The 122653-nt window shown below is 44.4% G+C and overlaps 2 protein-coding genes across 4 annotated transcripts; both read right to left on the bottom strand.

Moving 5' to 3' along the window:
- Positions 1-3272: 3272 nt before the first annotated feature.
- Positions 3273-36918, bottom strand: plod2 (procollagen-lysine, 2-oxoglutarate 5-dioxygenase 2). 2 transcript variants are annotated; one of them, XM_034108614.2, is made up of 20 exons: positions 36580-36918; positions 23407-23498; positions 22623-22759; positions 17827-17990; positions 16191-16303; positions 16035-16098; positions 15720-15817; positions 14418-14519; positions 12732-12857; positions 12526-12647; positions 11327-11431; positions 10435-10560; positions 9721-9862; positions 9062-9124; positions 7355-7468; positions 7015-7080; positions 6250-6354; positions 5385-5531; positions 4914-5039; positions 3273-4345 (listed from the first exon to the last, which is right to left on the bottom strand). In XM_034108614.2, the coding sequence occupies exons 1-20, from the start codon at positions 36680-36682 to the stop codon at positions 4190-4192; spliced, it is 2271 nt and encodes a 756-aa protein (XP_033964505.1). In that variant the 5' UTR covers positions 36683-36918; the 3' UTR covers positions 3273-4189. The 2 variants fall into 2 exon arrangements, with proteins under 2 accessions (XP_033964505.1, XP_033964506.1); XM_034108615.2 differs by lacking the exon at positions 9062-9124.
- Positions 36919-49229: 12311 nt separating this feature from the next.
- LOC117465918 (phospholipid scramblase 1) lies at positions 49230-61601 on the bottom strand. Of its 2 annotated transcripts, XM_034109015.2 has the most exons (7): positions 61548-61601; positions 60567-60663; positions 58718-58760; positions 57369-57589; positions 57119-57280; positions 52467-52628; positions 49230-51423 (listed from the first exon to the last, which is right to left on the bottom strand). In XM_034109015.2, exons 2-7 carry the CDS (start codon positions 60639-60641, stop codon positions 51394-51396), a joined length of 693 nt encoding a protein of 230 aa, XP_033964906.1. In that variant the 5' UTR covers positions 60642-60663; positions 61548-61601; the 3' UTR covers positions 49230-51393. The 2 variants fall into 2 exon arrangements, with proteins under 2 accessions (XP_033964906.1, XP_033964907.1); XM_034109016.2 differs by lacking the exon at positions 58718-58760.
- Positions 61602-122653: the final 61052 nt, after the last annotated feature.

Below are 122653 nucleotides of genomic sequence, written 5' to 3'. Positions count from 1 at the left end.
TCTCGACTGACAGGGGTGCAGTTCTGACGGAGAGCACCAGAACGCCACTCCAGCACTTCAGAAATTGCAGTACCGATAAGTCCATACACATGCCGCAGTTTCTGCGTGTCTGTGTCTTTAGTTGAAAGCCCAGTGGCGATCTGCTCATCTGTCATACTGATCAGACAGTCAATAACTGTGTTGTTATCATTAGCATCTGGTTAGCTAGCTATGCTAACGAATATAAGAAGCTTTGTCTACAACCAGTGAGGTAAAGGCACATCTTTATATGATCATTATAGTTATCAAAAAAATAAGAGAATAAAGTAAACAGGTATAAAATACTATATGACAGTTATTAATAAAGAAGAATACAGTTTGAAAGGGGAGTGATTTGTCAAATATCCATAAATTAAAAGAAAATCTGTTTACAGTTGTGTTTGGGTGTTGAGAGATGTGTCCATAGATCTCCTAATGTTGCTCTCAAAGTGCACCAGATTGATGCTTTTAACTTCAACATTTAAAAAAAAATCTTCCCATGGGAGCATGCCCTCCGGACCCCCCTAGAGGAGGTTAGGTCCCCCCCCACTTAAACCATGTTCACATGGATAGGAAACTAAATACATTTGCACACATCTTGTGTCCATATCTTTCTGTTTTGGTGGTCACACCGTGCACGTGCATGCATACGCGAGTCATGGTGAGATATCTGGATTAAGAGGTTGCTTTTTCTTTGCACAGAATGAAATGAATGAGTTGTGATTTTAGTTTTTTTAAGCAGAGGTCAATAACTTGTACGGCCCTCTGAGGATATTGTAAACATTGAAATGGCCCATTAACATCGTACAGGAGACAAATAATAGCTCGCAGCAACTTATTGAAAAAAGAACTATGAACTATAAATTAGTTCATTTTTGAAACCATGAACTTTAGTTCAACATTTTGAATTATGAACTATGAACTGAACTAGTTCATTTTAAAATGTGTGAACTGTGAACTGAACTAGTTCATGTAGAAAGTGAACTTTCCCAACACTGCACACGGCTGTATTGCACGTTTCCTCACTGTTCTATCCCAGTACTTTCCCCCGTGCACTTTAAAGATGCAATTTCAATGAAACTATGATAAATGATTCATCAGCGCCGTAGTGGAAAAGCCTCTAACAGGACCTGACTTTACCTTTCAAGCACCCGACCTGCTCTGGCTCTCTCTGACTTTAGAAATACATCAGATTTAAGAAGAAATCCTGCCTTCTTGATGGAGCCATTCTCGTGAGAAGCCGCTAGTTTAGCAGGTATGCGGGTTTTCCTGCACGCCTGGCTGGGATCAATGTCACCTTTCAGAGCGTCTGAACACAGGGCAGACCGGGGGAGACGAGGGCCACAAAGGCCTCTTTCAAGGAGAGAGCCTTTCCCCCCGTGTTGACCTACATCTCCTCCCCCTTCCCCCCTCTGCAGCAACTACTCAGACATTCAGCCTTCATCCAGGCTTCACAGGGACCGTGCTCCCAGGCAGGGAGTCAACCTCTCGGGGTGAAAACACGGTTCTCCAGAAACGGTGGGTGCTAAAAAGTAATGAGATGTGATAGGAAGGCGAGACCTAGGTGGAGATACTGTTTCTGGGTGGTTCCCATAGAGGCGTGGGGAGTAATGGATGAGTAGCAGGATTACAGTGTTAGTAACAACCATTTAGTGTTTGCTGTAAAAGGATCAGATGTTATCTCTTCTCTGTAAGCTGTACTGTTCTGGCCGTAAGGGAGTGGCTATATACAGGACGGTCCTGCACACAACGCCAAATGGCTATATACAGGATTTGTGTTGCTTTCAATGCAAAATCACTACACGTCAACGAAATGTCGGCGTATTCTTTAAAAAAAAACTTCAGTTTTAATAAAACCGAGTAGTCTTTAAAGTATGCAGTGATATCCTTTACAAGTACATTGTGCATTGGAAAATATAAAGTAGAAAATGATTGAAACAACATAAAAAGATAAGCCAAAAAAAAGACTGAAATCAGCATAAAAAGCTAAGCAATTGGCATGGAAAGAGATTTAAGTGCCACCATTTTATATTGAGCGGAAATTCATTGAAAATAATGTTGTCGTGAGAATATTTATCTGTGAATCCTATCCCTACATTACCACCCGCGAAACTTGCTTAAGCATGCTATAATAGCCCGGTCTGTATAGCCATTTGACGTTAGCTGCAGGACGGTCCTGTATATAGCCATTTGACGTTAGCTGCAGGACGGTCCAGTATATAGCCATTTGACGTTAGCTGCAGGACGGTCCTGTATATAGCCATTTCACGTTAGCTGCAGGACGGTCCTGTAGCCATTTCAGATATCTTATCCACAGGACCGTCCTGTATATAGCCTCGGCCGTAGGATAATACTTTACGAGTGAATCCATACGCCTACTGCCTCTTTGCATCTTTGGCTCATTGGTTCTGTTTTAAATTCAGTAGGAGAACCTATATGTGCATTAAATAGTGTGTGTGAGCTTAACTGTGTGTGTTAAACTAAAAACGGAGCATTTAATTTCTGCTTTTGGAGGCTGTAGTATGTGCTCAGTGTTGGTGGCTGGGCTGTATAATATGCTTCATGAAAGGCAGGTTTTCCTATCAAGAACATCTCTGAGCAGAGGACACATTCTTGACTGCGTGTCTTATCTACGGTCAATTTGTTCTGTTACATCAGTAAAACACATCTTATTGATATCTCTTCTCTTATTTATTGGCATTGCATTTGACATTGAGGTAGTCCAAAAGTAATCAGGGTACATCTCACAGTTGTCTTGTCTCCAGTTTCACAATCCAACTCCCTGATTGAAAGGGAATATACAAGCGATAAATCATTTTCGGTAGACCACACCCCCCTACTTTCCCCCGTCACTGTTCTGTCATCGTCCTCACAGCCGCCATCTGTGCACTCTCATAAGTTGCGTGTACATGTTTACACCGAGCCCCCAAAGTAAATTGAACTACATTTGCACCGATGTACATCGTCTCCCCAAACACCCGGCGGCAGAGCGGTACACACCGCGCCGCCTGGTCGTTTCAACACGTGACGCGTTTCACGGAGAACCACTCGACTGACTTTTAAGACCAGCTGATTCAGTGATAACACGATGAAAGTCTGTCTGCGGTGGGGAGGGATCTTTTCCAGACTTGTCTTTGTGTCTGCCAAGAGACACAGAGGATTCCTGGAGCTCCTTTGTGTAGCACGCGGAGTTTGTAGAAAAAAAGACATCGCGTTCTGCACATGCACAATTCAGTTTTGACGACAAGAAAGTATTTCATTTTTTATAAAGACTTTTATTACATTTTGACAATAAGTTAAACAACTTGCTAAATTTCAAAAACCATTCACACATATCTCTCGGAAACATAATGCAGAAATGTCTCTAGGAAAGCTGTGGAAAATGTACAAAAAAAAAACCTTTCAAGTAAAAAACAAAACTTCAATAAAACAGAATTCATATTGAACGCTGCTGTTTTTTTCTGGTGTGCAAAAATCTAAAAATAGATTCATCTTCCACTGGTATGAAACTTTAAAGTTAAAATTGTGACCTGGACAGTTTAAGGGTAGAAAAACACTTTTAGAAATATCAGAAGCAGAGAAATGGAGGGTTGATCAGCACCGGTCGCCATTTTCCTTTAAGACTTTTGACTTGAAATACAAACAACTGCATGTTAGCACGGTACAGCTACGGTAGCTGCTATCAACCAGTGTGTGGCAATGACGGTTACCATGACGATGTTAATATTGTGAAAATCATGAGAAGGACCAACAAATCCAGCTAGGAAGTTGGTTTTGAATCTAAAAAAGGTATGGTTATTATTTTTGTTCCGTTTATTTATACAGATAAATCCCATTGACATCATTGATCTCAATTTCAAGGGAGACCGGCAATGACGGTTTGAACGGAAACGGGAGCGTAGAAACGGTATTTCTGTACACAAACTGAACGATGGACAATAAAGTTGACTTCACTCGTGTATCTGAGGTGTTGATTTTCTCTCCTTTCCACTCGTCACTCTGTTTGACATAGATTCCTGTAATGCAATGACTTATTCCTTTTTTAAAAGCTTGTTGCTTTCTTAAGTAGAATATCATCAGTCAAACATCCAGGGCGCGAAACATCAAAGGACAAAACAAACATGACGGAATAAAAAGCAAAGCACGGTCAAATGTACAGCAGAGGGTCGGTTCAAGGGTCGATGAAGGACACTGCGATGTAGCGGGTGCCGTTGGTGGTGGGCAGGCCTTCGTGGAGGTGGGTCAGGCGCCCCGGGTGCATGAAGCTCCACCCTTTCCTCTGTGAAGCTACGGAGCAGTTGTACCTGTGGAAACGGCAACCCCCACCCTAAAACAGGAGAGAAAGGTTACGATTTCAGAGAAGATTATGTACAGCCGGGGTGTCAAACTCAAGTTCAGCGCCGGCCACATTCGCATTATGGTTGCACTCAAAGGGCTGGCTATTTTTAAGACTATACAAAAATATACAGACAGTACCAGCACCAATTCCATCATGAAGCTGACTGAGAGAAGCCAAGAGTATGCACAGCTGTCATCAAGGCAAAAGGCTTTTTTGTTAACCAGATAATTCCATATGTGTTCTTTTATAGTTTTGATGTCTTCAGTATTAAAACCATTGAATGCGAAGGCGTGTCCAAGCTTTGGACTGGTTCTGTTTATTATATATAAAATGTATTATATGACATTATTGCCTCTGCATTGGATTATTATCGGTTTGGGTCATACCTTCATAATTAACTACGTCTGAAAGCAGAAGTCTATAGGGCAAATAAGTGCAAGTCTCTTCAGTGTATATGTCACAAATGAAATGCATTGTGGGACATGTAGTTTATGGGCAATTTATTTATTTATTATATTCGTTCAGAGCTCCCCCCCCCCTATGAACAAGTCCTTACCTGAAAGTCTGTGTCTTTGGCATTGAGGGCGATGTTGATGGTGAAGGTGGAGGAGTCGTGATGGGGCCTCAGGTACGCCTGCCTCTCAGGTGTGTATTTCACCACGAAGTTCATCACGGCGTATCCCTGTGATGAAGAGCAAGTCAGCTGGCAGTCTATCTTTGAAGAGGCCTTTGTAGTGTTTCATAAAGGTGTGTGTGCAAAGGCTTACATCCCTGGGTTCATCACTACTTAACACTTGTTCTTCTCTTGGCTACAGCTCCAACACAGTGTACGTGATAGGCTAAGGGGCGGGACATATCTTAATGGTTGACCAATTACAACACTTAATAAAGCCCTTGTTGAACATTAAGGTGTCAGAGTCGAGCCACGAAATACAAATATGATCCTGAAACTGAGCTGAATGTCCTCTTGACGGATAACGGGAAGCTACTCTAAATCACACATCTCGTAAAACGATGTGCCACTCGCCTTCGTGAAGTAGCCGGAGAACACTTTTAACGTGACGGGCGATATGAACTCCCGGATGAAGTGCAGCCACTCCTTCTCGTAGCCGATCTGCTTCATGTGGATGTCGTCCGTCGGCACCGTCTCGTAGCCGCCGGAGATGCGCTTGTCCTGAGAAAAAGGATAGAAAAGAAAACACACCGTGGTTAACGACCCATCGTCATCACGAGGACGTGTGTGCGTCTTTAAATCCTCAGGCTGTACTTCAGTCCGACTGCACGAAGCTTAATAGCCCGTTCGAAACAGAGTTGGGCGAAGTATCCGTACATATTCAGTCTTCCAGGCGAACTTTTAGACACGTTAATTACCAATTTCAAACTGCATAAAACAGGCCACTTGACAGACACCATAAACATGATTTACTTGGTTATATTTAAATGATGGAAATGAAGCACGAGTGACTCAAGTCGTGGCTTTCCTAAAAAGAAGACGGAGAAGTAGCGAAGAAAGGAAAATACGCCAACATCTCCTTTTACATCTGGCTAACATGGAACCCCCACCCCACGCAAGGGTGTGAAGGGTAGCTTGAAATTAGCAGCCCACCCCAACTTCAAAGACGGCAGACATGACGTGTGTGTTGTCGTAAAGTCTACACGTCTTTTTATTGGTGCCCGGCTTGGATTCATTACAAAACCCACAAGACACAGAACGCTTCATCTTTACTATCATAATCATTCAATTCAATTTCTGACAGTCGTATACACTGGTTCTTCAGAGTGTAAGTATTTGGAGCCATAATATTATCCTTCACACATTCTTGCCCGTACAAAGACGTGTGAGCACAACCCCAGATACATGTGTTGACTAAAGCCCCGTGTTCAGCACTCACCTCGTTCTTCCCCCCCGACCAGGAACCGAAGTGCTCCATCTCCTCCACGATTTCATCACAAGCCTTCTGGGAGAAGACTGGGAACCAGAAGACATCTGGGCAAGGCTGCGAGAGACACACACACACACACCGACAGACGCACACACCGACAGACACACACACACACACACACACACACACACACACACACACACACACACACACACACACACACACACACACACACACACACACCGACAGACGCACACACCGACAGACACACACACACACACACACACACACACCGACAGACGCACACACCGACAGACACACACACACACACACACACACACACACCGACAGACGCACACACCGACAGACACACACACACACACACACACACACACACACACACACACACACACACACACACACACACACACACACACACAGAGACAGTCACATCGACACACACACACACACACACACACACACACACACACCGACACACACACACAGTCACATCGACACACACACACACACACACACACACACACACACACACACACACACACACCACACACACACACACACACACACACACACACACACACACACACACACACACACACACACACACACACACAATGAGACCACTGAGAGCTTCACCCTGAGCCTGGCGGGCTGTAATTTAATCCCTGCATGTTAGAAACAGATGTCGGCGACATGATGTCATTCCTTCACTTCCCCTCGGTCTAACACAGATGCAAACGAGTGAAAACGAACCTCCTCCATGACGTTTTCAGTGAAGATTTGAGAGTAGTTCGAGTGGATGTACTTCTCCTTCCAGTCCTGTAACGAGAAGACATTTTAGTTTTTTCTTTTGGACTTGTTTGCTGACCTACATACCTCAGTGAGCGAATCCCCTCTCCCACAGGGCAGGTCCCAGCGTGATACATACAGTAGTCTTATCACGCTGAAGTCGTTTCCTCACTATCGCCTCACATCTGTAACCCTTCCATTACGGCTGACGACCCTTACAGGCGGCTGCTGTGTACCTCAGCCATTCGGAACAATAACAGGGTTCTGTGTGTAACGAGAATAATGCGACATCATAAAGACTTACCGTGGGGTTTTCAAATATCTGCCACAAGTCATTGTTATAATGAGAAGTGTTATAATTGGCTGTGGAAATGAGCCTCCCAAAGTCGTGACGGTTTGTCATGTACATGAAGACTCCCTGCAGCAGACGGGGGGAAAGTTCAGTCAGTTCCACACAAAGTCTCTTTAACGTCTCACAGGCAGGACGTTCATAACTGTAATACATGCACATAAACTCTGCAGGTAATAGCCTTATTATGCTAACTCATCAAAGCTAAGCACCGGCATTAAAACTGACAAACCGTTACTCGTGGCAAACTACTCTAAAGCTTCATTTGCCCAAACATTAAGTATGATTTAAGTGTATTTTAACACACTGAAATCAAGTGGGTTGAACTTGGATAGAACCAAAAGAGAGATAAATAATCTAGGATTATTTATGGGTGTGGGTGGGAGGGGGACAGGACAGGGTCGGGCAGTGGGGTGAGACAGGGGAGAAGCTTGGGATGAAGCAAATCCAGGAATAATATTCCCTCTACAGCAGGGGTGTCAAACTCGAGGCCCGGGGGCCAAATCCGGCCCGCGACTTCATTTTCTGTGGCCCCACAAGAGCTTGCAAAGAATATAATATGTTTATTATACTGTAACATGCTACTTTACAGAAGCACGTTGCCCATAAACGACATGTCCCACAATGCATCTGAAATTCGATTTTTTTTTTTTTTCTCAGAATTTGACTTTTTTTGTCAAAATATGCCTTTTTTTCTTAAAATGTGCCTTTTTCTAAAAAAATTACTTTTTTTTCTAAATGTGACATTCTTACTGAAGAAACTTGCAATTATTTGCCCTAGACTTGCTTTCAGACGTAGTTAATTATGAAGTTATAATAATAATCCAATGCAGAGGCAATGATGTAATATAATACATTATTTTATATATATTCAATATTTATATATGTATTTTTATATTGTCTTAAAGTTACAACCGGCCCTTTGAGTGCAGCCATAATACTGATGTGGCCCGCGAAGAAATTGAGTTTGACACCCCAGCTCTACAGTGAAGCACGCTGTGTCCGGGGGGGTAGACTCTATCAGACTAGGCTTTGAAGAGAATAGATTTATAGTATTTTTGTTTTCTTAGTGCATGTTTCCAATTTGCGTACAAATCAAAGCGGTGATTGGGGCCAGATGGTTTACACGAGTGAAAGGAAATGTGGTTTGAGCCTAGTCTGACATCAGTCGTTCAGGGAGCAGCTGGTTACATATGTTTCCTGTTTGGAGTAAAGCATCAGGACAGGGGACTCCAACCTTCTCTCTTCTCCGTCTACTCTTGGATGCCATTGAAAATACAGGATATAAACCAGGTTTTTATAAATGTTTTAGCTTGGGCAAATATCAGATTTTAGACTAAAGCATATGTCAACATCGATTTCCAAGGAGCTGCTCGGCATCCTGTTTTCTTATGTAAGCATATAGGATAGGACATATTGCATTTTATATGTAACGGCCACATCTGAAATAATGCTAGTTTTTCTTCCAATACAGAAATTAAGAAACATTCGTTCTTAGCGTTCTACTGACTATATACCCTCTCTTTTTCAGAATTGACCGTAAACAGGGCCACTATATTCTCATTCAGAGTCTGCCTGCAATGAGCCACTGCGTAGAGCGGCGCTTAGTCGCTAACCCATTGGAAAAGTATGTTTCAGAAAGCAGAATAATCAAAAGAAAACCTTTGGGGGCCTGAGCATATGGAATGATTCCGGAGAAGGGGAGTCTTTTTCTCTGTGACTGGTCTAAAATAAAGGAGAAGCATTGGGTAAATAACAAAAATATCGTTGCAGAATAAGAGACAGGGTGACTCATGAAATATTTCACGTACATGCGCCTGACAAAAGAGCAAGGTTCCCTCTGAAGCTGATGTTTTGGTGGGTTAACATGGGAAGCATGCATGCTGGGAAAAAGACAGAGCGATCCACACCAAGTTTGGATCTGACATGGTAGTTGTGGATAGCAGATGACATGCGAGTGATACAAAAAACCATGTGGAAGATCAGCTTATAAGGGAAACGAAGACAATCTTTTTTAAGCATGGCTGTGTGAGGACACGAGAAAGTGAAGGGTTCTGGGATAGAAGAGAACATGAATGCACCATCGAGCAACTGTACACAGAGGTGGTTCATGCCTTGACTTTAGACAAAGACATTTCAAACCACTCATACTTGCCAGACTTTGGTTTCCGTCGAAGCGTTGACTTTGTCAGGGTAGCAACGCATCGTCTAGTATAAATACACCTGACAGCAGCTTTGCCTTTCATGCAGACATGTTCTTATAAACACCACCAGAACATCTGATGCTCAAATCCCTGAAGATGGAGGTTGAGTTGTCTTACCATTTCTCTGGAGTTTCTACAAAGAGCCATATCTGGGTCTAGTTTCCCCAGCACAAAGTAGTTCTTCTCCTTCAGTTCACTCCTCAAGGTGCTGCCTTTGACGAGGTATACATGGGCCATGAAAGGAATGTTCCACAAACCCCTAGAAAGAAGACGTTGCTGTTAAAAGTGGCATGTGTTGTGCTTTTCGCTGAATCCCGAAGCCATTCATGACGGCAGGTGTATTGCAGGACTTGTTAGAGAAGTATTTGGTAAAGTAAAGCAGGATATCCAGTGTTTTGAAATACCTTTTTAATCGTGTATCTGTTCGGTTAACATTAGCTGACTATTTGGGGGACGTTTGGTTCCCCTGAAATGTACCCTTTGTGTCTTTGAGGTGTATGCTATCTCCAGATCCCGACCCTCTGCCCACGCACACACAGGAGGAGACTGACGACTGTCTTCCTGCCCACAGGGTCATTAAATCTGGGTTTCCTGTGGTACGTCTAAATGCGCACCATCTGGGCACCATTTCAACGTATTTTTAAACACGCCTCAGGCTTTAATATACAGTACTAAATCATTGATTGTGGCTTTAGTGACAGCATGTTGCTCCTACAGAAGGGATCATATGTGGCTAAGCAGAACTACTTCATCACAATGCTAAAGATGTACGAGCGAACATACTGGTGTGTGAACCATACAAATGCATTGTGTGTATCCTTCTGCACTTACACACGTTTTCTCTGCACAATGTCGATGTAATCTTCGGAGCGAGCGTAATAACCATCCAGACTCAAGCCTCCCCAGAAGTTGGACCACAGCTTGCCGTGGCGGGTGACAAGGGGACCAATTATTTTCCTGTAGAGTGTGGAGATGGTAATTCTGTCAGAGCAGATACAGATCAGTGGCTTTGCACACAGAGGTCTTGCCGCATGGAGGAGATGAACCTCTCTGGAAAGATATACCGCGGCCAACATATCATAGAAGTGCATAATGAAAACCATAGCTGCAAATCACGCTCGAGCGGACCCAGTATAACGGAGTGCTGTTTTTCTACGCCACGCATCCACTCTGTTTCTTCGAATCTGCTTGACATCGGCCCAGATGTGTTTTTCCACTGCTCGTACGAACCAAAGCCACAATGGAATGGATTTTTTTTTTTTTTGGAGTAGAAATAATGGAACCATAAATCCCAGTGTTGGTTGCACTGCAGTATAATAATGCAAACGTTTATTTTAGTCGAGACACTGGCATTTCCCTCCCATAACTTGAGTGCCAGCAGAGAGTTCTCATGCGCTCTTTAAATAACCTGAAGGGGTTTTACGCTGCGTGCCTTCAGCTCACAATGCCATGCCACGGGAACAAAGACGTCCCGTTTATGGGAAGGTTTCTTTAAAGCTGCAGAAGGGAAAAAGGGTTTGTTTTTGTGTATATTGCAAGGTGGCATTTCGAGGTTACCACGGTTTCCATGAGCCCGGTCGACAACAGGAAGCCAGAGCGGCTGTTTTTAAACCTCCATTCACTCGCCTGTAATGTTTCAGTGGTTCAACGATCACCACCACTGCACCAGGGAGGCTCGTTGAACCGGTTCCAGTGCGGTCTCTATTCCAGCTGCCATGGTTACCTGTTCTGCTCCACGAGGAGCTTCAGCGTCTGTCTGTTGGTGAGCATCACGTCTGAATCCATGCTGAAGTAGAAGTCGCACGTAACATCCTGACGGCAAATATCCCTAATGAAACCCAGAGACACAGACACAGCAGAGAAAGTAGTGATTATTGGATCCACGGCTGATTACAGTCAATTACATACTTGGTAGTAATCACGCTCACAAGTTAGAGTTTATCAGCTACTAAGTATACGATGTCATCTTCAATTGCAGACCGAGACTCTCGTGCTGACTCTCCTCAAGCCTCCAGCGGATAATGAGATTTTTAGAAGATTAGAGACCGGTAATAAACCTTTGACTTCTTCATTACAGGGCTGTCCTTCTGACCCAGGCTTTTTAAGGCATGCTGTGTTTTTAGGGTCTCTGTGATTGAATTATCACCGTAGCAACAGACCTTCACTAAACATTGAGCAATCTACTGTCGGAGGAGTCGGGGAGAAAAGCTGCAGTATTCAAATTTGTATTATGTCACTAACTGTGCACAACCCTGTGGGCTTGAGCCAAGAAAGGACACTTTATTACAACTCTGCAGATGTTACGAGTGCGCCGACAATAAATAACGTTTAATAGGAACATCTTGGGGTCGAGAGAGCCTGTCGTAGCCACCTGGAAAGCTAGGCATTAACATTTGTTTGGATCCTAAGTGGTTTGTTTTCAATAAATACCCACCATCTAGAGCAGTGGTTCTCAAAGTGCGGTCCGCGGACCACTGGCGGTCCGTGAGCGCCCCCTAGTGGTCCGTGAGTACTGGTAACATTTCACATTTGAAATTAATTAATTAATTAAAGTTTTCCGCACTCTCGTGGGAATATCTCCGCAATGGAGCGAGGTTAAGTTTCACTTTTAATTGCATGGTATAGCCCAGCGCAACACCTTCGTCACACATGTTGCCACTTGTTTGCACCATTTTCACGCGATTTGTAATCTGTTCTAGAAAAACGATGTGTGTTTTGATATTTGTGGAGTTAGGTGATCCGCGAGTGTTTTTTTATTCGTTAAGTGGCCCTTGGAATGAACATTTTTGAGAACCACTGATCTAGAGGAACGAGTCATTTAACATGCAAGGTTTCCTTCTGGGGCCAAAAGCACCATCATCTGGTTTCATCGTGTGTTCTTTGAACCACAGGTTCCTCGAGGTGATGGATTTAGAGACATACATGCCCATGTTCCTGGCCTCTCCTTGGCTCAGATTTTCCTCCGGTCCCACAACCTTGAACGTGTTGAACACATTCCGGTTCTCGTCCCAGAACTTCTTGATGTGCTTCTCGTGGTACACCTCCTGGATAGAGAGCCAATATGAATGCGTTAGAAGCTAAATGTAAGGACCGATGCACGGTAGAGATCTGCAGCTGCACACACTCACGTTGTTGTGGACAAAGACTTTGAGTTTATCTTTGGGATAGTCCAGTGTCAGCAGCCGGTGGAAGAACTCGGGAAGGAACGGGGTCGGCTGCTCGATGAACACTCCAACCAAAACATTCGGATACGCCTGTTTACATTAGAGAGAAGACAAATTAGCATTACTTCACACCACAGGTCTTGGCATACGAACTCTGTTTAAGATAAATCATGGAGGATTTGACATTTCCCTTCATATGTCGTCCATTACCACATTCTGTTTGCTTTAATGTCACTTTCTCTGTTATCACAAAAAACTCAATTGTTAACATTTATGAGTGGTGCAATATGTGCAGATCGGACAGTTGGAGTCCATCAGGAATTCCATCCAAGTTGCCACGTATCGCTCTTTTCAGAAGACACTTCATGCTCAAAATAATGGCTCAGACAGGCGAAGAATACTCTTTAAATACAAACTACAGCAAGCGACATTTTCCCATGACCCTCAGCTCCAGCCCACACAGCTCAGTCTGCTCTCCGCATCCTCTTGACCAGTTCACAGCAACGGTCTGGACCCGGGATGAAAAGGGATCCGAGCCGAACCGTCTAATTTGCAAGTTCCACAATTACTGTGCTTCATGCACACGAAGAGGAATGTCAAGCATCTTGCCAATGTGAGCCTAAAGTGGTACGGACGTACGGGGGACAGGCAGCGAAAGGAAAGGAGTGGCAAAAAGGGCGAGAAAAGCACAAGTAAAGCATCTATTAAAGTAGACAGGAGTAAGTTGAGAGGCGACCGCAGCAGTATATAATAGTGTTGCAACAACCAAAGTACACAAAGCACCAAGCTAGTCAGTCGGTGACCTGGTTTTACCCCAAAAGGAAGGCCTGGACAATGTTTCCACTTGACCTAATCTTACAGACAACACAGAGAGGCACAGCGGAGAGAAACGTCCACACTGACTTCCCTATTATTGCAAAGCAGCATTTTTCTGCATTCATTATGGAAGGTCACTGAGAGCAGCGTCCACAGAGATGCCTTTCACGTAGCTGGGTTTCTATTGAATCCAGTTCTACTATTTAAGGATTTATTTTTATGGAGCCCTACAGAATTGCAGGAAAGGTAATAAGATACAGGATCCAGTCATATGTGATAGACAGAAAAAACTGAATTAAAGTTTCACAATATTGTTGACAGAGACATATTCTAGCGCCTGCCATTCCTGCAGCGATACGACCCAGCCTTTGCTGAACCCCGTGTCAAATTTCCAGCGTAACCACTTAACTTCCTATGGTGGATACAACCCATACTGAGAAGCCCGCTGAAAGGCAGGCTGGTTGACAGTGACACCCCTTTAAATGAGCCCTTCTTAAAACCCCAGAAGCCATATCCTGCACCACAGCACTGCAATGCTTCCTTTTTCCTCCAAGTCATTTCCCCTGGCACGTATGCTCTTTTAAATGCTCCAAAAGGACCCACGGACACGTAACCTATTATTGTTGGGAATAAGCGTATCTGAAAGAACGTATCTGTTGGAACGGGACAAGCTGAGCACCACCCCGACTGTCTAGACGGCCACTGATAGATGGATGGGTCATGCTGGAAGACCAAGACATATGTGATGCTTTCCTGTGCCCGCAGCGAGGTGGCCTGATACACAGTTTCAACAAAGCAAGTAGAGGGGAAATTATTTAATTGAATCGCCCTTACTTTTAACTGAGATAAATCCAGAATGTCGTCGTCACAGTGGCTGCAGCCATGCTCATAGTTCCATGTGTTGGGGACGTAGTTGGCCAAGTGGTTCAAGTATATCTGCAGGCAAGGCAAGGCAAGTTTATTTATATAGCACCTTTTCAACACAAGGCAATTCAAAGTGCTTTACAAAAAACGAAAGACATTAAGAAAATGGCATTTAAAATCATTAAAAAGATAATAAAATAAACATTAAAAGAAAAAATACATGGATAAAGTTACAGTGCAGTTTAAGATGTGAATAGTTCAATTCAAAGCAGCGGCAAAAAGAAAAGTCTTCAGTCTGGATTTGAAAGTAGTCAGAGTTGCAGCGGACCTGCAGGTTCATGGGAGTGTGTTCCAGACACAAGGAAAGAATTAAGAGCAAGTCGATGCCAGGTTACACTGCATGTATATCGGCACAAGCAAAGACTTTTCTGTGATTCAGTGGAGCTCTCTTATCTCTTAGGATTTGTTTGGATTATCCGAGGGTGGAACATGTGGATATTCAACCGAGTAATTTATTGTTGAAAAGTGCCACATGTCTATCCTAGAGAAATTGAGACGACTTGTGTATATCTCTTTTTTCTCGGTTGTCTTCATAATTCAACATTGTGACTATTATTATCTACGCTCTGTATTTAGTGTGAACCAAAAGCTGCACATTCATCTGGAAGATAGTAGTTTCCGTGCATTACTGCTACCAGATCTCAGTATCAGATTGTTTCAGATTGAACTCGCGTTACAACTGGAAAAATAGACGAATGGTTGGTAATCCAGCCGGGCAGCTGAAATGGTCAAAACCACAGCTCGGCTAAGGAGTCTGTGAACTACTGGGATGTTGAGCTTCTCCGGGAATAATGACTCAATAGTTTCTCGGGTTTGGTTCTTTACCAAGGAAGGCCAGAGAGAGGCAGCTGGCGGTGGTGACGTGTGCAGAGATGGGGGAAGGAAAGAGAAAAGCTCCACGGTCATCGTGCGTTTCAGCATGCTAAGACCAATACTCTAATTTACCCAGAGTGATGAAGAAAGAAAATGGGGCCTATATAGTTGTAGCCAAACCTCCACTGAATAAAGAGCTGGCTCTGTTCTACTGGAAACTATCATATGCACAGTTTTGATATTTCTTGGTGCGCTGAAAATCTTTGGTAACAGAAACTTGTCTGCAAATGGAAATTAGTTCAACAATAAAACACAAAGCGAATGTCGTAGCTTGAAAGTATGTCATCTTTGCCATACGTACGGTGTTAGGTGTGCCTGAGGGTGTACCGTTTTACTTACTTTAGTATTTCCGTTGCCATGGACAACCACTGGCAGAGAGTCGTACATGGTGTTTCTAACTCTTACGAGGTTGGTTCCAAACTTGAGAAGCACTTCGTCTGCCAAGAAGAGGAACCAGATACATTTCAGGTTAGGAAATGTAAATCGTCTCACCACATGGGCCGAGGCTGCGAAGGTTTAGAACTTAGAGTAGACTGCCAAGCCTACAAGTACTCAGATTTGTTTGTTGTTGCGTTTAACAGAGTGTTGGTTGAAGTTAGCTCAGCCAAATAAAAAACAGAGAAGCAGGACAATTAATTGAATTTAATTTCTCACCAATGGCCCCGTTCAGGTTCTGGAAAATCTGGCACTTGTGGTCCAAAGTCATGTTGAGAGTGTGCTGGGAGACATGAAAAGGTCGATTATTATGCCATCCAGTTCGTAATATGGATAATCTCTTATTAAGTGTTGGCTTTGACGCGGGATACTTACTCGCTGTAAAGGATCCACGTATATTTTGGTGTAGAAGAGCTGGTCATCATCGTTATCATGGAGGTTCCACTGTGTAACAACCTGGTTTATGAACGGGGCGTATCCAATTATACCTGAAAGCAATAAACGGCGTCAAACGCGTATCCTGGGGCAAAGTATACGCTTGAGAAACGTTTACAAGGTTATACACGACTGGTAGACTGTTGGTGACAATTACAGTATACTGCGCCTTGGCAATAATCCCAAACACACAAGAAATGGGCAGAGACGCTCTCTTCCCACAGTCTGTAGATAGAACAGAACTGTCTGCCAGTATCTCTCGTCCTCTTTAAATGTACACTCTCATGGCAATCTACAGTTACACCCGGCCACCTCTCCGTCTCCTCTCTTACTCGTGACCACACTGACAGATTGCAGGGTTGCTGGACATTTTATATCCCATCATTTCAAGCAAAAGAAAAACTCCCAGACGCTGTAAACAAGTCAACGGATGACATCATCTAAAAAGCAGGAGCAATAAAAAGTTAAAAGGAAATCATGATATTTTATGCAAATGTATATTGTCGGTAGCTTAGCCACAAAATGAGGGCTATATAAGATCCCGGAGAGTGCTGGGAACGGCGTGCACTCTTGACCCAAACAACTATTGTGTGCTCTGCTGGACACTGTGCACAATATTCTATCTGCAAAGCAAAACAATGACTATCTTAATACTCTTATTGCTAAGCCCCGCCCCCTCATTAGTTGCAGGGTTATAGTTGTATTACATGTTTTAGAGTAGACTTAAAACAACAAAAAGACACTCAAACACAAACCAACTGATTCATTCGACAAAATACCGTTGTCTCCGTGACACGGTAGTGTGTGTCTGGTCTCGATAAAACTCCAGCTTTAGTTTTGTTTAGCAACACAAACAAAACCGGCAATTGTCTACACTCTGTGGCACGGTCTAGGGTCTGAGAGAAATCTACATGACAGGTCGATGACAATGAATGCTAAAAACTTTCTCTGATCGGCAGCTACGCTCCAGCACGGGAGGCCAGGCCAGCGACCACCGAGAAACCAGTCATTTGAAGTCCTAGACACACGGCAGCATGCAGTCCGCCATGTCGTCTGGATTATGGATAGGAATGTGTTGTTACTGTCTGCTGTTGTTAACAATCTTTGGATGTATTCAGTTCAGAAATGAGGGTGACTTATAGAAATCGACATTCCTTAATCACGTGAAGGGGCTTCTGTCCCCTTCTTGGGCAGGAAATACCTCAAGGAGACAGTTTACAGGACAAATATACATCCAATTTAAACCAAGAGATACCAATAAAGGTCCTGCGGTTTTATATTTTAAAACCAACTCCAGTTTGTTTTTCCTTGAAGCCGTCCCACCGCTCTTTCACAGCGAGCTGCTCAGCCCCCTGCATTCCTACGAGGCCTGCATGTCTTCACCGTTTGACAGCTGAAGGGGGAAAGTATAAACCTTTTCGCACCCACATAAGTTATGTGTTTACCACCAGGTTACCCAAACAGTGTCACCTACCTACCAGTTGAGTATTTGAGGATCACCTCTGCACTATACAAGCAATGTGTTTAAAGCCTGTCTTGTCAAAACATTGTCCTTTTTAGAATTTGAGAAACCCACCTCCAGAGTTGAGGTAGCGTTTTCCACTGCGGACTGACGGGTACTTGTCAGCGAGCTTCTTATCCGGCCAGACCAGCCCGTCGGCAGCGAAGAGCACTTTGTGATTGGCCTGCTGGAACTTCCTGAGAATCTCTTCTGGTCCTCCAGCAAAGATGAGATCATAGCTACAAGGGAGAGGTGAAGGGGAAACAAAACAAATCATTGCTTTACCCTTTAGATGCCTTATCTTCACCTGACGCACCCTAGCTTTCTACTTGCTCGGGATCTAAATCTTACCTGTAAACATTGAGCATTCTTCATGAGTGAGCCAATATTCGAGTCAGGTATTTCAGAGTCCTGCTTTTAGTGGATATAAATACTCAAAAACGATGCCAGTGTATGCATCAGGGACGTGCACAGGTACGGGCTAATGTTGCCCGGGCAACGGCCCGTTTGGCCTTCTTGGCTGACCCGCCCCTCTGGAGAGAGCGAGAGTTTCTTTTTCTTTGTTCTGTTGTGGCCGAATCAACAAGATGAGCCCACAATTAGAAGTGTCTCGCTGCGGGAAACACGCTTTGTCGGCGCTGTCGGCGCTGTCATCTGCCGGCGCGTTACGACCACCTCAGTGTCGGATTTTGGAAACTTGATTTTGAGTTGTCTCATGGCAGTTAGGGTAAGGGACAAACCAGGGGACTTTACTTCCTCTGGATACCGTCAGTTATTTACAAAAAAACACCTAAATATAGCTACTTGTTGTTGTTGTGCTTCTGTCTTTCTGTGTCTTCTCATCTGTAAACTCCCTCAGGGGCCGCTCGCTCTCTTTTCTTGATCGCCCTCTCACGGGAGAACAGTTCAATGTCCCGCTTCAGTGTAGGATTTCTGCCATGTCTCTACTTCAGTTTGACCATCTCTGTTACCAAGTTATGGAATACTAAATAAATAAGTAATTAGATACCTTACCGTCACTGCGCTCATAAAGAATACGAATAATGCGTATTGAACTGGTTTAATTCATTAGTGAGTTTATTTAAGGTAATTATAGAAGCCCTATTTTATCAGTATGTCTGCACAGCAGTTACAATGCTCAAACTACATTAGAACAGAATTGTCCCCATGTTGTCTCTCCTAACATTAGATATTTTTGATGAGATATGGACCGCAAAACAAAAAATGTAGTCGCCTTAGCTTATTTTGTTATGAGATGTGGATTACTGTTCAATTTAGAAAGTAATAATCATTTGGTTTCTTTTACATTAAAAAAAAGTTACAATTTTCAAAATGTCTTTTTTCGGGGGGGCGGGGGGCTTTTTCCAGTTTAGAGCAATAGCCCCTCCCAATGTCTGTGCACGTCCCTGGTATGCATGGTCTATAAAGAAAAGCGCCCAACCCTTTACATGGACATGGTGCTGACTGTTTAAAAAGCACTCCGCTCAAAGGGCAGATATTTTAGGATGTGGAAACTTCTAATGTTCGTAAGCGCCGATTCATTTCCACAGAGCTATAAAACGTCCTCTCGTGGGTGTGACTTTGATTCTCCACGTGTCAGTGAACTGTACACACTAGTCTGAAATCCTCTCCTGTATACAAACAGTGTATGTGAGGTGGCAGGAAAAGGGAAAGCCACCTCGTTCAGGCATGTACAGAGAGGAGGAGAAGTGTAATGGAGGTGAGGAAGCCTGTCTGTCCTACTGTATCCACATCTGGCTGACACATGTTCCTACACGCACCCCCTGACCCTAGTTAACCCACCAATCACCTGCTTCTTGTACTGCTATAACAATCTTTTATCATCTGGAATTCATGACAACTTAAAAGAAATGTTGATGATAAGAAAATAAATGTAATAATTGGAATGAAATGGTCTGTTTTTAAAGGGAGCCTATTCTGTTCTTCTTCATGTTCATATCAGTATTTAGTCTCGTTCAAAAGCTTTTTAATTGTATCATACTGCCGTGCAAAAGCATAGGGCCTCTTTAAAAGAAGGACCTAACATATTTTCATACAGACGTGTGGTAATTAGCAATATGGCGACACAAATAACTGGTTCAATGCTTCAAAAGGCATTTCTATACACATGAACGTCCTGCCCATTCGTAATGTGCATCGGCGTGCAATCATTTTCTCTCGGGAACTTCAGCCTGCGCTCAGAAGCCCAGCAACACGGAGAATGAATTTAAATTCCACTTATCATTTCAGCGAGTGAATTACAGTAAGGACACAATGTAAGGCTGTGACTGAAGCAGACGCCGTCAGAGCATGATTATATTTAAAATACATTTTAAAAGCCTCACAATCTTCCGTGAAGTGCAGATGCAGTTTCGTCCAGGAAAACATTCCAATTACCTGTTTCAAGGGTGTGACACGTCTGCAGAGCAATTACAGCTCACATCATCCATGGGACACGGTGCACTAAGTGTCCTCATCTCGAGGAAATATGGCCTGCAAAGCTGTTATTATTCTAAACCACTCACATTAACTCAGTGAAACTTTCCATCGGTTTTGCAAAGTCATGATTCAGCTACCTGCAAGTGAACATTACTCCCATCCTATACTTGCGGACGCTCTGTAATAATGCCTTTACATGAAGGCGTGGGATGGGCGGGTTGAAGCCAGATAATGGGGAGGCGTCTCCTCTCAGTGGGGGGCATCGCTCTCATGGTGATTATTATAGTCTGTGAAAGTTAGTTGAGTTTCTAATGTATAGATCTGCACGGCAATTCAAGGTGTTCTGCATCTCTTTCCTATTTTAAGAAATCTTATGTATAAATGTATTTTAATGACTCTGATAATGAAATCCTCTTGGCCTTATCGAACATAAGGTTTAGTACCAATCGCAGCGGTGGAGACATTGGTATAGTTGTCTCTTTGTAGGACACTGATTTAAATGATTCTTAAACTATGAATTCTTTTTATGCTATGTATGTAATTTATTATATCTAATGCCTTGTCTTTTATCTGGACCCTGAGTCTGTAATAAAGTTTTCATTCATTCATTCATTTCCTGTGAAATAAGTATTTTCAAGTCAAAGCTAAATCAGAACAAAGCTCAATCTCTAAGAAGAGACACACACACACACACACACACACACACACACACACACACACACACACACACACACACACACACACACACACACACACACACACACACACCGACAGACAGACACACACACACACACACACCGACAGACAGACACACACGCGCACACACACACACAACACACACACACACCGACAGACAGACACACACGCGCACACACACACCGACAGACACAAACACGCCGACAGATAGACAGACACACACACGCACACACACACCGACAGATAGACAGACGCACACACACGCCGACAGACACACACGCACACACCGACAGATAGACAGACACACACGCACACACACACACACACACACACACACACACACACACACACACACACCGACAGACACACACGCACACCCCGACAGATAGACAGACACACACACACACACACACACACACACACACACACACACACACACACACACACACACACACACACACACACACACACACACACACACACACACACACACCGGCAGACAGACACCGACAGACACACACACACACACACACACACACACACACACACACACACACGCACACACCGACACACACACACACACACACACCGACAGACAGACACACACACACGCGCACACACACACACAACACACACACACACCGACAGACAGACACACACGCGCACACACACACCGACAGACACAAACACGCCGACAGATAGACAGACACACACACGCACACACACACACACACACCGACAGATAGACAGACGCACACACACGCCGACAGACACACACGCACACACCGACAGATAGACAGACACACACGCACACACACACACACACACACACACACCGACAGACACACACGCACACCCCGACAGATAGACAGACACACACACACACACACACACACACACACACACACACACACACACACACACACACACACACACACACACACACACACACCGACAGACACACACGCGCACACACACACACACACACACCACACACACACACACACACACACACACACACACACACACACACACACACACACACACACACCGACAGACAGACACACACACACACAGACAGACACACACGCGCACACACACACACCGACAGCCAGACACACACGCGCACACACACACCGACAGACACAAACACGCCGACAGATAGACAGACACACACACGCACACACATACCGACAGATAGACAGACGCACACACACGCCGACAGACACACACGCACACACCGACAGATAGACAGACACACACGCACACACACACACACACCGACAGACACACACGCACACCCCGACAGATAGACAGACACACACACACACACACACACACACACACACACACACACACACACACACACACACAGACAGACAGACACCGACAGACACCGACACACACACACACACACACACACACACACACACACACACACACACACACACACACACACACACACACACACACACACACACACACACACACACACACACACACACACTACATCAGAACAAGGTGAACAGATAGGCTTAGGAATGTCTGTCTTTAAAGGCAAGTTTATTTATTCAGCACCTTTCAGCCCACGGCAATTTAAAGGCGCCCTGTTATGCTTTTTGGGGCTTTCCCTTTCCTGAAGTGTGTTTATTTAGGATGTTGTGCATGTAAATCCTCTGCAACGGCTAACATCCCTGTGTTCCCTCCGTAGAGAGCTTCTCATGTTGTCAACGTACCTGTCCACGGTAAGGACAACCAGATCCTCCTGGTCAGCGAGCGCCTCCATGGCCTCCTTCAACAGTCTGACTTTTTGCCCTCCACCAATAGAACGGCCCACGTCTCCACCTTTCCACGGCTCTCCCATTCCCAACACCTGAGGCAGGAAATATGTTTTAATCTCTAAAAATCACATTCTGACAGCGGGGAGACATGTTCCACCCATCTTCTCGATACAACATCTAGAGCTGTGGAAAATAAGGCAATTATGTTACCCTTTTGAACCAGGGCTAAACATTTCATAAGCTTGTGTGTCAGTGCTGCCAAAAAACAGAACCGCACTATCTCAACAGTAAACGGAAAAAAGCTCTACATCAGAAATAATTTGCTCTCATTGGTTTTTCTGGACGAAGATGAGACACACCACGCCTGGAGAGGCAATATAATCAAGCAAAGCATAACAGGAAGTGGACAAGCTTAAGTCTCATTTCGAAAAGTCGGCTAATGAGGGCTAGAAAAGTAGCTTGAAGTGAGCGCCTGCAGGAGTTAGATTACTGCGGGCTCACACAGAGAAGCAGAGGACCGAGCAAACCGCTGGTTTCAACCTCAGAAGGGAATTCTGGACCCACGTCGGGGAGTATCCCTTTAAGATGGATGCTTTTGCAGCTTCATCGTTTCCTTTAAAGGCCTAATCAATCTTGGGAAGTGTGGGATAAAAACATTTGGCTGGTCTGGGTGTGTGTCTATGTGAGAGAGCAGCCTCGTTAGCCGGGACACTCGCTGGGTGTAATATTAGAATCTTACCTTCACATTGTACTTGAAGTAGTTTGCGGACTTCATGAAGCGGAGGAATCCGTCTGTTTCCTTTGTTGCGACGGTTAGAACCAGCAATTTCTCTGCAAACAAAAGAAAAACATTTCCACAAACGTATTTATGGGTTTCAGAAAGTCATCACATATCTTTTGCCGACCAAATTATAGGGATGTGCGGAGATACTCGTGCAGCTGGAAACGGTGACATGTTAGTTTGTGAAATGAAATGATTTACATCGAAGGGTATCCACCGAAATACGGTTAGTGTATACAAGTCTTGAGAGTCCCTATTCTGTGGACGAGTTCCTTGTAGACCTCAGACCTATGTCAACAAACCGGCAGCCGTTTGGTTTAACAGTCCAAACCTACATCTCAAATTAGGAACGACTGCCGTTTTGATCTCGTTCAAAAGAAGAACTACTTTTTTAAACTCTGACCAAATAATTGTTCCTCTTCTTTGGTCAGAAGAACATCCACAAAGCTGAGTGCTGACATCTGAGGTTTGACAAAGGGTAGACCAAGTACAGATTAGCACCATAGCCTCATGTGAAGCTACAGAGAGGCAGATTACACCCACTAAGCTAGCTTCCTCTTGTACTGGTTTGTTTCTCAAACCAACTGGGAGTAGCCTTGATTAGAAAGCAGCATCTGAGTGAGCCACGGAGGGACGTCCTCTGATCTCTCGAGAATCAAACTGGTTCATCACCATTGAGCAAAATGCAGTTCTGTGCAGGCCAACAAAAAGCCAATGACATTTGAATATTTCTTTATTGAACCACTTCAATACTAATCCTACTTTTTATTGTTTCCAGAGCCAATCTGCTCTCCATTTAATATGCAGCAGTGTGTGTCACCGAACCCTCGTAAAGGACTTATTGGACATTGGCAAGACGCGTTGGAAGTGTGACAGAGGCCATAAAGCGTGCAATGTGTACACCGTTAAAACGCTGGAATACACAGATTGGCATTTCTTTATCGTTTCACTTGTGGAGATTTGAAAGTGTTGTGGTGTTCATTGGTTAGTAATATTACTGGGAATATAACGATTTAAGGAGAGATTATGTGACGTCCCTTTCCATCCGGTACAGTTCCATCACGACAGCTTGCAGAGCGGACATGAAAACCTCTGTGGTGGCCATTGCAAGGGGAAGTAGCAGAGTGGATATGGATGTCTCCTAGAAATGGACATCTGATTAAAAAAAAAGTTGGGCTTGAATTTACTTTTCGAACGTCCACTGTATTTTCTTCTTAATTCCAACACCGAAGAAGGACATTGAACAAAGCCTGAGCGTGCAAGAACAGTTTCTTAATAATTGTGTTGCCAGAATAATCATAATCCACCTCCCACCCACTCGTCAAACTTAAGTATATTACCGGCAGCCTCCCGACAGATCGTTTCCATTCATTTCCAGTCAATGAGACTTAGTCATGGTCTCATCCCGTCTAGCCTGTGGCCCTGTCGTCACTTTAATAGCCTTTCCAGGTCTTCTCCGACACAGAGGTTCTGTTACGGGTCAGTCTGTCTGCCTCGATCCTTACAGCATCAGGTGAGCCATCGCGAAGGAATTGGCAGATTCAGAGAAACCTGGGATTTAGATTAAGCTGGAGGGAGGGGAGTCTGAGGACCAGGTGTGTCCATGTTCTTGTTCTTAGCTTGGGATGATGACCCAGTGCAAGGGTTAGCATCTGGGATTCACATTTTCTGACCAATCACAGAATATTGATTGATTTTTGTTTTTGTAAAGTAAAGGAAATAGTTGGAAACAGCCTCTTTAATTTAATATGTGTGGGTGGAGGGTATCTGTGTGATTTAACGGTCAAGTAAGCAGTTCTAACAGAGTATTCTTAGGAATTTCCTGCTGGGATTTCTTGGCAATATTTGTAGGCGTCATGGAAAGAAATCTATATTTCGTAATGCTGTGAAAATCCCAGGACATATGTTTTATATTTCTCTTTGCAATGAACTCGCAGCTGCCTGCTTCGAACCCTATTCTGATTATATTTTCAAGACTTCCTACACATAAGAAGCTGGGATTCTGCCTTTGTCTTGCACACCCGTTGAACACAGTAAATCTGACTTGTACTCGATGTCAGGGACGCGTTTGCTGTCAGGAGGAAACGGCTCACACGATTTACCCCTCGCTGACTTTGTGACCTTTCAGAACCTCCTCCTCTTCCTCCTGTCGTAAACATGCAGGCCACATGAGTGCATCCAATCAAGCATGCTCCCAGTTAAGTACAGTCTGTCGACGCTAACCACCACCACCGCACTTTTATTTCTTACATCAAAGTTGTTTTTCCATCCACAGCGTTTCGGCCTCATGTGAACTAAGGCTGGAAACCTTGGCTAGGTATTTTTGATATGTTCTCTAAACACAACGTACCTAGGGAGCAATCATCTGCTAATATATTTCAAACCAAGGCCATACATCTGTTTTCATATCATGTTCAACTGGGGGCTGCTTTGACTTCATATTTAGATTCTCTTCTTAATAACAGAAGAACACATACTTTCACATTTAAATACACAGTTTAGAACCGGGCTAATTATCAAGTTCTAATCCCTCTGATAAGGAAGCGACACAGATGGCTGCTCTGAAAAGGGAGAGGTTTTTAAGGCAGCCGTGATTATGGAGGATGAGTGTCTCGTCAGAGTAAACCGTCTCATGTCGGGACGGTACGAACAGCCCACAGGAGGAGAGGAGCTCAAACTGCTGCTGTAACTCCTCTCCACGAAAGGCACCGTTTCTCTGAACCACATGGGACCGGCCGTCTCGGTACACTTTCACACTTCGATGAGCAAAATCTCTGACTCGCTGGCTCGGGCGAAGCTTGAGTAAGCATTTCTTCCAGAGAGGAAAGTGGTACCATGGGAATATTCCCCGGCCTTGAGCTGAAGGATAACAGGATCTTTCCTCTTTGACGAGACGGTTCTGGACAGGGAACCGCGACTCTTTCCATTTTGGTCATCTCAGTAAACAGTTTATAGAAAGTTGTCCGGCAAAGTTCAGTTAAAGAGGCCCCAATATGGTTTTGGGATTTTACCTTTTCCTGTAGTGTGTTATATAGGTTTTTGTGCATGAGTAGGGTGTGATAGGCTAAGGGGAGGGACATCTCTAAGCGGTTGACCAATCACAACAGAGCCGGCCAGCTAACCAATCAGAGCAGACTGGGCTCTGGTTTCAGTCAGAGGGTGAAAAGACATGCTGCAGATGCTTTTTGAACATTAAAGCATGGAGACATGTAGAGACACTACATACTGATATACACCTGAACATCAGCGGGAGAGGACTCTTTAAAGTAGAGACACTACATACTGATATACACCTGAACATCAGCGGGAGAGGACTCTTTAAAGTAGAGACACTACACACTGATATACACCTGAACATCAGCAGGAGAGGACTCTTTAAAGTAGAGACACTACATACTGATATACACCTGAACATCAGCAGGAGAGGACTCTTTAAAGTAGAGACACTACATACTGATATACACCTGAACATCAGCAGGAGAGGACTCTTTAAAGTAGAGACACTACATACTGATATACACCTGAACATCAGCAGGAGAGGACTCTTTAAAGTAGAGACACTCCATACTGATATACACCTGAACATCAGCAGGAGAGGACTCTTTAAAGTAGAGACACTACATACTGATATACACCTGAACATCAGCAGGAGAGGACTCTTTAAAGTAGAGACACTCCATACTGATATACACCTGAACATCAGCAGGAGAGGACTCTTTAAAGTAGAGACACTACATACTGATATACACCTGAACATCAGCAGGAGAGGACTCTTTAAAGTAGAGACACTACATACTGATATACACCTTAACATCAGCAGGAGAGGACTCTTTAAAGTAGAGACACTACATACTGATATACACCTGAACATCAGCAGGAGAGGACTCTTTAAAGTAGAGACACTACATACTGATATACACCTTAACATCAGCAGGAGAGGACTCTTTAAAGTAGAGACACTACATACTGATATACACCTGAACACCAGCAGGAGAGGACTCTTTAAAGTAGAGACACTACATACTGATATACACCTGCACATCAGCAGGAGAGGACTCTTTAAAGTAGAGACACTACATACGGATATCAACATGAAAAAGAGCACAATAGGGTCCCTTAAAGCGTTACATTCCTTTCCGGGAATATCTAATCGGACATGATTTATACTTGCATGGTTCGCACAGTTATGATTGATTGTGCTTTTCTTCCAATGGGCCATGCCTGAACTTGGAATTTGCCCGAGGATGTGCACACTCCTGAAAGTCACCCCCTATCATATGAAATGTGATTTTAACTCAAGTCGTTGAACTGAGATCGGGAAAGGGGAATCGTCAGGGTACATGTAGAGTGGTAAGAGATTGTAGAGTGTAACAGACTCAGGAATGTAACCTTCATAGCCGGGCAGGAGCCTTGGAGCTGTGCCAACATTTCAGCCCATTATGCAGCTGACACCCCTCATTGTTTTATATAACGTAGCAAACACCCTTCCCATCCTGGTGACTGTTTTCTCCAAAAGGGAATGTTGTAGAATTCCTAACTCCTGCCTTGCCTCAGAGGACATTTATTAAAGATACAATCATTGTGTAATCTGTTGGTTTGTAATGCATGATTTATGTCAACATTGGCCGCCTGAGTGAGTAAATGAAACACTTTAGGAGATTAGAGTGAAAAAAGCAAAATAGTCAGTGTACTATTTATTACACAACAAGGCAAGGCAAGGCAAGTTTATTTATATAGCACTTTAACACAAGGCCATTCAAAGTGCTTTACAAAAAATGTAAGACATTAAGAAAATGGCATTTAAAATCAGTCATTAAAAAGAAAAGATAATAAAAGAAACATTAAAAGAAAAAATACATGGATACAAGTTACAGTGCAGTTTAAGATGTGAATAGTTCAATTAAAAGCAGCGACAAAAAGAAAAGTCTTCAGCCTGGATTTAAAAGTAGTCAGAGTTGCAGCGGACCTGCAGGTTTCTGGGAGTTTGTTCCAGATATTTGGAGCATAATAACTGAACGCTGCTTCTCCATGTGTAGTTCTGACTCTGGGGACAGAAAGCTGACCAGTCCCTGAAGACCTGAGAGATATTGATGGTTCATCATTTAGCAGATCAGAAATGTATTTTGGGCCTAAACCATTCAGTGCTTTATAAACCAGCAGCAGTATTTTGAAATCTATTCTTTGACACACAGGAAGCCAGCGTAAAGACTTCAGAACAGGAGTGATGTGATCCACTTTCTTAGTGTCAGTGAGGACTCGAGCAGCGGCGTTCTGAATCAGCTGCAGCTTCCTAATAGATATTTTAGTGAGACATGTGAAGACACCATTGCAGTAGTCCAGTCTACTGAAGATAAAGGCATGGACAAGTTTCTCCAAATCCTGCTGTGACATTAGTCTTTTAATCCTAGATATGTTCTTTAGGTGATAGCAGGCTGATTTAGTAACTGTTTTAATGTGACTGTTGAAACTCAGGTCAGAGTCCATGACTACACCTAGATTTCTGGCTTTATCTGTTGGTTTGAACATTGCAGACTGAAGCTCAGCGCTAACTTTTATACGTTCTGCCTTGGCTCCAAAAACCATTACCTCAGTTTTATCTTTGTTTAATTGGAGAAAGTTCTGACACATCCAGTCATTGATTTGTTCAATGCACTTACTCAGTGTTTGAATTGGAGCATAGTCTCCTGGTAAAATGGTTATGTAAATGTGTGTGTCATCTGCATAGCTATGGTAACTTATTTTGTTGTTCTTCATTATCTGAGCCAGTGGTAGCATGTAGATGTTAAAGAGAAGAGGCCCCAAGATGGAGCCTTGAGGAACCCCACATGTCATATTTGTCAACTCAGATGTGTATTTACCAATAGAAACAAAGTTGTTTCTGTCCTTTAAGTAGGATTCAAACCAATTTAGAACTGTTTCCGAAAGTCCCACCCAGTTTTCCAGTCGGTCCAGTAATATGCTGTGGTCAACAGTGTCAAACGCAGCACTGAGATCTAATAATACTAACACTGAAGTTCTGCCACTATCTGTGTTTAAGTGGATGTCATTAAAGACCTTTACAAGAGCAGTCTCAGTGCTGTGGTTTGGACGAAAGCCTGACTGGAACACATCAAAACAGTTATTTAAATGCAAGAAATTACTCAACTGTTGAAAAACAACTTTTTCAATGATTGTACCTAGAAATGGCAGGTTTGATATGGGCCTGTAATTGTTCATTACTGAAGCGTCTAGATTATTCTTTTTTAAGAGCGGTTTAATGACTGCAGTTTTCAGGGCCTGTGGAAAAATACCTGAGTGAAGAGATTTGTTTACTATATGAAGTAGATCTGAGGCCATGCAAGGCAAAACATCTTTGAAAAATCCTGTTGGAATAATATCAAGGCAGCAGGAGGAGGACTTCAGAAGTTGTATAATGTCCTCTAGGTTTTTATTATTAATCTGATGGAATTGTGTCATGGTGTCTGAATTGATGTTAAGTGGACACAGAGACAACACATTTGCTGTACCTGATACATAGGCCTGACTGCTTGTCTGATTTTCTGAATTTTGTCAGTGAAAAAGGAGGCAAAATCATTGCACGCCCTGGTGGATAGAAATTCAGAGGCTACTGACACTGGGGGGAGGAAACACAGCTGAAGAGCGGGACCCAAGTTCCCATCAGCGAAAACACGTGGGTTTGCTATCCTGGCTCCAAGATGGAGGAATGAGCTCCCCATTGACATCAGGACAGCAGAAAGCTTACACACCTTCCGGCGCAAACTGAAAACTCATCTCTTTCGACTCCACTTCGAGCGATAGAATTACTAACAAAGAACTGCTAACAGAGCACTTATATACTAATAAAGGGCTGGCTTATCTATAGCCAGTTGAGTAGCACTTGAAATGCTTGGCTCTATGAAACCTGATGTACTTATATGATTCTATTTTCTTCAAGGTTGTGTCTTCCTGGTCGAATGTACTTATTGTAAGTCGCTTTGGATAAAGGCGTCAGCTAAATGTAATGTAATGAAGAAGGAAACACAGAAGCATTTTGAAGAAGTCAGTGTGTAAGCAGAGACAAATATATAGCTTATCCCTATCCACAAAGACCTGCGAAGAGTTATTCACATCCACTTTTGCTAAATACAGTATAAAAGGGCAAGTGTCATGTTCTTGTGTACGGTGAAGGGTACGTTAACGCTGCATTTGCTGATACTTTACTACATGGCAAAGAAATGGCTTCATTACTTGGATTAGTCGAGTGGAGATAATCCTGCTAGACACTCATTTAGTATCATAAATGTGTTGGCCACAGAGCTTCATTTCTGTAATAGCAAACAGCTGCTTCTCCAGCTGTGATGGAGCATCCTCATTATCCATTTGGAGTCCTGTTCATGGACACCTGGTGAATATAAATCTAATGTTCTCTTACGGCTCTTGTTTTGGTGAAATGTGTTTAATCTGTCTACCCTTTGGTGCTAAACTTGTTGGGTGTTAAAAGATGTTCCATTGAAAACAACAACGGGACAGTTGTTGGGCGTACGGCTAAACAGGGATTTAATACTGTTATTAAAAATAAGGCACATTGTCAGACCGTCCCTCCAGGAAGGAGGTCATAGTGTTGCACATTACATAGTCCCCCCTCACATCTGGTGGATAGATCCAGGAAGCAGACATGTTGAAGTACACTGGTAGCTTTATGTCTGAGATCTGCACAAAGACATCTAAAACCCATCTGTGGATGTGTCTATAAGACCGAATCAATAAAGGATGGATTTAATGGATAAGAAAATCTATACATCTCCCGTTTTGTATTCCTGTTATCCTATTTGACTGCTCTACTCGTAACTCCGCCATCCAACCAACTCTCAGCCCTGAGCTAAACATAGCGTGCTCCCCAACCTTCAATTACTTCTTAAGATTTTCCAGCTTTAAAATGCATTAGTGTTTAATATAACTACAAGCAGCTTCAGCTCAGAAATAGCTCTTTTGATAACTGAAAGCCAGAATTCAGAGGCATCTCGACCCGTCGACATTTACCTCCTGCTAGGTGTTAACTCCACGTGTTTTTTATTAGCTTAAGTCCTGAAATTAGAGATACAAAAGGTACCAGAACACTTAGTGCTCACAGTCATTATTTCAAATGAGGGTTATTTTCTATAATAGACACAACGCACCGTTTCCATCACAACAAAAAAAGAAACAGCCTGTCTTTAACGACACATGTCCAACCGCAGGTCCTTCTGCCTAGGATGTGGCGTGATGTCACCCGCACTGAGCCAGGAAACCATTTAGTCCTCACGTCCTTTTGATTCAAGAATAGCTCTTTTCCAAATCACCTGTAAGTTATTATGAAATAACAGATAATTGGTTCTAGTTTATAGCATGCTGTTTACTGTCGGGGGAAATGATTACATTTCCTCTGATCGGAACAGTCCAGCGCTACTGAGTTGGTCCTGCCTTTACTTCTGATGATTGTTAGCTTGTTTTTTTTACTGCAATAGTGTCCTTGTCTTATTTCTCTCCTTTCATTGTCTTACAGCCATTTTCGAAAATGGTGTCACAATTAAATATTGCAATAAATATCCCAACGTTTGTATATTTAAAGAGGCCCTATTATATTTTTGTGTGACATATGGATGGCGCTACAACACATTGTGCGTGAGAGGCTAAGGGGCGGGACATCTCTAAGCTGTTGACCAATCACAACAGAGCCGGCCAGCCAACCAATCAGAGCAGACTGGGCTCTGGTTCCAGACAGAGGGTGAAAAGAGGTGCTGCAGCACAGGCAGTATGAGAAAAATAAAGCGCTTTTTGAACATTAAAGCATAGAGACATGTAGAGACACTACATACTGATATACACCTGAACATCAGCAGGAGAGAACTCTTTAAAGTAGAGACACTACATACTGATATACACCTGAACATCAGCAGGAGAGGACTCTTTAAAGTAGAGACACTACACACTGATATACACCTGAACATCAGCAGGAGAGGACTCTTTAAAGTAGAGACACTACATACTGATATACACCTGAACATCAGCAGGAGAGGACTCTTTAAAGTAGAGACACTACACACTGATATACACCTGAACATCAGCAGGAGAGGACTCTTTAAAGTAGAGACACTACATACTGATATACACCTGCACATCAGCAGGAGAGGACTCTTTAAAGTAGAGACACTACATACTGATATACACCTGAACATCAGCAGGAGAGGACTCTTTAAAGTAGAGACACTACATACTGATATACACCTGAACATCAGCAGGAGAGAACTCTTTAAAGTAGAGACACTACATACTGATATACACCTGAACATCAGCAGGAGAGGACTCTTTAAAGTAGAGACACTACACACTGATATACACCTGAACATCAGCAGGAGAGGACTCTTTAAAGTAGAGACACTACATACTGATATACACCTGAACATCAGCAGGAGAGGACTCTTTAAAGTAGAGACACTACATACTGATATACACCTGCACATCAGCAGGAGAGGACTCTTTAAAGTAGAGACACTACATACTGATATACACCTGAACATCAGCAGGAGAGGACTCTTTAAAGTAGAGACACTACATACTGATATACACCTGAACATCAGCAGGAGAGGACTCTTTAAAGTAGAGACACTACATACTGATATACACCTGAACATCAGCAGGAGAGGACTCTTTAAAGTAGAGACACTACATACTGATATACACCTGAACATCAGCAGGAGAGGACTCTTTAAAGTAGAGACACTACATACTGATATACACCTGAACATCAGCAGGAGAGGACTCTTTAAAGTAGAGACACTACACACTGATATACACCTGAACATCAGCAGGAGAGGACTCTTTAAAGTAGAGACACTACATACTGATATACACCTGAACATCAGCAGGAGAGGACTCTTTAAAGTAGAGACACTACATACTGATATACACCTGAACATCAGCAGGAGAGGACTCTTTAAAGTAGAGACACTACATACTGATATACACCTGAACATCAGCAGGAGAGGACTCTTTAAAGTAGAGACACTACACACTGATATACACCTGAACATCAGCAGGAGAGGACTCTTTAAAGTAGAGACACTACGTACCGATATGAACAATAGGGCCCTTTTTTAATAATGCGACCTAAAAGAAAGGTTAACATCCTTCTCCCAGTAGACCCTGCTCGCTGTATCACTCCTGCCAGAAATCAACAGCTGCTTAAATCCCACTGTTGCACATCCATCACTGAAAGCCTCGCTAACACAATGAGATAGCTGTACTGTAACTACAGTCCCGATAACCTTACTCAAATGCCATCTGTTTTCAATATTGCATCATGGGAACTCTCCGCTTGATATCCTGCAGGCCTTATTTTGGCTATTTGATAGTTGGCAGAATACTTCAGACAAGGCTCAGAAAAAGAGACACAAATGACATCTTTGGTTGAAAGGAGGCACGGTACCAACGCTGCGGTGACACAGTGACAATGTCCGGAGGCCTGATTGCATGTTTGGGCTGCCAGCAGGGTTTGTTAGTTTGTTCGACTGAAATGATATAGGCATAGACAGCGCTATTATACAGAATGCAAGTTTCCTTCTCTTCTCTCTCAGATTCTCCCTGTTGACACGTCAGTGAGTTCTGGGAAAGGTCTCTTCTAGCATTTTAATCCTGCTAGTAATCACCATATTTCTAAATATCATTTGATAGTTTTTATGTTACTAAGGGAATGCAGACCCTAAAAGCATCTCAGTGGTTTACACTCGCACCACAAGAGCAACATGTAAACCTACTGCACAGCCTGTCAGAAGTGTTCACACAGTCGGGAGTGAAAGGCTCCTTTCAGGTGGCGGGGCAGTGGGGGTCTGCACCGCCCAGTTTTTGTAACTTTCCGAGCCGACAGACTAAGCCACGTCCGCTGCTCGCAGACTGGCAAGGTGCACGGAGGTGAGATCTGGGCAGAGGGCTTTCTTTCCCTCTCATGCCTCCTTTTTCCTGCTGAGTCAAGCCTTTCGCAGCCGTGCTATACAGTTGTGGTTTTCAGAGAGGAGTTGGCGAAGGCGTATGAGAATCTGAAGGAAGTGTGAAGCAACACTAACTTGCACAGGTGGCATTCAACACAAATCTGGACATGTGGAATAATTGATAGTCATTTTGGGGCCTTGCTGTCCACCATTAGACTCCAAGGAAGTGCAGATAAGTGGTGAACTAGAGTTTAATCATGATGTCCCAGTCAGACACTTCTCTTTGGGTTTGGAAATTGGGTCTTTGTGCTTTAATGCATCAATGTAGAAACAGTACATGACCATTGCATGTATGTGTAATGTGTATTTGTGAAGCGCTTTGAGCATCTGGAAAAGCGCTATAATAAATATAAGGAATTATTATTATTATTATTATAATGTTTTCCTGCACAAACTGTTTTATTGAATACTCACAAGTCCTTTTTTTAAAGCATCAAAAGGCCTTTGGTAGAGTAGAAGTAGTCGCTTGTTTTTACATAAAGAAATGGCCAAGCTTGATCACAGTTTTGCGTCCGTGCATGATATTCCTTTTGGAATTATAAGACGGGAACATTTTACATTAAATGTGACTTCTTTTTCTCTACAACAAAAATGAATCATTCTGAATTTCTCTTGTTTCTGCCATTTTACTATTTCATCAACGTGGCAAGTTATAACAATCTTTATTTGAGTTAAGGCAGTGCTTCATATACTTAAAACTGTTCTTTGTATATACTGTATGGCACCTGGTTACATCTTAAGGAATATAGCAGAGCTGCAGGAACACATGTAAGCACAATCGTATTAAAATAATTGATTATAATAAAGTGTGCATGGTCATATCTGATATTACATTACATTACATGTCATTGTTAGACGCTTCTATCCAAAGCGACTTACATACATTCAGTACTGTGGACAATCCCCACAGGAGCAGTTTGGGGTGAAATGTCTCAGGGACACAACGACATGCTGACTGCAGCGGGACTCGAACTTGCTATTCGAAGTTCAGCACACTCCCCACTGAGCCACAGCCTCCCTTATACCTCGAATACCATTCATTAGAGATTAAGTGGGTTTACTGTATAAATCCCAACACGCTGCATCACTCTTACCTCCTGAGTAATCCCCCCATGCAGGTGAACTAACACAGCTTTCACAGGCAAACATTGTGACGCTTGTAAAGTTAATGAGGACACTCTGGGTGTGGGTGTGGGTGTGCGTGTGCGTGTGCGTGTGCGTGTGCGTGTGCGTGTGCGTGTGCGTGTGTGTGTGTGTGTGTGTGTGTGTGTGTGTGTGTGTGTGTGTGTGTGTGTGTGTGTGTGTGGACCAGAGGACAAAACCAACCTGTGGGGACTGAAGGCAGCGGTTGTGCCCTTTAGCCTGCCTCCCCCAGCATCCCCACATCCACCATTAAAACACTACATTTCGAGACTAAATGTAACCCACAGCACTTATGACAGCAACACTGGTATTAAACACACACACATGTACCCACTTAAGTTGTTGTTTGCAACTCTTTACAAGACGCCACGTGACTGTATAAATAGATGTGTTTAACTTAAAGGATTTTAGGGTCATTTGGAGTAATTTAGTATCAGGGACATCGTGGCAACAAGTCAATAAAACCGTGACATATGATACATGTAGTGTTTCTACAGCTGTGCATCAACTTTCAATTATCTCGCTTTCTCAGGCACGTAATTGCGTGTTTGCTTTTCAAATCAAATAGAAAACCTTGTATTCTGATTCATAGGAAATCATCCAAAAATAATTGCATGGTTGCTAAAGTGTAAATTCAACAAGTGGAAGTCTCCAAGTCTCGCCTCCAGTCGGTTGGTTATTTATCTCTGACACTGTACAGCCTGCCATGCAACGCATAGAAGTCGGAGCTGCGCGCAGCCAAAGTTAAACTAATAAAATCAGGATTGTGAGAAACCGCAGACGGTTCACCATCTTGTAATTGTACGCACCGACAGCGTTTGACAGATTCACGCGCAGGGAGCCACAGGCATACCACATGCGCATCTTCGAGCCCAGAGCAGATAACTTCATGCGACTTTCCAACATTATATAATCCTACATATGCACAACAAAAACAACTCCGATTAAAGTAAAAGTATATGTGTGTTTGCGCAGACGGTCTTACCTTTAGGAATAGCCACGGGAGTTTGAGGAGTATCAGTAGAGAAGACACAAAGTGCAAACTTCACCCAGCATGAAAACACAAAACAAAACTTGAGGTACTCCATGTCTGTTATTGTGCGTGTGTTTCCTGGACAGAGTGCGCGTGACCGTCCAGAAAGCCCTGCAGGCTCGATATGTGCGCTCTCGCGGTATTAAAAAATAATAATGAAATAAAACTCTCCAGTGGATGTGAAGTTCAGGCTGAGCTCCGGGAGTTTGAGTTCTGCGAGGTGGGGTTCCTTTACGGCGAGGCTGCTCCCGGTGAGAGATAACGGTGTTCACCCTGACACAGGCAAGTCCTGCGCAAAGTGTGACTAAGCACAGCTGTATTTAAACCCCCCCCCCCCTCCCACCTCCCCACCCTCCCTCCACCCCCTTTACTGTTCCACAGCCCTCCCCCAGGCTCCCCTCCCCCTGACCAACAGTACTCCCCTTTACATGCTCATAAGAGACTTTTCATTCAAACTCATCAGGGGAAGTGGGCCGTAAAACTAAAATATGCAGTTTTCAATTCAATTTGAAATGCGATATTTTCACACAAGTTATTTTGATATTTGTTTTGTAGTGTTTTTTTCTTTTCAGTATATGGATATTTAGCATTATATGATTTGTATGAGCAGTAAATCATGCATTCAGATCATTTAAAGTAGAAATACCACTTCAGTTTCAAATCACACTACAACATTAAGGTATCAGAAGCAGCATGTCTCTTTAATTAAAAAAAACCGTAATATTATATAGATTATTGAGTTGTGAGCATTTTTAGTTGTAAGCTCCTTTTAGCGTGTCATAAATCACATTTCGTTTAATTCATATATTCATAAACATATTTTTCTCAATTACAACTCACATTTTCGTTCAATTAAAGCCCTATTCTGCTCATTTTCACGTTGATATCAGTATGTAGCGTCTCTACTTTAAAGAGTCCTCTCCTGCTGATGTTCAGGTGTATATCAGTATGTAGTGTCTCTACTTTAAAGAGTCCTCTCCTGCTGATGTTCAGGTGTATACCAGTATGTAGTGTCTCTACTTTAAAGAGTCCTCTCCTGCTGATGTTCAGGTGTATATCAGTATGTAGTGTCTCTACTTTAAAGAGTCCTCTCCTGCTGATGTTCAGGTGTGTATAGTATATATAAATAAATGATACACACTACCGGAAAGGGAAAACCGCAAAAAGCAGAATAGGGCCTCTTTAAGTTTCTGCCAGTGGAATTACACATCGTTTTCCACACAGCACAAAATAAAAACCATCCCTCTTCTAACCGACGACAGAATATTGAAGTGGCACCTGATGCTGCAGACGTTGGTCCTGCTTCCTTTCGGTGGTGAAAACACCGAAAGGAGAGGGAAGTGAAGAGGAAAACAGAAAGCCAACATTTCATTTAGCTTCCATCAACGGTTGCATTGCATGTGTCGGTATATCCAGCCTTGAAACCGATGCTTTGTCTCATATGTGTCTCCCAGTCCTTATTAGGCGTAACAGACATGCCCCCCGGCGCAAAACCATTCCCGTCTGACTGCCAGTGAGCAGATTGTTTTACTGAATGACATCACATGCAGAAACCAGAGTTTATGAGAAGAATTACTTATTTTCCAGAGGCCCTGATAAACCTCCAGAATGTAGACCCAGCGCCAGAAAACACAGCATAAAGACCTTGACTTGTGCTTACAGCGATTCAGCATCTAACTGACTCTAAAGTTAGTGGAGAAAATGACCTCTTTAAGTCTTGGGCCAAAGTATCAATACTTTTGCTTGCACTCAAAATAAACCTTAAAGAAAGTGTAATTTCACGACTCGGTGACACACATCTAACATTTCATTTTTACCCCGTGGGTTAGCGGGAACTCTCGACAGCTGGAAAATATAAGTGTTAGTGGTCGCATGTTGGCAGCGCGTGGTAAGAATTAAGCTCACTGGCTGAACACCCACCAAACATGTGGAAAGGCCATAGATGTGTGCTCTGGGTTCGATTACACCCAGACTACATGTCCAGAGTTTGGAGCAGTTTAATATCCCATCAGATGATAAGCCTCTATAAATATGAGGACATCATGTCATCTTTTATCTTTCCAAGTCAAGATTTGCAAAGAAATGTGACAAGAACCGAGCGCATTGATGACATTTTAATCCGGGATGCCTGCAGGGCCGGACTGGGACAATAAGTCAGGCCGGGAATTATACACCCAGCCAGGCCACTACCAGTCTTTTGTGCCTTTTTGCTGGATTTATTTGTCAATATTTACAGCGTTGCTGCCCGTAGTGATAGCCCTCTAAATCTACTACCAAAAAATAAACATATGGAGATGGGTTACTATTTAAAAAAATGTGCAAATCTATTTAGGAACCTATGTGAACATATTTTAAGTGGGGGTGGACCTCAAATCCTATAGGGGGGTCCGGGGGCATGCTCCCCCGGTAAGATTTTTTTTTTAATGTTGGACTTAAATGCATCAATCTGGTTCACTTTGAGGGGGAAATAAAGAGAGAGACTACACCCACATGAAACAGAACCGTATACATTTAAATAATCATAAAATCATAAGAACATGGCCATAACCAATAACATCCCATATCCAATATGAAAAAACACTGAAACTTGTTTATTTATTTGTTTTTGGTTCATTTGTGTGTGTGTCTGGGCTCCTGAACCAGCCTCACCTGTCTCCCTCTCCTCCTCTTTGAGGCAGCAGCAAAGACTAGTTTTAGCTCTCAATGTTTTATTTTGTATTATTCGGGCCTGGATGCCTGTGGTGTGGGTGAGTGAATGACATGTAATGAGACAAAATGGCACTTTCAGACCTGATCAGGACACCTGCGCATAATTACCCCGTCTCCTCAGTCCTTCTGCAGAAGGTAGCAGACTTTGGACTGCTGCACACATTAACTCACAGCTAAATACTGCTGTTTATCAAACCTTAAAAGGATGCTCAGATGCAGGTGGTGGGCGCTGCTTTTTTAATGTTGGATTATCTCAGAGCTAAATAAAACTCCTCCAGCCCACACTGTCCTCGCTTTAGTTTAAGAATAAACAGTGACATCAGTCGACCGTCCTCTATTTGAAGCACTGTTTTGGAGACACTGTGCACTTTTTATATTTAATTTAAGCTGGAATTAAAATAACAGATGACTCATCAAGGAGGCAGACTATAGAGGAAAGCAAATATTAGAGTACAACTAAATTTTTCCGATGAGGAGGGAAAAGGGACACATGGTAAAATAAGGCTGAAATTGTTCCTCTTGTCATTCACTGACCCGTCTTAATGACCGCCATTAATACTTTGATTTCATTTACAGTAATAGCGTGTTGTTTCGTTTTAGTCGAAGGAACGTCATTATTTTAGTTTTATGGAAACTTTATTCAGATGTATCACAGTCTAAATATCGGTCCCTTTCTCCAGCACTGTTGTTGTTTTAAATTGTATTTAAAAAAGTTACTCCAGGGGAAACTGAACATTTGGGGACATAAAGAAAGACATATACGTTTTTCATTTCCTCAACAGCATATTGATAACGCCAACACTTCTTGAATGACATAGATGCCACTTCATCGTGGTCTCCTCTTGGCCGTAAAGTGTTAGTGGACTGCTCGAGGACACCGTAGCCAACATGACATAACTGTGTGGTCGGGACACACCTTAGATGTCCTTCTATTTCCGAAGCAACCCTCTTTTGGCGGTGCCCCCGGATGGTTTTGCAATTGCCCTGGTGAGTCACAAATCCTAGACATTTGGTCCCCTAAGCCTTGCGTGGAAAACCCACAACTGCACTATGATTGTTAAACAATGGGTTTTATTTTTACCCCCGAACGCTTTGATCCCTCGGCAAGAAGTTAAATTACTAGTCTGGATCAATGGAGAGGGCAGCGCTGCTTTCCCCCACATCAGATCGTCTTCCTGGGAATTATCTTGACGTCATGCTGTCTACGTGGTCCCACTTACGAGACCATCAGCCCGGGGTGTGGTCTAGGGTTTTCTGGGTGGGGGTTTCATCAACCCCACGTTCAGACTTACACCAAAGAGGCACATTAACAAGCACAGCAAGTACATTTTTTATTCCACCCAGAGTCTGGCCACAAAAGGAAAAAGAGATTAACCACGGATTAATTCACCTTCATCGTGGGCGGGCGGTCTGCCTTCCTTTGTCTCAGACTACAAACATTATTCTACCGTAAACACTTGAGCAGGATGTTTTATTGACTGAAGATTTACAAAACCATGTGATTTTCATGCTTGCAAAATTGCTTTTTGTGGGCAGTGAAAATTACACATAATGACCACGTCTGCTGGCCTCTTGTTTGAACGTCATCATTAGATGGCCGCGTTAAACCCACAAGGCTTAAAAAGAAACCCAGTAGGTTGAAGAGAAGAGGATGCAACCTTGTATTAACTGTCCTTTTAATGCCGCCTTTATCGCCTTCAAAAATATGCTTTCGCTCTAATTTGCATGTTGGAGGCAATATTGTGGCCTACGTGTTTTTTCTTTCATTTGAAAAGGGTGATATCTTTATAAGGCCATTCAATTAGAGTTTGCTGGTCAGGATGATTTGACAGTAAGCTGCAGAACTATGACATCTCTTAATCAGATCCTGACCATTTGAATAGAATAGAATATAATTTCTTTATTGTTATTGCACCGGGTACAACGAAATTTAAAAAAGCAATCCTCGCAGTGCATTTCTACATAAAACGAATAAATATATATCTATATAAACATATACACACATAAACACATGCTCACACATCCATACCAACATGCATACATGCCCGCACATCATTTAAATACAGTTTACAATATAAAAAACACAGGGATGATATTTTCCATCTCTGATGTCGATCAGTTAATAAGTTAATACAACTATTAAAAAGTAGTGCAGTTGGAAGTTGTAACTGTTCAGTTCTCGTATGGCTCTGGGGTAGAAACTGTTTTTCAGTCGGTTTGTCCTTGATTGGATTGACCTGCAGCGTCTACCGGAGGGCAGAAGAGCAAACAGGAAGTGTCCAGGGTGTGAAGAGTCTGCAATTATTTTTGCCTGCTCTGTTGAGGCAACGTTGGTTGAAGAGTTCCTCCAGAGATATGACTATCCCCTTAAACACCACATTCAAACCCACCTGAGAAAGTGACCGCTGAAGACACAACGGGATTAACAACAGCAGCAGCCCATGACGTGAAGAGGTCAGAACACGGCTTGCGTTAGTTGGAGTTATCTTATTAACAAAAAGGTAAATAGCTATTGTTTTTATCTGCAGAGCGACCTCAATCCATGTAACCCAATGTGCAGCTGAAGGCTGAACCCTGCCATGATGCTTTTACGATGCTATGTGTGGGGGGTCTGTTGGTGTCTTTAACGCCATTCGTTTCAAAGGCAGGGTCTCACTCGCACTAAATAAACATGCAGCCGCCGGTTACCAAAACAAAGGATCGAGAAGCTCAGATTGCAACAAACAAAGAGGGGTTGTGACTTCTTTGCAATAACACTTTACCGTCAGATGTGGCTGCATATAGACATATTCAAAATTACCAAGGAGCATGCACAGCAGGTTAACACATGTTGAGTGTTTGCAGTTGCAATTAGGCAGCGGTATGTTCCCTACAAACAAGTTTTGAGTGAACGAGCATCACTTTTAGGACACCGTGTTGATGGGGTCGAACGGCGCTTGATTTGTTCTCGGTCAAAGTAAACAACCACTGCCCCGTTCTGTACTTTACATCTGCTTTCCCTCTCCCCATTGTGTGTGTGTGTGTGCTGCTTCTCCAGGCTGCGTTTGCACATGTGTTGTTGACCCTAGTGAGCAAACCACTCTCTGTTTATCTCTCGCTGTGTGCCGGGCAATAAAAGCAATCAGAGGAGTTTATTTTTCCTTCCATCTTAGCTATTAAACATTGTTTCACTGATGCATCACAGTTACGGAGCGTCCACACTACAGCTTCAAAAAAAGCTTGGAGCTGGGCGTGTCTGGAGCTTGGGGATTTTATTCAAGCAACGCGACCAACAACCAATCACATGAATCTCCCGCCCCCGACATACAAAGCAAAAACCCCCGGGGATTTTATGGGAGCAATATATATATAAACTCCCCAAACAGGCGAAACCCTACCAGTTTCCCCCACTGTCTCTGCCACCTCCCTCCATGCCTGGTTCCTCCGGTTTGTGTCCCGGTAGGTGAAGAGGGTCTGGTCATACAAAACCGGGTGATTGCTACGGCGATAATTAGTTTCTCCTGCATCTTTTTTTGAAATATAGAAATGAACGGCGGGATATCTCTCCCAGCTTAGACGCGGTTTGATTGGCTACGGCTTGAGCTGTCAGATTTTCCCAAACCGGATTTGATTGGCTGGCGCTGGCTAAAGTTGAACATTGTTCAACTTCTGACGCCGGAGACGGCGGAGACGGACCGCTCTGCTACCCACAATTCAGTTCGGCGAAAAAGCGAGGCGACGTGACGTCACCCCATTCAAAGTGAATGGGCAGATTGGAGCCGTCGACGCTGTAGTGTGGACGGGCCGTTACAACTGTCCAGACAACAATCAGCCTTTACAATGCCAACGCTATTCAACCCAGCAATTACATTAAACAAACACTAACAGTTTCAGCTCCTACATGTGTCATAGTGTGAACACAATACAGCAAGAAGCTTGGTAGTTACTCCTTTAATCACAGAGGCAAAGCATGTCCAAGTTGTTGACCAATTCTGGCATTTTTAAAGACGTGCAGTTATTTTAAATGACCACGCATTAAGGCTGATATGGTCTCGATTAGAAAGGAAGTCTAATACACGGGATGTTAAAGCTAACTCTTGCATACTGAAGCTGTTGAAAACATCTGTGACTTTCCCAATCGGTCACTTTTCAGCCAGTAAATCTCTGTTCGGATGACGTCAGTGACATTTCTGGTCTGGAGGATTTCTCAGTTATATAATAATAATACATTACATGTATAAAGCGCTTTTCCTGGTGTTCAAAGCGCTTATATCTGCATATTATATCTGACATCCAGGGGCGCCGTCAGGGGGTGAAAAGTTAGGACGATTCTAAGGGCCCGTGACTGACAGGGGCCCCAAACATTTTTAGAACATTAAGAAAAATGTAACCTTTCATCAATCATCAATAAAAAGCATTAATATAACGGCATATTGATAATGTAATCACTAAACTTAAGATTCATTTAACTTATTTTCTTCCAAAAGTTAATTATCCAAAGCATCGAACACCCCCCTCTATTTACATGTAATGGTTTGGTCCTGCCTCCAAACGCTGTGCGGCACCGCACCGGCCCTTTCTAGCAGAGAGTGAGAGCATTGCTAGTACTTACGTGTGAAAGATGTCTCAACGACTCACAAAGCCAGGCTTTCAAAAAAGAAAAGAAAGGAGAGAGAGACAAGAGAGAGGGACTAAAGGGCAACAATATGTCACCCAGTTTTTCAAAAGAAAAGGTGAGTGTGGTCCATGAGTGGTGGTAATTAGTCTGTTAGCTAAGTCCATTGTAAATAATTATTTTAATGTTTTGCTGACATTAAAGGTGGGGAAAGTTTGAGAAACCGGCTCGAGATACACTTGTTATATTCCATGGAATGCTCTTAACATTCCGATAGCAATGAATATCTGAAGTGCTTTGACAAAAAATCCATAAAGAAAAGTCATCTGTGGAAGCCGTAGCACTGTAAACAGCACGACCAATCATCTGAGCCGGCCCGGCTAAAGTAACTGGATGGCCTACCTGCCTGTCAGCCTTCATCTGTGCACAAATGTATCTCGTGCCCTCATTAGGCGCATTCACACCGCAGTACTTTTCCCACAAACGTTCATGAGAACTCTTTTGTCGCGTTCACACCAAAAAGAGCCGGTACTAAAAAAGGTACCCCTTTTCAGTCCCTGCTATGCGGCTTTCACACCAGCGCTTTTCAGTTTCTAGCTCCGAGCGGGAGCTTTTCTGGTTCAGCTCCGGTTTCCCTTTTCAGCTCCCGCTCTGTTCACACCGCCCACTGGCGCCCCAGAGCTGCCCTTGCTGCGCCATGACGTCACCGTTTACATCGCTGATTTGCTCCCCAACGGCAGCCATTACGGCGCTCACAACAACAACAACAACTGCGTCGGGTCGATGATCGTGTTGCTTTTAATCACACGAAGCCAGAATAAATTGAATAACGACTTCTCCAACCTTATACTTTGCTCCAGAGTGCCGTGGTTCATTGTTTATTAATGTGTTTCTGCGGCATTTACCGACCGCTGCAGAGCTGCTCTTCCACGGAGTGTATTCTCCCGTTAGCTCCCGGTTAGCTCGCACTGCAGCGGCCGCTCTAAAGTATCACTGTCCGACTCACACAAGCAGCTGATGCATATCCCCAGTTCCCTTAGCCTAAGTGAATGTGTGTCAGTCTGAATTGACACTGTTTGGCATCACAACGCTGTTATGAAAGTTTCTCTGGTATAAAACGGGTGATGTTGGCATAGCAACCGAAGCTAAACTGACTACTTGCATCCGATAGCTGCAATAATATAAAACAACACGTCTGCCTCTCTCCACAATGATCGATAACAGTGAACGGGTGGTCAAAGTAAGGTACAAATAAACAGAATCACACGAAGCCTGGTTAGTGCTGCCTGACTTTATAAAGTGTGTTTATAAGCACTACTGCTTGTAGGCAGGCATAACAGTCGACCCATGGGAGGTGGGTTTAGTTTCCTGCACGCCTCGACGTAGGAGAGACGTAAGCGACGCCACCTCTTAGCTCCAAAGCTCTTGCCTCTGGACCGACAATTTTTTGGAGCTGGAAATGAAGCGGATTCCGGAGCTAAGAGCCGGCGCTGCTGCGGTGTGAACTGGAAAACCCGGCGCTTTTCAGGCTCCGAGCCGGAGCTGAAAAGGCACTGGTGTGAAAGGGGCACTAGAGAGCAGGGACTTTCGTGGGAGAAAAAGGTTCCTGTGTCTGATTGGCTGGGCGGATTGCAAACCACGCCCCGTAAAACTCCCAAAAAGTTTTGTGAAGCCGCCATTTTATTATCCTCGCATTAGCATTATTAGCATCAGCATTAGCCCAGCGCAGAAACGCAGAGAGACTAACTTATGGCAACACAAAATAAAACATGGGAGCAGTGGAGATGAGGAGGTGTCGGCGTTCTGGCGATTTACTCGGAAGGCTTCAGTAGAAGCTGCTGGGACTCCCAGCAGCTTCTACTGAAGCCTTCCCCAACTCCGGGGACTTCCGGCCGGGGACTTTGGGCGGCAGTATACGCCGTGAAGTGGTTTGCGGCCTGCCAGTAAACCCAAAGCAGAAGAAGAAGAAGTGACGTCAGCGGCTTCATTTGCCTAATCAACCCCCAGAGATTTATTCCGGTGTGAACGCGATCTGTACTTAGTTCATGAGAACTAAAGAGTTCTCATGAACTAAGTTCTCATGAACCTTTGTGGGAAAAGTACTGCGGTGTGAATGCGCCTATTGGTCATGTGCGCGTTCGTGTGTGTTGAAGGAGGGGCTCTGTGAGGAAGTGGCAGATTTCCTCCGGTTGTGTATTTTCAAATTCTAACTCACTCGAGCTGGTTTCTCCGAAATTAAATCATAAACTCATAAATAAAGTACTCAAATTTCCCTTTAAGTACGGGTAATATCTTCACAGAAAATTCAGAGGTTTTTCATTTCACTGCTCTTTTAGCTGACATTTAATAAATGCAGGTACATTTTTAGCAGCTATTCATACTAAACCAGTTGTCCCTCCCCCTGGTGCCAGGACCAACAGATCCATATTTAGGCTCAGCAGCCCTGTCCCCCCATAAGGCTTTGCAGTCTTGCCATGCTGTCAATTGAAAGCCAGTTGGCTAGAAAGCTGGACTTCAAGGACTGGGCTCTTGGTGAGTAAGGCTGAGCCAGGGCTCGTAATACTGTTAAAGGGCAAGGCTATGGTAACGGTATTGGATCACTACACACAAGATGCATGATGAGAAACATACTTTTCATTTCCATTTCCGTTTTGTTGTCCGTTTACACTTTAATACCCACTTATTTTGTAGTTGGAATGTATATTTAATTAAAAAATCTGCTGCTTATGTTATTTTTTTTGTTATAGCATTATATAAATGATAATATTGGTGTTAATGTTCACTTTATTTGTTCCATGTTATTAAAAAGGCATGTTCACCATAAAAGATGACTATTGATGAGGTATATTGTCAGGAATGTTAGTGTTATATCAAATAGTGAATTCTACTGCAGTAGAATGTTGCACGTCTGCACAGTGTTATATGTTCACCGCTCAGTGTCAGTAAATATTGTGCAGTTAGTATTGGACTACAAGATAGATGCAAGCCTGTACAGGTAGAGTTATTTAAAGCATAAATGAGTGGGTTGGGTTCTGAAGGTGTGGTTACAGCATTGTGCTTGGTTGGCGTGGCCTGGGCCTGGTGGTGGGGGCCAATGTGATATCTTTGCATGGGGCCCAAAGCCCCTGCAGACATCTAGTTATAGATTACCACTCGGGGTGAGTCCTCAGGAAGTCTCCACAGTCTATTCAAAAAGGAGGAACACAGTTAAACATTCATCTTTGTCCACCACAGCTGTTTCTGTACTCACTCTAAGTTGGGGGAAGTTCCCAGTGAAGTAAATGTAAAATGTGGGGTGTGAGAGGTATCAACCAAACCACACATATACAGGCAGTCAATATACAGATGGTACAAAAGAAAAAGTGTCTTTTAAGAGTATGCATGTTGGGGTTTTCCTTTGGTCGTTTGGTTTGTTTAGAAGATCAAGTTATTGCCAGCAACGACTTTGGTATTTCACCATTTAGTGTCATAATGGCCCAAATGTTGTCCATAAACACCTCAGAAGCGTTTGAGTAATTAGCCTGTATCTAACCCCCTGATCCCACCAGAAGCGTCTGCGCTGCTGCTGCGCCGCGCTGCGACCTCCTCCTGCGTCATAACCCACCAGGCGCGTTTCAAAACGTTGCGGAAGCGGAGCGTCGTGTGCAGCCTCGCAGTTGTTGTTGATTTTGGAATATTTCCTGGACATTTGTACTTCTACAAGTGTAGGCTACGTAGTTAAATGGTTTATGTTTGTGTCTGTTTAAATCGTGTTTATTGTTGTTATTTCCTATGTTGTTGTGTTGTAGACTACGGACACAGTTAATAATAATTGTAATATTCCAGTTATAAACGACATGAATCAAAGATGTGCTGCTGTATTTTAGTGGTAAAAAAATATGCATTCATCATCATCATTATTCTATATATATATAATTGACAGTGCCTGTAAACCGGAGGAGAACGCTGGCTGTATTCTCCTACTTGAAAGACGGTGGTGGGGGGGAGGAGAAGGAGCCGGTTTTGGGTGCACCCCCTCAACCAGCAAAGCAGACAACAAGGTGATTTTCATCACTTCCTGCCTGCGCTGCGCTGCGGCAAAAATAGGATTCATCCTATATTTTAGAAATTCCTTGCGGCGAGGAGCTTCTGGGACACAGCGGGTCTGGTGGAATAGCACCCATTGACTAGAGTGGCCGCGATCGCTAAAAACGCCGCAGCGCAGACGCTCCTGGTGGGATTAGGGGGTGGACAGATTTTATGAAGGGGCCATTGTTGCCCAACTTTATGCCCTTGGCGCGATTTAGCATCAGTGCTGGTGTGATCCAACGGTTTGATATCAATTCAAGATTACTTAACTTTGGACCTTTTTAATCCATTTGTAACATATAGTGAGAGACCTGCATTGAGCAACTCTGTTACAGGACTGAGACATTTTCCCATCACTGAAACAAAATAGGTGAGTAATCCTTATCCATCCTCCCTCTGGCCTCTATGTACAAGCTGTTCATTGTTTTCTAACCACAGCTTGATTAGCAATCAGTGCAGCCCAGTCATATTTCCACTGGCAATGTGTAAAACTATCATCATCACCCAAAAGAGGCTTTGCGTGACTCACAGAAACTCGGTTTTCAGGTTGAGAATTGTAAAACAGGCGATCTGTGGCCACAAGTGTGTTGTATATGGAACATCCCACAATTCTGAGGTGTACCGACATGATCTATGAACACTGACACCAGCCTGACGAATGTAGCATATTTCTCCAATACTGAGATTCTGATCTTCCATTAATCAAATAAAAGAAAGGTACAAAGATAAGGAAAACAGAGGGTGTGCACCTTTACAATCTGCAGCACTTCTATTCAAGCCTCTTCAGTCAGTTACTCTTTTCATTGATGTGTGATTTAAAAAGGGCCGTTTTTAATTAGACTTCTTTAGTTGCACCCAAGGTTAACTGCTGCAGGTTAATAGCTTCCTTGGAAAAAGCTGAAAAATAAATGTACTAATTTCCCTTTTCATGTTGTCCTTCAAGGACATCTGTGTTTCATGCAATCGGCCCAATCAATCACCCCGCAGGCTGGATTTCCGCAGAGAAAATTGCTGTTAAAAAAAGGTGAAGGTAGCCATTAAAGCAGCTGGTGAAGTCCAATAATTAACAAGCACACCAGAGTGGATTTACATGGACATTTACAAGGTCTGACGACTGTTAAACCCACTGTTAAACTGTATTGAAAGGCCCGTGGGCACTGATGTGAAAGCATTTTCCTTTTTAAGTGTTGCTGTTTTGAGGCTAAATGCATTTGGTTAAAAAGGAAACTGCTCACGTCACAATATGTTTTTATTTGTACTATATTTGCACAACTTAAGCTCTCAGAGTTTGCATTCATCACATTACACACATTAGCTCAAAGTGTTAGCCAAAAGTAGAAGAATAAGTTGCGTTTCTATATCTGAGGGGGAATAGATTAAAGGTGGGGTAGGTACGTTTCAGAAACCGGCTCGAGATACACTTGTTGTTATATTCCATGGAATGCTCTTAACATCCCGATAGCAATGAATATCTGAAGTGCTTTGACAACAAATCCATAAAAAAATGTCATCTGTAGAAGCCGTAATACTGTAAAAAGTACAACCAATCCGTTTAAACGGATTGGATGGCCTACCTGCCTGTCAGCCTTCCATCGGGGCACAAACTTACCTCGTGCCCTCATTGGTCATGTGCGCGTTCGTGTGTGTTGGAGGAGGGGCTCTGTAAGGAAGTGGCAGATTTTCTCCGGTTGTGTATTTTCAAATTCTAGCGATCTCGAGCCGGTTTCTCAAATGTACCTACCCCACCTTTAAATCCCGTTTTTGGCTTTTAAACACAAAGAGCCTTCAGAGGACGCAGCACCAGCACCTCGCACTATTAACCCTTTCAAGCGATGATCAGGGTAATTTTAGTGGCAAGAAAATAATCTGAATAAAGTGATTTCTAATAAAAAACTGAAGTTGTGATGACTGGGCAATAATCAAAACACATGACACAAGAACATTTACGATAGACAAGCTTTTCAAAATGGCAGTGTATTATACTTCATTAAAAATAACACTAAATATTAGAAAATAACTTAAAATGTATGTTTCTTTCTCATTTTCCCGAACCACAATTGACATCATATAATGACCGTGATGTTGGAAAATAGTTTATATCATATCAAGATCATTCACTCGAGTTAAAAGTAGATATATATAATTCTCCTTTAAAGGGAAAGTCTTAAATTTAACATGTTACTTAAGTAGAAGTAACTATTTTCACAATAATACATTCTCATTTATTATCCTATTCTTTTTGTGAGGGCATTTTAATGTTGTCAATCTGGAGCCAATTTCTAATACCGGTTTGTATATAATGGTAGTGCTATTGGTGTTATTATTTATGCAAATTACACGTTTTAATATGTAAAAAGTGATTTTTAAATAACTGTAGTGGAGTAGAAGTTCTAAGTCCAATTATATCAAAATAAGTTTGGTACTTGAGTGCTTTGTTACTTCCCACTACCGTAATGGTTTGATTACAAAATAAAATGTTTATTTGATGAGTTGATGAACAAAATCCCCCTCAAAAGGTTACCCCTTCGTTATATCCATAGTACGAGGCGCAGGTGTGTGTCCCCTCGTGCCAGCAGGAGCGAACATCACAAAACACAGCCGCATGCATTCCAACCTGAGTGTGTCCAAAGAAAATACAACTCATTTCCCAATAAAAACTTGATGGCATCAGCAGGGACTCTCCTAAAAGGAAAAGCTAGCTCCCTCGTGTGGACAACACGGGGCGCACAGCCACAACCCCTCCGTTCAGTAATGATTAACTGTTATGGCATTACAAATATTATAGTACGCTTATGATGCTTCAGTTACACACACTCATAGCAGCACAAAGCAGAGCACACACACATGACCAAAATATATAAATAAATAGAAGCTTATCTACACTAGAAACTGCACAATATAGCTAAGAGCATTATATATTAACATGCTGACTATCGATTTGACCAAACCAGTGCTTTTTGGCCGAACCCTCCTCAAGTACTCCCTGTGTAACAGCTCTTGCCTGCATGGCGTTCCCTTTTGCTCATATAAGGACGGTATCCTAATATTCAAGTGTCTTCAGTAGTAACTAAATATTCTTTACGGTCTGAAGCGGCAGCTCGTTTCTCTCAATGGAAATGTTTTTGACCTGGTGTTTGCACCTGTAGGCCACCGTAGTTCCGTAAACACAAATAAAGCTTTGTCTAGAAACATTGCACTGTGCACTCACAGCTTAGTCACAAACGACCTGAGCGGCTAAGACTAAAACAAACCTTTCTAAATCATTGTTCATGCACAACTGCAACATTAAGGTAGTCCCTTTTTAAAACATCTGGTCCAGAGGTTGTTCTATGTCCGGGCGTTTTGTTCTGATCGTGGCTCTCCAGAAATGATTACGTGAATATCCCGTTTGGCTCCTAGTTGTTCGATTCAAAGAACATGAAGTCCTGTGTGGAAAAACACCAAGAAGAACGTGTTAAAGGCAAAGAAATGATGCATTGCAGTCACACAGATGGATGTTGAAATATGGCTTGGGATATAAATGATTCCCTGATATGTTCCAGCCAAGTCAACGTCTTAAGAGTTTAGCATTGGAGCACTTTAGCTCAGGGGTTCCCAAACTTTGCCATATAGCATTATCCTCTGGCGGGGACCCCCCTGTTGCAATTTAAAGATGTGTACCCGTGCCTCGCGATGGAGCATGCCGTGTGTTGCCACTACATTTGGGGCCTTCTGCCTGATCGAAGCTGTCACTTTCTTTGCCTGTCATAGCCCCGCTGCCCCATCTGAGCACACACCCACACAACGAGACCAGTCACGTCCGTTTGAGATGGTGTACTCATCTAAAACGTGGAACATGTCTCTTCATGTGGTCCTACCTTCCAGTGCTTTGCAAAATAATATTTCCTCAACAAAGTTGTCTTCTGAAATAAATCTGATGTATGCAAGCAATTCTGCGACATTTGCTACATCCGTGCTCTCATCCAGCTCCAGAGCGAAACATTCACTAGCTCTCACTTGCTCCAAAAGCTCGATTCTGATTGGCTTAGGGCGGTCGTGTGATTCAAAAACAAAAATATTAAAAGATTGGCATCAAAGGACATCGATTGAGAGATATACAGTTATTAATAACATCTTAAATAAATACAACTTAAAAAATATATATATATCCCTTTTCCCTCAAACTTTGTGTGACCCCCCTGGCGGCCCCCCGGGGGTCGGGGCCCCCACTGCTTTAGCTAATGTGGTGTGCTGCTACAGAAAGAGGCTGTTTTGCATTAGTGGTGATTGGGTGGTTTCGGGTCACATGTCCCACAGAATGCATTAAGTGGTAGGTACATGAAGTTTCCGACTACCAGCGAGTCCCCATAAAAGTTGGGTCATGTGAGGTGACTGCCTCTGTCATTTCAAAATAGTAACTCTTGTTTTGCTGTGAGAGAATCTAAAACTTGCTGTTTTGACGTTGACCAACGGCAAAGACGTTACTCACGATGAGAAAACACGCTCCGATCATAGTAGCCTTCATCTTCACGTCCAGGTCCATGGGGAACTGGATGCCAAAGTTGTCTGAATCTGTGAAGACTTCCCGAAGAAGTCCGGTCCACTGCTTACTGATCTTCCCAATCTGGGTGACTTCGTCCATCGTCAAAATCTGAGGAAGATCAATCCATCACGTTTTACTGTAGGGAAGTGCTTCTCAAAGTGTGGCACGTGAGCGCCCCCTAGTGGTCCGTGAGTATATTGGTAACATTTCACATTTGAAATAAATAAATACATAAAAGTTTTCCGCACTCTCGCGGGAATATCTCCGTAATAGAGCGAGATTAAGTTTCACTTTCAATTGCATGATATAGCCCAGCGCAACACCTCCATCACACATGTTGCCACTTGTTTGTACCAATTTCAGGCGATTTGTAATCTGTTCTAGAAAAACTGTTTTTTTATATGTGTGGAGTTAGGTGGTCCACGAGTGTTTTTGTATTGGTCAAGTCCTTGGTATGAAACAGTTTGAGAAACCCTGCTGTAGGGTAATCTTGGGAACATTCAAAATGTCGTGTCAACTGAATTTTCTGTCCTAGTAATAACTTCAAAGCGGCAAGAGAGGAGTTTCCATGGTAATATCACGCTTCAGTCCCCCCTTCTCTAGGTCTCAATCGCTGACCCCATTCACAGCTCAATCTAATAAAACCAGCTAAGCGTGCAACAATGGCCGCTCTGTGCCACACAGGAGCGTTCCCTGTGAGACGGCTCGATCCACACTAAGGCCGCTCTGATTGGAAACAGATGTCCTGCACCGGAGCATGAGGAGGATCCCTGACAAGAGATGTCCAGAGGGCGAGAGCGGCCGTGTCCCGTCATGTTCGCACACATTTAAAGGTCACCTGTGATGGGAAATCCTCTCCTCCATGTCTCTTCTACATCAACATGTGTCCCCTCTTCCTCATGTCTCTTCTACATCAACATGTGTCCCCTCTTCTTCATGTCTCTTCTACATCAACATGTGTCCCCTCTTCTTCATGTCTCTTCTACATCAACATGTGTCCCCTCTTCTTCATGTCTCTTCTACATCAACATGTGTCCCCTCTTCTTCATGTCTCTTCTACATCAACATGTGTCCCCTCTTCTTCATGTCTCTTCTACATCAACATGTGTCCCCTCTTCTACATCAACATGTGTCCCCTCTTCTTCATGTCTCTTCTACATCAGCATGTGTCCCCTCTTCTTCATGTCTCTTCTACATCAACATGTGTCCCCTCTTCTTCATGTCTCTTCTACATCAACATGTGTCCCCTCTTCTTCATGTCTCTTCTACATCAACATGTGTCCCCTCTTCTACATCAACATGTGTCCCCTCTTCTTCATGTCTCTTCTACATCAGCATGTGTCCCCTCTTCTCCATGTCTCTTCTACATCAACACGTGTCCCCTCTTCTTCATGTCTCTTCTACATCAACATGTGTCCCCTCTTCTTTATGTCTCTTCTACATCAACATGTGTCCCCTCTTCTCCGTGTCTCTTCTACATCAACATGTGTCCCCTCTTCTTCATGTCTCTTCTTCATCAACATGTGTCCCCTCTTCTCCATGTCTCTTCTACATCAACATGTGTCCCCTCTTCTTCATGTCTCTTCTACATCAGCATGTGTCCCCTCTTCTTCATGTCTCTTCTACATCAACATGTGTCCCCTCTTCTCCATGTCTCTTCTACATCAACATGTGTCCCCTCTTCTTTATGTCTCTTCTACATCAACATGTGTCCCCTCTTCTCCGTGTCTCTTCTACATCAACATGTGTCCCCTCTTCTTCATGTCTCTTCTTCATCAACATGTGTCCCCTCTTCTCCATGTCTCTTCTACATCAACATGTGTCCCCTCTTCTTCATGTCTCTTCTACATCAGCATGTGTCCCCTCTTCTCCATGTCTCTTCTACATCACCATGTGTCCCCTCTTCTTCATGTCTCTTCTACATCAACACGTGTCCCCTCTTCTTCATGTCTCTTCTACATCAACACGTGTCCCCTCTTCTTCATGTCTCTTCTACATCAACATGTGTCCCCTCTTCTTCATGTCTCTTCTACATCAACACGTGTCCCCTCTTCTTCATGTCTCTTCTTCATCAACATGTGTCCCCTCTTCTCCATGTCTCTTCTACATCAACATGTGTCCCCTCTTCTTTATGTCTCTTCTTCATCAACATGTGTCCCCTCTTCTCCATGTCTCTTCTACATCAACATGTGTCCCCTCTTCTTCATGTCTCTTCTACATCAGCATGTGTCCCCTCTTCTCCATGTCTCTTCTACATCACCATGTGTCCCCTCTTCTTCATGTCTCTTCTACATCAACACGTGTCCCCTCTTCTTCATGTCTCTTCTTCATCAACATGTGTCCCCTCTTCTCCATGTCTCTTCTACATCAACATGTGTCCCCTCTTCTTTATGTCTCTTCTACATCAACATGTGTCCCCTCTTCTCCGTGTCTCTTCTACATCAACATGTGTCCCCTCTTCTTCATGTCTCTTCTTCATCAACATGTGTCCCCTCTTCTCCATGTCTCTTCTACATCAACATGTGTCCCCTCTTCTTCATGTCTCTTCTACATCAGCATGTGTCCCCTCTTCTCCATGTCTCTTCTACATCACCATGTGTCCCCTCTTCTTCATGTCTCTTCTACATCAACACGTGTCCCCTCTTCTTCATGTCTCTTCTACATCAACACGTGTCCCCTCTTCTTCATGTCTCTTCTACATCAACATGTGTCCCCTCTTCTCCATGTCTCTTCTACATCAACATGTGTCCCCTCTTCTCCATGTCTCTTCTACATCAACATGTGTCCCCTCTTCTTCATGTCTCTTCTACATCAACATGTGTCCCCTCTTCTCCATGTCTCTTCTACATCAACATGTGTCCCCTCTTCTTCATGTCTCTTCTACATCAACATGTGTCCCCTCTTCTCCATGTCTCTTCTACATCAACATGTGTCCCCTCTTCTTCATGTCTCTTCTACATCAACATGTGTCCCCTCTTCTCCATGTCTCTTCTACATCAACATGTGCCCCCTCTTCTTCATGTCTCTTCTACATCAACATGTGTCCCCTCTTCTCCATGTCTCTTCTACATCAACATGTGTCCCCTCTTCTTCATGTCTCTTCTACATCAACATGTGTCCCCTCTGTGGAAAGAGACTCTGAAAGTTTCAGGAACAAAGATTCTCTCTCTTTTTGATACATTTCTATAAAAACCTGTCTGAAAATGAGCAGATCAGATTTTGGCCACTTTATGATGTCATAACGATGTGTTGTCTTGTGTAACCATTAGCCAATCAGCAACCAAGGTAACCCCCCCCCCCCCCCCTTATCACCTGAACCTCCTGTAGAGCACCATTGAGTTCTTTGTAACCAAATGTCTCTCATGCCCCTTTCACACCAGCGCCTTTTCAGCTCCGGCTCGGAGCTAGAGCCTGAAAAGCGCCGGGTTTTCCAGTTCACACCGGAGCTGCGCGGCCTCTTAGCTCCGGAATCCGCTTCATTTCCAGCTCCAAAAAATTGTCGGTCCAGAGGCAAGAGCTTTGGAGCTAAGAGGCGACGTCGCTTACGCCTCTCTCACGTCGAGGCGTGCAGGAAACTAAACCCACCTCCCATGGGTCGACTGTTATGCCTGCCTACAAGCAGTAGTGCCTATAAACACACTTTATAAAGTCAGGCAGCACTAACCAGGCTTCGTGTGGTTCTGTTTATTTGTGCCTTACTTTGACCATCCGTTCACTGTTATCGATCATTGTGGAGAGAGGCAGACGTGTTGTTTTGTATTATTGCAGCTATCGGATGCAAGTAGTCAGTTTAGCTTCGGTTGCTATGCCAACATCACCCGTTTTATACCAGAGAAACTTTCATAACAGCGTTGTGATACCAAACAGTGTCAATTCAGACTGACACACATTCACTTAGGCTAAGGGGGACTGGGGATATGCATCAGCTGCTTGTGTGAGTCGGACAGTGATACTTTAGAGCGGCCGCTGCAGTGTGAGCTAACCGGGAGCTAACGGGAGAGTAATCTCCCGTGGAAGAGCAGCACTGCAGCGGTCAGTAAATGCTGCAGAAACACATTAATAAACAATGAACCACGGCACTCTGGAGCAAAGTATATGGTTGGAGAAGTCGTTATTCAATGTATTCTGGCTTCGTGTGATAAAAGCAACACGATCATCGACCCGACGCTGTTGTTGTTGTTGTTGTGAGCTGCCGTTGGGGGGCAAATCAGCGATGTAAACGGTGACGTCATGACGCAGCAAGGGCAGCTCTGGGGCGCCAGTGGGCGGTGTGCACAGAGCGGGAGCTGGAAAGGGAAACCGGAGCTGAACCAGAAAAGCTCCCGCTCGGAGCTAGAAACTGAAAAGCGCTGGTGTGAAAGCCGCATCAGAGGGGCGTGGGGAGGGGCTCCTTGTTTTCATCTAAAGTAACAGACAGAGAATCAGCACTTTGGAAACAGGGCTGAAACAGAGGGGATTCTGGGTAATGCTGCAATCATCCGTTTGGTGTTTCAGCCAATCAGAGACATGTTTTGCTTATATCTGACACCTATACTAAAGTAATGAAAAACAGTAATATCGGGACCTTTAATGGATGTTCTGAGTCTCGATGAACCCACCTCAAAGTCGACATCGGGCAGGCAGCTCCACCCACAGAAGGGCCCGTGGATCTTCAGCACAGGCTCGTTGTTTTCGTCCGACACGATGAATTTGGGGGAGAACGGGTGCCACTGTTGCCTCACGTACCCCACTGTGTTCCCAGGGGGAGACTGCACCTCCAGCTGAGGGAGGGGTCATGGGAGAGCAGAGTGGGATCAGTCCTCATGTCCTCCCACACTGGATGGAATGGACATCATGTGTGTGGCTCACCTCTTGTAGGCAGCAGGGGCAGCAGCAAGCGGTGCAGTTCAGCGGTCTGGTGATGGTGATGACCTTCTGTCCGTTGTGGTCCACGACGTGGATGGTGAAGGAGCGCATGGGACCGCAGCACTGCCGGGTCAGACAGTCGTTCTCCTCCAGAGCGTAGAACACATCCTGACCCATGCTGTTACGGATCTCATACTTGTTGTTGCTTTCAAAACCAATCAGGGCTGCGTAGGAGGAACAAAGCGTACATGTCAGTGCTATAAAGACAAAACCGGCAAAACCCATCTTCACTCAAGTCTCTTAAGGATTACGTTCCTAAATGGTAAAGGGACTGTACGTATAAAGCGCCTTATCCAGTCTTTAAGACCCCTCAAAGCGCTTTACATACATGTCGTTCACCCATTCATACAGAGCAGTGTACCTTACTATAGACCAGGGGTGTCAAACTCAATGTCATCGCGGGCCACATTAGCATTATCGTTGCACTCAAAGGGCCGGTTGTAACTATATAAATATACATATATAAATGTATAATATATATAAAATAATGTATTATATTACATTATTGCCTCTGAATTGGATTATTATTGGATAGGGTAATAACTTCCTAATTAACTACGTCTGAAAGCAGAAGTCCAGGGCAAATAATTGCAAGTGTCTTCAGTGCGCATGTCACAAAACGAGATGCATTGTGGGACATGTAGTTTATGGGCAACCTGCTTCTGTAAAGTGGCAATTAACCGTATAATAAACGTATTATAATCTTTGCAAGCTCTTGCGGGGCCACATAAAATGAAGTCGGGGGCCGGATTTGGCCCCCGGGCCTTGAGTTTGACACCCCTGCTGTAGGACCTAACATTCACACACCGTTGGCCATCGGGAGTACCTCAGGGTTAAGTATCTTGCCCAAGGATACATCGACATGTTGACTGCATGGGCAGGGATCGAACCCACAACCTTCTGGTTGAAGGACGACCGCACTCCCTCGCAGCCACAGTCGCCCTATACAACAAAACCGCTTCGTCGTAACGCGTTGTGGGAAGTGTGTTTTCTCCCGGAAGAGAATACTTTTAATGCTTCTTAAACTAAGTTGTCCACAAAGACACAGGGCTTTCACCGCTGTGTAAGGTCCCGTGTGAAACAAGAAGGCAACGTCTTCGTGTTCATCTTTAGAACTCAAATTACAAACCTACTTTTTTTAAGCCAAACACATTTTCACTAAACCCAGAGTATTTTTCTATTTGTTCTTGCATATCTTTGTTTTGGGACACGTCATTTCTTTGGAGATAGGGTTGGTACTTATCACAACTAGCAGCATAACGGATTTATTTTCTCACGTACAAATACTTTACCTTCAGCAAGCTCAACTTTCTGTTTGATGAGGAGCTGATCCACCTAGGAGAAAAGAGAACCACATACAGTGGGGTAGGTGGAGGGCCTTAAAGTCAGTTATTATTCATGTAGTGTTGTGTACTTCTCTAGAGAGTGTTGAGGAACGCCCCTCTCCTAAGGGTCCTAGGTGTCATCGCTAACATTAGGGCATTGATCCTTGACGGTGACTCAGCATAATAACATTGAGCTGCTTCATGGAATAAAGCTTTCATTCGTTCAATTATTTACACGTGTGCTTTGCCTACTGTGGCGCGTCAACCTTTCCTTAAATGAAGGCCCATCATGTGTTGCATCCGAGCATTACAATATGTGTATATTCACATTTAGGATGTTTTAAAAAGACTTGGAAAGGGGGTGGTATCTGTTTCTTCATTTTCTACTGCCACTGGACAAGTGGGGACATTTTCATTCAAACATGTCGGCACCGTTTAACCCTCCTGTTGTCTTCGTTTCCCCGCTTACTTTGGTGTCCGCGGTCAAATTTGACCGGTCCCGTTTTAACGGCTATTACATTAACACAAAAACATCAACAAATTTCATTTCACACCCTTTCAAACTGTACATATTGTCTCAGACTACTGGTATACATGAAAAACTGCAGTACATATACAAAGAACAGACACTGAACATGTATTGCGTGTGCCAGGTGTGATCCATGTGGGGGGATGGGCACATAAGAGCGGGACGGACACATCTAGTGTGTGTGTTTTATCTGATCCAGATAGTCACTAATTCCCTTTTTCTTTATGGCGGTCATCTTTGAGCGGGAACACCATGGTGTTACAAAGTTGACTAAATCATCCAAAATGCAATGGAAGTGGTGATCAGCAATTTAATATGTTCAAATGTCTCCTGTGAAGGATATCATCATGAAGCCTTAATGCAATCGAATGTAAAGCAAAAAAAGTGATGATTGATGAAAGTAGTAAATCGGTCAGATTCGACCCGAACACAACAGGAGGGGTAAGAACACATGAACAGACTTTATGTAGGCAATTGATCTTCTTCATAGAAAACGGTCAGACTCATTGCATTAGGAAGAGCATGTGTGTACATTGCAGCACATTACCCCCACCCTGATCCACCTCCACTGGCTCCCAGTCAAGCACCGTATCACCTATAAACTCCTTCTTCTGACTTACAAATCCCTCCATGCCCTCGCCCCCCAATACCTGTCTGACCTTCTCCGCTACCACACTCCATCCCGGAAGCTAAGATCATCTGGACAGGATCTCCTCTCCACCCCCCGCACCAGGTTGCGGACTTTTGGTGACAGAGCCTTCAGTGTGGCATCCCCCACCCTCTGGAACTCTCTCCCCCCCGAAATCCGCAGCGCCCCAACCCTGGACATTTTCAAAAAAGCCCTCAAAACGCACCTTTTTACCAAGGCTTTCCCCACTAGTTAGTTTAATAGGTTTATTTTTCCACTACTTCCCCCCCCCTACCCGACTTGTAAAGCGACCTTGGGTTTCCTGAAAGGCGCTATAAAAATATTATATATTATTATTATTATTATTACATCATTTAATTAATAAAGGACAGTTTCCATGGCATTGTGCTGTAACTGGAACACTTGAATAGGATGGAGCTATTACCAGGGTTATTATAACATCTGTGCTTGTCCTAATATGACATATGGCCACTGGACCAGAAGGCACTTATATGCAACATTTGTAAGCTAAACTTAAATTATTTAACACATTGTAATACTTGAAATCTGAAGCAACATACAGAGATAAGGCTATTTCCACCCCAGCCCCCATGCAAGCGTTCCATACATATACATTACATACAACTAGCTATTGTTACCTGAGTCAGGTATTCTAACCCTGGTGGACATCCGGGTATTTCCTGGTTGGGCACGGGCACTTCATACATTTCCATTTTGATGGACTTGAAGGGAGACCTGTTGATAAATGCAGTGATTAAAGCTAAGATTTAGCGCCATCTTGTGCCTGTTTTAGGGTGACACACGAGCCAATACAACTAATATAATAACTTTATTTAAACAGCACTTCTCAAAACGGTTACAAAGTGCTTTTAGATGGATTAAAAAGGCGGAGACAGAACATGAGGTCAACCATCCCCACCCTGTAAGATGTACAATAGCAACAATGATAACATGGAGAAACGAAAGTAAAATAAAGAACACAAGGATGCTCAGTCAACCCGAGCAGTGACATCATTAGGTAGGCCTACAGGCTTAATAAAAACAACAGACTTCACCAAAGTGCTGCACATTATATATATATAAAAAGCAGCATAAATACATTTAGACAAAACCGATAGGACAAAATAAAACTAATGTAAAAGCACGAGACAATAAAATCATACGTATAGCAACAGACTGAACACCCTCATGCATGATGTAAAAACAAAATAGAAAAACAATTGGATGGACATCAAGAAGCCCCCCTTGTCTTCATGTGGCCCCTTTTTGCGATGCAAGCACGGATTGAAGCTGGGAGGGGCTGCAGAAGCACGGATAATCTCGGGTGTTTCTGGAAGCTTCAGACGGGAAGACCACCATCACGGATCCTCTTTCGAGGATTACGCGCAAACAACAGGCCTGAACCCACACGGGCTGCACGGTTTATCTCCAATATGCATCTCTCTCCTGACTGATGATACTGAGGGGTGGGATGTTTACAAGCTATACACGCGCACGCGGTGGGTTTATAAGCGTAATTGTCATTCAAACAACACGTCGAGTTGTTAAAAGTGACGTCAACACTTCTTATTTTCCATAAAAACAGACTCGTGTTTTGAATCGGAATCAGAAATACTCACCGTTATTTCATGTGCTGACAGAATAATAACAGGCCAGTCCGGAAACAAGCCTCTGGAATAAAACGCGGATCTGATTGGTCGACATCATCCTACTTCCTCTTTGCGTGCGCCAATGAGAAGCAAGGATTGTAGAATAGCGTTTAACAGAGCAGAGGAGAGTATAGAGCTGAATATAATATAACTATATTTTAAATAGTTTGACATACACTGAAGGAAAATGTTGCATTGGTTTATTCGTTTACAGCAGTTATTTGTTTTTCCTGGTGTTTCTGATTACACATCATTATTGTGCTTGTTTCAGACAAATGTATATCATACACTAACAGACAACAAATATTCAACAGAAACATTAAAATAATTCTTTTTTCCCGTCTTCTAGGCTCGATGTCACCAATAACATAACACTTTAAGAGTTTAAAGATTTACATAATTATCTCTAGGTCACCAAAAGGAAAAGTACTCATTTCAAAAAGTGTAAAAGAACTGTACTTAAATACTACTTTCACATACTTGTACATTTCTTGAGTATTTCAATTGTATGCTACATAGCTCTACTTGACTACATTTCCAAGGCAATACATGTGAAATATGTGGAGCCACAAACATACTGTAAAAACTAAATGCATGCTGTCCTTCAGGAATAGCATTGCTCTTCTGCTAAAGGTATATTTATAATATCAGATAGGGCTGCACGATATTGAAAAAAACTGACATTGCGATATATTTGTTCCCCCTGCGATATGAAAACATACAGGAATTGAACAAAATAGTTTTTTTGTCCGCAAACCATCCATTCTTGAACTTTAATGCTATACAATTGGTATTTTTTAAAAGATATTTAACCGGATGAAGGATTGTAGTCACGGACTTCTGGATCTTAAATTATCAGAGCAACAAGCTGAGCCAGCTCGGTTATCCTGCTGTGATTTGATCAAGAATGGTTGTGATTGGTGGTTTGCTGAGCATGCAGAGCCTGTCACTCACTCAAGTACCCCTGACATGAGAGCCGCGAGAGTTTTCCTTTTGTAGCGAGCAGCAAAATAATTGTAACATGAGTTCATTTGCCTACTTAATATTGCATGTTCTAAAAAAAAAAGGACGTGCGATCCTAAAAATATCGCGCATGCGCATAACACGATTATCGTCACGACAGATATCCAGCCCTAATATCAGATGTCAAGCAGATATTTAGTTACATCTACTTTATTCTAGCAACTTGCATGTTATGGAAGACACACGTGTTCCCATCCCTAGAATATATGGTGAATCATTGTTCCCAGAGGTAAACATAGAGCTGTACTCCATGTCAGTCAGCTGCACACACAAGTAGCCCATAGTGTCATTATTATATTTAAGGACATGCAGTTTTGTGGGAGTTTGTTCCAGATATTTGGAGCCTAATAACGGAACGGTTTTGGGAGGTTCATCATGTAGCAGGAGGTCCGAATAAACCCTTCAGTGCTTTATAAACCAGCAGCATCTTTAACAGACAGGAAGCCCGTTAGTGAGGACTCGAGCAGCAGCGTTCACAATCAGCTGCAGCTGTCTGGATCTTTAGTGAGAGCTGTAAAGAAACTGTTACAGTCGATGAGTCTGCTGGAGATAAATGCACGGACACGTGTTCCAAATCCTGCTGAAGTCATAACTCGATATATTGTCAACTAGTGCTGCGTACCTGGACTCACATTCAGGTTCAGGTCCGGACTCAAGTCCAGAGGTTCAGGTTCAGGTCCGGACTTATAAGTCCGGACCTGAACCTGAACCTGAATGTAAAAAAAACACTTTTTGCCACTTAGTCTACAAATGACTTATGACAGCAGTGAACTACTACAAAGTTCACACATTTATTTCATTTACCAAACTAAAGTAACCAAACAGTCCCTGAGCTGACTGAGCCTACATCCCTAAAGCTTTGCTGAAAGGTAGAGTGTAGAGTAGACTATACGCATTACACTGTTACACACCTACTATACAGTATACACTGTAGTGACTGTACAGTCAGAGTGTACTGTACAGTCTGTACACCATGTATTTTCTACAACTCTACATGTGTACATTATACAGTACATACTACATACATAGTGATGTACATACACACTGTTAGAAATTAAAATCAATGTTGATATGGCGTAATTTTGAATTAAATACACTATTTAATTTAAATCAGTTTTATTCTGAAAACACCGAAAGTTCACACTATTAACTTAATACTTTTATTCTGAAAAGTATTCACTTCCGGTTAGCATTAGCATGTGGCGAAATGTTACGTTTTCAAACTGTGAATCGAAGGTGAAATGACATGTGATGTTGTACACTGAGCACACTGGGATTAGCACTCATTTATTGACGCTGAATAACGTTTATCAGGGAATGTTTAAATAACTACAGACACCAGAATATACGTAAGTGCTAGTTTTTTTGCGAGTCCAAGTACCGGTTCCCGACGTTCCGGTTTTAACCGGACTTGAACCGAAACTTTTTACAAGTCCAGTACCGGTTCGGCGTACCGGTACGCAGCACTATTCTCAAGGTGATAGTAGGCTCGTAGTAGTAACCCTATGGCATACTGTTGCCCTCAGGCAACAAACCACTTGTTTCGACCTCACACTGGCCCTATATCTTTTTATTTTTTTTAAATATACACAATGTCACCTGACATGCTGGTGTCCAACCAAATGAGCGAATGATATGGGTGTGGCATGTTGTCTGGGGGTGGAGCCGTCCTTTCTGCAAGCAAAGCTGCAGGGGACTCAGGGCCACCACTTGGTAAGATACATTTCACTTTTTAACATATCAGAAATGTACACAACTTAAAATAAAAAATACATGCATGTGCATGAATACGTAAAGAAGTATATTTGATTGTTTAAAGACTTATTATGTATATTAGCTAAAACTATGTTGTTGTGTTCGTTGCCTCAGGGCAACACTGTGCCACTTGACCACTTGTTTCCAGGCAGTATCATACACGTGTGCTCGTGTGCTCAGCTGTGACACCATCAACCTGATGCATGTGTTTACATCGACTGATATTTAGAGGACAACAAAACCTGTTCTGGGCAGAAGGGACACGATCAGGCTGTGAGGGCTATTCTGCTGACAGTGAGGACAGTGAAGGTAGAGATAGGGGTTAGACACACACACACACACACACACACACACACACACACACACACACACACACACACACACACACACACACACACACACACACACACACACACACACACACACACACACCCACACACACACAGACACGCGCACACACACACACACACACACACACACACACACACACTCACACACACCACACACACACACACACACACACACACACACACACACACAACACAGAAACACACGCACACGCACACACAGACAAACACACATACACACAGACACACACATACACAGACACGCACATACAGATATACACACACACACACACACACACACACATAAACACATACACACAGATACAAACACATACACACACACACACACACACACACACACAACACACACACACACCCACACACACACACACACACACACACACAACACACACACACACACACACACACACACACACACACACACACAACACACAGAGAAACACATACACACAGATATACATACACACAGACAGACAGACAGACAGACAGACACACACACACACACACACACACAGACACACACATACACAGACACGCACATACAGATATACACACACACACACACACACACACAACCACAACACACACAGAAAACCTTTTGAATTCACATAGAGTTGTTTTTTCTATTTCTTCTGAATTGTAGTAATCCTTGGTGTCTCCCCTCGTAGCACAGTGTTGCCCTGAGCAACACACCAACCCCTGGTTGAGGGGTGGGGGGGGGGGGTCACATGTTATAATTGATATAATATCAGGACCCCGAAGCTCCTGAAACACATGAAACATTGTTTTCCTCCCAAAATAAAAAGCCATGCCATGTGTTGACATGCAGGTCATGACCTAGATATCCGACCTTTTTTCGTTTTGAGCAAGTGCAGACTTTTATTAGTTCCTCCTTGGCTCCGAAAACAATTACCTCTTGGTTTAATTGAGCTGATTTTCCTCCGTTATGCTGTGCTGTGTAATGCATCATATTATATCAGAATAAGGGGCGGTTTTAATAAGTTAAATTACAGACTTAATACGTTAGGAACACAGCTATCGCTTGACATTTCGTGAGTGTCATGTCACTCTGAATCCACTGGAGAGCAGTGTTGAGCTACTGATGCTCGGCCTCATGGCCATTACCGAGACTAATGCACACATTGCCGTTTCATTGTTAAACCAAATAGTCCCAAACAGACACACACTACTACACACACTCGCAAATACTACCCTGTTACAAACGACACCATGCCGTTGGGCCGGGTCTCCTTATTTGCGGATACAAATGACCTGATTTCCTCAAGCGCCGCTGATTTCTCCCGGAAACACTAATGAGAACAAACGATGACTCGCGCGCAGATCTGCTGACACTTCAGGCACGCGCAACTAAAAACACGTTTTAATTGATTCATGTTACTATAATTGCTTACAGTGACCTGACACAGCCTAGAAAAGCACTGCCTGCGTTATAAGTAGTGTGTTTTCTGCTGCCGCGACAAACACGTATCATATGTTGCGTTTTCATTAAGCTTTAAACACACTGCATCACGTGTTGGTAGCCTGCGATTCAGCCCTGAACCCTGAAGCTCGTGTTCTTCATCAGTGAGATCAAAACACGGTAATGCAAGGACTCTGAAATGGTGGCGCTCCCAACTGAGTAAACAGAGCAGACAGTCAGGGGTCTTTGAAAGCCAGTCAGATTGTCTTTCTGACTCCAAGAGCCCAGTAACTCCCACCAGGGGAGTGGTGTGTGTGTGTGTGTGTGTGTGTGTGTGTGTGCGTGTGTGTGTGTGTGTGTGTGTGTGTGTGTGTGTGTGTGTGTGTGTGGTGTGTGTGTGTGTGTGGTGTGTGTGTGTGTGTGTGTGTGTGTGTGTGTGTGAGAGAGAGAGAGAGAGAGAGAGAGGGAGACTGCCCTCTACATTCCTACCTGTTTTACAATTGTTCCGTTTGTGTTTTTCCGTGTGTTGAGGTGGTGCTCTTTACCCGCTCGGGTAATCTTTCGTGCACTCCTAACGAGGTTGTCATATCGGCCGCATAATGAGGAGGCTAAAGATGAATGTAAAAATGGCTCCATTACACCACTTGCATCCTCTTGTTCATTAGGTTAGCATAAGGTTACAATACCTTACACCGCTCCCAATGTTCTGCACACAAATTGCGTGTGTCGCTGAGGGCTTGTGTGTTAGTGTGCGATGATAATATTCACTCATGTACACACAACCACGTTACTGTACCTGCTTCACCTTCACCCTTAACTGAACCTCGGCATAATACTCCGACTAAGTCTGACTTGTTCGCCGTCAGAAATCCTTTATTTAGGGGAAATGTACTGCAGCAAAGGTTGTGTAGATTAAATACAAATAATAACAAAATTAGTCGACATGTAAACATAATATCTGCAGAGTAGTTATTATACATATCACAATTGCAATGGTTTTCGACTACGATATGTGTTTTCCAGCCCCAAACGCGAGAGGAATCGAATCTTTTGTGCATATTTTCATTAACTGTGGATGTCCAAAATGCGCCCCATTCGCCCCTTTTGTTATTCCGTCTCTGTCTCCTCACCTCTGCCCATCCCTCACCTCCCTCCCTCTTTCTATTTCTCCCATTTCTGCACCCCTGTCAAGTGCTTTGTTTGCTGTGACTTTCCATGCGGTTATCTGAGCGGAGACAGTATGCCTCACCCTGGCACAGGACCTCAGTTTCCACGGCAACTTTATAATTGTTTTGGATGCGTTCCAGACGCCACTGGATACCGAGGCATTATTGATGTCAAAAGAAACATGTATGAAATGAGGAGATGTGGAGGCGTCCATATGGTTCTGTACACAGCCTCATGCAAAGCCATTTACCCGTTTTTCAATGGGAGTTTTGTGATAGCGCTGAATAGATCCCACATGTGTCGCATGATATTTCATAATTTTGATCTTTCTGTTTCACAAAGGGATAATGGCACGCAATACAAGCCGGTGAACTGTGCAATATTTCCCCTATTCACGTCATTAAGTCATTGTCACAGTATGCACGGCTGTGTCGAGTATGGCGACCTGACTGAATACAATATGTCCATCACGACAAAAAAAAAAAAAAAAAATGGAATATTGTTAGAAAGACGTCCATTGAAACACATGAGAAAGATGCACCAGGAGATGTCTCCAGTTAGCGTTAAGTGCATCGATGCCGGCTTCTTCCACTTCAAGTATAGTCTTTGTTTTGACAGGAGAGGCTGTTTGAGTTATCCCAGTGGTTGTCACCATATTGTGCCCCCCGTCACCCCCCCGTAGCCCAGAAGCACCTCTGAGCCGTGAGCAGCAGCCACATTAACCACTACGCCGCAATACTCATTAAAATAACATATAGTGTCAACAGCACTGTGGCCCCAAGTGAAAAAGCTCCATCTCAGACCCGTCTTTACATCGAGCAGCTTGTCTTACGGCTACTGGTGAAACTTTTTGTGTCGCAGAATGTGCGATAGAAACGACCTGCAATGAGGTCCTGACTGATCTTTTTTCTCTGATCTCAAACCTCCCCTCGCTTAATTTATGACCTGTGAGGAGAAACCCAGGGAGTGAGAAGTGAGTGAGGCTGGTGTGAAAGCCCTGAATGGAGCAGGGGCAACAGGCCCTCCAAATAACACAAAAGAGGCACCACAGCTGTTTGGGAGGCAACACAAGCCTTCACCAGGCACGTCTTCTGCACGGAGCTCCCACTCACGCTGCCGAGCTGCGTCGGTGTGAATACTGTAACTCGATCATCACGTTACAGGGCAGAGAAGCCTTCTGAGAGTTGTGGAAAAAGTTTCAAACAAAGACCAGATTACCCCGTCATGTTGGTCACTGATAGTTAGTATCGACCTTTTAACTGTTGGACGCATCGTGACTTTTGCCTTTGAATTATACGATCTTTCCACGCCGCTAGCCACCGACCAATCAAACCTGCTCTGTTCCAAAGCGAGAGCCGAGCGGAGGGAAAGACACAACAGCCGATCACCTTTACAGAGGGCCGGATCGTTGCGGGACCCCCCGCTGAGCCGCCGGGAAGTGTCACCAACCCTTCGCGAGCTCGCTGTCAAGTGCCGGTTACCGACTGTCAACGGCAGCTAAAAATGATTTCTGAATCTGGGGTTGGAAGTTCAGCGCTCCGTTTCCTTCTCTCAGACTGAAGGAGAAACACTGTCACTATCGCAGGGCCTTGGAAATGTATCCCCCCCCCCCCAAAACGACTGTTCCTACGTCTGCCTCTTAGTTTCACACTCACGGCCATCAGCTAGCCACATGCAGGACACGTGTGAACTCTCAAAGATGGCGGATTCCCCGTATAACTTAATTGCAGCCCATATTCTGTCAGGAGGCGATAGTGTAACACTGCTTATTTTCACGCTGTCTTTTTGCGGTCAAAGCTCACCGTAAATGCCTTAAACATAAAGACGAGACTGATCATTTTAATTACTAACTTGGTTGTTAAGGAGATTAGTCTGCGGTCTTTATCCGGAGCCATCTGCAGAGCACGATCCATCCCGAACACTGGGGATCACAAAGGTGTTATTTTTCAAAGCCGGCCCTGTCCACCTCCTGCGGAGAGTTTGGGCTGCGGTTCAAGGGAAGGTGGGAAACTTCTGAGGCCCTCTTCCCCTCGTACCCCCCCCCTGTCGCCTGCCTCCTCCTTTGAGGGTGTCATAACTGCGGCCTGTATAACATGGGTTACTGCTGACGGTGGTTGGTCACAGTTGAAGAAGCCTTTAAAGAAGCCTCCCCTCTCATGGTTTCTGTTAAAACGCAGTAGCGAGGCCTGGCTCCCAGACAACGGGGGGACTCTGGAGTGGGCCTGCATTTTGACGGGCGATGGGTAGAGGGTGCTCCAAGTCCACGTTTGAGGAGACTGTTGTTCAACTCAACACTACTACCGCCTTCCCAAAAAAAAAAAAAAAATGAAATCAGCCTCTCCATTTTAGTTTTGTGGCTTTGCAAGTTGCCTGCACAAAATGAGTCCTCCATGTTTGGGTGCGGACTCCATTTCACAAAACCAAGGGGGAAAAATTCCATGTAGATTATGGGAAATGCAGCAGAACGTGCAGCTGTTCGGGTGCCATCTTCAGATTGGGGGGGGGGGTGTGTGTAAGGTAGAATGGGACAGAAAGCATGAGGGCTCGCAGCACCTGGTCTCACCTCTTCCTCTTCCTCTTCCTCTTCCTCCCTATGGACAGGGACTCCTGCTGGCACGCCGTAAAACTTGATTGTGGAAAACACCTTCACGCTGAGACTGATAGAAGGAAAGACGGAGATGTGTTATTTTCAAATGTTAGTTGTAACAGGAAATTAATTGTTCTTTAAATAATGTTTTTATTTCAACCCGTCAGATGTTTGAGGATTAGTGCCGAAACTATTTAGCTCAATTTCTTCTGGAATATGGACAAAGATTTGCTCATAATTTAGTTTCTAAAAATATTGAAGATAGGCCGCTACGTGTGCTTTTTCAAATGTTACTACTTTGACTTCTTCCAATTCACTTCTTTCTTTCTTACTTAAACTTTGCATCAATCTCCATACTATGATTATATCTTAGTATCAGTACTAATTTTCAGTCAGGGTTTAAATGATGTCTTTAAAAGTGTTGTTTTAAAAGAAAAACGTTAAATGGTGAAGCCAGCAGATGCTTGGAAGTAATAATATTTGACATCTGAAAATTCAAAAGGATTTTAAATAAATAAATCAGGATTATTCAATTGATGTCGTGTTTAAAAATGTATTATTTACTTTTTAAATTACACATTTTACCACCTTTGATTTCCCAAAATCTTTCTTAGGACTTAGGAAAAAATATTAGTTTTGCATTTAGATAATTTTTGAACTTGTGAAGTGTGCTGAGGAAAGTGCTCCAGATGTATATATGATATCATAATATTCTATTGTCAGATCAAGTCATTTTCTTCCATCAGCAAGGACAAATATTAAGACAATAGACAAGGAAACAGTTATTTAATATACTATAATAATATGTTCAAGACGTCCATTTGATCCAGTATTGTATTTGAGCGTTGCCTGGTGCTTCAGTCCATCCTTATTAAATCCTGGGCTGCTGTTGGTCTTGAATGCTAAGTGAGGAACACTGCATGGGTACAGTGAGTGTGTGAGCAGACAGATTCACCTCGCTGTGTGTGTGTGTGTGTGTGTGTGTGTGTGTGTGTGTGTGTGTGTGTGTGTGTGTGTGTGTGTGTGTGTGTGTGTGTGTGTGTGTGTGTGTGTGTGTGTGTGTGTGTGTGTGTGTGTGTGTGTGTGTGTGTGTGTGTGTGTGTGTGTGTGTGTGTGTGTGTGTGTGTGTGTGTGTGTGTGTGTGTCAGCGTCAGAGCAGAGGCCGGGTCAGGACTTCTCCTCGGGCCGGTACGTGAGCCTCAGCGCCCACAATGCTGCTCTGTTCTTTGTGCTGTACCTCTATCTCACTCTCTCTCTTTGTCCCTCTCTTCCTGCCCTGCTCTCACACACACACACACACACACACACACACACACACACACACACACACACACACACACACACACACACACACACACACACACACACACACACAATCATGCATGCACACTGAAGAGTTCTCTCCACACAGTGGGAAAGACAGGGGTCACTGACTGGATGCTCCCAGCTGAGTACTTCAGTGCAGCTTCTCTGAAACACACACACACACACACACACACACACACACACACACACACACACACACACACACACACACACACACACACACACACACACACACACACACCGTGTTAATGTCTTTTTCCATGCTGGCACTCGGCACAAAGCTCTGGCCGTGTGGTGGTCTGCAGTTCTCTCCTAAACTCCAATGTTTTTCTCTTTCATCGTGGAGTTTAATCACGGAAAAATATTTAGCCTCTGAGTAAAATTCTAATTGTTGCAAAGAAAAACAATCTAGTAAAATGATTTAATAGTATCTCTTAAAAACATACTCATTAAAAACAAACTGTTTTCTGTTTGCGGTTAGATTTAATTGAGGAAATTCATTCCGGGTTCTTAATTGAAATTAAAACGTGAAGTAATAAAATGAACCTTGTCATAATTGCTGTAATACAGGTGCATTAGGATGTTCTGTGTGGGAACTGGCAGCAACCGGCAGACTTAAATCTTATTCTGCAATCCCCGTAAAATGTGTACTTTCTGTGCAAATTCCTTATTTTATTTATTGAACAATAACATGACCTTTAATGGTTCTGGAAGATTAGAACCAGACCTACAACATACACGAAAACAAGGTTAGTGCGGCGGATAAAGGATGTCATGTAGGGATTAGCTGGAATATTGAGTTTCACTTCATTACAAGCTGGCGTTTTTACATCAGAGTCAATTGAAATAACTTGCAATAAAAATAATGTCTGGGGAAAAAACCAAACAAGAAGTACGGAGGGGGTAAATAGACTTCACCCTCACACAACTTTCACTTTCCCCGAGCTGATGAAGCGTGTTTGGCGGGTGATTTTATCGACAACCGGAATTAATTAACCGCCATAATGCTGCGGTATCGATCAACAACTCCGTTAATCATTGGTGTCAAAGTCAGAGAAACATGACCCGGGCAGAGGAAGTGGAACGCTCCGGGAACAGAGAGGTTCTGCCGCTTCGACGTCAGGCATCCATCCACCAGTGTTATTCCTTAATCTGATTCACTCCACCGCTCGGCGCTGCAGCCCGCCTGTTGGAAAGGTTTCGCGTGTGTGATGGATGCTATTGTCAGAAATGCCAAGGTCAATAATCGACGCAGGCAGCAGAATAAAAGAGGACTTTCTTATTTCAAAAGTGCTTCCCATGTATCATCATCTGTGCAATCTGACCTTCCCTCTGTAATAACATTCAGAGGCAGGGCCGCTGCTGGGAGGGCGCTCACGGGCTGCCGTTGATCTTTAAACCGGGTCACGGCGCCTCAGAGGAGAGGCCCGTGTCACTCATGACAGTATGCAGGCGTATTACTTACACTATTTGGAAATGGAGTTGTCTTGGCGTGATGGCTGGCGCACAATTATGTCTTGATTTGAGCGTCTTTTAGCAGAGGGGCCACCGTTCGACTCCCTGTGCACGAGCAATTAGCTGAAATGGAGGCACGTGTAAACAGATTTACAGAAATGAAATGCTGATTTTCGGCACGAGGGAAGTTGTCGGAGAAGCAGAAAACCCCGATCCGAACAGTTTGACTTTGAGTGGCACTGTACGCCTCGCTCACGTTCACGTTACTTCATGTGATTTACTCCACCACGTCACCAGTAAAACTTAATCCCAGCGCCGGCGGTTATTAAAGGCTTTCTGTGAAATATGGAAGTGGGATTTTCTTGTCAACATATCCGGATGATGGATCTATGGGATGATGCAGTGCTTCATATTAAAGACTGCATTTTGACCATTTTAAGAGCATATAAAAATACTCGGGAATATCATTTGATCGGGTCACTTGTTCTGTCCCATTATACTCTAGAGTTTGCAGCTTCTCGTGACTTTATTAGCGTTGTAAATTGAATAGTGTACAGAATACACTACCATGTTAATATTCAAAGTCGATGTTTTGTGTTTAAAGTTTAAACCCGTTTTTTCTGCACAATTGCAGATTAGGACAACCCTGATTTTATTAGTGTTATGCTCTCTGTGGCTTCCAGTCGTATTGTTTCTGACTGGTGAACATTTACCAACACATGCAGTGTGTAAAGTGTTACTGTACCTGTATAGCACAGGGATAGTGGTGGTCTAATGCAGTGTTTCTCAAACTTTTTCATACCAAGGACCAAAAACACTCGCGGACCACCTAACTCCACAAATATCTAAAAACACATCGTTTTTTACAAATCGCCTGAAAATGGTACAAACAAGTGGCCAAATGTGTGATGAAGGTGTTTATCTGGGCTATATCTTGCAATCGAAAGTGAAACTTAAGCTCGCTCCATTGCGGAGATATTCCCACGAGAGTGCGGAAAACTTAAATGTATTAATTAATTTCAAATGTGAAATGTTACCAATATACTCACGGACCACTAGGGGGCGCTCACGGACCATCAGTGGTCCGCGGACCACACTTTGAGAAGCACTGGTCTAATGGATAGTGAGGTGGGGTGAAGATGGGAAGGTTGTGAGTTCAGGAACACCACCACTAGTGTGCCCTTGAGCAAGGCACATAGCCCTTGGTTACTCCAGGGAGAACGTCCCTGTAATCGGTCGTTGTAAATCGCTTTGGATTAAAGCGTCAGCTAAATGAAATGTAATGTAACCTAATCTGAGTATCACAATATAAAAGTAACCTGATTACTTTTGGATTACCTCAAATGCAATGCAAATAAGAGTTCACTTGTGTTGTCCCATCTGCCAAATAATTTCAGTTTTATGTTACACACAGGGTTGCGAGGGTTACTTTTAAATCGAATCGGTTATATTAACTAGTTACTTGTAAGAAAGTGGAATCAGTAAACTTATCTGAAGTTTGCAATATTTAAAAAGGCCCTATAGGCTTGTTCAGGGTTATCTCTTTCCTGTAGTGTGTTATATAGGTTTCAGTGCATGTCAATGGTCTGCAAAGGCTAGAATGCTTGAGTTCCCTTCAGAGGGAGTTTCTCTCCAACACACACACACACACGCACACACACACACACACACACTCCACTCATCATACTTGTGTAAATGGCACACTGGACCCTGATTAGCTTTTTTTAAACAACTAGTGATGTCACACAATCATCTTTCCTACGTGTGAAGGTCGAGTAGAAGTCACGACAATCACATCACATGTCTGATTGTGGAAGTGTGCCCACCACTCAGTTAATGGCTTCGTTACTGGGGTTGTTGATGAGGGTGACATTACATGGTGTGTGTTCGCGATGCCTCTCACACCGGACGATGTGGACATGACATTATCTCCTGTGTGTGTACTGATTGATGCGAGGCCATTTGCTAACCCACTGAGTCCTCATCTCCGACTGTCCACTGATTCCCACAGGGGACACTGACCCCTCAGCCGCATGGGGACGACCCCCCATACGCTCAGTTAACTATGCTCACAGGAAGAAACCCCAGGGAGAAAATCGCTCCGTTAGGATTCTCCACCAGGCCGCTGTGTCCGGCGTTCTTTGCTCTCAGGCCAGGGAATGAGAAATACCCCAAGTCTTAGAAAATGACTTCAATTAACCGTAATGTTAATCACTATTGCTCGGAACAAAAGTCAAGCTGAGAAATCCCTTGATGGAAATTGTTATAATTGCCCTAACAACGGGAATGAATATTTCCCCCTGCTTAATTACATGTGACTTAATATTTAAATATACCATTTGCAGGGTTTTAAAGCATCTTAATCACATCCATTAATTTTAAATATCTAGCATTTGGATTGGCGGGGGAGCAGACAAACACCTTTTACAGTGTGACTGGTTACATGTGGCAGGTAACGCTGGCAGAATGTCAGGTATGTATTATGCACGATGTGCCGCTGACAGCCTCCACCAGAACAGGTAATTGTGCTTTCCTCGTGGGGGGGGGGGGATCTGTTGCACGCAGCCTGGAGTCTGACTTATAGCTCGGACACATCCATAGTAGAGCACTTATATACACATTTAAAGACAGGTTGTGGTAAAGTCCTTTAACGTACGACGCAATCGCTTTTGCAAGTTTTACAGAAGTGATGTTATTCGTTGAGCGTATCATCAATTGGCACGGTTATACTCGAAGTGTGGGAATGTGCAGCTTTTCTTGAGCGTATTAGGATTGTAGATTGAGTAGTGTGCTGAATACTAACACGCAATGTTGACATTACAAATCAAAGTCGATTAATTGTGTTGAAACCCGTTTTTAGGACAACCCTGACTTTATTAGGATTGAGCTATGTGTAGCTGCGTATTGTTTATGACATGAAGTGTGTTAAAGTGTTAGTTACCTGTAACCTCCTCTGAGTATCACAATATAAAAGTAATCTGATTACTTTTGGATAACCTCAATATTAAATGCAATGCAAATAAGATGAGAAAGAAATATCAATAAGATGTTTTTACTTAAGTATATAAGACAACAGAACAATGTGATATTTGGGATACAGAACGGTTGTGTTGAGGGAAACCTGCCTTTCATGAGGCATATTCAGCCCACAGTGAAACACATGCGCACGTACTACCATTTAAAAAAGCAGAAATAAAATCTGAGCTGACAGAAATGATCCGATTTAGTTCAATACACACAGTTAAACTCACACACAATATGTTATGAACATACAGGTTCACCTGCTCGAATAAAAACGGAACGAAAAAGCTATTTCAAGACAGATTCTGAAATGTATACTATTTTTTTTTATATTTGACTGTTTAAAAATCACCTGATGGTTTATGTTGATACAGTATTTTGAAAAAACAAACAGTCCTTGTCGTCCAGCCCCCCCCCCCCCCCTCACTGTGGTCATTTAGGAACTGGTGGCATGGCTCCGCCTGGTTCAGGGGTGGCAACCCCAGCGTCTTGGCCGGCAGCCAGCGGTGACTCTCCCAATCTGGTCACCTAAATCACGGCCTCATCTAATTGGCCAAATCTCCCGCTGCTCTCGGACCCCCGCTGCTGCCAGGCAAAGGCCTTCTGAGAAATCAGACAATGTTTGCAAACTGTTAATGTTGTGTTTGGTCAGTGTGCGGAGACGCTTCAAACAGTCGGGAACAAAGAGGGCGGAAGGTCTGGGGGAAAAGTTAGTGTGGAGGAAAAGCTCATTTTGTTCCACTTCCTGTTTGAATTTCAACAGTGAGACTAAGTTTCCAGCTTCAGAGCAATTACTGCAATATACACAAATCAAGCAGACACTGGGACGCAGCATTTCCTCCATGCTGTCACTTATCTGGAGTTGACAATAAGCTGAAATGCTGCAGGGCTACGAGCACACACACACACACACACACACACACACACACACACACACACACACACACTCCAACACACACACGTTGCGCAGGCCTCTGGGTCACGCAGTGTGAGTGAGACGCAGAGTGGGAGTGAGCGAGCAGCTGCAGGAGCCATGGGGTGGGCCGGGCCTTACGGCGAGCAGCGAGGGGCTGGAGGAGGGGGGGGCGGCAGGGAGACCCGGAGCGAGGGGCCGCCTGTTTAATTGGAGCTCATTTACACAGCAGTGGAGCAGGAGACACCTGAAGGGCCTTCCCTGCCTTATCAGCTAAATGGCTCTCGCTCCACATCTTCCACTCGTCAGATTCCCCTCTTGTTTACCCACTTATTCCCTCTCAGAGCAGCAGTCCTGATTCAGGAAGTCCATCTGAAGCCTACCCAGTGGTGTGTAGTATACTAAGTACATTTACTCAACAATTACTGCACTTAAGCACAATATTGAGGTACTCCATTTTTTACTACTGTGTACTTTTACTCCACTACATGTATTTAATCCCTTTAGTTACTTCACAGATCTGGATGAATGATGTGAAATATAATCAAGTGATGAATCAGACTTTAGTTCCACCTGGAGTGAATCCACCAGCTACCCTGCAGTCTACAAAGTACTTCAGACTAGCTGCACCTTCACCAGCTACCCTGCAGTCTACAAAGTACTTCAGACTAGCTGCACCTTCACCAGCTACCCTGCAGTCTACAAAGTACTTCAGACTAGCTGCACCTTCACCAGCTACCCTGCAGTCTACAAAGTACTTCAGACTAGCTGCACCTTCACCAGCTTTGAGAACACTTCCATGATCAATCATTAGAAAACACATCATAGATATTATTCTGAAATGGACCAATCTGCACAACGACTACTTTCACTGTCTTTCACTATATTTAGATGAGAATACTTTCTACTTTCACTTGAGGAACATTTTGAATGGAGGACTTTTACTGTAACAGAGTATTCCTACACTCTGGTACTTCTACTTTTACTCAAGTACAATATCTGACTACTTCTGCTTTTACTCAAGTATAAGATCTGAGTACTTCTACTTTTACTCAAGTATAAGATCTGAGTACTTCTGCTTTTACTCAAGTACAAGATCTGAGTACTTCTACTTTTACTCAAGTACTGTACAAGATCTGAGTACTTCTACTATTACTCAAGTACAAGACCTGAGTACTTCTGCTTTTACTCAAGAACAAGATCTGAGTACTTCTACTTTTACTCAAGAACAAGATCTGAGTACTTCTACTTCTACTCAAGTATAATATCTGGGTACTTCTACTTTTATACTCAAGTACAAGATCTGAGTACTTCTGCTTTTACTCAAGTACAAGATCTGAGTACTTCTACTATTACTCAAGTACAAGATCTGAGTACTTCTACTATTACTCAAGTACAAGATCTGAGTACTTCTACTTTTACTCAAGTACAAGATCTGAGTACTTCTACTTTTACTCAAGTACAAGATCTGAGTACTTCTGCTTTTACTCAAGTACAAGATCTGAGTACTTCTTCCTCCTCTGAGCCTACATAATCAAATATTAGTCTTTGCCATGAAGTACTTAGTCAAATATATCATTAAAAACACACACTAAGACAGCATAGTGAGGAAGGAGTGCACACACAGGTTGTTGACATGCCTCCTAAACTGAATTATAAGACCTGCACCTTTTATATATTAAAATATATTACATAATATAATTAAATCAGTCAGTGTTGACAATGATAATACCCACCATTCCCTCTTCCTGTAGATTGTAAAAGCAGGTAGAGGTGGAGCGCAGGAGGGAGCGGTGAGGGGGAGTGTGATGAGGAGGAGAGGATCCAAAAGAAGGAACAACTTACTGTAATCATAGTCATGTTCAATCAGACACCTGCTATTAAGTTGATAAATACACTTTTCCCAGTGTGAGTCCGGATACACTGAGTACCCCTAAGGCACTGTTCTGCTCTTTAACTACCTCCTCCGCCTGGCTTCTTCACTCTCTTCCCATTAACTCGCATTTCACCCAGTCTCACAAGATGTCCCGAAATCCATCCCTTACAGGGCGCCGTGTGATCGACTAAATGCCGTGCTCGACGGTGAGATCATATTCGGTGAGTGCCGTCTCCGAGTGAAAGGGTTAGGGATTCAGGGACATTTTTAGTCCATTAGTAAGTACTACTTTGTCCCTTTTTCCCTTCCGTGCTTACGGTAATAAGAAAAGATGGGAGAGTGTGTGTGTGTGTGTGTGTGTGTGTGTGTGTGTGTGTGTGTGTGTGTGTGTGTGTGTGTGTGTGTGTGTGTGTGTGTGTGTGTGTGTGTGTGTGTGTGTGTGTGTGTGTGTGTGTGTGTGTGTGTGTGTGTGTGTGTGTGTGTGTGTGTGTGTGTGTGTTGCGGGGGGAGGTTGTTGAGCAGGGAGGGTGCACAGACAAAGCTTGCCTCCTTAATCTCTCGTCTCGCCTTTTCAGCTCCAGTCGGTGCCCACATGCTGGTGCCGGGGCCAAGAGGAGGCCCCCTGCGGAGAGTCTTACTCAGCACGGTGTCATGGCCGCCACGACACCTGATAAGCATTAAGTACAGGCTGTGATACCTAAGTGTTATTATTGTTGTTTATTTATGCTATGTGCCCTTAGTGTTTTACAGTCACTACAGCTCGTCTGCAGTCAGGTGAAGCCGCCATGTGCAGGGCTGCATGTCCTTAGGATGATTTAAATCGCACACCTGAAGTTGTACCGTACACAAAATAACTTAACTTAAATATTACACCCCTGAGAGTCTGCCTCGGGCGCTCACCGTCCACGGGGCTTTAAATCTGTTCAGTAACAAGCATCGTTTGCAAGCATCTAATCTTCTAAATAAAGTCTCGCAGAAACATCTTTAAATCTAATTCGTCCCTGAGTAAATAAGCGTCCTCTGATCAGCAGTGTCGCAATATTATACTTGGGTCGTCCAAACTCCTTGCACTAATATTATGCATGTTCCAAAAGCAAAGCAAGCAGCGCGGTTTAAAAGCAGCCAGACTTCCCAACGTTATTGAAACCCAAGCTCTCTTTGAAACGTGAATATCCTGTGTACATTGCCTTTTGGAAAATATTTTCCCTAAGTTCCCCCGAGCCTCAAAAGAAAATTCATAACTTTGCGGTCAAAGTTCAAAACCATCCCCGGCTCCAACATCTTTAAAAAAAAAAAGAAAAAAAAGTGGCATACACAATCCCCCCCCCTCTTAAAACTGCACATGTCACTGATTGAGTTGCAAACGGGCTGGGGAGAGATGCGTCGGGGGGGGGGGGGTCTTTCTCTCCGTGTCTCTCTCTATCTGTCGGCTGAGTGGAATTCATCATCTGTTGCGAGGGCGCGGCGCATGGTAAGCATGCCGGGCCGCTATATCACCGGGAATGAATGAACGACCTCACTTTGACCCGGGCAGGGGAGGGAAACACATGTTCTGCTGGTCCTGGCTGCCGGGCTACCTGCAGAGAGGGTTGGGAATTCCTCCAGCAGGAGGGATGGAGGAGGAGGAGGAGGAGGAGGAGGAGGAGGAGGAGGAGGAGGAGGAGGAGGAGGAGGAGGAGAGTCGGTCTCCATGTGTCTGCGTCATTTAGAGAGGACGTCTGCATATTGTCCTTTTGTAAGACGTGGGGTGTTTGAAGGGGCAGATATCTTGAGATAGTCCGGTACGGCGAGAGATCACGAAACAAAAAGGAAGTTGGCGTTCCCTTGAACTTGTAACAATGTGTGAGAGCGTTAACCTCCAACCGTAGACTAATAGACGGTTAACGTCGTTGTAAAGTCGATATCTGCCCGCACTCCAGCACTGAGCGTCCCGCAGCGCGCTCTATGGCTTCCTATTGTTTTTTTATGACGTGTAAAAAAAAATCCCACTCAAGTCCGCGGGGGAACGAGAACTCTCCGTCCGCCATCAATCCAGAATCGGTTTCCATACTCTCTCCACCCGCGTTCCAACGAAACGCAGATCTGGCTTTCATTATGGCGACTCCATGTGTGTGCGTGTATCGTGTGTGTGTCGGCTGCACTTAAACCCAAGGCCATCCAGGGTGCAAGTCTGTGCACCCTGGTCGCTGCACACATGCATGTTTCTGCTCGTGTTGCAAAGCATGCGATGGCGTGGCATTTCGTGAGTGTTTCGCGCACACCGAGAGGCGCCGTGAGCGGCACCACCGGAGCTCATAGAGCGCTGCTACCCGACCGCGTGTCAGTGTCAGACTGCTACACACCGTGGAGCCTCGTGTCTGGACATGGAGCCGGAGAATGTGCAGGAGGCGGCATGTGGCAGTGTGGATGGCGGAGGGAGGGCGTGGTCGGCGGGTAGACAGAGGCCGGTTCTTGTTGCCGGGCTGTGGGACGAACGGTGGAAAGAAGAGGCTGCTGGAGGAGGTCCACGGCGCCCCTTTATTTACTTTGACCCCAGGTCCGGGGGGGGGGGGGGGGGGCATGCCAGACTCCCCAGGCGGGCAGAGCGGCCCTGCCCTCGCTCTCACCTCGCTGCCCCCCCCCCCCTGTCTCCAGTTAGATATATGTGTGTGTTTGGGGCCCATCGGGCTCCTCTTCTCTGCTCAGGAAGCGGCTCTCAGCTCAAATCCGTCCGAAACACCTTCCTCGCAGTTGAAAGTATTCTTTAGAACAGATCGGTAAACTATTGATTTGTATTGGGGTGTAACATATGCTGCAAAGTACTGTATCACTTAGTCACATTTAAATATACTTAATTTAAGCTCACTGTATCCTTTTATTAAGAAAAGTGTCTTTCTCTAAACATTATTTGCCTCTGTCTCCACGCACCGATACAAGCGTATTTTAAAGCTTCTCTAAAATAGCTCGAGGGGTTATTCTTAGACAAATGAATGCCTCCGCCACAAGCAACAAGACGCATTAAACTTTAATCTTAAATAAACGTGACACGTGTTATTTGAGGATGCAATTTTTTAAATGACTAATTGGTAAATTATGCGCAGGCCTCATCAAAGCCCTTCCTTAATAAAATCACGATTAGAAGCCGAACTGGAGGAAGGTAAGGGGGAACGGAGAAAGAGCAGTGGCTCTTAAGATGTTAATTATGCTAATGAGGCAGAGCGTACCTGCCTGATGTCAATGTCCTCTCAGTACTAATTATTACCATGGTGATGCTATTGCCATGGTGAATCAGAGTGTGATTTATTTAGTTAAAGCAATTAGGCGATCTGATTAGAAATACAAACAAAAATGCAAATTTAAGCAGATTTTCCACTTTTATTGGCCCTTTTCTATTTTTTAGTGCACATTCCTCCCAGCCACCTTTGACACGACCCTCCGCAGTCCCAGCCTTAACGGCGGCATTTAAATATTTCAATTAGAAAACAGCACATTTGGGCTTTTTTAGATTGTTATTGTCGGAGAAACCCGTACCTGGAAGCAATCATCTCGGATCGGCATCTAATGGGAAACCAATTCGTATTATTTAAATACACACATATATCTTCACCCTGCAGCGGGGTTAGCCTAATGTTGACATCATGCACGTCTCAGTATCGAGGGACTCGGAGTGGAGGAGTCTTGTTTAGCGAGGGGACGGTTAATTGATTGTCAAATCATGTTTTAGTGTGGAGGGTAACCGAGATCACTCCGGGGCAAATATGTCCCGGGTAACGCGGTGCCCTCCTGCCCGGAGAGCGCAGCGGAGTCAGCCGCCGCACAGTGGCAGCGCTCAAAGTGTCACCCCGAGTTGACAGTCATATTCCATTACAGCTATCGCTCAATATCCTCACGCAGGGCAAATGATAGCATTTCAACAGAGCAGAAAGGAACAAAGGAAAAGCCATATGGATGTAGAATACACTGGAATTAATTTGCATGGACTTCATAACCCTGTGTGGGTTTTATCTTGATTTCACGGTTGCATTTACACTCGGAAGAAAAGGGGGGTGGGGGGAGTTCAAAAATCAGAAAATAGACATGTTTTGTGTGGAGAGTTGCATGCTGGGACATATTGAATGACCATCACTCCGCTGAACACCGCTTGGCCATTGAAAGCTGCGCCAGTGACCAAATCCATCCAGTTCCAGTGGTGGTGAGCGCCCAGGAAGCATTGGACTGAAGCTGCTGGGCATCCGGTGAGTTTCAGCTCCATCTTGTCTCTCGCCGAAAGGCTCGGGCGTGGGCCTGCGGTTGCCAGGCGCCTCCTGAGGTGACTCTATCAGAGCCAGTCAAGCCTGAAATCAATCACTCACACCCATCAAAGGCTGCCCTGCACCGCCATTGTGACGGAGCCATCTGGGCCCCTGCACACCGTCTACATGTATCTCTAGGAACTACATGTGCATTCTTGCTAGCCTCACAGCTCAAATCAAAGATGGCTCGCCTGCTGCAGACTGCCATGAACATCAAGGGGGTTAAAAAACAACATACATCCCTCCGAAACCAGTCATTAGACGGGCCCCAAAGACGACATCCTCCACCCAGAGATCCAGCTCTCCTCTGGTAGATGTAGGGCCCTCAAAGCTAAACCAGTACAAACACTCTTTCATGACCGTTCAACTTCTCAACATACTAATGCATAGTTTAAATGTTTGTGCAATAGTGGAACAGTGTCAGTACATGTGTACATGGACATTTCAGTAAATGTCCTAGCCATGACAATCGTATCGTAAATGAAAAAATAGTAGAACTGAAAGCAGGAGGAAGCAGTGGCATGCATCCATCACATGCTCCACCTGTCCTCGACATGGTTCTCCTGCACGGCATCATCTGCTCGGACTAGTGTTCCTGAGCGGAGGTCTTCCTCCTTTGGCCCCTGCTCTCTGGTCAGTCTCTACCCTCCCAGTGCTGAGTGCTAACTGCCCAGCACTGGCAGTGTGTGTGTGTGTGTGTGTGTGTGTGTGTGTGTGTGTGTGTGTGTGTGTGTGTGTGTGTGTGTGTGTGTGTGTGTGTGTGTGTGTGTGTGTGTGTGTGTGTGTGTGTGTGTGTGTGTGTGTGTGTGTGTGTGTGTGTGTGTGTGTGTGTGTGTGTGTGTGTGTGTGTGCGTGTGCGTGTGCGTGTGCGTGTGTGTGTGTGTGTGTGTGTGTGTGTGCCTGTGTGTGCGTGTGCATGTGTGTGTGTGCTGCCATTGGAGGGCAGTAGAGCACCAGCACATCCATCTCTATCAAAGTGGCCCCTGCAGCCTCCAGAGAGTGTAAAGCAGTACTTAGAGGCATGTCGGGGGCTCGGAGACAGGCGGGGGAAACGTGGACAGGTCAGGCAGTGTCGGACTCCAGCGGCTCCATGTTCACTATACTCCGCTTTACTGTATATAAGGAAATAAATACACACATGCAGGTATTAAAGGATTGCCTCCAAACTAAATCTGGAGGAAATAGTGGCAATTAATGCTGCTAAAAACAGACTAATTTACATAATATTAGCATTTAGCCATAGGCTGCATATGTTAACGTATGTGTAATAATATCATCATCCTGTTTCTAATTGTCATCAGTATATGCAAAGAAGCTGTCACAAAACATGATTTAATTTCTCTCTTAACTCTGAGGTTTTAAAGCATATCCCTCCTCATCGTAAAGTTATAATGTATTTCCTTTAAGCGAATAACTTCTGCAGAAGGACATGTAAGGTCAGCTCAGCCGTTCGCATCGATACGGGCGTCTAAAAGCCTTTTAGTAAGAGAGAAAGTCAGAGGTACTTCTACCATTTGTGCCTGGACGTACACCCGGTAATCCCTTCTTCAATACTAGTTCAATACTGTAAGGATATGGCGGCAATATCCATCAGCCTCACTGCCGCATGTATTATTCAAATCCCTCATATGCAGTTGGCCGGTAATCTACCTTCATTTAAAATGAACCTTAAACCCCCTTTAATACTTTAACACAGACACACCGTTAAGTGAGACTGAGACTTGTTCTTTGAGTCTCCAACAGCTGGTAGAAATGTAATAAGACAAATTATGCTTTTACTTCTTCAAAGTCATTTAGAGGTTTGTCGTTTCTTGCCCTTTATGCTTCACATTTCTGTGTGAGATGAAGACTGTTCGGGTCAGAATAATATTTCAACAATTTATTCCTGCAAAAGAATTATTTTAAAGGCCATTAATTGTGGCCCAAAAATATGTATTTCTTAAGCAGCTTTCTCGTTTAAACAGTATTTTTAAGCTATAGTTGTTTGTTTGATAGAGATCATGCAATGTTATTGTTTGTTTATTGATTGTTATGAACCTGTCTGAGGACCACAGATGGAAATTAGCTATTAGCTATAATCTGGCATATTGCATCTCTTCTCTTTGCTGAGATGAAAGTTTTTGTATGCATGGTCCTTCTATAAATAAATAAATAAATAAAAAAATAACACATATTTAATTGCTGCATTCAAATAATAAAAGAAAGCACATTTACAAAAACATGAAATCAGAATAACTATCAGTACATGTAAGTAAGCATTCAAGATGGATTTATATGAAAACCTCACATCCAGCACATTCCCAACATGTAAGTACCTCTCAAACCAACCACGCTGCAAACTTTCCTCTCAGCAAGAAAACACATGTTCCCTGTTTTCTGCTTTCACATTAACGTCCATGTTCTCTCCGTGCCATTCAGTCGCAGAGCTGGGATGCCCCGGTCCCGAGTGCAATGTCCCAGACCTTGGCCGGCTCTTTTATGTAAACACAAAGTCCTCGCTGTGAAGGGGTCCCATAGTTAAGAATTCCACTTAGAGAGCACGCTGCCGCGATACGGCACTCTCGTGTTCCTGCTCCACGCTTTAAAGCCCCTTCGTGTAGCTCTAAATGGAGACCCAATGCCCCGAAGGCTGAGTATGAGTACACACAATTCAACACAAAGTTTGTATCATTTTATTCATTTGGAAAAAACGGCAAAATCGATTCCATCTTGTGTCGGCTTTGGAGATGCAGCTAAAGGAAAATGGAAACCAACATGAAAACTGAAATAAAAACGCATTAGATTACAAATACATAGTCAATATTTAACTAGTTCTTATCTGACTATATCAACAAGAGATTATATCGCGTTTAAACTGTGTATGTAAATTAATTTAAAATGTGTGTATTCACATCTTTAATGTCTGCTCTGTCAAATATTCCTATGTGTTGAATATGCACATTTTTAATTCCACTTACGTCACAGCAACTTAGGACACATCTCAGTAAATCTATCCATTTTATTTAGCGGGATCTTGCACCTTAAATATATATTAATAATATGTCTTAAACGTGTAGTTGTGTGTCTTGTAGTTGTGTGTCTGTGTCAGGGTGTGTTGTGATAGCCTCGGTGCCAGCTTCAGCAGGACACAGAACTTTGCATGATGACGGCAGCATTTTCCAAAACATGTTTACAAGTGCCAGAGGGCGAAAAAGGACCTTTTTATTTCCCTCCTGCTAATTGTTTGATTTCCTGTTGCCGCTGGAGAGCCGGGGGACTGTGGGGGAACAGAAGAGGGTCCGGGTTGGCACCGGAGCTTCACACACTCTCTCGTCGTGTGTCTGAAACGCTGAGATGGCTTCAGGCTAGCTGCTCTCTCTGGAGCTTTGCAGAAATACCACACAGTGACATCTGACGTCGTCTGTCTACTTCCCTTCTTTGTCATCCTGGGCTTTTCTACCCCTCCACCATCTCAAGCTGTTACTGACACCTTTGCAGTGCCTGTCAGTGTTTGCTTTGCCGCCCTCACCTCACTAATAAGGGAGGAAATCGCTGAAACGCTTCATCGTAAATCTTAGCACGTTTTAGCCTCCATACTGGACTGTCATTGTGTCGATGTGGGGCTTAGTCTGCGTAGAGATCCCAGTCTGATCCCAGTTCTCACTCCAGCAGGTGGTGGGCTTTAAAACTTCTTGTTTGTAAGCTGCCGTGGGAGAGATGACACATTTACGAGGAGCAGCGCAGGCCAAACAGTCAGGGAAGATTCCCCGCGTGTGGCGTGCAGCGCTGTGCAATGCATTGTGGGCCACATAGTGCGCTGGACTCACCTACCACTGTTCACCCACACGGCGCTATTCTCATGTAGATGTATGTTAATCAGGACACAAGGAGGTTGTTTTAATGGGATTGTTGGTTTTGGCTTTGTTTCGCTCCGCCTCCAGAACATGCAGAGCATCGGGAACAGAAAGCACCATTGTCAGGCGGCGGTAAGCCAGTAATTCCTCGCGCAGCTTTTTGACGTTACCACAATCCCGCAGGCAGACAGATTCTCTGCGGGGACCTCCACGGTACTCGGGCTTCTGTGCAATCTCACCCCTGAACCTGGGCGCTGTCCCTTTGAATTAACTTTAGGAGAGGCGGCAGAGTTTGGGCGGCTCCGTCTCACGCTTTGGAAAAGGAGCCATGGAAGGGCAGAGGTGAGGAAGTTAGGAGAAGTGTTTTCTGGCTCAACGTAGGATCCATCGCACTGTATTTATATAGCACTATCGTACAAAGTGATTCACAAACCAAACCCTCCCTTCCCGGAATATGAATACCAAGGCACAGATCGCTTCCTGATTGATTAAAACACCTAAATCAATATAAGGCACACGACAAAGTGAACATCCAATCAAAACACAACTGTTTAACAGCATTATTAAGATGCCACTTTAGGATAATTGTCACAATGACTTCCTGAACGAGACATTAAAGCCTAAAGCAAACCCCAGACCCATCCTGCTGGAGCAGGGCGGGCTCAGATAATGCTTAATAACCTAAATGTGTCTTTGCATCATAATAACACAGATTTAAGTAGATTAAACCCCAAAGTTAATATACATTTTGTGAAATTGCATTACAGCATCATATGTGGTTGGGGGGGGGGCTGTCAGTGACTGACTTGTGTCGGCGCCGTGGGTTTCGTGACGGATGCCCGTGCCAGTGCGTCTCCGGCTGCCAGCAGGCCTTTAATCCCTCCTAATGGGGGTTGTCATCTCACCGCTAATTTAAATGCTCCAACCACGGAGCTCCCCCACCTGGCTGAGCTAATCCCAGTGCGAAGGGCCCCTTCCCCACAGCTCGCCTGCTCGTTCTGGGGCCCGGGGGCCCGGGGGCCTCGCCACCCTCCTACACAACAACAGCATCTTTCAATCATCTCTCCCTGATTGTATTAATCTTATCTGTGTTTAATTACATTTTTTAAGATTATTGCTGCATGCCATCTTTGCACGCTGTGGGGGCCGCAGAGGGCTGCTCATTCCACATGCATTTCCATTTGGGCACACGTCCCCTTCAAAGACTGCCAGGAATTATAGGAGAGCCTTTTTTGGTCATGGTTGGGGGAGTTTGTAAAGTTGTTCCTACAGCCGGAAGTCATGCGGTGTCGTCTGGAGAGCGTCGTCTTGGACATACACATACTTCACAGGTATTACGTTTAATATACATAAAGATCTATTGGTTCAAAAGCTATTCACGTCCTCTTGTTTAAGTAAATAGTGTTACAATAGTCCATGATATAGTCCTGAATGTGCATGTATCGGAACAATGTGCTATCACAGGGGGTCCGCGGGGTCTTAATAAATCAATTTAGCGAAAATTAAGGCTATTAAAAAATATTAAACGGCATTCTCCAAGGTGTTAAATGTTGTAGCTTGTTTCCAATAAGTATCTGAATGGTCCAGAGAGGTTGTGTTCTGCAGTCTGCTGAATGTAGTCATGGCGTAGGTGTGTCGTGAGATTCTGTAGTTTATTGATGGCATCCCGTTGGGTTTGACGTCATCTGAACAGGACATCGCGCGCTCACTGCTTGATAGCGCGCGAAGGCCCGTTTACGCCGGTTGCTAAGCAACATCGTTATGGGGAAATGCAAGTCTGCGTTCAAATGGTTGGAAGATAAGGAGGAAGGACAATCAATACTGTATATAGTCGATGTGAGGTGAAGTGTGTCGCCAAGGTAACCGGTTACAACTCCAAGTGGCGATGAGGTGTTAAAATGTATGGGGAGGGTCTTTAAAGGTCTTTCATGTGACTTCAGGATTCCTGCAGATACCCTGTTAAAGTAAGACAAGTATAAATATCTGTAATCAAGATATTTGGCCGTGAAATGAAAGCATTTAATATCCATTTATTACTATAGTTTAAGTGCTGTTAGTGCCGCCACAAAGCGAGCATTCAGGTCTGCATGTCATCCAGGTGCTTTATTAAATATTCAGAGCCCTATCTCGTGTCCTTGGGCACTTCACCTGAACTTGCCCCTGTGGGTAGTGTCCACAGTGACCATTGCATGTATACAAAACATGTGTAATGTGTATCTGTAAAGCGCTTTGAGCACCGGAGAAGCGCTATAATAAATGTAAGGAATTATTATTATTATTATTATCTTACACAGACACGGAAACACACTCACACACACACTTGTGAAATGAGGACCTCCAGAGGACGCTGAGAGAGGATTCTGAGAGGGCCAGAGACGGGGCAAAGGTCAACGTATATTTGCAAACATACTATACTATATACTCCTTTTCTCTTGTCTTGTGCAGCGAACACAGACCGATAGTTTCAACACATCAGACAGGAAAAGGGGACTTGTGAGCAGCTTGTACTCAGAGGTGGAAGAAGTATTCAGATCTTAAGTCATTGTGTGTAATATGTACACCTGGAGAAAGGGGACAGGAGTTGAAGGAAACCAGAAGACCCTACTCTTCGAGCGGGTTAAAGGCGGCAGGGCGCTGGGGGTTTCTCCAGCAGGTGTGTTTAATTAACCCGCGGCTAATTCTCTCACGTCAGAGCGCCGCTGCCTCCCGACGTCCTCTTGACATGTCGGTGAAGACGGTCCGGCATTAACGGTACCTAACAGGTGTTTGTGCATCTACCACGTCGGGACTCCTCGTGCCTAATGGCTGCCAGTGATTGCAATCAGAGATACGTTGTGATGTTTTACAGGAAAACAATCAGCCATCTGGTCAAACGAGGAGAATCTGTCTGATTGCAATGGACTCGGAGCTATTGATAGAAACGAGTTATGTGTTATAAATAACTAGTAACACTCACTGCTGCGGTTCAGATTATTTACACACAGCAGCTTTGAAACCTGCCTTCAAACTAGCATGTGTAATGGCGTTATGCTGTGACTGTAAGGCTTGTAGCAATCAGCAGGACCTTGTGTACCACTTTAATATGGAGGGGGGGGGTGACGGCGGGCGCACACAGAGCCGGTTGATGATGTTTTTTTCACGTGCATATGTGTGGCTGTGATCTGAGCTCCAACGGGTGTTTTTCTTGCGTTAAATGCTGGTGTAAATACATGGAGACGAGGGCCGGAGGGCGTCTGTGTAGAAGCTCTCTGAACCCGGGATGCGCCGCCCGACAGGGGACCGCGCGGATAATTATTAAAACTTTTTTTTTTTTTTTAAAGATTGGATGTTCAAAAGGTGCAGCACCTGAAAAGACGTGACTACATCACATACGATTACATGCGCGTTATTGTTAACGCTTCAAGTGGTGCTGTCAAATTAACGTCCGGCGCATTTGAATAATGTCCAGAGTGTGAAGACAGATACGAGGCTCGTTCCAACCGGGACAAAGGGATGAGACTTGGCAGCACATGAAGACTTCAATCGTCCCCGTTTAATCACCGAGCGGAAACCTGTGAGTTCAGATGTCCGCGCGCCTTTGATCCGGAGACCTGTGTGTTCGTGCTGTCACAGGTAGTCGTCCCCAGCACCGATTGGGCGAACCGTCCCCGCGCCTTAGCCCGCGGTAATATCATTGTCCTGGAGGTCCACGGACTCGTGTCGGGTACATCTCTCAGCGCTCGCAGGGCCTTTGTAGCCGTGGCGGATCAGATCACTTCTGAAGCTCCATTAGCAGCCGTGATGCCCTAACGCTGGAAGACGAGCCCTATAATGAGTCCCTCCAACAAAGAGCCGCTGATAAAAGGATTAACTAATTAAATTAACAGAGTAAAGTACTTTATAACTGTTAATTATGTGGTTCCCTTGGCTGCGCTGGGCCACTAGCACCCTTTGTTTGGAAAGCCCCTTGTCTGTACTAATTGACCTCTGGGGAGCTTTTGGTGTGTGTGTGTGCGTGGGTGTGTGTATGTGTGTGTGTATGTGTGTGTGTGTGTGTGTGCATTGGAGGGTGCTTTACACAATCAAATGGCACGTATAAACAAACTGACAATTTACTTTGGTGTAGAGTGACACTTTGTAGGACGCGGGGACACTTGCTCAAATGACCTTGAATGCACCACCGGAGAATAGAGCCTCTCTCCAGCGCCGGGGCCCCACAGAGGCCTCTGTGAGGGGGGCCGCTATCTTTCACGTTGAGACGACGCTCTGAAGGGAAAGCAGACGTAGAGATGGCATAACATCACAGAACCAAACTATTTAAAGCTTTGTTGTTTAAGAACCCAGTTTTTGTTGACATCGCAACGATGCTTAAGTAGATACACAGGTGGAAAGTATTGAAGTACTTTGTTACTTAAGTAGATGTATACTTTACATTTTTAACAGACATACCTGTACTTCTTACTTTTTCAAAACACGCTTTAGTTTTAATCTGATGTCGTACGGAGAGACGGTCAGTGCATGGATGACAGTGACAGTATTACCATTTGAAATAAATACATTTTCTATGACTATAAGGTGAGGTCCAGTTACAGCTTGACTGACTCTAGCAAGTACATCTCAAAGCCCACTACTCGAGTACCGAGTGTGTACTCTGCCCATCATCCTCCTCTCTAATCACATTATTAACCTCCGTGGCTGCAGTCAAAAGGCAGCTGGATGTGACCTTGTCTCCTTTCTCCCAGTCCTTCCTCTAACCCCGTCTCTTCCTCCACCGGGCCGCCACCATCCTAATGACGTCCTTGACAAGCGATCCATCAGTCGGCAATTACAACATCTGTCGCCACGGCAAAGATGGCTCTCTCTTTTGGGGCAACTCGTCCCCCTCGATTACGTCTGGGGGGGGGGGGGGGGGGGGGGCAATGCAGAGTTGGTGGGGTCGTGCGGGTCCGACGGAGGGGGAGTCGGCCACTTTGTGCAGTAAAAAGGGGCCGCCCCACAACACAGACAGACATGTTGACAGCAAACACAAACATAGCAAAACAAATGGTTCACGCCTACCTCTTTAGATTTCCATTCAAACGCACTCCACAACTCTGTGCAAGTGCTCTGTCTTCTATAGAGGGAAGAACCTACCAGCTGCCATCGTCTCTCCTCTCCATAAAGAGGAGCTTTCAGCGGGGACAATGAGAGGGCTTCTCTTGTCTCTGGGCCCAGAGTCTCTGTCGCACCGCGTTCCATTTCAATGGCCGTAGATCAATGCCGAGCGACACTCCAGAAGTGGTAGCGGCCGTCTGAATCACTTTTGTTCACGTCAGCATTCGAAACGCTGACTCAGCAATAACATGCAGCCGTCGGCTTAACACACGGTATTTCACCAGCGGGCTTCTCGTGTACACACACTCAGTCCCTAATCTGTGAAGGTGTGGTTTGAGGGGAGTAAATCCGGTTTCAGGTGGATACATTCTGCGGATGATGCCTTTCATGCCGTCTTTTCTGTGGCGCAGTGGGAGGAAGGTGTGGGACTGCGCCTCGCTTTTCTTTGGCCCCTTTAAGTGGAGCACCGGATAGATGGCATGACATCACGGGCCAAGCCGGCAGCACAATGCAAAGGTCATGCGGCCCATTGATCTAGGGGCCCCTGATAGAAACCCCCTGTATTATGGGTCCGCGCACGCGGGGTCTTACACACACTGAGCCATAGAAACAGCCCACAAATGGAGCCTTGTTGTCTTCCCATTCAGGGCCTGCAATCAGCGGATTTACACTTTGATGTGGAGCTGAGGAATAAAGCCCTTTTGAGCGCTGACCTTTATCGACTGACGGATTAAAATCCATAGCGCTCTCTGCCTCTCTCTCCAAACTACATATCTAAGTTACAGTCCAGCTCGCCTGCCACTGAAGCGCTTTAAAGCCAGTCCCTTTCTTTGCCTTTATTCTCTGCTCTCACCCTGACGTTTGTGCCTGTTCACGAACATGAAACAATATCTATTTCTCTTGTCGGGCACACGGTTAAAGGTTGGACAGGTTTATTCAGAAACCACTGGACAAAACAACAAGTGACTACGACAGCTCAGAGCCTCACTTGGAGTGCTTCCTGCTTCGTGATCATTGACTGCTGTTTCGTAGAGATGCAACAAAACCATCTTTTAGTGACGGTGTCGGCAGATTTGTAAGTTACATATTTAAGTTAAGGTGACATATTAAGACATTTATAAGGACTTAAGATCTTAATGTAAACTCAAACTTGCACTGTATGGTCGTTTATCCAAATAACGCTGCACTTCGTAGGTGAAGTTACAGAGCCTGCTGTAGTCGTGATATCCGTATACCTCAGAGTGTGGACTCAGATATCACGTTGACAGTGATTACTAAGTTGTACTGTATCCACTTATCGGATCAATGCATCCTTTTTGTTTTCATACATGGAAGTGATGGGCTTTTATATGTGGAAGCGTTTTCTACCGCCCTCACCCACGCAGCTTCCATGCAATGCGTCCGACCGCCTGGCTTCCCATCTATTATCTCTGAAAACCCTCCCCGATGCCCACTTGGACATTCCTCTCGCTGCTGTTCTCCCCGAGGAGCCAGCTTGAACCAAATTAACAGAACCTATCACTCCGGCATCCACCGTGGGTTTGATGGCCCCGTTCTGCTTTGTCAGACACCTGCCAAAGCCGGCTGTAATCCACCGAAGAACACTTAGCAACAGAGTGATGTCACGCTAGACCAGCGGCTGTGTCTGGTCACTTAAAAGACCTCAAACCCGTATCCACTTAATTCAGCTAGTGCTCCAGGAAGGCCCACCTGAGAATTGTTTGACTGCCTGCAGAGAGTTAGCCATCAGCATTAGCGAGCATTACCACCCGGCCACCAAAAGAACACTTATTCCTCACTTGGAAGTGCTCCACTTCGAGCTTTTCCCAGAGCTCTTGTAAGAGAATTAGCATTTCCTGCTAGCCCACAACGCCAATTTGACCGCTAATTTGCGTTGTATTGGAGTAACTATTACTGTGTGCCTTTGTTAGAAAGTCATTAATATGGGTACAAGTATTACTATTCTTTATTCCCTTATCTATACATTTTCTTTTAATATTATCTTCTATATTACTTTACTTTTACCTATACAGGTATCTATCTTATTTATTTAGTTAGTTATTTATTTGACTAGCTAGGACCGGGAGGGAGGGAAAGGGGAAAAATAAATAAAAATATTGACTCAAGAAAAAAAAAAAAAAAAAAAAAAAGTCATTAATTTGTGAAACCAAACAGTCGTGCTTCAAGCCGTCTTGCTGCGAGTTTCGCCGGCCGCACAGATCGCGAATCCACGCTTTGTTTTCGGCACGCCAACGCTGAAAGGACTCGGAGCAAAACAATTACATCACAGCACAACAAGGCTCTGAGTGTACAACAATGACACGAGAATTGTGCCTTCAGGCGGAAAACACTTTACACGCTGGAGATGGAGGCGGAGGGGGGGGGGGGGGTGCGGGCGGGGGGATTTTCTGGTTGATGAGCATAGGGTACATGGTCCATTCAGACAAATGGAGGAAACAACAAGGTACACAGACAGACAGCCGCAAATAAAAAAACAGTCCTATGAAATATTAATGGGATATATTTACTGACAAGCTACCGGCCTCTTCGGGGACTTCGGGGGAGACAGCTTGTGCTTGACTGGCAACCGCCGGGTGCAGAGGTACATGAACATGACCTGCACACACGGACACGGAAACACACTCACACACACACTTGTGAAATGAGGACCTCCAGAGGACGCCGAGAGAGGATTCTGAGAGGGCCAGAGACGGGGCAAAGGTCAATGTCTATTTGCAAACATACTATACTATATACTCCTTTTCTCTTGTCTTGTGCAGCGAACACAGACCGATAGTTTCAACACATCAGACAGGATGTACTCAGCAGCTTGTACTCAGAGGTGGAAGAAGTATTCAGATCTAAGTAAAAGTAATAATACCACAGTGTAGAAATACTACCAGATCTAGAAGTACTAATTATCCATTTTTAGAATGATATATATATTATATCACTAGATCATGATCAGCAATGCATGCATGTGTTAATTATTTAGATTTTACAATGTGTAAAGACAGAGTGGGATAACTTAAGTTACTTTTTATACTGCCAGGTCTCTCGTTGTCATCCACATTGCATATTCATTTAATATTTAATATTCCATGCCTCACATACTTATGTATATACAATAACTTGCTTTATATTTGTTACTGTACATTTTGTAATGCAATGTATATGTTCTACTTTCTTGTGTATTTCTAATCTTTTAATTTGTATTGTACAATGCCTTCTTATGCTGCTGCAACATTTCCCAAATTGGGTTCAACAAAGTACTTCTTATCTTATCTTAGTCCATTTCAGTTTTGTATTGTGAATATTAACCTTCAAAAGTAACTAATGTATTGAGTAAAAAGTACAATATTTGACTCCAAATTGTAATGGAGTAGAAGTATGAAGTAGCATAACTTGAATATTCAAGTAAAGCACATGTACATCAAAATGTAAGTACAGTACTTGATGTATTTCTCCCCGTCTCTCCGCTCTCTCTCTTGGCCCCGCTCCCGAATACATCTCGCTCCGTCCCAGAAACTTTGTGCTTACCTAATTCCTGCAGCACATTTCTTTGCCACAGGAGGTGGTTATGACAAATTAGGAGTCTACAAATGTTCTGATGGTGGAAAGGCTCCAGCTGTCACCAGGGAGATGGTGATCAGGTTTCAGAGCGGCATGGTCTCTTGGCGCCACAAAGCGTTCCATATGGTCATCCAAATGCTGCACCTAAATCTGCTCCCAATCTCCACCCCGGAGCTGAGCGCCTCCGCCGCATCACTCACAGGGATCTGAGCATGCGAGGCAGAAGACAACACCAACATGTCCTTCGTGGAGAAAAGGGGGGGGGGGGGGGGGGCAGGATTTTATTAGCTGACGAACATGTAAACACATCTCTCAGATTAGTAGTAGCGTGGCACCATTTCTGTGTGGGTGCAATGGTGAGGACGTTTATTAAGTCGTGTGTGTGTGTGTGTGTGTGTGTGTGTGTGTGTGTGTGTGTGTGTGTGTGTGTGTGTGTGTGTGTGTGTGTGTGTGTGTGTGTGTGTGTGTGTGTGTGTGTGTGTGTGTGTGTGTGTGTGTGTGTGTGTGTGTGTTGTGGTATTTTCTTTGCCACATGATGTTTTTCTATTGTAAGGATCATAGTTTTTCACCTATGGCCACCAACAACAGACGCTATAACTTGGATATTATATATGTGTTAGTCCTTTCTTTAGGCTTGTTGTCACGTGTGAGAAACTGGATGTTCTAATGGCGAGCATAGCACACCAGGCTAGGACGAACACACCTGGCATTGTGGTATTTATTCTGCCTTGTGTTTCTATTGAAGGCAACATTGGAGCATATTATCGAACGTACAGCCACGAGAAATGCCCTAATCAGCGAATCTCATTATTCTTTCTCGTTAGCAGTGATTACGTGCAGGAATGCTGCTAACCCGTTAGCTCACTTGCTAGGTCACAGTTTCATAGCCTAGCATCACAGAGAGACGGTCGGACACAGTGATACTGAGATGTCAGTGTCGAGCTGCAGGACGTTGTGACACGGACACGGAAGAGGTCACCGTGGGGAAAACAAAAAGTCAACTTGTGCCGTCCTGTTTTTTACCAAACCTGTCAGCCTGCGTCTACAGCCCCCCCATCCATAGCCTTGTGATGCTCTCCTGGCTGAACAGTGCCGATCTATAATTAACCGGTGGCTTGATGTCATTGACGCAGCGTGGAGGTAGAAGGTGGCAGAGCCAAGGCACCTGTTGTTGTGGAGTGTGGCATCTGATATCATTACCTACCCAGCCGGAGCGCCAACGTCCCCGCTGGGTCGCGAACTGTCCAAGCTACCGACCACGCTCGCCTCTCTCACACACACACACACACACACACACACACACACACACACACACACACACACACACACACACACACACACACACACACACACACACACACACACACACACACTCATCATCCACTGTCATCATGTCCTCCTTTACATAACTAACTCTGACGGCCCTCACACCTAGAGGGCAGGGATCCACAGCGACTTTCAATTATTGTTAATGATATTTTGATGGCGGCTGGTTAACTTATGCAAACGTCAGTATGCAGCTGTACAAATATCTCACGGTGAAATCTTCAAAATATGTGGGTTTGGGGCCCGAGGGGTTTATAAAGGAACAGTCCAAGATTTGGAAAATATTTTGCGATCAGACTCGAATGACATTTCAAGGCTTATATAGAATTATACGAAAACTGCTTTGCAGCATCGAAAGTGAGGGAAATATGTGGTTAACCCTAACCCTAACATCTGCAAAGCATAATTAAATATTAATTGGAGATATTTCCACTTTCTATCGTGTGCCTTTTAATAGAAGCTAACCCCAACTATTTTCATTAAGCATTGTTCAGAAGTACCACCGCTTTAAAACCGTACAACCACATTAGACTTTGTCTGTCGCATGATATCCAAGAATATTTGCTTTTAAAACCACACACAACATCGTGTCTTTTTGCGAGCTGTAGGAATATGACAACATAGTCGCCGTTCTTTCAATATTAACCTCCGGATATTTCCTATTAAAATAACCTCTCAGGGTTTGTTGCCGAGGCCATGCAGCTGATGTGCCGATCCCGCTGCGGTTGGATTTATTGGGAGATGTTGGCGGGAGCGGGCCGGCTGCATGCAGACGGATGAAAAAATAAAAATGGAAGTTTTACAGTGAGACAATGTGACCGTTCCGGGTGAACGGCGTTTATTGGAGTAGCAGCTTTCCCAAGCAGATCAGAACGCCTAAGCCCTGGGCACTGACAGGGATTTCACAGCACAAACTGATTTTCAGGCTGGCAGGGTTCTCACACACACACACACACACACACACACACACACACACACACACATTCACACGTAGACATGATATGTTGAAGTTGGTGTATTCTGTAAGTCGTCATTATGTCTTCTAATCACAGGATCTACAGTATGGCTTTGATAATTATTCAATTATTTTAGATTTTAATGCAAGAAAGTGTTTCCAGACACTGCTGTGATTGGTAATGTGTAATAATTACTTGTTAATATCTGTAATGAATCATTATGGTATATAAATTAACAGACATATTTACAAAACACGCTTTTTTTATTTCAATAAACCCTCTGCAAGCAAATCCAATAATGTAGTGTTTTCTTTTTTATGAACCGGCAGCTCCCCAGATACGCAATAAAGACACAGCAGTGCTCTACATTATTGATTCAGTCCACAGCCCAGAGTGTCTTTACGCACTGCAATCGCCGAAGAAGGAATCACACACACTTATTTAAAAAAAAATCATTGCACCAATTAGTGAAGTCGGAGCTTCACCTTCTGCTTTAATAAGTCCTGTGAGATCAGATCCGTAATAAGAACCAGCACCGCGTTCGCCGCGTCGACGGCTTATTGCTAATTTGAAATCATTGACTGTATTAGGCAGGTATTTCACATATCACGAGTGTGTACACACACTGCAGCATGTGCACAGGGGCTGGAAAACACACACTGGGTCAGACGTGTTTAATCATAAGTGATCGTATTCTTTTTTGCTAACTACAGATATCGCTACAGGAAGTGCATCGGCTTTCTGTCGACCTGTCGGCAAAAATACTAGTTATTCTCATTGCTGTCAGATCAGCAGTAATGTGTATTCAAAAGACGTTGTTTCCAACTTCCTGTGTCGGAAACAGGCCTTCTCTCTGTCAAGTCATTTCAAAAAGCTTTATTGGCATCATGACACTTTGCACAATAAGGATATCTATACATAATACAGTCCTGTGAGGATGCAGCTTTCTCTCATTCCCTACTCAGATCCTCGGCCTCTCAGCCATCATGCTGCAGTCTTCAGGGAGCGCGTTGCCTTTTCATTAATGTCCCTCAGAGTTAAAGCCCAGCGTCCTCGGGGACTGCGTGCCATTGGCTGACGAGGTTTAAGGATGTGAGAGAGTTTTCCTTCTATAATGGGAATATCTGCCCTGGAGACAAATAGACAGGAGACTGGCAGGACATATCTTAATCTGCGTGGACCCTTTGTTGGCCCGTACCCTTAGTGAGAGGACCATGTGGGTGTACCTGCACTACATCTGGATTGTGTTGCAGTGGCCCCAGTGTGTGGGTGAGAGCCAGGGTCCAGTGCACCATGGTGGGGGCTCTCCATCACTGGCTGACAGGCCCCTGGCTCCGGGGCCCGTCAAGGTCTTGCTGAGTGCAGTCAAACTGTGCACTGCTGAGGAAGGGATTCTGTATCCTTCCAATGGATTACTCACCCACATCACCTGTCCGAGCGGATTCCTTTGACCGACAGACACACACCGCATGCGGACATGTGCGTGCACGACTTTTAGGGAAGTTTGAAGCTTGCGTTACACGGGAAATCCTCTTCCAAATCAACATCGAGTTCAAACTAAGCGCCATTGTCACACACACGCGATTCTCCTGTCGCGTTCGGGTCAAATCGGACCGATTTACGACTTTCTTCAATCCTAGATATTGTGTTTAACATCTGATCATTTCCTTTTAGAACACATGTCTATTCTTTGTACATTCACTGCCGTTATTCACGTCAGCCAGTACTTATTTTCAGCTTAACTGTGGGTCAAATACAATTCGTTGATCAATAATGTTGTTGTGTTGATGTACGAGCACAGACCGGGCAGACTTTGACTCGGAACACCAACGTAAGGCAGAAACGAACACAACGGGAGGGTTAAATATAAAACAAACAGTGCTCCACCCAAAGAATGTCCTCACCCTGGACGGCGAGCAAAGCCCCTTCCCCTCCGAATAAAAAGGTCACATGCACGCCTCGGTCGTTTACTCTTAATGCGGACAGAGAGCGAGTCCGGTGTCACGCTGCTGGACACCTGCAGACCTCGGTCAGCCGCAGCCTAATCAGCCTCATACATTCGTGTCACAAGCAATGACCCGCGGGCTCTTCCCGTAATAAAGGTCACTCGGTGAGAGATACTCTGTCCCCCCTGGTCCTCCCTAATGGGCAGCCACTGTAACCACGTGCACTCGACCCACTGAGATGCTGAGGCGTCTGGGTAAAGTACTGCAAACAGGTCTGGAACGTTACTCACTGATTCTGTCCCGTTTGCTTTTATACTATCATTGTACTTTTCCCTTTCCTGTAGCGCAGGGGTGTCAAACTCAAGGCCTGGGGGCCAAATCCGGCCCGCGACTTCATTTTCTGTGGCCCCACAAGAGCTTGCAAAGAATATAATATGTTTACATGCTACTTTACAGAAGCACGTTGCCCATAAACTACATGTCCCACAATGCATCTCAAATTTGACTTTCTCAGAATTTGACTTTTTTTGTCGAAAATAGATTTTGTTTTCAAAATGTTCCTTTTTTTGTTTTGTTTTTCCAGAATGTGGCTTTTCTTTTAAAATCATTTTGTGACATTCTCACTGAAGAGACGTGCAATTGTTTGCCCTGGACTTCTGCTTTCAGACGTAGTTAATTATGAAGTTATTACCCTATCCGATGATAATCCAATGCAGAGGCAACTATGTAATACAACACATTATTTTATATATATTCAATATTTATATATGTATTTTTATATAGTCTTAAAGTCACAACCGGCCCTTTGAGCGCAACCATAATGCTGATGTGGCCCGCGATGACATTTAGTTTGACACCCCTGCTGTAGTGTGTTGTAGGTTGTCGTGCTGGTCTGCAGACGGAGGGATAGTTTCAGAATGGAAGACATTGCAAAACATTTACCTAACCACTATTCCACCAGACAGGAAAGACATTACAGTTTTACTCCTGCCTTTATTCCTCCTTCCAGTTTATTTAAGCCTCTGAGCTCAAGCTTAAGAACAATGCTTCCCTTTCGCGCCCTGACAGATACTGTACGTCATCTTCTGGAAAAGCTGCAATGCTACTCCCAGTAAATAATGGCTGCAGAGGTCAGGTATCGATCCGGTGCTGAAGGGGGCCTTAGGGGCATGTTAGGAGGGGCTATTGCTGCTTGTCAATGATCCCTTCATGGCCTCGGACTCGACGGCTCTGCTGCTATACATCAACGTTAAACTAGTCCTCTAATAGCAAATCCATGACGGTCGATAGATATTATCATGTGATTATAATTCAGTCAAGTCAACTATTAGTCAACACTCTAATAGTGTGTCCAGTGTGTCGGCAGCAGTGTGTGTCGATGCAGACTGTTCTCTAAGTTCAACTCTAAGTCCTGCTGTTGTGAAACGGCAAGGTCTTCCGAGATTTGAGAGAACAACGTAGAAGTTATATTGAGATAACCTTTACACGAGAGTAGATATTTCACCTGCATTAAGATAACCCACTTGTTATTTAGCTCTAAGCCTCCTCTCTCAATGTGCTTCCAGCTATTTGAAAGCAGCATCGGTCAACGGTGTCTGCTCCGCAACGCAACGGGGCACAGGGACATATCTATCTAACTATAACCTTTGCAGTACTGATATTTATGATAAAGACCATTAGGCTGTTGTGAGATGCTTGCGCAAGGGCTTTAAGGCTAACAACGGTCGTGAGGCGAGCCGCTATCCGCGCGGATGTATCATCTGTCTGTGAGGGAAACGTCGTTACACTTTCATACAAACAATGTCCGTTATGAAAGGATAATAGGATCAATACGTACTGCTTCACCTTTCTTTGTTCCTTTCTGGTACTCTTAGGAGGCCGTATCTTTGATGTGTGCTCCACTCATCACCGGATGGACAGCTCTGGCCTCACCTTGTCTTGAAGGACAGACTATACTTTAAGGACAGGAGAGGAAGTTGAAACGAGGTTCGCACAAGTTTGAGACTCTTGGAAAATGTGGTGCAGTTACGACCAATGGCATTTAAGTGTGTACTGTACATCCCAGTGTATTCAGTATTGAATCAAGCTTCAAATCAATTAGAGAAGTACATATACACCAATGTTATTGTTCACTGAGTAGACACACTGCATGATCAAGAGTCTCGATGCTAATGTGCAAAAATGTAAACTACAAACCAAATGAAATTCAAAAGTGTCCTATCAATTGCATCAACACAGCAGCGGGAAGCCCTGTCTATTTTTCATTTTGCATATTCATATGATTACTCTTCCAAAGGACCAACACACTGCCGTCAACACCATTGTGCTTTGATTCCTCGCGATAAAAGGCTTCCTCCGTTTCATTCTTGCACCTTTATAGTCCGAAACCTAGACACTCTGATTTGGTAAAATGTAATTCTAATTTATCATTTTTCTGCCCGAGGCAAAACTCTCTCAAGCCCGAGGCTGTTTGAAAAGCAGTCGGACACAAAGAAAGACCCTGGGAACTTTGCCCATGCAGTCAATCAGTCAGACACCCCAGAGTGCCCGGACCCGAACAGCTTGTTTTTTGTCCACAGATATCAAACACATTCTCCTCTCCCGTTAGATAATAAAAACATAGGACTTGTTTCTGGCTTATTTGAAATGTCTTCCCGAAGACGCTCGCTGGATGCTCGGTGTCTCCGGTCAGGGGCTGGCCAGCCTCGGACATCAAAAGCCGGCAGTGGTGCAGCTGGTGTCTGGGTGCTGGACGGAGCTACAGGCCTCAGCTGCCCCACAATAAAGACACACGGGGGAAGACATCGCCTTCAAAGGGTACACACACTCGGCCATACACACACTCGGCAACACACAGACAAACAAGGACAAACAACAACCCCCTGAAATTGAGTTCCCCCACCAAAATGTCACGCCGTTTCTGCAGGCAAATCATGCTGAGGTTTTCTTCTTTCTTAAACCAAACGGGACCTGAAAGGATTACACTGCCTTTTTGCAAATATTGTCAAATTATTGTGTAAAGTAAAGTTCTTGAAGTGGGCCCCAGGGAGATCAACGCCATCATTACATTATTATTCATTATAGAAGACATTGAATATTTTCTCCAGAATAACCACACACACGTGTTCCTTCACGGTGACTCTGGTTCACGTGGATCTCTTGGTAGGAGACGCAGTATCTGTGACTGTATTATGGTACAATAGCATATTTTTTTCCATCCGTGGGTAGCAGAGGGAAGAGTCTGAAGGACAAAGAGTGAGTCCTGGTGGCATGCTGTGGACAGCTTCATGTCTGCTGTGGCGCTGACTTCACAGTGGGAAGTGTGTGTGCTGCTGACAGTTGTACTATCTCAGGGTCTCGGAGCATGACGCAGGAACAACACCGAGCACATTTCGGACTTTGTTAGAAAAGTTAATATCAAAATGTTTTCTCGTTAAAAAAACCTCCTTGTATCTTTTCATAGTCATTTCTGCATTATGTCCTCTTGCCCGTGGGCGCTCAGTTCCACTTCCGGCCTGTAGAGGGCGCGCCTGAACAGCAATCTGGTCAAGCTCAGCAGGGAGTCCGGAGACACACAATATCCCCACAGAAGAAAAGCACAGGGCGACTTTCATCCAGCTATAAAGGGAGGACATGGTTTTGTTAGATAGAGGAATATTACAATATGAAGCCGTCCTGATTAACTCAGGCTTTACAACCAGATTTCTTTTTTTTATTATATAGATATGTGATTTAAACCAAAGGCCTGAAACTTTGTACAACTTTAATAACAGCACGCTACTATAAAAAACTAATAATTGATAATGCACTTCTGCCAAAATACCATGTCTTTGCTTTAACTTAGAGACAATTTAAACAAACGACTCGGGTTAGGCATCCTGAATAAAACATGACTTATCTATTGCGATCACGTTAGTCGAGCCATTATTCATTTAACCATTTATTTATTACTCCATTCATCTACATAAATATTTAACTATGTCTTGGCATCTTTATGGACTGCTTGCTCTGCTGCTCAATTAAAAGGAGCAGTGTCCTACCACGGCCATATGCCTTCTATCTGCCGACACTATGTCTCCACAATTTATGGATGCCAACTCAATATCATTATGTTGGGCTTTATGTATATCTATGTAAGTATTAATCTGCGCCTAATGACTGGCAATAATATGTTCCCCATAGGACCACCATTGCATACGTATAATATGGCATCAAATAAATTGAGTGTTCTTTTTTGTCCTTGTATAAATGAAATTGGGTGCCCATATGGGGTCTTCGCGAGAGGCATGTGGAGACGTCTGGACTCCAAGCAGCTCGACGTGAATAGAGGTATGGTTTATTACTCACACGCCATATATTCACGCCATATACCATAAGCCCTTACAAGTTTTCTCCTCTTACAACAAAAGCCCCTGCTCGTTTTGGACGGAGGGGAAGCGAGGAACCGTAAACACCCGCCATGGGTCCTCCTTTAAAGTGATGAACAGCAATAAAAGCAGCACTGGTTGTCTGCTGAGAGACAAAAAGAGCATTTGACCACCTGGGCGCACATCATTTTCTCATGCCGTTTCTCGAGCATGACTATCAGGAGATGTCCCCTTTAACATTATACGTGGCTAACTCAACCCAATCCACTGATGGCTGCTTCCACTGCGCTGTCATACCTGCTTCTCCACTGAGAGAAACCTCCCTTTGACACTTTCACTTTTCCAGCTAGGTCACCACCGACTACAGCCGCGCTCTGACCCGCCGCGCTCCTCGTTATCGCCTGAAAACATGGAAAAGCCAATGATTTTTTTTTTCTGAGGTGGCTCGAATTAGAGTCCCTGTAATCAGCGTCAGATCGCTCACTTTCCCACACACGGTCCATCCTTCAAACGAGCAATACGTGGTTACGACTACATCTGAAGTTGCAGAGAAACATGTATTTTTAGTTGTGTGTGTTCCGTCTCAGACTAATGAATCCCAAAAAAAGAAAAATCACGTCGGAAAGCATTTAAGAGTTGCTGATTTTAAATTGCGGGACTCTGCAAATCAACGGCAAATCAAACATCCGACCCACATACAACCCATAGCCCCCGAAATTGGCTTTTTGTCAATTACAATCAAAGGCACTTTCACTGTTGTCTCCCGCTTTCACTCTGCCCCCTTTTCTTCTTCCAAGGGTTTCCTAAAATCATAGAATAGTGTATACGATGAGCGCCTATAGAAGTCCATGCATCGGGAGCAATATCTTTAGCTCAATGTTGTTGTTTAACTTGCATGTTACCCCTAAGCAAAGCAATCCCAGCCACGGCCAATGATGTCCTTGCACATTCAAATACATGTTGGCTGTGTCAAATAAAAAACGCTTTTTATCTTGCTGCTTAATCAGAGGCCTGAAAAATGATTTAGCATGCACAGAAAGTCCTCTCTCATATCGTAATAAAGCATAATGTGCTAATAATATCCTGTCTCTCCGCACAGAGACATACAGTGTGCATATTCGTCTCTATTTGTCAGTCGCCAGGCTGTGGCATTCCTGTGAATAGAGCAGATGTCTTGCTGAATCTTGGACACAATCCAAGAAGCAGAACCCACAATACACCACGTTGAGCGTGTGCAGCCGGCTCAGCTGCAGAACACAACGTAGTATCGCAATAGTCGGTCTTTAAAACCTCTCGTTGCCTCTCCCTCTCTGTTAACTCTATCAGGTAAGTGGAGTGCGGCGTCCTGCTGGCTCAGCTTGGCCTGCGAAGTCTGCCTGGCGCACGGGCGACATGTCTGGCATGCCACTGCTGGCTCTTTCTGATGGAGCAGAGAGCGGGTGACTGGCAGGCCATGTTTCTCGTGTCTCCAGCCGCTGAAACAGCCATCACTCCGAGAGGATGTTTTCAATCCCCCGGCCCCGTGCCCCTCGCTGCTCGGAGAGAAGGTCAAGTTTGGCCCATCAGTCAATGACCAAAGGGCGGGGCCTAGCAGCTGGTGGCCATCAACCCGTTAAGATGTTCACTAGTCGCTGCCCTATCACATGTCTGACCTATTCGCAGCGCCTTATAGATACCTTGTGTTCGGAGGACTCAACGCAATCTTCAGGCATATGGAGAAACGATCTGCCTCCCGAGCGAAACTGAAGTTCTCATGGAAGTTTGGATAACTTCTCAGATGAAACTTTACTAATGCTCCAGCTTTCATGTAGATCGACGACACGTTTGACCTCGCATGAAGAATGCTTCACGCTCACGGGTCATGTGTTTGTTCACCGACTCATCCAGCTGCACGTCACACAAGTTCAAAGCAGGAAGCCCACAAGGCGGTCATGTGTGTGTTTACCCAACGTTGGGTCAGTGTGTTCAGGTGCACGTACACCTTAACATGCCCTTCGTTCACCACGCACAGCCGCACACACACATCGTCTGCACCCGGGCCCAGGCTCCCACTCTCCCTGGGTGTTGTTTCAGCAGGGGGAGAGCAGCAATGGGGTGGAACAGGCCTGTGTTTTAGTGCGGGTCAAACTATGGCCAGGCCTTCAGGCAGCAGCCATCCGATCCCTCCCGAGGAGCCTCTGGTCTGGGACCCGTTTGAACCTCCACCTGCTGGGAGAACTTCACTTTAGATACATTGTTCAGGCGTCTCTGAACACGGCGCAGGGGAGGCGGGACGTTATGTTAAAGTCAACACCGCGGGATCAGCCCGCTCTTTGTACTGGGCTTTGAGGGTGACCTCCATTCTTGGACCGTGTAGAGGGAAGATGAGGTCGCAGTAACTCATGTGGTCTCGCACATGGGCCGAGCGCAATGCGGTTCTGTTGGAGACTTGCTCTATGATGTTGGATGAATTTCAGTCAATCAATGTCAACATAATACATTAAACATGTCCCAATAAAAAAATCGTTTTTGCAGGTTTATGTAATTATAGATAATAAATATTGAATACATTATTTTGTTAATTGTTTTCAATCTCAATCTTTATTTATTTATATAGCACATTTAAAACAAAGTGCTGTACAGGGCAGGCAGTAACTACAATAGTGAATAACCCAATGGGAGTACGATAATAAAACAATAATTGAAAAACATAATAAAAAGCACAATAACTAGAAACATATAAATAAATAAAAAACACATACAAATATAAAAATGTAATGCTCAACTACTAATTTAATTTAGTAGTTTTAACATAATCCCCATTATTCATAGCCTTCCATTACCCCACTATAGGAATTGTAATGTTGGCATTACTAAAATGTTTTCTCAGGTTTGATGTAGAAAAAGAAATAAGAATATCATGTTTAAATGGTATTATTTTGTAGTACTTTCCCTGTAAAACTAACTATGTACCTCCTTGCTCACAGTATATTAATACATGACTATATATCGACTTGTAACCCCCGCATCGTATGCATTGCATTGCTGTTATACACCCTGTGATCAAACCAAAGGAATGAACACTTTAGTTAAAGCAGAATCTCCATCTTAAAGCTGATTAATCTCGTGATGTGTTTTGTTTTCCTTCAGCACCGTCCACTGTGTGGCTGTGTGCTACCCCTGGCTGCATGCTCAGGCTCTCCGTGTTGTGTTCTGCCCGTGCTCTCTACTTGTCGGAAGAGGCAGGATGAGAAGTCATCCATCTCCAGCTAACAGCCACCAGTCTGGCCCCATGCTGGAGCCCCAGAGAGAGGAAGCCATCGCTCACAGCACAGGAGCACATTCCCCCTCAACACAGGGGGGACGAGGCCATTTAACCCATCAAGGCCCGGTCTACTTTTCCCTGTTATCACGTGAGCCCCTGTGTGTGTGTGTGTGTGTGTGTGTGTGTGTGTGTGTGTGTGTGTGTGTGTGTGTGTGTGTGTGTGTGTGTGTGTGTGTGTGTGTGTGTGTGTGTGTGTGTGTGTGTGTGTGTGTGTGTGTGTGTGTGTGTGTGTGTGTGTGTGTGTGTGTGTGTGTGTGTGTGTGTGTGTTAATGCATGCACAGTCATTAGCACCAGCCACTGTTTGTGTAGGTGGGCTCCTCTCTACACCCGCCTGCCGGTAGGTAGTTAAATCCTGGGGTCAGACCACATATACGGCAGCTCAGTACACCTCCCCCCCACATCTCTGCATGACCCTCTATATCTAATTCCCAGAGCCCCCTGTCTCTCTGTCCTACTGGCGTGACGATGGCCTCCCCGGACACTCACAGTCTTGCAGTATAACCAGCCTGAGGAATTGACACTCCAAGTGTTTCGCCACACTTTTTTCTAATGGCATTGGGAGCCCCCCCGCCACTGCCGGGATGGAAGGTGTTTAGCACCTCACTGTTTTTACTTTGACAGAGGAGGGACAGTAGCACTCCCCTGGCTATGTGGGCCCAGACCAGTCCCACTGTTATCATTGCCACTGTGGGCATGCTTCCTCCCATTGAGTCCCAGTGTGTTTATGTGGGTGGAGGTTTAGCTCGGCTATCTGCGCTAGCTCTGTTAGCGGAGGTTTGAGGTTTGAGGACAAGGCGACACCAAGGTGAAAAGCTCCATCTGTGAACGGGCGTGTGCCGGAGACAGACGCATGTGTGCTGGAGGAATAATGGTTGACCGTGCACCATTACAGAAATAGAACTGTCCGTGAAGAATGAGACGAGCGCTGGAAACGAGAGAGGTCTTGCTTGGCGAATACATATGCACTGAAGCCATCGAGTGAATAGGAGACGAGAACTGAACGGGTAGTTAGGTCAAGAAATGAAAGGAAATGGAGTCAATAAATGTGAGGCAGAATGACTCTTAAACAATAAAATTGACGACCCTTGTCCGTGGAGGTAAGTGTGCACGTTGTGAGCCGCGACCAAAAAGCTATTGTTGACTAACGTGAAGCGAGTGCGTCGTCTTTGACCCCTGTGGCTACAAATGGGAAAAGAGAGTGAAGGGAATATGAATTACAGACAAACATGACTATGGAAGACGACGAGACGAGTGTTCACACATTCAGAGTCGATTCTCTAAATGGCCGCACGGTATCCTCGGGTCATCTATTTGTATTCATAAAGAAAGTGCGATAACACTTTTCTCTTTTCCCATCACGAGCACTGTTCTTCGTGACGGAACGCACGGCATTCTGGGAAAAGACAGACTGCAAAGGTCATAATTATTCGCGGTCATGCTGCTCCTCGCTTAACAGATGGAGACAACCTGAGTCAACGTTTTTTCAATTAAGAAAAAGAACACAAACAAACAGACGGGAAGAGAAAACACACACGCACACAGACGTACACACAAGCTGGAGAAACGGAAATGACCTTGAGGACCTGATACCTCGTTAAAAGTGATGCTGCAAGCAGGCTAATTTGACAAATCCTGTTCACGCTTAGCAGTGGTTCACATGGTGGGGGGTGTTGGAGATGGTATCGTGTTTGTGTGTATGTTAAATGTTGTAAGGAAGCGTGTTTCAGGCAGATCTGACTGCAGATATCTGAAGACAATTAGGAAGCATTTCATCTTGATTGGGATCGATGATGACCTTAATCTCTGTAAAATCACAACTTAATATTTCACCACTTACGGCATGATATACTTCGCCCATATTATTCATACAAATATGCATCACTTACAACAGTAACCAATTTGTTTGTGCATCAGTTATTCTAATGTAAAACTTGTGAAGTTGACACATCAAATTATTCACTAAAAGTACTGGTGATGTGAAAAAAATAAGTTGTTGTGGCTCCAGAGGTTGCTGTGTGAAATGTCACCGCGGTTTGTGGCAGAAAACTACACTTAAAAATGTTGGAGTGTGGAGTTGGAAAATAAGTGACTGCTTGAGGCTAGCAGCTCGTAGCTACATTAGCTGTACCTGGTTTTGTTGGTCAAAAAACCTGTCACTCTTTTCTGGGTTCTCTTTAAAGGGGCCGTAGTATGCTAATTTCAGGATCACATCCGTACGGTGTGCCTCGACTGTGACTTGCTTAAAGGTGGGGTAGGTAAGTTTCAGAAACCGGCTCGAGATACACTTTTTGTTATATTCCATGGAATGCTCTTAACATCCCGATAGCAATGAATATCTGAAGTGCTTTGACAACAAATCCATAAAAAATGTCATCTGTAGAAGCCGTGGCGCTGTAAAAAGTACAACAATGGCCTATGCCTGTCAGCCTTCCATCGGGGCACAATTAACTCGTGCCCTCATTGGTCATGTGCGCGTTCGTGTGTGTTGGGGGAGGGGCTCTGTGAGGAAGTGGCAGATTTTCTCCGGTTGTGTATTTTCAAATTCTAGCGATCTCGAGCCGGTTTCTCAAACTTACCTACCCCACCTTTCATGTTCAAAGAGTCCTAAAGAAATTAGGCTAAAGCTGGATGGCTCTGGATACATTAGTCAATGTATAATGTGTGTGTTACAAGACTCACGTCGTTCTCCATTTACTTGGCTGGAAACTGACAGTCAGATATGATTTGATCAAATTGGATTCAACAATTGCACCGTTTTGTTTTTTGTGCCCAAATACAGTTTTTTGTGATTAAGTTGGACCGCCGACCTTTTAGCAGCAAATAAATAGTGTTAAGCATTATCAGTAAAAGCAACGTTTGTGATTGACAGCAGCGTCCTGGTAAACATCATCTCCAGCTGACAGCCCTGGAGAACTTAGCCAGAATGTGACAGCCATCACAGACCCACATCCACACATGAAAGGGCTTTGTGTGGCGAAGCCCCTCTACTGAGACAGAAGAGGACATGTTGTTCTCGGTTAGAAACAGACATTCAGAGAGTGTGTGTGTGTGTGTGTGTGTGTGTGTGTGTGTGTGTGTGTGTGTGTGTGTGTGTGTGTGTGTGTGTGTGTGTGTGTGTGTGTGTGTGTGTTGCCTTACTGCGATAGGACAAGGAGTGCTGATTTAGACATAGCCTACCCAAACACAGATGCCCCAGTCCTTCCTTCCTGTGGGTAACAGAAGGAGACACAATGTGTTCGAGAGGGCCGGAGCTGACAAAGGGATTCATCCGACGACAACAAATGCTGCAATTTCTGGCATAAGATGCAGCAGAAAGATACACATCATATGGTCGCAGCGGCACTGACACAGACACACGTGCACAGTAGCCAGAGCCGTCCAAAAGTATACAAATCAGGACAGAAATTGCAATCTAAAACAGAAAAAGTAGTAACTCGATAGTTTACTGCTCTTGTTGTATCACATATTTTATGTTCAGAAAAACCTATATGCTCGTAGCTCGGGGAATGAATCTGCAGCTTGGTTCTTTTCTTTTATTGACGTATAGCATCTCCCACTGGTAATCCGTCGATCTCGCTATTATCTCCCGGCTTTCTCGCCATTGTTGGATCTCACATCTTTCTCTCCATCTCTTCCTGTGTGTGTCTTTTCTCCCTCACACCCTGTCTGAACATTGTTTGGGGGCTGATATGAACCCGCGAACATCTGCTGGCGATACAGTGGGAGGATCGGGCGAGAGACACCGAGATGAGGTTGAGATCATGTGAACCACCCATGGCGCCGGACTGTTACGGCCATCAGTACATCTACCATCTTGCAGCTATCAAAGGTTCACTCTCCGCTGCTGTGTGTGTGTGTGTGTGTGTGTGTGTGTGTGTGTGTGTGTGTGTGTGTGTGTGTGTGTGTGTGTGTGTGTGTGTGTGTGTGTGTGTGTGTGTGTGTGTGTGTGTGTGTGTGTGTGTGTGTGTGTGTGTGTGTGTGTGTGTGTGTGTGTGTGTGTGTGTGTGTGGACTAGCATTACTATACTTGTGGGGACCTACATCTGTTTACATAGTCACGGTGTGGGGACTCGTCTCCCTTATGGGGACACATTGGAAGTCATGGGGGATCATTAATTTTAGGGTGAAGACTTGGTTAGGTTTAGGTTTAGGGTTAGGGTAAGGGTTAGGCATGTGTTGGTTCTGGTTAAGGTTAGGATAAGTCTCTAGGAAATGCATGTAAGTCAATGTAATGTCCCCTGAAGTGATGTATACATGGTGCGTGTGTGTGTGTGTGTGTGTGTGTGTGTGTGTGTGTGTGTGTGTGTGTGTGTGTGTGTGTGTCCGTCCATGTCCATGTTGTTCTTCGCAAGCCTGTCTGTGTGTGTGTTCTCCAATACCATAATCCCAGAAGAGGATGGGAGAGACATCTTTTTGAGGATAAGGGGAGAAAATAGAGGAAAAAATGATGGCAGTGAAGAGAGGAGAGGCGATGAAGGGAGAGGGGGGGGCAGGAGCAGAGCAAGAGAAAAGCATTAGTAGTTCCAGCCAGCTGCCAAATGATGCCCTTGATTGCCTCTCTTCTTGTGCAGAAACAGAAGGTGTGAGGGGTGATTAGGCCTGGGCCCGATCCCTGATGAACAGATGTTAATAACAAAGCCCATGTTCATTGTGGTTAATAGCCAAGCGCGCCAGGGCTGGCTGCTGAGGCTAGGGGAAAATCTGCCTCCATAGCTCTTCTCCTCCCCTCTCCCCTTCATGGGAGAGAGATAGGCTCCCTCTACTAATGTTTTGGCTGTACACTAACGTAATGAGCATGGTATTTGCAAGAAAAGGTAATGATAATCAGTCACGGGGCCAGAAAAAACACGGCAAATGATGGTGCGTCGCATTCAGGAGATCGAGGAGCTCAGGGTTTGTGCTGTTAACTTTTAGTTGATGATAGCCTTTTGATGATATCAGAGATAAAAGGGATGTTAATAAAGCTGGGCTGCTCGGCGGAAATCACTGCTGCCTCGTTTTTGATCCTATTAGGCGGTTGTCTTCAGGCGACAACTGCAATGTGCACAGGAATCGTCATAATTCCATTTCCTCAACGCCAACATCAGTCGGTTTTAATCTGGACAGAGCAGCTAAAGCTAAATCATCCGGTGCTAACAAGTTCAGGAATAACATGTGGAATATTTGTGGGTTAAAGGTCACGCCCTAATGGGGTGACTGTGTGGACATTACGTCAACATCATTGTTTGTGAAAGCTGACATCTCCCTCTGCAATGCCACATCCACGCTTCCACAGATAACACGGTTTACTGATAAAACATTCAAATAAAATGAATTATTGAAGCGGAGCAGACGCTGCAAATTGAATACTTTTTCTCCGTTTCCATTGGTGGGGGGAAACTTGCTATTCTTCCGAAGTGTGTATGCACCGGCACCAATTCTCTTTTCTCTCGGTGTACACAGCATGGAGGAGAGACTCATCTCGCACTCAAATATCTCCGTGGGGAATGGAGAGATGGCAGAGATGCCACTCCTTTTACCTCGGCCTCGGAAAGACAAACACCGGCGCCGTTGACGGGGAAATGTGACATGTTCTGCACCGCGATACCTCGCATCTCCAAATTGATGCCTTGTCTGAAATAGACGGAAGGAGGTGTAATGAATGTGATTTGGTGACACAAAGACATGCCACCAGGACATTGTGGGTCCTCAGCTCTGCGGCGTGTTGACTGGTCTGCGTTTTAAAGCAAAGCAGGCGGCCAGCTGTTTATGTTATTCAAGTTTAGAACGGGCTGGAGGAAATGTGTCTCGGGATAATAGTTCGGACACAATCATCCATTTCTAAAAACTGCTCTTTATGCGATTCCAGTCAATCAGACACTGGAAATTATGACACTGCTTGAATCTCTCTTTATATTCTGCGGAAACTTGGACAAAAGATTCAAATGATTGTCATTCTCTTCAGTATTCACGCTGTCGTCGCCACACAGCGACTGACTCACTTGTCCTCTATATGAGGTCTTTCTCGGGTGGCAGACCCAGTGGCAGGAAGACTACAATAGCACTTTCTCTCCCTGACAGCTACGTATCAGCGTGATGGATTGGCATTACAGCAAATCTTTCATGCCCAAATTCCATCTGTAATCATCCTCATTGTGAGACATGAAGGCCCCACTTCTTCATGCTATATACTTGTGTAGTTAAGATGAGCGCCGGCTCTGACACCACCCGTCTTGTTCCAGTTTATCTTAAAGTGATTTGCTCTGTTGAATGGCGCTATGCAAATACACTTGCCTTGCTTAGATTAAAGTGGATTACTAATGCTAGAAGTTGCAGAAGCTGGACGTTTCAACCTCGTCTCCATTACTTTTACCCGTGTTTTCACTTGCAATCTTTCGTTACTCTCAGGTGCTGTTTACACGAGAACGCAAACGGTTGTATCCGCTACTTTTATCTTTCCCGTTTCACACGAGGCCGTAACGGAAACGTGGAAACGGACCCCGCAAACGATAACGGAACGCTCTTGGGGCCAAACCGCTCTGTGTGTACGCCCTATACGATCATTTCCTGATAACGATGAAGCCGTAGCCCCGCCTCTCCCGCTCACTGCTGTAGCATGTCAGTAGCTACCGTCAGTAGCTACTGACATGCTACAGATGTTAGTGCAACATCCACAACTCCTCTACCACAACCATCAGCAACAAGTGCACATGGAGAATGAACTAAATCCACCACGGGGCATAAACAGAAGGGCAACCATGGCAACCGCGCTCGGGGGTCTTCTTCGCTGCTTTTGCGGCGAAAGTACAGCGCCACCTACAGGCCCGGCATATGTACTACAGCGTCTCTAGCGCTCCCGAGCGGTCTCGTGTGAACGGAAGACTTTTTTGATATAGTATTCGGTTCGTTTGCGTTTCGTATGCGTGTAATATTATTAATAATTAAACTTCTGTTATACTTTCTAACATGTACACACCTTTGCATTCTGCTTTTTTAAGGAAGTCACAATTGTCTCTCTCATATATATTATATTGCATTTCAAACATTTACCTAAACTCTATTTCCACATGTCGCCAATCATCATTTTTACTGATTAGAGCTTGAATGCATCTTAATTCAACTTTATCAAACCTCAGTTTTACCGGCTGCTAACGGTTAGCGTTAACTAGCTTTCCTTGTGCCGATGTCTACATGGATTCATTGTCCATCATTTAGCGTTATCGAGGTAGAAATAGTGTGCGTCCCTACAATGGTCGATAATGCGTGAACTGTACTTGTAATACATCGCGTATCGGAGCCCGGACGCGCGATACAGTTGATAAAGTAGAAAAAAGGAGCGCCACATTTCATGTTTTCAGAAAGTTTGCATCGTCTTGGTACCGAAGTATCGCTTCTTGTGACGTAACACAACCCCCGTATCTATCGTTAGTTTATATAATAGTCTCTGACAATTTAGATCTTATATCGCTTTGTGGTTATTCATGCCCCTGACATATCTCCCTGATAGTTTGTTTATCATTCCCCAGCCCATGTGTGGACGATAACAGCTGCACATTACACCAGCTGATGCATCTCAGAAACCCATTTGAATGCTGAAAGTCAGTGATATCTTCCTTTAAAATGGAATGATATGACAGGCCCGGTTCCTCCGTTAAATTGAAAGGAGACAATGCTAGTTAAGAGTTATATTCCCAGTGGCATGCTTCCTCTCACAGGCGTCAAGCACCACTGTTTAATGTACACTCATGCCCCATCTACCTTCCCGTCCATTATCCCACTCTCCAAACCTCCGTCTCATGCGCACTCTCCCCAGGCCCCATGCTGTCCCTCTCTATTTATTGAATACATCTTTTACTCTGCAACATTTTTCCACCTGAGCTGGCAGTTGCAACTTTTATGGGGGTGGTGTGCACACAGGGCCGCGGAGAGAAGAGGACCCTCGTATTTTCATTGCACGCATCACGCTCCGGTGAACGAGGGCCATCTCGGCTGAAATGAACTAACAGGGAACGACTTAGACCGTACCCCTCTTCCTCTTGTTCTGCTGTTTATATTATTTAAGAAGGCGTGATAGCAGCACTCCGTATTGCCCCCACTTCACTTCATGAAAAAATAACAACAAGTCAATAGACGGCCACCAGCTGAGAGGAGACAGAATAGGGATTTAAGAGGGTAAGTAAACAGCAACCTGATCAACAAAACAATCTATTATTCAATGCCATTTTTGGCAAGATCAGTTTTTACATGGCCTCGATTTATCAGACAAGCCAAGCAGAGAAAAAACATAAACAAGCTTTCAATGTGAACAAAAAAAGCTTTGAAGGTGCACGTCAATCATAGCCATCATCAGAAATAGAATACCCATCCGGGAGGTTTTCTACTTATTCCAAAACAGCTAACAAAGCATTAGCTGCTTCTGCTTCCGCATGCTTATCCGTAGACTTCACGCATATCTCTCACACATATGTTTGTGTCTACATTTAGGGTGGTGCAACGGTCCAAACACGATGACACCCTATCAGACGCAGGTCAAAGCGGGACGAGTGCCCATGTGAAATTCACTCCATTAGGACTGAAGCCCGGCTTTGTATTCATGGCAAAGGCGAGGCTTTCCAGCAGAATTACACCAGCTTTGTGTAAATAATCAAGGGCTGACCTGTGGGGTTAAACCCCGTAATTGAAGTGATACTTCAAAGAGACGACTACCACCTTCTCCAGGCGGCAGAACGCTGCGTGGAGCAGGCAAGACAGACAGGGGGGGGTGGGGGGGGGTTACACACACACATATAGACACAGACAGGTCCTCACACACACATGGGGCAAGAGAAGGAGGTAATGGGGTGCCCAGATTGGATGACACTGTGGGAGTGCCTATTCTGTCATACAAGTGCTCTCTCTGTCTCTCTGTCTCCCCCCTCTCTGGTAAATGGCTAAAATGCCAAATTGCATCCCAGACACAAATGAATAGATGAAATGGACATGTGATGTATTCCCTATGTAATGTACGTGTGCAGCCACAGTCATGATGCAATGACCTGCAAGTATTTGAACAAGTGGTAATGTCTATCTCCGAATAATTCTGGATAAATATTGTATTGCCGTATATATATATAAAAAGTACATAAATATCGTTTTACCTATTATTGTGCCTTTTGCCGTTTATGCTTGGGACGTTGAACTGTGATACAAAACAAAAAAGTTGACGGTAATATATTTAGAGTTGAATCAAAGCTGATTTCAAAGCCATCACTCATAATTCATATTTTGTCATAGTTCGAACAGAGAGATTATTTTACCCATGTTCATATATACGCATACACACTTACTTACATATGTGCGTACATGTGCAGCCGTATAGTCAGCAGGACTGACAACAACCAGCATGCAGTGGAGAAAAGGAAAGCAGTGCTTTAGCCCCAACAGTATGTAAACTGTATGTTGCCATGTTGCAATCACAAGAAATCTAATATGTTGGACGAATCTGAACCAGAGGGAGTTTGCAACCTCTCGCTGTTTTGACAGCATCAAAAGCCCCTCTGACCCAAAGCCATCCCCATGGCGACAGCGACCACATGCAGCCCAGATGCTGAGCTGTTCGAAACCAAACTATCTCCGCTCATCGCCACCGTAACGCCCCTCGCCACCTCGCTCTGAGACAGCTGCCCCTCAGAGGCTGTACACACGGAGACAGACAGGACGGAGAACGATAATCAGTAGGCTGGCCCTGCTCATGTACAGTAGTGATCACCATCGAGGGAGACAGATAAACCCACTGTATAGAAGTGTACAACCCACTGTCTCCCCCCCCCCCCCCCCCCCCCCAGCGTCACACACACCTCCAGCAAAGAGTCGCAGCCAGAGAGAGGCAGATTGATCCCTGGATTGTGCGTAGCTACGGGCCGCCTTCCCTCATTAATTCTGCTGATTCCACCAGATGGGAAACAAAATATTAATTTCATTCAGCCCGAGGCGTGGGCTCTGTGTTAAGGTGTTCACTAAATCACCGGGGTTTCATCAGGACGCTCTGATATTGCAGCCCGGCTGGAGAAATGGCCCGGGCCGGTGGGTGGGACGAGGGTTCAAATTGTCATAAATGTAATTAATTGTACGGCAGGAATGATTAATATATCAGAAGTGGAGGCGCTGACGTGACTCGCCAAGATGCCCAGCCATGCCTTCAGAGTGGTGATACGAGCTCGTTTGAATTATGCAAATTAATTGACTCTTTCAATGTGGCATAAAATGCGAGTGCAACTACATTGCATGGTACATTAGTCTGTTCATCCAATAAAACTGCATTCTTTACAAGTGAATCCTTGACTCAGAGGGCTCTGGGATGCAATCCATTCTCGGCACAGATGTGAGAGGCTGGCAGCGTGTGAGGGTTTCAGGCGGAAAGTGAGGAGAGGATGGAGGGGGGGGCGAGACGGAGATGTACAGTGTGGATGTTTATGTATGATGTTTGTCTGCTGACCCCACTGAGAGCCACACTGGCACATGTGCGCCGAAATCTTCACAGCCCCCCCCCCCGTCCCCCCTTTTGTTTCAGGACGAGATGACAACTTAGTTTCTCGGTCACATCTAAAGAAGCATGGATCATTGATTTCATTGCAACGTTGCAGCGTTGCCCCTCCGCCGCCCCGCAGAGCCACGGTGGAAACTGGCAATGACGAGGCATGTGCTCAGATGCACAATGGACATGCATGCACGCGCACAAACAAACACACACACACACGGGTAATTATAAGCAACGCTTCGCCACAGTCAAACTCCAGTGAAGGGTGAGGATTTCACAAAATTACGTGAAAAAAAAACTGCAAAATAAAGCACCCGCTGTGTCGAAATATGACATTACATGCAAAAATAAGCACATTTCCATTTTATAAAATCAAAAATATGAACTTTTTTTGTAATCGTATGAATATCCTGCTTTATAGCATTCATCTTAAAGCTATCTAAATATCTTGCTTTATGAACTCAAGTGACAGCTCACCTGCAGCATGGAGATGCCACCGAAAGCCCAGCACTCTCCCACCACCTCCCACTCCCTCCTCCTTTCCAAACCCACCTCCTCACCCTTCAAGCCGCTCTCTCCCACCCCCACTTTGATATACATGTGTCAAGGCAAAAGTGACAAATAGCACATATTAATTAGGCACTAGGCCGGGCGAGATTGCTGTTATTAACGGTGGAAAGGGGTAAGGTTGGATTTAATTGCCTGTGACATCAAAGTCAAGTGACTGGTATTTCAAGCATCATTTAAAATGTTTGATATAGAGGCCATTGTGTTCACATAAAAAAACATCTAAAAATATAAAGGAGACTGATGGGGAGGGAAATACCTACATGCGTTCCTGAAGCTATCGGGAAGCTAATAACATTCCCCCTCTGATAAATTGACTAGATCCTGATGGAAAACGTATTGTGGTTGCCCCCGACTGACTATCACTCCCTCTTTGCGATTTCTCATCTACTCTCACGTTCTCCATTCGCTTTTTATATCACTTGTATGCACGGGGAAGATAAGGAATCATTTCAATATCGAGTACGTGGACGTGGAGCGGGTAAATGTGCTTAGTTGGTTTGCAAAGCACGTGTTTTTATTACAGAAAAAGGAATAAATGAGAAAAAGACAAATGGATAAAGCTATTGTTTCCGTGCGTTCTGCTAAATAATAGGAGATGCAAACAGAAAGAGGGGCCGTGCAGATACAGTGTGGTGCAAATGAAATGTTCTAACAGGTGAAAAACCCAGATGTAACGGTCACCTCCATTTCCCCGTGTTGCAAAAGACTGCTGTGTGCCGTGATGACTGATTATCCGGCGCCCCTATCAGATTGGAGACAGTGCTTTTAGCTGTTAACTGTTGCCATGGCGATGCTGTCCTCCTGTTGGGCGTTCTGCTAACCCTGAAATTAGTGGCGAGGTGTGGCGCCACCCCAAACTGCGCTCCGCTCCTTCACTAAGCCTGCCCTGATTCGCCGGTCCACAACAACCCCGACAAAAACCTGTTGAAAAGATAAGCTGCTGACGCTCCGCTGGAAGCAGCCGGCACTCCGAAAGTGATAAACCGCAGATATACTGCAACAGTCAGAGCCGTAACCATCAGCCACTGCAGCCCCTTTGAAAGGTTTTAGGGCTTTCCTTGGATATGATGAGACAGTTCTAGATCCTTCTAACATCTGCATGTTCCACTTCTTGCCTGAAACAAGCCCCACCGGGGTCCCTACGGCAGTCCATTCAGACCACTGCTGTCACGCTCCTGTCTGCATTCATCTGAGGCCCCGCTCAGTGGAAGGCTTATAAAAGCTGGTCATTACAGGACATTACGGTGGCCATGTTGAAAAGCTCCACTTCCTCTTTATCTCACCGCTCTCTCATTTAGCCAGGCGCAGCGACTTCTCGTGGCAGTGACTTCATCCTTCTTCATTTTAATGGGCCGTTAATGCTAACATCGTCAGTACCTCGCTCTCTCTGCGTGGAAATAACCAACGGCGGTCGACGGAGCGCCATTTCTTGCACGCAATAAGACACACCAGGTGCGCTCGGTCTCAAATTAGCCGATCAACAGGGAGGCGGAACTGGCATCCTGATGATCCCAGGCACCAGCATGACACATCATTTAGGAAATGGCCTATTATTTTTGCGCGAGCATTAAAAATAATTTACTGTCTTTAAAGTCTTTGATTTCCCCGAAGACATGACAGACTGCACTTGACATAGGTTTAGTGTGATGCCGAAAAAACAACAAAGAATGTAGTGTCATGTCGTCGATTTTAAAGCTGCCTGTGGTGCAGGTGAGTCTGTAATGGGTGCAGCGTACATTAGTGTCAACATACACTTTAATTTAGATACCATGCAATCAAATATAGTGTTTTAATGTACGTTTTGAGACAATAATCAAATAATACTCAACCTGCTGCTTTCTAGTTTAATATACCTGTGCTGTCTTCACCTGCTGTTGATTACAACGCATGTCCTCCATCATCATACTGACAGCACCCTCACTAAGCAGTGTGCAGAAGGGTATCTTCCCTGTCTACCTATTGTGTTTCTGTAACAGTAGCTTTTTATGGCTATTATTTCAACAAAATCAAGTAAATATGATATTTAAGAGTTGTTGTTGTTGCACTGATGAGTCTTATCGTGCGCCGACAGACAAAGAGACAGCCAGAGAGGACGGGAGCCACCGTGCTCTCAGGGGCCACTTGGAGAGGTGAAAAAGGGGAAATACATATTGATAAGATTTGTCTGTGGGCCCCTGTAGTCCCTTTCCCAGGACAGGACACATACTGGAATTATAATGAGTGGGATTAACACCCCCTACCACTGCTGTTTCTAACCCCTCAGCCCCCCCACACACGCGCGCACACACGCACGCACACAGGAGCACTTCTACTAGGATCTGCCCTGAACGAAGGACAGGAAGCCAAGTGGCAGCGAGGAACATACTGACATTAATTACCGACATCTGACACAGATGCCAGGCTTGTAGCGGCTCTCGAGGTGGTCCGAGCTTTATTTCATTTTGCTTATTTCCTTTCATTTCCTTCCTCCCCTTTTCCTCTCCTTGCTTGATTCACTTCTTAATCTCCTCGCCATGCTGTCCTCTCATTTTCGGACTGGCTTTGAATGCAATTAACTTTCCACTTTGTCAGACACTTTTGTTTCATTCTGAACAAGGCCGTAATACGGAAGCTATGAAATCTCACGGCAGAGATATTCATCGACGTTCACACCTTGCGTTGCTCTAATCTGTTTGCTCTCCCTGATACCCCAAATATTGTGACACCATACACAACACCGAGGCCCCAGTACTGCGGCTCCTACGCCACCCAGAAGCCCCGCTCACAAAGAACAGCCATTTCACAACTCTGCTCGCGAGGCAAAGGTCAAGCTGCCTTTCAGTCGGAGGCAGTGGAAGAAAAGGCGTTCGGTAATTAGCCCGCGCTTCTCCTGTGCTGGAGTTACACCACGCCGACGTGAAGAGTGCAAGTGACACATGTGCTGGATCCAGTATCTGCACCGCTAATCAGCAGACCTCAAACTGAAATAGATGTGTGACTTGCCAACTTGTCTGCAGACGTGTTGATAAGTGGCACGTATGTCAAGCCATTATTTGTGATGCAACTCTGAGAGACGGAGCGCGGCAAGAAGCGCTGCAGCCGCGCACTGTACGAGAACAAAGAGCAGAGGTGAGGATGGGTAATAATCACTCGGCGTCTCGAGGGACCGCTCACCCATCAGGGGCCTCCGGTGAAGGTCTGAGGGAAAGTGGCATTTTCTAAACTGGCCGTACACTTTGAGCCTCCTCTGCGGTTCCTCCCGGTGGCGGGAATGACCCGGCTCCCTCCTGACCCGCCTGCGGTAATGACCGTCGTACATCATGTCTTAAGTGCTGCAGCCATGTCCAGCGCTCATTTCCCTCTGACCCACCGAGTCCTGGACCGGGGCCACGGCGGGGAAATTAACAATGCATCGTGTGATTCATCTTCCGGCACCGCTGGGGATCCGTCATCACAAAGCAAGTGCCCGTCTTAAGATCTGTTCGACAAACAATGTGTTATTGTCACGTGAGGGCAAACAGTCTCCAATTCTGACTTTTTTTTTTTCAAAATAATCATCTAAAATCTACATGTAAGAGCAGCTTTGAGTCCCGCTCTCCGCTGATCAATAATATCTTATTTGCTGACATGTTGACAGTTTTAATTTGTCCTGAGCTGAAGGATAAAACACCTGTCAATATTAGCAGAGTCCACAGCCCAGAATGTGGAGGGGTGGGGCCGCTGGAGCGCTCTGCTGCCGCCACCTGCTGGTAAGCAGCTTTTGAAGCCGTCTCCCCCTCCCCTTTTCTGCCATTCAAACGCACCAACCCCCCAAAGTAACCAGCAGTAAAATCTCTCCTGCCTCGGCTTCACACCCCTGCCTTCTTCCCCTTTTTTTTTTTTTACAAATCCCAAAGCTGGATAAGTGTTTATTTTTTAGCCTGTAAAAGATATTTCCTTTCACCTTTTTAAAAACCTGGGTATAATTTGAGTAGAAATACGGGGCTTGTGTAATTCTATCATGCACAGAGCCGGGTGCAGACAGGGAGGGGCTGCATATATCTGAAGGTCAGCACTAAGCATGTAGACAGTCGGTCAGCGACGGTGGAGCATATCCTGTTTCAAGTTGGTTAATTATTCCATAAGAAAAGGAGGCTCTCTCCCAGTGAGGAGGCACCTGATGAGGGGGCCATTGTGCCGGCACAAAGGCCACGTGTTTTCCTTAAATCTCTTCAAGTCTCCACTCAAACAGTCCTGAGGCAGATCTTTGCAGGCCCGAGTCCAGAGACAGACAAAGAGACTCCTCAGCCATTTATCTTAAAGCTGGCATAAGGTGCCTCCGCCACATTACTCTAAACACCGTCTCTTCAATCGAATAAAAATAAATTCTAGTGCTCTGGCTAATGGTCACATCGAACACTGACCACGGGAGGTAAGTCTAACAAAATTAGTATGCAAAAGACCTGCCCTCGCGAGGCCTATAATTTCCTTGC

This window comes from Pseudochaenichthys georgianus, chromosome 20 (genome assembly GCF_902827115.2).
Source record: "Pseudochaenichthys georgianus chromosome 20, fPseGeo1.2, whole genome shotgun sequence".
NCBI classification, from domain to species: Eukaryota; Metazoa; Chordata; class Actinopteri; order Perciformes; family Channichthyidae; genus Pseudochaenichthys; species Pseudochaenichthys georgianus.
Note: the sequence above shows the minus strand (reverse complement) of the source record. Positions and strands in the feature narration are given on the sequence as shown.

Bases quoted from the DNA above. Each gene is read 5' to 3' on its own strand.
- plod2 (XM_034108614.2), bottom strand. From the start codon at position 36,682: ATGGAGTACCTCAAGTTTTGTTTTGTGTTTTCATGCTGGGTGAAGTTT. The intron at 23,499-36,579 runs GTAAGACCGTCT...TTTTGTTTGCAG, and splicing joins TCCCGTGGCTATTCCTAAAG to AGAAATTGCTGGTTCTAACC. The intron at 12,648-12,731 runs GTGAGTGTGTGC...CTCTCTATCCAG, and splicing joins AAGTCTTTGTCCACAACAAC to GAGGTGTACCACGAGAAGCA.
- LOC117465918 (XM_034109015.2), bottom strand. From the start codon at position 60,641: ATGGAAATGTATGAAGTGCCCGTGCCCAACCAGGAAATACCCGGATGT. The intron at 57,281-57,368 runs GTGAGCCACACA...CCCCTCCCTCAG, and splicing joins GCCCCTGCTGCCTACAAGAG to CTGGAGGTGCAGTCTCCCCC. The intron at 52,629-57,118 runs GTGGGTTCATCG...GATCTTCCTCAG, and splicing joins TGCCCGATGTCGACTTTGAG to ATTTTGACGATGGACGAAGT.